Source organism: Glycine soja, chromosome 5 (assembly GCF_004193775.1).
Source record: "Glycine soja cultivar W05 chromosome 5, ASM419377v2, whole genome shotgun sequence".
NCBI classification, from domain to species: Eukaryota; Viridiplantae; Streptophyta; class Magnoliopsida; order Fabales; family Fabaceae; genus Glycine; species Glycine soja.
Genome location: NC_041006.1, coordinates 1,934,368 through 2,075,778, shown reverse-complemented (window position 1 = coordinate 2,075,778; position 141,411 = coordinate 1,934,368). Strand labels below are relative to the sequence as shown.

The window sequence follows — 141,411 nt, the reverse complement described above, 5'->3', positions numbered from 1 at the left end:
GAATTATTTTCTTGTAGATCAATGATAACTGCTAAATAATTGTGAATTAATAGTAGTTAAATAGTAAAATTTTGGCTTAAAATTAATTATTTAGCAGTTATTTATAATTAAAAGTTAAAAAAATTAATTAAATTGAATTTCTGGTTGCAGATACGAAAGATGAGGGTACATTAAGCACAAATGGCAACATAAATGAAGAGAAAGAAGGAATTCTAAAGCAAGCCCAGCCCAACAGTGGCGCTAAGCGCGCATCAGGCGCTAGGCGAGCAACCAACTGCAGGCGCTAAGCGTGGCGTTAAGCACGAAGGAGCAGAAACCGTTACGCGCGCTTAGCCCAGCTCGGCGCCCAGCGCGCGATCCAACAGAAGCACAGGCTAAGCCTGCATGGCGCGTCCAGCACGCGATCTGAACGCCCTAAGCGCGAGGTGTGGTGCTGAGCGCGACTAGGAAGGCCCACAAGCCCACTTCAAGCAACTATAAATAGAGAGTCAGTCCCAAGGAATCATCACCTCGTCTGAGAGCACTGTTCTCAGTACTTAAAGTCTGAGCTCTCCCTTCTCTCTTATTATTCTTTGTTTTTATCATCCTCATTCTTTCTTTCACCCCCAATTGTAAGCCCTCAATGGCCATGAGTGGCTAATCCCCTAGCTAGGGCCTGGCAGGCCTAAAAAGTCAACGATGTACGGTGTGCTTCAAGAATTATCAATGCAAAGGGAATTTCTCATAGGTTTTGCTGTTCTAATTCTTTTCTTGTTATCTTGCATTCGTTCTTAAATTTATTTTGGATTTTATTCGCTCGGGAGAGGATATTTCCTAATAAGTATTTAAGATTCAATGCATGCATTCGTTTCAGGGATTATATACTTGGGAAAGGTAACGCCTAACAGAACATCTTAAGAAAAGAATCCTTGGGTTATCATTGCTAGGCATAGAATGATAACCCACTACCCATGCATTTAAGCCACATCTAGAACTTAACTTTAATGTATTTTAATTATTGAATCTTTGCAAAGGCATTTGGGAGATAGGTAGTTAAAATAGGTTTGCCAACGAGAGGCATCAGGGGCAAGTAATTAATAGATGTGGGTAGAACTAATACCTGTGTAATGAATATCATATTTACATGCATCGTTGGCCAATTGGGTTTGTCCGATCTTGGCATCTTTATTAATTGTCTTTCCTTTTAAACTAGTTGATTTAATAACCACCCTTATTCCTGTCTTTATTATCTTTAGTTATACTTACAAATTGAGAAGTATTTAATCAAGTGCAATAAAGTCCCTGCGAAAACGATACTCGTACTTTCGAGTTATACTACTTGAGAGCGATTTGGTACACTTGCCAAAGTCTCAACAATCAACATTAGATTTTGTCCATTTTGGTTTATTTAGTTCTTGTTTTTTGAATGACTAGTATAAATATGAACTACAATTAATATGGGGATTAATATGGGTGAAATTTACAGTTGACAAATAATTAAGCTGCTTAAATATATGGTTAGAGAAATAAGATGATGTCTTTTGAGAAATATCATCAGCTTTAAGTATTTGCTAAAAAAATTAACTACTAATAGATGCAAAATTTAGTTTAGAGATTTTATACACTATTAAATTTTATTATTGACTATTAATATATACCAGATTTAATTTTTTTTAGTCATCATATTATTGATGCAAAAAACTTATTAATTTTATTGATGACTATATTTTCATCGAAAAATTTGTGTGTCCTTTTTTAATAGAATATTCTCTCAACAATATTTTTTTCATTTACAAAATTTTAACTTAAAATCTTCCTTAACAAATCTAAATTCAGTTTCTTGAACCAACAATATATAAATTTAGTTTATAAAATACACTTATACACTATTAGATTTTATTAATTAGAGAATGTCAATGAGTTACCGGAAGGGAGTGTAAGCTTACTTGAAATGTAATCTATTGGTAGGTGATATGTAATCTCACCGTAAATTCTTGTTGAGATTGATGGTCTTCTCTAGTATATGGGGTGAGCATTGCATTCCTTTAATCCAAAATTTAAAATAAAAAAATAAAAATATAAACCATTGTTTTATAAAAGATAATTTCTATTTGATTCTATGTATATTCGTTATATAATTTTTAGCTATTAAATTTTTAAAACTTTAAATCGGCGAACTCGTCAAGCTTTAAAATACAAATATGGATTGCCTCATGCTGCATTAATTGAACTGACCTGATGTAAAAGTATAATGGTTAATTGTTTATAATAATTCTCTTTTAGTTAAAATTTATGACGTCTATTTGAAAAAAAAAATGTGATAATCTTTCATTTTCATAACTTTCAATAGAAAAATGTGATATATCAATAAAAAAAGTCTTTACAATTTCATCATATACTCTACCAGAAAATTGATTAATTTAGAGTAAATCAAGAACATGCTCGATTTTTTCTGAGGTGAAGTTTTACTTTTAAAAGAACTGAGTGATCATGAAGTCAAGTTTATGAGTGAACACAAATACACATCACTTTAAAGTTTCAACTTCTTTTGAACCAAAGTGAATTAGTGAAATGACATGTCGTTTGAGTCCAAACTCCAAAGAGATTGAATATTAAGTCTTTTCTTTCAGATAATTCGACATGACAATGTTTTTTTTTTTTTTTTGCTTTTGAGATTTTAAAACTAATTAAATATAACTTAATTGGTATAAACTATAATATACAAAACATAATAATGACTAAATTTCTTTGTAATAAAAATGAGAATAAGTGCATGTTAAAAAAGAGTAAAACTGTAAAAGTTAAAAAAATTTGCATTTGTTTTTTATCAGTTGTGTTAAACTATTTTTCCGTAATGGAAGCGTGATTTTAAAAAAGATATAATTATGCCACACTTTGGCCGATTAATTGGGTAAATGCTCAATTGGGGGACTTATGCACTTCACTTGCATCCTTCCAAAAGATAAATAAATGATTGTATTTGGGACTTCAAAACTTACCAATTATTATTAGCAATACTTGATCAATATATATCAATGACCAATTAATGTAAATTAATATCAAGGTATACATGCGTTATACCACTAAAGTAAGAGTGGAAAGCATAAATGAGTTTTGAGAGAGTTCAAGAAAAAAGGATAAATGTTGGTTACGTAATTTCTTCGTCTCAGTAATTATCGTGTAAAAAAATTATAAGATAATTATCATTTTAATTTTTTAATGTATTATTAATTATTTTTTCACTTTTATCCCTTATAATATTAATGATGGACAACAAAAACTAAAAATAAATTAATAATTTTTTTGTTTGTGTAAAATTGATAAAATTATGATTTTTTTTATCTATTTATTAATTTTCTTAATTTGTGTAAAACAATCTAAAACGATAATTATAACAACAATACACAAATGAAGTAATTCTTATGAATTCTAAGTTACACTCAAAATCTCACATACCATGTGTTTTTAATAAATTAAGTCTTATACTCTTTCATTATTTAACTCTAAAAGAAATTCTTAATTGTTTTGCTCGAATAATACCATGCATCTCTCTCTAGATGTCATTGACACTGTTAACAAAAAGTGACATATTACACTTGTGTTTTTTTTTTTCAAATTACATTTAATGTCCCTCCGTTAATTTATTAATTATTTATATAAGTATATGAATGTATAAATATGTTGATACATTTCTTAGATAGTACTTTTATTTATTATATTTATTAAATATAATACATTTCTTAAATTTAATAAATATAATGATACATGTATATTAAATATTTAAATACATATTATGAAACTATAATTAAATAAAAATAAGTATACCAAAATACATACATAACCTTATTGGAAAGTTTTGAGAATTTGGAGGGTGAAAATGCCAAAAATGGGCCACCAAAAGTAAACAGGTAATGGGGGCCTTCCTGAGCCATGGACTACAAGCTAAGTCAGGGCCCAGACACTTGGGCCATTATGTGGAGACCAAACCTGTTAGTTATTTTTCTGTTGCACTATACACACACACACACACAAAAGGATAGTAGTGGCTCTCTCGAATTACCTTTTCCAGTAACTGAATACAAGTTTTCCATCTACAATTTCTTGGCTATCGGTGTTCTTTGATCAAAATTCCTACTCCTTCCTCCCTAATTATAAAAAATCATTAATTAATTCACGCAACTTTAATTAATTAATTAATTAACATTAGATTGATTTGTAATTAAATAATTAATACGTGGGGAGAAAATAATAATTGTTGAATTTTAATTTTTGAAATTAAACTTATTCATTCTCCAATCCTCCTAAGAGATAAAAATAACATTTATAATTTGTGAAGTAAAATAGTAAAGAGTATTTTGATAATTGCAAGGGATAATAAAAAAGAAACTTAGAAAAAAATGATAAAAATTTTCAAAACAATGTTTTTATGGTGACGAATGAAGTAAATTAGAGAACATTAGACCATTTGATCCTTTGATCCTACCTATGCATAAATAAAACCCTCAATCACTATAGGCTCCACCTACCACACCAACCCCAGAAGAAGATCCACTAAAATTTCAAGAACACATGCATGCCTCCGACAACAAAAGAGAAGTAAATGGCTAAGAGATATTATATTCAATAAGCCGGTATAAATTTCTTGGGCAGTTCTTCAAAATTCTACAAGAATGCATAAAAAAATGTCTTGTTCCATGGCTTTTTCTTTTCTGTTCTTTTTTTCAAAACGTTCCTTGTCCTTTTGTAAATGAAAAAAAAGGGTGTCATCTAGAATGTTTCTATATTTTCAAGTGCATAATTCTGAATAAGTTGATATGGATCACTATTCCTTAGTTTTTGCTTGAACAAGATATCTCTATCACTTTATTTTATTCAATAAGATTTAGCATTTGTGAACAGCGGCATCTCATGGCATAGATTTGTCCAGTGTTGGTGCGTTTAAAAGTTTCTAAACAAATAATACGTCCAAGTTAATTATGTCCAACTCAAAACTCCAGTACAAATGTACAATTATAACACGCCAAGAAAATTAAAACAAAATAAACATATATTTGTTAAAGAAACCCAATCAAAATGAATAGACAGAATACTGTAGAGAGGACATGCCCGTCACATCTCCCGCTTCTTATGGATTCCAAGAGCAAAAAAGGAGCAATAATTTGTATATATTTGCCACATGTTAAAACCAATATTGATTAATCCACCGACACTTACTGATTCAGTAACACCTTGCATAATTATCAAACTTTTTGACTTTGTTAATTTTTACGAGCTTATTAATTCATTTATAATTTCTATATATTTGCCACATGTTAAAACCAATATTGATTAATCCACCGACACTTCCTGATTCAGTAACACCTTGCATAATTATCAAACTTTTTGATTTAATTTGTTAATTTTTATGAACTTATTAATTCATTTATAATAAGTTGACTTATGTGTAAATTTTCTTTTTAGTAAATTTTGAGTGAATTTTGATAAATTTTAAATAAATTTGATAAACTTTTAAGTTTATTATTGAGTCAACGAGAGTCATGAAGTATTATAAAATTTATTATTTATTATTTTATTTTATTATATTGTTAAAATATTTAATTTATATGTTATTTATAAATATTTTATTATTATTTTTATATAAACTAAACTCTTATAAGTCTATAAATCTATAAATTAAGTTGATAAGTTGAATCAATAAAATTCTCACGAAATAAACTCACGTATTTAATAATTTGATGGCTATGTTTCCCTCAAATGTGGATTCCACTTTCAATAAGCTCGCATGCCACCACTCCTTTATTCTGGTAATCTGGTCGTTGAAGAATGATAACGTGCCGGGTTTTGTTATCCATTGTCATCACCAAGTAAAAGAATATTTGTGAGGTCTTAGCTGTCATGAATGATACAGGAAAAGGTTAACTAATGTCCTGATTAAAAATGTTAAAATAGAAATATTTTTATTGAAAAATAAAAAATTATGTTGTTTATAATTTTTTATTTTTTTATATCTTTTAAATAAATATTTTTATTAAAAAGTATCTTGAGAACATTCCTTAATAAGATCCTATGATATATGATCAAAATTGATAAGCAAAAGTAAATGAATTTAAGACTTTTTATTAAAAACATTTTTGTACGGTGAGTCATTAACTTTTATTACACATATCTTAAAAGCCATATTTAAGATGACACACACACACATAACTTGCATGGTATAAATTGCAGGGGATGAACTTCTTGAAAGACACATAACTTGCATGGTATAAATTGCAGGGGATGAACTTCTTGAAAGTCGGTTTGCTATTGTTAAACCAATTTCTAACAGTTTTTATGTACAATAAATTTTCGAATGTGAAAAACAACTAGAAATTGGCTTCATTTAAACAAAATCAACTTTTTAAAATGTATACTAGTTTGGTAATTTTAAAATCAAACCACACTCTACTTTTTTTTTTTTAAAAAAAAAGCCAACCTGTATTTAAATATTTATTTCTGATAATTGTTATACATACGCAGGTAATTATCTAATTTTTTTCTCTTTTATTATTTTTTTTAATTTAAACATTAGAAATTTAACTTATTCGGAGTTTTTATCTCATAAATGTTAAAGTTAGTAAATTTATACTATTTTTAATTGTATACTTTTTATAGAAATATAAACAGAAGACATGAAAAAGGATTGAAGAGTTGGACAATTGCACTCAATGCGATTGCCTTGCTTAACGCGTTAGGAACGCTCAACCTAAGAAACTCGCTTATCGCAAGAAATCACATGGGAAGTCTATTATCATATGCAAGTGCGTTGAGCACGCACCATGCGGTTTAGTACGTAGTCACTTAAGTTAGCTGAACTTTTTGCGTCACGCTCAGTGCGCCGTCTCTCTTAGCAAACAGTCAATGCCGAAAAAACATAAATGTGTTGTTTTAAGCAAAAAAAAAAAGGAGGGAACTCGGGGGGATTCAATTGGGTAGCAAAGAGTGAGAGCTAGGACACGATCCATTGGAGGAAACTATTCATTTGGAGCATCTCATCTCCATCTTCATCCATTTTCTTCCATTCATTTTTCCCTTTTTTGTATTTATAAGTCTCTCATGACAATGAGAGGCTAAACCATCCATTGTTGGGAGCTCAACAATTAAACATTCTTGATATAATGATTCTAACTATTTATTTAAATGTTATTTCAATATTATTGTCTCTTCTCTGTGTTTATTATAATGTTGATTGTTAATGGCTTAATCACCCATACTAATGTAATGTTATAAGGTTTAGGCATTAAAAAATGTTTATTTCTTAAAAACTTGAAAAGAACAGTAATTCATCTTTAGGGATAAAATAGTATTATTTAGCTTAAATTATGTATTTATGCTCATAATGTAATTTGTCTGATGTATCTCTAAAGGGATTAAGGGTGAAACTAGGTAAGTTAGACTCTCTCATGTGAGGAATCATGATTAGAGTATGTTAGTGAATGTAGATAATGATTAGAATAATATTAAATAGAAAAAAATCATTAACTTGCATCAAAAGTAATTCTAGTAGGTTGAGTCCCAACATGCTGGTAAATCTATATCATGTGAGTGTTTGTTCTCTCACCCTTGCACATGCTTCCTCTGTTACGTCGAATTTACATTTATGCATCATCATGTTACAAATATTTAATTCAATTCATTAATTGTTTAAAATTGAACATATATAAATTCTGAGTACAGTTAAAGTCCTTCTGGATTCGATATTCGACCTTACCGTTTTAAATTACTACTTGCATAAATTGGTACACTTGAAAAATAGTTAACAATTTCCCTTTTCACATATCATTTTTTACAAATTACAAGCACAAACTTTATTTTTTCTTTTTGATTTTTTTTATCTCGTTTTTCCGTTTTTCGTATAGATACCCCAAGGGTACTAAACGAGTATTATTCTATCGTTGTTAAAAACATATTATTATTCTTAAAAAAAAATAGTATAGACAGATCTCTTTAAAAAACCAGCAATGATTTGCTGCTTATATGGACTATGCATAATGCAATTTTGCATACCAAACCAAAAACCTTTTCTTTTTTGCATTTTGATTAGCACAATATTTGATTATTTGTCCCAAATCTTATATGTCGCAACCAGCTTGATGCCTTATTGCGTTTGGGTTAAATGGCCGACGGTTTTTTAGCATATAATTGGTAAATGAAACTTATTGTAAGCTTATTATAACTATACATTGAAAGTTCACTAAAAAAAACTATATATTTAACGCGCACTAGAATAAAATGCATCCTCAGGTCATACTTTTAGACTTTTAGTGGAAGATCTTCGAAATATTTCTATAAAGGATCAGTGCCCCACTTTCTAAAACACTCTTTATAATATATATTTTACTATTCATTTAAATTTATTAAAAATAAAAAATTGGAAAAGAAAATTATTAAATAAGAAGTAAGAAATAGAAAATTTGGATTTTTCAATAAATTTTGGTGAATAATAACATACATATTTTAAAGAATGTATTAAAAAATGTGTTATCATTTTTCATGTTATTTTTTATTTCAACCATCACAAGTATAATGTAAATAAACCTCTAAATAAATAGTTGTAAGAAATAAAATAAAAATAAAAATTTCATATGGAAACACATTTAAAAATCATATAAAAATGCATTTTTAAAAAATTAATTTAGACCAAAGTATTCTTTAATATTTCGAATTTTCAACATATTGTGAAAATTATAAAACTTCTACCTTGTTTAACATGTTAATCTTTATTTTATTTTATTTAGTTTTAAACGTTTATTACTAATCTATATATACTGTGCCATTTTTTTACTTTTTTTTTAAAAATCTAAATCTTGTATCAACTAAACTATAATAGAGTCCAAAAAAATTGACAAAACAAGATTAACACAAAGATTGAAGTTCTTAACATAGAAAATTAGAAATAATGCGTCAGTATAACTTATCTCAAATAAAAATAAGATTAAATTAGCAATCCATATCACAATTTTGTATGTACTCCATTTTTATTAAGAATAAGTTACACAACCCCACGAGATATTACTAATTAATTCGAGTTTTACAGAGAAAGTTGTTCAAGTTGAGTGAAGTAAGGACTTCGAAGGGCCTCCTGAAGCTTCTCATCAATATCATCATTCCACGAATCACGATATGTCTCCAAGTTGGCAAAAGCGTTCATTCCAGCTGATATGCACAACTCTTTCCTCCATTCTTCTGTCTTTGGGAATCCAACATTTTCTCCGTATTTGTCACAATACTGCAAAACACACTTAACTTTTAGTATATTGTATGTCACAAACCTTTGCATGCTTTAGCATATCACCAAACTCCTAATGAACTTACATCAAAGGCATCAACCACATGGGTGTAGCGTTTAGGAATGCCAGCTACTTCATTTGAATGATAGAACTCCTCGATGGATTCCATCATTTCCTCATATGATGGCAAAACTTTTTTCCCAGACAGTAGTTGCGCTATCCATTTTCCTTGGGACTCAAAGAAAGTGATCCCCAGGATCTGCAACATTCATCAACAAATATTACTACACTATTTATCAAATGTTTTTTTCTTAACCGTACGATTGATCAAAAGAAATGAATTATAAGTAACTAATTCAGAGTTTAGCCAACAAATAAGTAAAATCTAGTCAATAATTATTTTTGTCAAAAATTAAGATAATATTACATGAACAATTAATCTTAGTTCCAACACGTTAATCACTTGTATTCAATCACTTATTATAATATTTATTAATGTATTGACATAATTCAATTATAACTAAAATAATGCATGTTCTCATGAATAAATAAATAAAAAAAGTGTCCTACCTAAAATTACATATCTGATTCAGGGTAATTTACCTTTCGGGGGATGCCTACAAAAGAAAGTGAAGGAGCAAGTGATGGTGGGAAAGTGTGCTCATACAAAGGACCCACTCTGTTATCATCCACAACAACTATTCCTTTGGTGTCGAGAAAGGGGTAAGAATAATTGTACCTACATAGAAACCCATTGATTATGACTTATGAGGATACACAACACGCCAACACCCATTGTTATTTAAGTGGACCTTTGAAACAGTGAAATTTAAAATATTAGGCTTTCTTATTATATGTATGAGGCATGAAGAGTAAATTTGTGATCCCATAGATGTTACCCAGTGCAGTATAAAATAGTGTCAGCGATAATGTTGGAACCATCCGTGAAAATCACAGTCCCATCCTCTTGAAGGGTGTCTATCTGCACAATGTACCACATCTTGTAAGACTAGCAAAAATAGCAGTGAATTTTTTCTTGGTTTTAGAACTTCAAGATTAGCAAGTTATACCTGTGGACGAAGGTGAAAATTCTCGTTTTTGGATATGACTTTGGATAAACCCTCAAAAATGATAAGAGATTTCGAACTGAGGTGAACTTCCTTCGCTACTTTCACAAGTTCCATTGATATTTCTTGTCCACTTAAAAAATTTCCAACCACCACCACTATCTGTAGAAAACTTCTCATTTGAGGATAGCTTATTTAATGTTAAAAGGGACAACATTTTAAAATACGAAAGCTAAACAAGATCATTTCTCTCTGTTTAGCTATGAAGCATATATGCTTGCATTCTTAAGCTTCCACAAAACTTGTATGGCCATTTCTTATATAAAATCTCACTCTCTTTGAAGAAAAAATATATTTAATGGGTCATAGTCGTATACCTCCCCGCGGAATGGCTCTGAAGACCTGTAAATATGACTGTGCATTTGTTTTCTTTTCCATGTGTCCATTCCTGAGCATCAATCACGGGAATGGAATTAGTTTATTATACATGAACTTGAAATGCATATGATTTTCATTTGCATGAAATATAAGGACGAGTGGATTCTTTTTCCTTTCTTTTGGTGAGGAAAAACACCCTCATTCATGTGTGTGTGTGCGCGAGTGAGACACAGAGATCCAGAAACAAAGTGATGTCCACCTACCTTGAATGCAGGGCAATCTAGGATTAGAGAAATGGCCAGTGGCCACAACCACTGCGTCAAAGACTTGTTCAACTTCCTCCTCACTCTTGTTCTCTTTGCTTCTAACAACCCATTTCAAATCCTCACTAGGGACACCATAATTTAATGGTCCTACATAATGCACCTTTGTATTGAGCTTGATCATCTCACTCAACTTAAACCATTCACAAAAGTCCTTAAGGTAGAGAAGGAACTCTGTATGGCTTGGAAACCTCCTTGTGTCTCTACCTTTCTTGACTAAAAAGGGGAAATCAGTTGACCCCATGATCTCTCTGGGAGACATGAACCTTAAAGACTCATAGATGCTGCTATGCACCTTTAGCCAAGGGTCTCTTCCTAAGGGATCCTCCTCTTGTACATTTGGGTCATATAGCCATTGACCTCCAATATCATGGTTCTGCTCCAACACAACCACCTTGTGACCTTCTTTTCTCAGCTCCCTCGCTGCCAATAGCCCCGAGGGTCCAGCTCCAATTACACACACATTCTTGGACTGGTTTGTTTCGGAAGCCATGGTTTGTTTGACAGGGATGGATTACATAAGTGGTAGAAGATACAGATTGCACTTGTTTAAATATTTATATGTATAATTACTCATATTTTTTTGTGAAATAGAATATTGTAACTTCACACCAATTCAAGATACGGATTATTTCTTATTACACTAGTATAGCTAAGCAAAGTAGTTGTTGGCCTTATTTTCTGACAGAGGGCTTGGATTCTTCATTGGAAAATATGAGAATTTGGAGGTTCAAAATGGGCCACCAGCAAGAACTAGCTGAAGTAGTTGGGCCATCCTGGGCCATGGACTACAAGCTAAGCCAAGGCCCAAGAACACGGCCCATTATGTGGAAAAACACGACACACATTCACCCTTAAAGCATAACCTCTGAATAATAATATAAAAAAAAAAAAACTTAAGAGCTAAAATTAGTTGTACAATTTTTAATCAAAAACTTTTTTGGTATTGATATTTAGATACCTAAATTTTACAAACATTCTCATTAATATCTTTTTTTTTCTATCACATCCTATCATTAATCTTATAAATTACTTATATTTCTTCTCTTTTATATATGTCTCTCAAGGTGTTTATATTCCCTTTAGGTGTCTAAATATATTTTTCAAAACTTTTTTTTATATGGCAGAGATGTTATTTCATGAGTCACGTTTTCGTTTTCGTGCTATTACCCTTCCTCAACACAATCACTAACCCCGGAAGAAGATCTACAATACAATTTCAAGAACACCTTCATGAATCCAACAATAAAAGTTAATGGCTAAAAGGTACTACATCCAATAAGCCGGTATAAATTCATTGATCACCTTTTCATAATTCAACAATTTCATTACATAAAAAATCTGTCTTGAAGTTTATGCAAGCAATGATTTGTTTCATGGTGCTTTCTTTTCTTTTCTTTTTTCAGAACCGTACTTGTCCTTTTGTAAATGAAAAAAAGATTGACATCTACGACTTTTTCCCATTTTATGAATGAGAGTTTGAATAAGTTGACATGATCACTATTCCTTTGTCCATAAAGGAGACATCTCTATCACTTTTTTTATTCAATAAGATTTAACATTTGTTTAGGTTTAGTGCGAATACCAACATCTCGTGGCCTATTTGTTTAAGATTAATCCAGATTATTGGTGCGTTATTCGTTTCCCGCTGCGGACAGTGAACAAGTGTTTGCGTTTAGAAGCTTAAAACTAAACAAAACTTTTTACGTCATTTTTAAGTTAGCTCTTACGACTTAGATTTATCTTTGTTTATTTATGTGTTAATTATTGTTTAGAGTCTCTATTACAAAAAATTTCAAACATTACTTCAAGCGAATGGTTTGGAGATATAATAAATTGATGAAGGAAAGGTGGTATCTATTAATTTCTAATGCTATGTTTGGCTGTGAGAAAAGAAATAAAATAGGTGAAAATTTAATAGGAAGGAGAAAAATGGAATTTTGGAATGTTTGGTTTGAGAGAAAAAAGATTAAAAAGAAATAATAGTGATTCTTAAAATTTGTAGGAAGCAATTAATTTGTACTTATATAAGGAGTTTTTAAAAGTCATTCACTCTACTATGAGAAGAGCAGTCTAACTTAAAAGAGAGAGTAATAAATTAAGTAACAGATTTTTTTTAATAAACAAAACAAAATTTTGATGAAACTACTCAAACTGAACACAATTTGTCTCAAATATTCAAGACGGCAGAACAATTATAACATCTCATGTCAAGAAAATTGAAACAAAATAGGCATATGCCTTTGTTAAAGGAGAAAGAAAGTAACCAAAATGAATATTCCAAATAGCACAAACCAATAAATCCGAAATCCTATATCCAGGGCCGTCGAAGACATTTTTGGGATCCGGAGCAAAAATTAAAAAAAAGATTTATAAACAATAAAAACTTATTTCATAAATAATTCATGGACAAAAAATTTTCATGTATTTATTAAAAAGTTGACTAAAATAAAGTTAATAATTATTTTTTTAGATATTTTAAAAGTTGTGAGCCCCTCAAAATGAGGATTGTGAGGTTGATCACCTTGTACATGTGTCAGAAATGGCACTGACTGTATCAAATGATTCCAATAGCACACAAAATGCAAATTCATGAGATCCACCACCCAAAGTAAAACAGGGCCTCAAAGTGAGCTTGTGTCCAGTGTCAACCCACACTCGTATGTCTGCTCTGCAACCAAGAACCATACCAGCCTAGAAATGTAACCCTAGCTCGTTAAAATTGGTGCAGTACCACCATGGCTTGTACTTTCTTCAAATGTGGATTCCACTTTCAACAAGCACCCATGCATGCCACCACTCCTTTATACTCTTACAAATGAACCACGGTGAGCATTATTCAATATACGTGCAAGAATTACAACAGGCCAGATTTTGTTGTCGATTTTGTCATCCAAGATACAGAAGCAAAATCAGCTTTGTGTGTCTTAAGTCTTAACATTCATATATGATTAAAGTTGATAAGCAAAAGTAAAGAAATTTCTTACTAAAAAATTTAAAGACTTCTAATTACTATAAAAAAATTACCTTTATCATTGTGTTTTCCATGCAAGTAAATGTAGAAGTGCTATAAACAAGAAATATCTTACAGTTCTTTTTTTTTTACTAAGTTAGTAATTATCAAATTTATATTTTTAAAAATTTAATAATATGGACTGCAGCATAAGTATGTCTTTTTTTTTTTTTTTGCATAAGCATTTTCCTTGTATATTGTAACTGGAGAATTTTAAAAATATACTTATATACTTATATTAAAATCATTCCGCCACAGTATGTGTCGTGCATATCGTTTGGCCCACTTTTTTAATTTATTTTTTACCTATTTACTTCTGTCTCTCCTTTTCTGCACTGTATTTTATAAGGCAACTTTGATGGGGACAGAAATCCTTCCATCCAGTCATAGTGAATAACAAAACCCCCTATTATTGCCTATTAACTGTTGGTACAGGATATTAGGGCGTTAGGCTAAATTATTGATAGCTTTTAAAAGATTTTGTTTGATTTCTCAAACACTCAATTAAATAATATAAATATTATTAAAATATAAAAGTGAAAAATGACGATTGATTGGAGTTTGGACCCTCATGAACAATAGTCTTCCTTTGGTAGAATTTAGTTAGAAAGAAAATTGAGGATATGAAGAGAAGTTAAAAAATTTAGTGGTAATCTCTATAACTCATACCTCTGATTCTACTTTAATTTGATTTATTTATTTATTTTATTTTCATCATCTCTATAAAACCAAACATTAACCTTGACATAATACAATTTGTATGCAAATTTTATTTAAAATTTCTCTCATTTAGAAGTAAAATAAAAATAAGTTAAAATATATTTTTTCGTTTTCATAAATATAAAAATATTTGAAATTTATTTTTATAAAAATTTTAGTACATTTTCCGTACTGACAAAAACATTTATTATTTTTAGTGTTGATGTTTGAACATAAGATAATGACTTTTTATATTAAATGTATATAATATAATCAATGTAAATATGATATTCTTTTATATTCATTATATATATAATTAATGTAAAAAAAATCATGTAAATAAGTTTGAATGTTTAAATCTTATTCTAAATAAAAAAATAATACATTTTAATTTTGTGAAAACAAAAAATATATCAAAAATCTTGGATGAAGCAATTCTAAATATTTTAACAAATAAATTATTAAAGAAGCAAGAAAATGTTATGTTCATTTGTTTTTCAAGGAACTTAACTAGTTAGTGTTGTTAGATACTCGTGAAGGGTGATATCGAGGCGATGTCAGATTGCGTTGCTCATATAGGAAAGGAAAGGATTAAAAAGTATGCAAACATGAATAAGTTATGTTTTAGTTTGTGTTTGCTGGAGTGCAAAGAAAACAAATAAAAGTGTAAAAAAGAAAAAAATAATAAATATAAGAGTGAAAAGTCATACATTACTACAGATTTTGGAAGGTTATATATACTGAGTTTGAATCCAGTCTCTTATTAAATTGTCTTATAGAACAATTATCATACAAATTAAAAATGCCGATAAAAATCACATACTATACTAATGATTATCAAAGAATTTTCTAGCGGTCATAAACAGATATAAAAAATATTTACGCCAAAACAAAAAATAATCACATTTATAAGGCTGGACTTATCCCACATTATTAAATTTTTAGGAATTATATAAATGCAGAAGTGTTTTAAAAATTCTATATTTGACCATTTTAATAATTCACCCTTAAAAAGTTCACCTAAATTTTTCTTTCCAAAATCCTTAGCACCAAATATTATACGTGTGAGGAGTTTTTTAAGTACAAAGAAAGAGTTATCAATCATTTAATTATAATTTATTGTGTAGGATAAGTTTATTAATTTTTATAAAATTATCTTAAAAGTTATATAAATAATAATTTATAATAAAATGAAAATGTAAAACTATTTTACATTTTCTATGTATCACCATTAAACTCTTTTAAGTATGTTATTTTTAGAAAAATAATAACATATTATAGACTTAAATGTGTTTTATTTTCAAAAATTAATTAATTTCAATTTAATCTTTATAAAATATTTACGAAGATATTTGATTTATTTAAAGTATTAATTAAAAAATTATTTAAAGTACTCGTAAAATTTTTCATATAATGTTATTTGATTATATATTGTTATGTATAGTAACTTATTGAGTTTTATAATACATAACTTAAAATTCATATATAAAATTATTTCTTATTAATTATTAATGTAAAAATATTTTCAGTAACAATGTTTATAAATTAAACTTGAATGAAAATCATATTTTAATAAGTGAAACGTGTATTTTAATATTAATTTTAATTTTTAGCTTAATTATATTTTTAGTTCTTAAAAGTCAAGATAAACCTATTTTTGGTCTCATAAATTGAAAAAAAATCATTTTAATCCTATAAATTAATTTTAAAAATATTTTTTTTAGTTATTTAAATCCGGTGAGTTAACAAAAGTAATATGGTGGTTCGTGACACTTGAAAGCAAACTTATGTCTAATGTTGACAACACTATGTCACCACTTTTCATGACTTTCGTCAACATTGTTGATTAAAAAGGTAATTTTTAATATTAAGAGACCAAAATGATTTTTTCTCAATTCAGGAAATTAAAATTAAATTTATTCCAAATTTTGGGAGAAAAAATATAATTAAATCTTAATTTCTTTTATTGATAATTCAAACATAAATTGTCATGTATGTTAAGTTATTGATTTTCTTAATAATTATCTTAAAATTCATATTTAAAGATATTTTTTTATTGACTATATAAAAACCTCACATGATAATACATAAAAATTTATAAAGATCGAAATTTTGACGAATAAGACATGCAATTAAGTATATAATTATATTTTTTCACACACTAACACTTGATGCTTGTCACATTTATTAGTGTTGTGTTTGGATGAGAGGAGAGAGATATAAATAGATAAGAAATTGTGAGTTTCACAAGTCACACCTCTAACAACACTCTACTTTAACTCAAATATTTATCTTCTACTTTCATTTTTTCTATTTTTATCATTTTCAACCAAACTCCACATAAGAATCATCCAAAGTTAATTGAATAATATTTGAATTCTAAAAATTAAATTATATATTTTATACAATTTAGGTCAAGACTTGCATTATTTTTTTTTTTAAAATGTTATCTAATAATTCAAATTTTTAAAAGATTATGAAAAATATGAAATTTCTAACTTTAATAATTAAATATATCTTGTAATATTTTTTTTTGTCATTATGACGTTAATTTAAAGTACGGATCAATGATTAACTTTCATCGAGGAACCAAGCTAACCAATCATTTTTAGTGAGATCTTTTCTTTCAATCATATTTTTTCAAGCCATAATACTTGAACTTTTCATAAGAAGACCAAATCTAGTATCACTTGGATCAATGGATTGTTAATTTTATAAAACCTAACTAATCACTTTTAGTGAGACTTATCTTTCCAATCATGTTTTTCAAATTTCAAGGTTCAAACAAGATTGAGACTTTTCTTAAAAAGATCAAGTCTAATACCACTTGCTCAATAACCAGTTAATATTATAAAATATTTTTGGATGGGGAGATCTTGGATAACATGTTAATTTAACTTTTGCCATTTTTAAACTTTTATTACTAATCTATATATATTGTGTCAATTTGTACTTCTAAACTCTTACATGAACTTCGTCGCATTTTATGATCATTTGAATCAAACAATAAGAGTCCACAAATTTGGAGGAACCAAGGTTGAGATTATTGAGCCACAAAGATTGAAGTTCTCAACATAGAAATACAAGTAATCGCTAATTAATTTGAGTTTTACAGAGAAGGATCTTCAGGTTCAACTCCTAGTTGAGTGAAGTAAGGACTTCGAAGGGCTTCTTGAAGCTTCTCATCAATATCATCATTCCACGAATCACGATATGTCTCCAAGTTGATAAATAAGTTCACTACAGCTGATACACACAGATCTTTCCTCCATTCTTGTAACTTTGGGAGTCCTACATTTTCTGCGTATTTATCACAATACTGCAAAATAGGCTAAATTGTTATATTATATGTCACTAACATTTGCATGCCTTAGCATATACCAATCCACAAATAAACTTACATCAAAGCCTTCAATTTCATGGGTATAATGTTTAGGAATGCCAGCTTCTTCTTTTGAATGATAAAACTCCTTGATCGATTTCATCATTTCCTCATATGATGGCAAAGCCTTTTTCCCAGAAAGCAGTTGAGCTACCCATTTTCCTTGCGACTCAAAGAAAGGGAGCCCCAGGATCTGCACCACTCATCAACCAATGTTACTGCACAAATATTGTATGTTCTTTGTTAATACCAAAATAATTCAGGGTAACTTACTCTTCTGGGGATGCCTACAAGAGAAAGAGAAGGAGCAAGTGCTGGGGGGAACGTGTGTTCATACAAAGGACCCACTCTGTTATCATCCACAACAACCATTCCTTTGGTGTCAAGAAAGGGGAAGGAATAGGTGTACCTACACAGAATCCATTAAAATGCATAGATTATAACTTGAGGATTCACAACTAAAAGGACTAACATGGTTGGCACATATACATATATATGGTCCTTATTCACAACCCAAATTGTTTAAGTTGAGCTTTGAAACAATTTCAATTTAGAATATTAGACTTTTTTATTATATATATGAGGCATGAAGAGTGAAGTTGTGATCCCATATATGTTACCCAGTGCAGTATAAAATAGTGTCTGCGATAATGCTGGAGCCATCGTTGAAAATGACCGTCCCATCCTCTCGAAGGGTCTCTATCTTCACAATGTACCATATGTTGTGAGGTTAGCTAGCAAAAATAAGCATGAATATTTTTCTTAGGATTAGGACTTGAAAGATTAGGAAGTGATACCTGTGGACGAAGATGAAAGTTCTCGTGTTTGGATATGACTTTAGATAAACCCTCATAAATGTCAAGTGATTTTGAACTGAGGTGGAGTTCCTTCACTACTTTCACAAGTTCCATTGATATTTCTTGTCCACTAAAAGAATTTCCAACCACCACCACTATCTGTACTAAACTTCTCATAATCAGTAAGTTTGAGGAGTGATTATTTAATGTTAAAAGGGACAACATTTCAAAATACGAAAGCTAAACAATATTTCTCTCTGTTTAGCTATGATGCATAATATACTTGCATTCTTAAAGCTTCTACAAAACTTGTATTGCTATCTCTTGACATAAAAACCTCACTCACTTAGAAGAAAAAATATACTTAAATGGGTCATATTCATATACCTCCCCACGGAATGGCTCTGGCGACCTGTAAATGTGACTGTGCATTTGTTTCCTTTTCCATATGGCCATTCCTGAGCATCAATGACAGAAATAAAGTTAGTTTATACAGGAGATGGAGTTTCAAATGTGTATGATATTCACATCGTTTTTCTTTTGCATGAAATATATAGATGAGTGGATTTATTTTTCCTTTTCTTTTGGTGAGAAAAAACAAAAACTCTTCATTCATGTATCTATACAGAGAATTACTTGGTTATTGTTAAAAACAAGATCAATAAATAAATACTACTATATTAAGATTGAAAAGTTCTTAAAATGAGTACTATTTGCATGTTTGTCTAATATATTGAGCCAGAGAGACAGGAAGTTTAGTTTGTAAGTGTAATCTTATGATGTGTTTGTGAGTGGGAGAGAGGAGATCTAAGAAAAAAGTGATTTTTTCATCAATTGAATTTTTTTACTACATATCACATCTGGTCTAAAACTACCTTGAATGCATGGCAATCTGGGGTTAGAGTAATGGCCAGTGGCAACAACCACAGCGTCAAACACTTGTTCAACTTCCTCCTCGCTGTTCTTGTCTTTGCTTCTAACAACCCATTTCAAATCCTCACTAGGGACACCATAATTTAATGGTCCCACATAATGCACCTTTGTATTGAACTTGATCATGTCTCTCAACTCAAACCATTCACAAAAGTCCTTAAGGTAGAGAAGGAGCTCTCTATGACTAGGAAACCTCCTTGGATCTCTACCTTTCTTGACTAAAAAGGGGAAATCAGTGAAGCCCATGACCTCTCTGGGGGACATGAGCCTTAAAGACTCATAGATGCTGCTATGCACCTTTAGCCAAGGGTCTCTTCCCAAAGGGTCCTCCTCTTGTACATTTGGGTTATATAGCCATTGACCTCCAATATCATGGTTCTGCTCCAACACAACCACCTTATGACCTTCTCTTTTCAGCTCCCTCGCTGCCACTAGCCCTGATGGTCCAGCTCCAATTACACACACATTCTTGGACTGGTTTGTTTCGGAAACCATGGTTTGTTTCACTAGGATGGACGTACTATATAAGTGGCACAAGATAGAGGTATTGTGTGAATATTGGAAAAATGAGTAAAGGGTGACGCCGTGACGGGGAGTTTTATAGCCCAAATTTTATTTTTTTTTTCACGTAGAATAATTGATTGGAGAATCACGTGGGATAAATGGAGAAACTTTAGAATGAATTAGTCGATTTGAGAAAACTTTTCTTTTAATAAAAAACACGACTACAGTACAGACTTGCATATTCTTGAATATTAGGTATGGTATAGTTGAAATCAAGGTTATCAAACCGAAGAGTTTATACAGACTCATTTCATAGATTCGACTCGTAAGAGCCTACTTCATATAAAAATAATAACAAAATATTTATAAATAACATACTAATTAAATATTTCAACAATATAATAAAGCAAAGTAGTAAATCATAAAATTCATAATATTTAAATAATTAAGTCTAATAATAATACATCACTAATAGACAATAACTTGTAGAGATTATAATAACGGTAGATCATTCTCGAATTTAATGTTATCAAAGAACAAGAGTTTGATATTATCAAATGTGAGAATTTTGTATTTGAGAATAACATACTAAATGAAAATATGTTAAATGTTAAACACATAAAAAAACAATAAAAAATAACTTATATTTTGATTTAATTTTCTTAACTTACTAATTCGTTGACTTGATAGTAAACTCAAGAGTCTACCAAGTTTACTTAGAGTTTATCCAGAGTCTACCGAGTCTACTTAGAGTAAACTCATAAGAGTTAACGAGTTAATTTGAGAGTTTGATAACCATGGTTGGAATTGTTATGTAATGACATATGTCTTTGCATTACAAGCCTAATTCTATTTATATTTTTTACTAATAGTTTTCTTTTAATTAATGTGGATTTAATTGTAGAGAGAGACCTCAAGCTTGAGATTAAAAATGAAAATTTCAGCTTAATGATTAGACCGGCGTTGCTAAAGTTGTAGAATTTACAGCAACAAAACATGAAATTTGGGTAATTGAAGTTAGCTAAGAAGTTTCCGTGTGTTATACCAATTTTTATTTATTTATTTATGGGTGCCCCTACCTGTCATAATTTCTTGATTAACTGCAAGATACTACTTCAAGTCTTAACCATCCGGTTAAATTAAACATTACTTGTTAAATTACATTTATTCAAGCCAATTTAACGGAACTTGCAGTTTATGATATCTTTGGGTATCTTAAGTAAGCTTTCGGTGACTTGTCATGTTTGCATACTTCGGTGCTTAAATTTTATAGTTTTGGTTGAATTAGGAAATCAGTAGGAGAATTTCTCTGTATGAAAGGATCTGCAATGAGAGTGACTGCTCCATGGAAAATGGCTATGCCCAGATAATTTTTTTCCCCTAAAAAACAGTTTGAAGCACTTCAAAACAATTTGATGCAGTTCAACACAGTTCAGTTAGGTTCGGTTCAAGGGAACTGTTTTTTCAGTTCTTGAAAGTTCGGTTTGGTAACCCCTAGACTTGATGGCCTTATTTTATGACGGAGGGCTTGGATTCTGCCATTTGAGAAGATGAGAACTTGAAAGGTGAAATGGGCCACTAAAGGCAACTTCGACAATTACTTAAGGCATCCTATTTTTTACTTGTTGCCTGCCCAAAATTTATAAAGTATCTTACCCTTTTCATCTCACTCACTCTCTTCTTCTTCTTCTTCTTCTCTCCATCTTCCTCTTCACCTTCAAAATTTATAAAAATCTATACTGTTATTACTCACATTCCATATGCGATGTCTTGGGCCTAAAAAGAATGCACCTTCGTGAATCCCCTGGTTGTTGGAATGTTCTAAAGTGAAAAATTAGAAATACTCTTGAGTTGAGGACTATGGTCTATGGTGGAGAACGAATTGAAATAAGTGTTAAAATCAAACTTTGATTCTCACATACAAACTTAACTTAGGGTGAGTTGTTATCATAGCTACACCTTTCTTGCTATTATCCTCGGACATTAGCTATCCGTTGTTAAAAATATTAATATTCTTAGAAATAGAAAAGTATTGAAAGATCTCTTTAAAAAATTAGCAATGGTTAATTGTCTGGTTAAACGGACACGTATGCATAATGCACCTTTGCATAGCAATTTTGTTTTCTTCGATCTTAACAAAAAAACCTTTTCTTTTGAATAAGCACAAGATTCGTCCCAGAATTGCGTTTGGGTTAAGTGGCCGACAGTTGCAAACTTTAAAGTCTTTAAGTAATTCGTCATATCATATTTTTCGGGGAGCTAAAAGCTAGTGGACTAGTATTTTGGGCACATAATTGGTAAATAAATTTTATTTTAAGCAAATTCTAATTATAAATTAAACGTGCATGACAATTAAACGAATCTGTAGATCATACTTTTAGTGGAAGATCTTCTCAACGTCTCTATTGATTTCAATTGTCACATTTATGGTTCAAATAATCTCCCAACTAATACTTCTAATAAAGCATATAGTAAATTAATTAATTTTATTTTATAAATTAAAATCAACTTATATATTTTACCATTTTTTGTTTTAAAAAAATCTACTTTCTAATCTCCCCAAAAGTTAAAAATGAATTGAAGTTTGATTCAAATTAAAAGATAGTGAGACTTATCACGTCACTAGTTAGAAAAAAGTATGTTTAAATATTATTGAGGAGCACAAAAGATTTTTACTTCTAAGGAAATAAATTCTTCCATTCATTTGGTGTCTTTAGGATGTTTAAAAAGGATACTGGAATAAGGAGGCACCCAAATATTACAGTAGGGTGTGAATAATATGTTTGAACTACCATTAAAAATTTACCTATAGGATAATTTTAAACAGTTTCATCCACTAATTCAACTGATTTCTAGGCATCAAGAGATCTTCATGAAAGGGGTTGTCCAATAAATAAGAAAAATGATGTCTGAATGATTTGAACCAACACGCATAGGAAATATGAGAGTTCATATTAGATCCTTAATAACTTGTGTCAATCATTTTGTGTCTTGTAATTTGAAAACACTTATAAAAATTAACTAAAGCACATTCCCAACCCTTATCTAAATATAGTTGAAGCAGATAAGCTAATTTGAATTTTTTTTATGGTTTAAATATATTTTTCATTTCTGTAAGTTAGTATTTTTTTTTTATTTTTGATTGTCATAAATTCATTTTTCTAATTTTAATTCATGTACGTTGTCGCTTTTATAATTTGATTCTTAAGATATTTTATTTATTTTTAGTCTTTGTAAATTTATATATTTTTTTAAATTTTAGTCAAGTTTATGAAAACTACAAATAAAAAAAATTAAAATCTTAAAGGATCTAAAATTGAAAAATATAACTTTATAAGGACTTAAAATGAGAAAAAAAAAACTTATAAGAACCAAAATAAAAAAAAACGTTAATTTACAGGAATTAAAATTAAAAGAATAAAAAGAAAACAAAAATGAAAAATGTTTAACTTAGAGACTTTTCTTTTATTGACCATTTCAATGATTGAACTTTTTCTTAACGTGTAAAAGTGATCATTTATGACAAAGAAAATGAACTTTAAGACTAATTCAAAGTTCTCGTATATATAATGGAATCATACAATACTTGACATGAGATTGATCTTCTAAAAAATAAGACTTTTTTTATACAAAAAAGCTAATTCATTTGAAACCTTGTTGATTTACTTTTTTTCGTGTTAAAAAGATAACTTTACTCCTTATTATTTTTCCTATAATTAAATATTTGTAAAGAAAATATCTAAACTAAATCATAGTCTTGTAGAATTTAGACAGAGTAACGATAACATAAATTAAGTGTCACGTATATATATATATATATATATATATATATATATATATATATATAATGTTAGTGTTTTTTAATTTTTGAACTTTTATTATTATATATATTGTTTCCATTTACACTTCTTTTTTATCAACTTTGTTGCATTTCATTTCAACCAAACTGTTTTATCGAGTTCAGAAGTTTGGACGAATCAAATATCGCGCCAAGATTGAGAATATTGAGTCACAAAGATAAAAGTTTTAGCATAGAAATACAAGTGATTACTAATTAATTTGAGTTTTGCAAAGAAGGATCCTCAAGTTCAACTCCAAGTTGAGTGAAGTAAGGACTTTGAAGGGCCTCCTGGAGCTTCTCATCATCATTCCACGAATCACGATATGTCTCCAAGTTGACACAAGAGTTCACTAAGGATAATATGCATAACTCTTTCCTCCATTCTTGTAACTTTGGGAGTCCTACATATTTTGCGCTTTTGTCACAATACTGCAAAACAAATTAAATTGTTATATTATATGCCACTAACCTTTGCATGCTTTAGCAGATACCAAATCCCAAGTAAACTTACTTCAAAGCCTATAGCTCCAATTTCATGGGTGAAACGTTTAGGAATGCCAACTACTTCTTTTGAATGATAAAACTCCTCGATGGATTTCATCATTTCCTCACATGATGGCAAAGCTTTTTTCCCAGAAAGCAGTTGAGCTATCCATTTTCCTTGCGACTCAAAGAAAGGGAGTCCCAGGATCTGCACAACTCATCAATCAATATTTGTTTAATATATACATCCTTTAGTATAAGAAAATTTACAATTCACGCATAATCTTCAACCAACTGTTTGGTATTTATCAAATATACAAAATTTCATTACAACTAAAATATTCTACGCTTTGGTGAATATATAAATGTATGAAGTGCCATACCTAAAATTACAGATCTAATTTAGGGTAATTACCTTTTTGGGGATGCCTATAAAAGAAAGAGGGGGAGCAAGTAATGGGGGTAAAGTATGTTCATACAGAGGACCCACTCTGTTATCATCCACAACAACCATTCCTTTGGTGTCAAGAAAGGGAAAGGAATAGTTGTACCTACACATAATCCATTGAAACCCTTCAATTATGAGGATTCACAACTAGTTAACTTTAAAGGGATTGGCATAATTGGGCATATATATACATATGGTCCTCATTAAAATCTCGAATCCTAAGGTCATAATTATTCAACCCCAACTGATTTTATGTTGATTTAAAACAGTGAAATTTAGAATATTTGACTTTCTTATTATATGTATGAGGCATGAATTAATTGTGAATTTGTGATGCCATAAATGTTTAATTAATCTTTTGCCAACTTGATTTTGTGGTGATACGGGATATTACCCAGTACAGTACAAAATAGTGTCTGCAATAATGATGGAACCATCCATGAAAATGGCACTCCCATCCTCTTCAAGGGTGTCTATATTCACAGTGTACCAAATTTTGTGAAGCTAGCAAAAATAGCAGTGAATCTTTTTTTTTTTTGGGATTAGAACTTAAAAGATCGAATTGGAAGTGATACCTGCGGATGAAGGTGAAAGTTCTCGTGTTTGGATATGACTTTAGATAAACCCTAAGTAATGGTGTACCTCCTTCGCTGCTTTCACAAGCTCCATCGATATTTCTTGTCCACTATAAGAATTTCCAACCACCACCACTATCTGTAGAAAACTTCTCATACTAAGTACGTTGGAGGAGTGTTTATTTAATGTTAAAAAGGGACAACATATCAAAATACGAAAGCTAAACAATATCATTTCTCTCTGTTTAGCTATGAATTATGATGCATATATATAAACTCGCGTTCTAAATATTCAACAGAACATGTATAGCCATCACTTACCTCCCCGCGGAATGGCTCTGGAGACCTGTAAATGTGACTGTGCATTTGTTTTCTTCTCCATGTGTCCATTCCTGAGCATCAACCAACAACAACAACAACAACGCCTTATCCCACTAGGTGGGGTCGACTACATGGATCAACTTCCGCCATAATGTTCTATCAAGTATTCCTGAGCATCAACCACGGGAATAAAATTAGTTTATTATACATGAGCTTGAAAATGAAATGTATATGTATATGATATATTCATATCCTTTTCATTTTCATGAAATATATGGATCAGTGGATTTCTTTTTTCTTTTGTTTTGTTGAGAAAATGCAAGTGAAAGTTCACCTACCTTGCATGCAGGGAAATCTAGGCTTAGAGTGATGGCCGGTTGCCACAACCACAGCGTCAAACACTTGTTCAACTTCCTCTCTTTTCTTCTCTTTGCTTCGAACAACCCATTTCAAATCCTCACTAGGGACACCATAATTTAATGGTCCCACATAAAGCACCTTTGTGTTGAACTTGATCATCTCTCTCAACATAAACCATTCATATATAGATGCTGCTATGCACCTTAATTTAGCCAAGGGTCTCTTCCCAAAGGGTCCTCCTCTTGTACATTTGGGTCATATAGCCATTGACCTCCAATATCATGGTTCTGCTCCAACACAACCACCTTATGACCTTCTCTTTTCAGCTCCCTTGCTGCCACTAGCCCCGATGGTCCAGATCCAATCACACACACATTCTTCGACTGGTTTGTCTCGAAAACAGTAAGTTATGATTTTAAATATTTATCACTTCATTCTTTGTAATTTTAAATATTTACTGATTTTTTTTTTTAATTTTTATTGTAATTATGATTTTTAAATATCGAATTAGTAAGTTTAAAAATATCTTAACTGGATATTTGCTAAAAATAAATTAAAATATAAAAATTAATTACATATTTATTAAACTAATTAAACTTCAATTTTAAATTAATGTATTCTAATTATTCAGTTTGATTTAACTAGTTTATATACTTTCTTATTGTGTAACAAAAGTTTATGATAAAATTTTGATAAAATTCATCCAATGTTAGAAGAAAAAAATGAAAATTGAAATAAATAAAGGATTTAACTTTAATATATTGTTGATATAAACATTTTTATATTATTAATTGATTAAAAATTACTTTAAATATATAGAATTTTTAAAGTAATTATTACATAATGTAAAAAAAAGTAAAAAAAAGTAAAATAATAAAAAGGTCTTACACCCTGCATTGATTATCATATTTTTACTACCTTCGACTTCGAGTACTAGATTAAGAAGAAATTAGTGGTTCATATATTGGTGCAGAATCACATTATGACTAGTCACTAGTGCCTGAACATATAATGGGTGAATATTTTATTAGAAGGGATACAGAATATTAAGATCTTTGATGGGGGAGGACTATCATTTCTATTGAAATGTTACAATATTATTAATCGTCTTGTATACTCTATTAAATTAATGTTATAAGTAAGAATAACGATATTGGAAGATATTGCATTTTTTATTTTATACACATAAAGTAATTGTATAAAATTTTATTTTTAAATTTTTAATATATTACGAACTGTAATTTTATTATTTTTAATTTTAAATTTACTAATTTACTATTAATATTCTAAGTATTTAAAAAAATTAAAATTTACGTAGATGCTTATAATTTTTAATATATTACGAAGAGTCATTTTCATCGCATCATTTATCATTTTTTGTCACTTTTTCTCTTTTTATTTTTTCTTTCCACGTCGTACTGTCTAAAAATGGAATGTAACTTACGTTTGTTTTTGTTATTTTCCGTTGCAACACTCTATGTGGACTATATATATAGCTAATAACTGATAACACGCTGCTATAGATGACGGGAAATAGCTAAACAGAATATTAAAAGTAAAAATAAGTGGTTGAGGATTCCAATATTAATGAGTTCTTGGTAAGAAATAAATTTTATTGGAAAGAAAATGCATATTTGTGTGTCTTTACGAATGAAAATTTATTATCATTTATGATAGGACAATTTCATATCAATACCATATTAAAAAAATAAGAGTATTGTCATGTCGTGTTCACAATTTAATATGCTGGCTTGTAATTATAATGCAAGATTTAATACAAGTAAAATCTAATCAAATAGTAAAAATATTCCTCATGATTATGATTTATGATGTAATTACAAAATCGGTTGTGTAGATCAGTTGATCATTAGGTGAGGTTTGAGTTTTAAAGATAGCATTTGTCATGAATCAAAACACTACTGTGAATAAAGTAACGTACTTTATGCGTGCATACATATATCATTACAAGAACACCAGAAAAGTGTATATATGCAATGCATGAGTGGCACGTGTAGAACATGCACGTACGCGAAAAAAATGATATAGAAACATAAGAAATAAAAAAAATGTTGTAACGTCTGGTTTATGAATCTTAACATTTGAGCGAAACTATGGACATAAATAGTTATCAAAAGATGACTTTAATGGCATTATAAATAAATAAATGAACGATGTATAGATGGAGTAATATATATATATATATACTTGGAGGCGTTTAATATAAAGTTTTGAATGCAAACGAAAGGGTACGTAAGGATATGTAAAGATGATGGATGTTGACGTGCCTTCTTCCATGGCTGGTCCAATGTGACGATGCAATGATATTGCATGGTTAGGGTGGTTTGCGTACAGAGCGTTATTCCTTATGGTGGGACTCTCTTTTTCTCTCTCGAAGGTTACTTTCTCGCAACAAACGCGCTTTTGTTCGCAGGAAACGCCACCTCATACAACAAAAACAACACCTCAACCCCTTTTCAGTTTGCATCCAACCATTTCTGACTCAGAATTTCGCAAACTATTCCTTTGCTAGGTTCTTTCTTGCATGCTCTCCTTTTAAGAATAATCACAGAGATTATTAAAACAAGGTATGCAAATGCAACAACCATGCATTCTCTTTTGCCTGCTTTGCCACTTGTTTTCTGCTCATAATTTATCTATGGTCGTGTCAGGGTGTCTGTTTTGTTTATTTTCTTTTTTCTCTCCTCGTTAAATGAATGCCATGATGATCAATGACAAAGGAAATCTCGTTAAGGATACGTAGTGTGATGATGATGATAATCTTGAATATGTCATAGGATCCAACGTTTCAAGGGATTATTATATTATTCACTCCTGTGATCAGATCGTAACCATGGTGGTTAAGAGTTAATTTATTGGGTTTAATGGGTCTCTGTGAGATAATTTTGTTCGGTTTCTAATTTAACTTCTATTTTTTCCTTCTCGTCTTCTCTATCCACACGGTTCTGTTATGCTGTTTTACTGTTGGTCTGAAATCTGAATCAATTTGTGATGTATGGTCCTGCTTTTGTAGCATCTCTAGATTTTTCTTCCTTTTAAAATCAAAGTTGTTGGTGCCTTGGTGGTGTTGCATTCATGTGATTGACTCTGTATCCTGCCTTGGACATTCCTTCAAACTCTTTTTTCACCATTGAAGTAATCTATAATTAGTTGTGTATCAAAGGTGAAATTCATTTCACACACTTTTATGGTGTAAAATTTATCATTGAACTGAAAGATAGATATAATATTGTCTGCAATCTCCTAGTCATGGAATTGAATGATGGTCACAACTCACAATCAGTAATTGTTGTAAAACCATGTATTGAGGTTATTGTCTATCTCATGGTAGTGTTGGACAAATCCTTCAAGGTGTGTCACTTCATTGTTTTGTTTCATAAATTCACTCAATCTAGAGCACTTTACAAAATGAGCCAATACCATTATCTTAGTAACATTGAGAGTTTATTTGTCCCTATTTTTCTATATTAAATCTAAATTGTTGGGTAGCTACTAATACAGTAATACCTCTTTTATTGTGTGAAGTAATGCACCATATTGCAAAGATTTTAATTATTTCCATTCATTCTACATGATTAGCAACCCTTCATTCAAGGCTTTATATCCTGTGGATCTAATTCTTGTTGGAGGCTAGGCATGGTATTTGCACATTCAAGTTTTTAATTCTCCTCTTTGAAATGTTTTCATGTCCCTGAACACTTGGTGTGTGTCAAGATAACCTAGATTGGAGGAAAAAGTTGTACACATTTCATGTTGCTTTGGCCAGCATTTACTCCCTTTCCCTCTACATCTCTAAAAGGACTCTTGTCTGTTGCAGGGGTCTCTGAATTGTTGCTACATCCTTCATCAAAGTGATGGCAGAGGAAAGTGATGTTAACCAGTTAAAGTCTGAGAAAATTGAGCCTGAAGATGTTGATGAAAAAGCAAATCCTAATGAGAGATTAACCATCACAAAAGTTCCACCAAAGAGTCTTTCGCGTTATCTTAGTCCTCGAAAAAGTTCCTGCCATGATCTTTGCAAATATGGCATCCCACATGAAGCCAAACCATGGAGTCCAACACAGAAAAGGGTTACCAAAAAGGAAAGAAAAACCAAAGTTCCACAAGAGATGACTTCTTTGGAAGGTACAAAGAAATCAGGAAGCAGTTCAAAGCCTTCTCAAACTTCAAAAATTGAAAAGGCCAATATTCCTGTTGACACCAAGGAAGTAACATATGAAAAAACAGTCACGTCAGGGAAAAACTCACCACCTTATGAAGAAACACATGTTTCCTCGGAACATAACAACAGTGACCTAAAGCAAGAACAGTCTGAGCCATCTCTCCCAGTGAAGGAATCTGCCGAGAGTCAAACAAAAAGGGAAATAGTAAAAAATAAGAGCCCTTCTGATTCAAGCAGCAGAAAGAAAACTGAAAGCAGAAGCAAACAGAAAAAGACATCTTTAACTGGAGTCAAGGAAAAACCAACTCCACCAAGTCTTCCCTTGTCTCCAAAACACAATGTCAAGAAATCTCAAAGCCTAAGCTCCAAGAGTTTCATGAACATGGCAAGAGAGTCCTCTCTGAAACCTCAAGACAATGTTGAAGAAGTCACACCTGAACTAGCCAGCAGTGACAATTTACCAGACAATATCTTGCATGTCACTGAACCTGCCTCAGCAAATTCATCTGAGGACCCTACTGTGGCTTGTGATGCAACTAGGTTGTCTTCACCCTCGCCTTCATCATCAGAGGAAAAAAGCTTGAAGCATACCAATGAAAAAACTGGCAAGTCTGCAGTGTCTGCATCTTCAAGGAAGGGTCTTGGATCTGTGGCTGGGAACAAAGAGAAGGTAAATACGCGTAGTGTTTCACGATCGCCATCGGTATCATCATATGTTTCCTCTTCCGTGTCTTCCCTTCGGAAACAAAACAATGCTACATCTAAGTCCAACAATAGAATACATCATCATCAAGGTGAAAATGTGAAGATGGGGTACAAAATCAGGCCAAAAATGAGCACCAAAGTTGGGGCAGCTAATAAAGCTGTTGTTACAGCCCGAAAATTGAATTTTAGGAGAGGAAAAGTGATTGAACTTCAGCCTCAGTGCAACAACGTTCCAAGGAGACTCAAATTCAAGCCGACACGCATTCTTGGTGATGACATGAGGAAAGACATAAATGTTGCTAGAAAAAAGACCATTGTGGATAATAAAGTTGGTGGTGATGGTGAGGTAAATGCTGCTACTACAAAATCAGAGAAAGATGTGGCCAAACTCCAAACTGTGGAAGGAAGTAAAAGGAGAATTGTCGGGAGGAAGGTTGGTGGGGATAGGAGCAAGATACAGGGTTCAAAATCAGGTTCTGATGAGAAAGTTGTCTTGAGACATCAAAAAGTGGAAGGGAAGAAACAAAATCCTCGTTTGTATAATAATGTGATTGAAGAGACCGCAAGCATGCTTACTGAGCTAAGGAAGAGCAAGGTCAAGGCTCTAGTTGGTGCATTTGAAACCGTGATATCTCTTGATTCTCTTAGAGAGGCCACTGCCACGGAAGTAAGCACAATTTGTTGAGTTACCTAATACTTGTTCTGTATTCAACTTCAACATGCATATAACTGTGTTATAGAGTGATAATTTACACATGGGACAAAGAGGAAGACGTGGTTATGAAAGTAACTTTGGTCTTAAGCCTTGGCCTTTGTGAAACTGCAACTGTTAGTGGTTTGGATTTTTTTGGCCAATGTTGTTAATGGTCTTTCCTGTATTTTACTGTTTTCCTTTGGTGTCATTGAGATTTGGGGAATGAGACCGATTTCACTGGAGTGTGTTGAGATGTTAGGCTTTTTTTTTTGACAGAGGCTATTGTTAATGATATAGCATTTCTGCTTTGAATTATCTGGATATGTGATAACTCTTATGCTAACACCATTATGCTTGTGTTGAGTGCCCATTGTGTATTTATTTATGATTCTGGGACCTCTTTCTTTCTCTCGCTTGGTTTGCCATCCTTAGAAGACTTTCTACTGAAGTTGAAAAGAAGAGAAGAGGGGATATTTGAAAAGGAGAGTGAACGAAAAAGTGAGTATCACTATTAGGACAAAACTATCTTGTTAGTTGTTAATTGTTATAGGTACTTTTGTCTTGGTTTTTCATAAAAACAAGCGTAACGGTTATGGCACGTTATATCTTCATTGGTAACTTAATACACTTCCATGTTTTCATTAGACTATAACACAAAAAACACATCAAAGAGCACCTAAGTCTTGTCCTTACTTATTACTACTATGACCTACGCATTCAAAAAGATCAAAAGAAGAAAAGAAAAAGAACAGATTTTCAATGCAACTTAAAAGGAATCCAAATGTAAGAAGAAAGCAAGAGTAGAGTTTTCAAAGGGCAAGCAAGATTTTTGTTCATATTGTTTTAGATTCTACTTTGATATCAAGGTAAAAAGTTGTATTATTCATAAAACATTTTTACGACACTTCCTTATAACTCATTTTTCTCTCTTTTCTTCTTATTTGTATAAAAATTTGTCCAAAAACTGATGTACAAATGCAGTTACTTTAAAGTAAACATACTCATTATTCTTCATCATCATCAACTCTCTTTCTCTTATACCCATAATGATAATGCGACGTAATTTTCGATAAAAGGAAAGCTTGTTTACATATTTCAAGGGATTTGGGATTTTTGTGATTTTGTTTCAATTTCTGAATCGGTATGTTATGGGAACTTTGCAAGTCACATCATTGAGAAGCTCCTCTTTCTAGTTCTTTCTCCTCGTGTCGTGTGTCAAATGTCCCCATGTGATGGTATTGTAACTAGCAAAATTTGCTAATATGCAAGCAATGATACCACCACTTGGGAACGAGAATATAGAATAACAAAATAAATTTCGTGATTCTAATTATAAAATGTTTATAAGGAAAATGCATGCTTTTCAATATCTGTGGATACGTGCGATCTCTCGTAAACGCCCTCTTAATGACCTGCCAGTTTGGTTGTTTTTTTAAGTAAACAATTCTTGCAGGTAGAAAGAAACCTTAGGCACGATGAATCGATGATATAATACGAATGTGGTAATATAATGTAGTAGTGGCAAAAACGAATAAATAAATAGCATATCACTGTGCACATGATGACTTGAATGGTCTTGAAACTAATTGATCAGTTAGTGCATGTTTCGTTTATTATGCAAGCATTTGTCAATAAAAACAGTTTGAGCTGCCAGTAGAAGAAATAGTTTGAACAGAATTACATTTCCTAGCTGGTAGCTGTTTTATTTCCATCTCAGACTCTCGAGTCCAACACCGTCCTGTTAAGAATTGAAGCACAAACATTTCCCAAGGTCCTTGCTTGTTTTTCTATTTATGTTTGATTTCTTTCTCACCTCGGACTCTTTTCTTCTTCTGTTTTCTAACCCTGCTCTAGCTCCCTGCGCTCTCATATCTTCCCTTGCTGTCTTATTCTGGTAATTTTGCATTTCCATTGCTCTCTGTAGATGGTACCAATGAGATTATGTTTCACAAATTTAAAATATAATAAAACTCCAAAAGTTTAGGAAAATCTTCTTCCCCTCCCACCTGGACTTTGACCTGAATCATCTTCACAAACTCACAGGAAAGAATTTTGGACTTCATCTTCTCATACCTGAAAAGTTTTGCCAACAATGATGAGAGCAAACTAAATCCAGATTCCCATTTAACAACCACTTTATATAACAGGCAACAGTTTTACAGGAACAAAAAATATGTTGAATAATCTGCTCAAGCAATTAGCATTACAGCTTTTGAATCATTTTTATCATGGCCTTTTCCCAAGTTTTTGGTCTGGTTTTGGCCTTTTTGTGTTGTAATGGAATCCCTTGCTGCTGCCTCTGATACCCTAGTGCTGAGGATACAGGCATTGAAGTTGGAGGTGATATACCACTTGGACGTCTAACAGGAAAAGCAGTTTCCTTGGTCCTAGGGTCTTGTCCAAATGATCTTTTAATGGAAGTTTCCCCTGGTACACATAATATAGCAATTCTTCATAACAGCTAGTAGTGAAACTTGACCATAGTCCACAGACATAAATTGTTAGGTATATAAATGTTATTTGGAAATGTTATAATTACCATAACTTGTCCGCTTTGGTATGTCATTCTCTTCTCTTCTCATAGTTTGTGGCCTTGAAGATTTGGAGCGCTCTCTCATTTTTTGTAAGTTACGTAACTCCGCTTCTTCTAGAGAATGAATGGCAAATGCTGTAGCTGCAACTGAAGCTATGTACTCATCGTCTCTTACATAGTCATCATGAGAAGTTATCCTTGGAAGCCAGTTCCAAGCCTTGTCATTTCTACTACCACTGGACCCATGATGTTTTGATGAATGTGGATCAGAAAATGACACTCTAAAATAGAGACCAGCAATTTTCAGTCATTAGTCAGTGATATAATTGGCAAGAAACCAAAAATGATGCTTCCTAAGTGACACAGTTCACAACCAAGGTGCTGTAAGAAACAGTTCTGAACAAAATTACAGCATAAAGAAATCAAAAATAAAATAAACAAATGGCATCACAAGTTGCAGTTAGGAAACCAAGTACCTTCTTTGGTGGAGTCTATTTTCCATTTCTTGAAATTGAAATCTGTGTAGACTTTTCTGTCTTCAAGTTCTAGTTTCCAAGCTGTTTGATTGTGTAAAGAGAACAGAGAGCTGGCCTTATACGTAGAGCAGCATGCAGACAAGCAAAGCAAAATAGGCTTTACAAGCAGCCTCCAGAGGATGCAAAGTATCCTCTCTTTAAACTACACCCACATGCACAAAAACCCCTATCGTCAACTAACTTGTTAGCATTTTAAGCTGCATGGTTGCTTTCTAGCTATAAAGACCACTTTTCAGTCTTCTTGGTATTATGGATGATCAGAAATCAGAACAGAAACTTCGCCCGTAAACTGCAGCTATTCCTTTTTTCCTCGTAATGATAGGGTATAGTGCACGTTTACAGGCTGGCGGAGACGTGGATTATCCTGTAAATAAATTGAGTTGCATTAAACAAGCTAGCTCGTAACCTCTTTACTCTTTTCTTTTCATCTGTGCTGGGCAAATAGTAAAAACTATCCAAAATATTTTCATAAATACGTCGTAAAATTCACCATATAAAAAGATAATTCGGAAGGTAGGTTTGAAATCAATAAGACAAATTGATTGCTGAGATTGTTACCCCCCAAACCATATCAATGGCTATAATTACAGCAGTGGTAACGATGGCTATTATCAACAGCCACTTTTATATCGTTTTTATATTACAAAAATACTCAACTCGAAGTCTCGAACTAAATATATTACTTCGCAGAAAGTACAATACTTTTGGCATTGACTGAGATACGAGCTTTGGTGTGGCAAAACTCGACAGGTTAATCTTCAGAGACGTCAGCTTTTGGGTTGTTTGTGTGGCTGTATTAGCAGTGTGTAACACGTATAAAGAAACATATTCAGTTAACGCGTGAAGATCCGTAAACTACCAATCAAAATGAGTTCACAATGTTTAACCTCAGAGTTCATCAACCCTGTTAGCAATTTCCGCTGAAAAAAACTGCTCTACTTTATCAATGAAGCTGGGAGGAAATCTACAGTGCAACATTAAATTTGACGGCTCGCCGTGCTTAGGAGCCACTTCTTCAGAATTCTTGGTTGTTTTGCCATCCCGTTGGCTTCGTATTCTGCCATTTTTTATGTTATTTCCCGAAGCACCACTCTTTCCCGAGGAAGCCCGAGGGCCTTTGCCATTTGAACGACTATTTTTTACAGGAATGTCCACTTGAGGCTTTTTAACTTCAGTACCTAATTGATTACATTCACTAGATTCATCTGTAGTGGAATTGTCTAAGGTTGAATTAAGCTGGGTTGCAGGCGCAGCATTTCTGCAAGACCTTAGTAAGGAAAGTAGCATGTCAACACTCAGTTCTTGCTGAACTACAAACTTGTTCTGCTCACACCCGTAGCATGCAGCAACTAACGTGCCAGCCAAGATTGGCATCAACTCTGGGTCACTGAAGAAAACGAATGGCAGATCGCAAACCTGTCCTCTTAGAGATGAATATTAGATTATCTATATAAATAGAACAAATAGACCAAAATTGCTTAAATTTTAGAGTTTAAGACCTTATGGAGGATCGTGGGACTCTTTCCCCATCGAAGGACAGCTTGATTTCCAGGATGAAACAATGCAAAGTGACCAAGAAGAGATAGAGATTCAAGCACAAGTGAACCAACCTGAAGGAAAAAAAAAACATGCAGATTGTGGCATTGTATCCCTGGACGCATTGATTAAACTACTAAAAGCACATCCAAATACCAAGAATGCATGAAGAGTGAAGACTACAGCAAGGTGTTGATACCCATTATAAATGCTTCACTGCTGTATTGGACATTACATGTTTGGTTTCATGTTGAAGAATTAATTTTGAATCCAAAATTGATTTTACATAAATTTTTACATGTTCGGTTTCACGTTGAAATAGAGTTCAAAATTGATTCTAAGTTGAAGCAACTTTGAGTAGCTTTTGCATTAGATAAAAAATTCTATACTAAGTTTTATTCTTAACTTGAATTTTATAATAAGAACATCCAAACATCAGTTCAAAATCAGTTTTACTCTTAACTTGAGTTTTGCCTCCTTAGTGTAGTTTTATCGAATCTCTGTAGCTTAGTATGGTTTACTCATTTTTGTTAGGGGAGCTTCCACTCATGAACACCTTGAACACAAATGAAATGAGCTATAATTGCCCTGTTGTCACTTTCCACCAATACTAATGTGAGGTCAAAGATATTTCCTTTTAGAATGTCTTAAAGAGTTAGGCAAGCCGGGTTTAGCAAGGAAAAGATAAGTATTTTATCAATCAAGCATTTTTAAGATTTTTCAAGTTGTTGGAGATTCACCTGATCATTAGGAGCTTTCCACTTGCAGGCACAATGAGAAAGAAGGAAGCTCATCAAATGGAAAATTTCCATTTTCAGATCTGGCCTAGCCTGGAAATAAAACAGCATAAGGAAAATTAGAACATATCAGCAAGAATCAGTACCAGGAAAAAGAGATAGTAAGTAAAGATAATCATTAATCATACCAAATCAAACCTATAAGCATTCTTAATTTAACATACAGCTGCTTTAATAGATCATTATTACAAGGGGAATCATCAAACTAACCAGCATTTGCTGCAAAAATACAAGATCCAAAAGAGCCACATTGTTCAGCACCTTCAGTACTCCAGCTGCCACCTCTTCAAAATTAGATGGAAGGATATATGAGGCCTAGAAGAAAATGAAGTTATTCAACTTAGATATAACAGAAGAAAAATATTAATAATTACTTATTTACTTATCACCAGGACAGACAAGCAAATGAAGGAAATAATTAGACATGTAACAAATAGTAAATGACCAAATTTTCCCAAAAATAACAGAAAACATTTATTTAATAATAACTGATATGGTTTGGTGGATAAATGACAACTATCTTAATTCCCCCGAAAAATCCATAGAAAACTTGTTTAATAATAATGGCAATATCAGAAATCTATAGAGTTTTCACATTAAAGATCTTTAAAAAAATTAATACGTGTGTGAATGAATTTGCAGGTTGCAGAAAAGTTACCTGTTCAGAGGATGATCTATTGTTTGCCTGCAGAAGAACAGCAGTCAAAAGAGAAGGGAGACTGACAAGTCCCGTTTCAGAAATAGCTGAAAGAAGAAATACTGCCGGCTGAGCCAAATTTGATATTCTTTCATTTTTCTGTACTGTAACGCTTACCACTGTATGTTTCTCATCCTTTTGGAGAACAGACAAATTAGTAATATCCCCATTCTGATTTTTCTTGGATTCATCTAGATCATCTATCTTCTCCATATCATCATTTTTCAATTTAACAGAACTATCATGCTCCAATTCACAGTCCTTCCCAATAGAAATAGATTCATCACTCTTGTTCACCTTAATCATTTCTTCCAATGGTCTGTCCTCAGGGACATCAGGTAAATGCACAACTGAGCTTCCAGTGGTCACTGATAAGGGATTGAAATTTTCCCAGGAGTTATTCACTACAAAATGTGCAGCATCTGCAAACTTAGCCCCTTCACTACCAATTTCCTGCTCCATCGCCACAAGGGAAGATTCCCAGTCAATATAACTCAATCTTCCAGATCTGGAGGTCAAAACCACCAAAAGTTGTATGCTTAAGAGAATAGGGGTAGGAAATGCAGACCCTTCCATCTGTGGCCTATCATGAAGTGCAAAAAGGTCTCTTAACCGGTGAATCACTTGATAGGAAATCAGTAACTCTAGCAAGCCATCTCGCATCTGAAGTTGTCTTTCTTCCGAGCTTATATGACCAAAAATAGCAGTAACAGTCCACAGAAAATTATTTAATATTTCAGAAATTGATTCGAAGTTCTCAACTAATGCTTTACTTGATGGCAAACTGACATTGCCAGGAATACTTAAAGATGCTGCAATTTTTATATAATTCTCAAGAGCTGCTGAAAGCATTGGGATGATCGGAGGCAAAAGATTCTGTGCAAGGAAATAACTCCTATTTGCAGGTGTAGATAGCACAACTCTCAGAAGTTTTAACAAGTGCAACATAACCTGGCATGCTTCAGGTTTTGATGTGTGAGATGCAGGCAAGGCAGAAGCAATAAAATCAAGTAGTCCAGCTTGACGAGATGCTTGTAACTCGGGATCCTTTCCCTCCAAATACTAGAAAACAATAATTAATAAATAAATGAAAACAGGCACATTAAAAAAATTAACAAGCAATGGAAAAATCATAAGATTACTATCCATAAATTCCACAATATGAAGGGGCAATGCACACATTTACACTTTAAATAATCCTTACAAAAAGGAACTTAGTTCAACATCTAGTCAGGAAAAAAAATTGGTTGGATGATTGTCCATAAAAGTTAGTGATTTATAATTTCTTATCAAACAAAAACAAAGACCATATGCAAGCATCATCCAGATTCCAGAAAAGGACAAAGTAAACCTCAACAATAACTCGAAGTCTCATACGAATACAACTGAAAGAATCACTAGTTTTTCCAGACAAATATTTATTCACAAATTAAATAAGAGCTCTCCAACTCCAAGAAGTGCTATTTTAATTAGCACTTAGATTCAGAATTCAAAAGTGCAGGGACAAAAAAATCAAGGAATACAAAATTTTATTCCACAGAGCAACATTCTAAACTTTGAAAATGTTAAAAACTTGTATCCATAGGAGAAAGATATGATTTCCAGTGAACAAAAAAAATACCTTGATCATTTCGGAAATTATTAGCCCGATACTTGTGGCCCCTTCTTTTCTTGCTTGCCTAAGTCTTTGAAGTTCTTGAAGCCACCGGCCAACTTTTGCCCTAGCAGCACCCACTGCTACTCTATATCCCAGGCTAGCACTTTCACCACCAAGAAGGGGCTCAAGAAACTCATACTTTAAAGCCATAAGCCTTTGTCGAATTCTCTTAATTCTTCTCTTTATTGAGTGTTGCAATGTGACATTGCCAATTCTAAGACTAGAACCAATGCCAGAAACAATGTTTGTTTGAGAATCATCACTGCTGTTTGTAGGTGTGGATCTACCTTGCCCCTCTTTATTTATTGATCGACGAAGCAAAGGGGATGATTGATCCCTCAAATTTGCTCTCTCCCGAATTTGTTCCAGGTAAATCTTACGGCGTTGTTCACTTTCATTAAGTCTCTCTGCCAATTTCTGGGCCAAAAGTTCAGCTTCCTCTTGTTGTGCTTTGGCTCTTTCTTCCTTTCTTCGAAGCTGTTCAATAGCTCTTGCTTCCCGTGCTGCACTTGACGCTTTTCTTTCCTCTTCCCGTCTGACTTGAGCCTCCTCCTTTCTCCGCTGAATCTCAGCAAGACGCTGTAACTTTTCAGCCTCAATGAGTTTTCGACGCTCTAGAACAGCTTCTTCTCTTGCCAAATCCTCCTTTTGCTTAGATTTTAGCACTTGAAGCTTTTCGGCTCTCCTCAACTCTGATTCGTGAAGTTTCTGACGCAACATCAATTTTTTATTTTCTTCATTTAAGGAAGTAATAAACCGAACCTCATTTACCTTGCTACTTTCATCACCAGCTCTCTTCACCACTTGAGCTAGAAAAGCTTCATGACGAGATTCACTCCGTTGATGGCGGGCATACATGCCCTCTCGTAACTTCATATGACGGACAGCATGCCATTCGTTGACACGATTTAACTTTTGTGATGTACGTTGAAGCTTTTGGACTCTCTCATTCTCTAACTCACTTCTGATTCTCATAGCACGAGCATGCTTTTCTTCTGCTTCCCTTTTTAAGTCTGAAGTTGTTTTCTTCTTTTTGTCAGGCGACATTAGTTTATCGTGCAGAGTACGTACACGCTCGGCACTTTTTCGGCTCAGGCTTGGTGAATATGGCACACGGGAAGAGACACGAAATGGAGATGAAAGTATGTCCTCCCAGTTCCTTTTCTCCTTCCAAGCATTCAAAGACTTTCCTGGGGCAGAACTCCTTTTCTCCTTATCTTTTTCAGGCACTGGCATTTGCCTCCTAAGATTATCTGTGCATCTGGCATTTTTCTCATTAACAACTTCTGTTGGTGCTTTATCTTTCTTATAAAGTGTCTTGTCAGATCCAAATCCAAGTTGATCTCTTTTGCCCTTGGTGGTGGCAGAAGCAGAAGAATTCTCCAACAGAGATAATTTAGATAACTTACCTTCTGCAGTTAATATGCTTTCTGGTGGGTTACATCCATTTTGCACTGTGACCGAGTCAAAGGGTTTCCCTCCATCAATACTATGATTTTTTTCATTCGGGTTCCCTTGCTTCGCATCTGAAGATCCAACATGCTTTCTTGACTTTGTCACTGAATATTTGGCATCATCTGTTCCATCATTGACCCTTGACTTGTTCATATTGCCAATAGATTCAGAAGTCAAACATTTAGACATGGCATTTTCTGTGGTACCGGATTGCAAGCTAGCACGCTGTTCTTGAATCTTTCTAAAAGCCTCAAGAGATGAAGATAGTATATCTGCCCTATGCGGTGAAGTTGTCATCCTTCGGACCTAGAATCAATAAAGAGCATCTAAACATATTAAGCAAAAGAAAGCCAGATCACACAGATCTCTAACAAGTAACACTCATAGTCTAATTTGTGAAGTCTATGCACCACCATCTTCGAAATCAGAAATCAAGCAAGCAAACAGATATAGACCATAAGCGATTGCATGCTTAAATGTTATGTTCATTTATATCTTTCTCTAAGTCCAAGACACAATGATAAACCAATGAGTATTAGTCTAAACGACAACAATGTTTAATAATGCCAGATTGTTATATGAATCCAGTTGGGATGACATGAAATCCATCATGCATAAGTTATAAAAGTAAAATAAACAAATAATATCCAACAGTGTGAGATCTTGTAGCAGTGTTAGATGAGTAAGTTTACACTTAGTTCATTTGATCCTAACATCTCTATATTCATCAGACAAAGCAGAAACTCCAGATATACGTACAATCACCCAAACTGATGCATATTTATGGAGAGTAACAGATACATATTAAGACTACTGTATCAAATTATGATATAATCACATTCAATTGAAGAAAAATAAGAAGGAAATGAAAAGAAACGGTGTATATAAAATTTCATTTAATGAATAATGATTCCCCACTCTGCATAAATGCACACGCAAACTACACTCACATTGTCCCTCACATTCAATGATAACAGGTGTAATTATCTTTGGAGTTCATCCATTCTAAGGATTGAATGACCTATCAAGTTATCATATACATTTGCTTAACAAGACACAGGCAAAATATAGACATTACTTACCAAAAGGTAAATTCATTATTAGTGAATAAAATTTATTTTCTTTGCCAGATGATCCACAGTTGTCAGGCACAACATATAAAATTCACAATGTAGTATCTTGGAACCACAAAATATCAACCTAACCATGGAAGAAAGCAGATTAATAGCAACAATATGTAATCAAGTATACCTCCCATGAGAGAGCATGTGGCCGGCGGTGATCACTCTTCAAGATAACAGGAACTCCATCAATTGTTTGAGAAGATTTTTTAACCTTTTCAAATTCCTCAACTCTAGTGATTAGCTCTCTAAAATCAGACGCAGACTCCTCAAGAACAAGAATTGCCTCCTTCATCTGCTCCAAATCACATTCTAGCTCACAAAGAAGATAAAGTTCATCTACAGACCTATTAAGATTCTCAAACAGAAAGCACCAAAGCCTCTGCCTAAACCTTTCTTTGCTTTCATTGGAACCACCTTCTTCAAGAGAACTCATATTATGAGAGGTTGAAACAACATTTTCCACAATATCATCCTGTGGATCACTAACCACTTCAGCGGAAGCCACAGAATCATTAACAATTTCAGGCACTTGTGACTCAGTACCCTGGGCAGTAAGTGCTACACTCAAGCTGCCATTTTGTTCTGCCACTTCAGAAATGTTTATATCACTTACCACATTGATAGAGGCATGCACTTGATTTGCAACCGCTGTAGCATCTTTGGCAGACAAAATATCATTGTTAATGGCACTATCAGTCGTTTTATTCACATCATCATTTTTCATAACACAGTGTAATATATCATCTTCTGGACCAATTCTTTCCCCATTTGTTTCTTGAATGTTCAAATGTTCCAAAGATATGTTCTTAACATCTTTACCATTCTCCCCAAGCTTTTCGTCTTCACATCTCACTGGAGGGATCTGACCAGAAACAGCCTCTGCATCAATAGTAGTTGCTGTCAAGTTTTTTTCAGGAGGATGATATGAATCACAAGGATCAGGAATATTCCCATTTTTTCTACAGCTAAGTAAACTATCATCTCCAATACTACCAAATTTGATTCCAACTCCAATCAAGTTTTCATGGGGCAGTGCCAAGCCCCCCTCCTCTAAATCACCCCATCGTGTTTTCTGGGCTAAGTCAGGCTTATCAGTTTGGTCTAATTTCCTAACTTCTTCATGTTTACCTTGAGAATCCATAGTAAGTAATGTAGATGATTTCTGACTTCCAGTATTATGTCTAACTACACTAGTATTAAGACAGTTTGTGCCCTCTTTTTCATTTGATTCGGAAATAGAACTTGCAACACTCCCAGGGACAGGGTTCTGTGAAAAATTCTCCCCTGACCTTGAAAGATGAGTTTTCTGCTGGCTATGTGAATTGTCATCAGTTTTAGTCATGGAATGCTGAGTGTGCAGAGAGTTAGAGGCATTTTTCCCCGACAATCCCCCCACCCAGCTCTGCAAAGAGAATTTCGAAGTATTTCTGTGCTTCTGAATGAGAAAGAAAGAGAAAAATTAGAGCACGTAAGTAATATACCAAGCCACACAGAAAAAGAAGAAAAAAAAATCTATGATGCATTGCCCAAACATAACCAAAGAAACATATGATATATAAGAATAAGAATTAGCACAACCAAACAACAAACTAGGATTAAAGAATAAAGCAAATGTTTGGATACTAAAAGACTGATCCATACATTGTGAACGAATGAATAAGTAAATAACTAAATTAATTCTACATTTTTCCTTGGCGTGTGTTCAATTTTATCTTTCATCAAGTACAAATCAAAATGTCATGTCTTAATAGAATACATCAACAGAGTTAAAAATAAAATAAAAAAATAAAAAATAAAAACCTTTTTGACTTGGAACCATCCTGAGTTCTGATCATCAACGACTTCATTATCCTCCATCACGAAAATACCAATGCAATAAGTGATTCAGGTGTTAAAATAAGTTAACAATACTCCATCAAAATTCCCACGGGGATGTTACAATACGACACTATTGAAATCGAGAATCATTGAAGCACAGCGAGGAGTGTCGACTGGGAACGATTTTCAAAGCTAAACTGAAACACGGTATCTATAACAAGAGTGTGGGGAAAGCGATTCCTCCCAGAAATGAGAGTGAAAAAGACGAAAGGAAGCGAAAACAGAGAGTGGAATCATAAGGATAACGTGGAACAAGGGGATTATGCGGTTTTGTTTAGGGTTTTGAAGATAATTTGGAAAAGGAGTGAAGAGAAAGAGTTGAAAAGGAGGGAATGAGGTTTATAGGGGTGATTTGAGGAACAGCATGCATTGCGTTTTCTCTTTGCTTTGTTATTTTCTGGTTGGTTGGGTCGGTGCACTGCATAACTTTACCTTGAAACAGATTTTTTTTAAAATGTGAAAAGTTTCATCATGCCAAAAATAGACGTTTTCAATTTATTTTTTAAGTATAAATTTTATGTTTTTTTTTTTTTTAAGAAACGGTAAAACAAGAAGACACTCCTAGCTGATTTAAAAAAAATATATAAAAAAAGACGATAAAAAAATAAACAGACACTCCTAATGATACCGGACGAGGCGTCAAGACATGTTCTAAGAAACTTCATGGATGGTAGAAATGGATGTCACAATATATCATTATACTAATTGGCTTAGGCACTCTACCACCAAAAACTTTGTAAGGATGGCTTTCTTTGTCACTTCATCCCCCACAATGAACAACGTCTCTAGGTATTCGAATAACTAGATCCAATCTCCTGCGAATCCTACCAATTGTTCTCATGCAATCCCCATCTGACTAAAAGTCTAATGGTATAATATATTAGCCAAGCTTCCCTTATCTCCTAACATTTTTCCTACATTGATATTTGCTATTATTGTTATGATAACCATAGATCATGCTTTGTGACAATGTTTCCTTAATCAGCATATTCTTGTGACTCTCAATGCAAGTTTCCTTGTCCTTGTTGAGCTATCACCCACGACGAATCTGCCTAAAAATCTTATTGATTCAAATGCATGGAGATAGTGCCAACATCATGATTAAAGGTGAATTGACCACCTTGTGGCCTTACGAGATGGCCTCTGCCTGAGTTTGCTGGCGTAAGTTGTTGACTACGTTAGGTGAGAATTGGATTTATTAAATTATCACAAACAACATTAACAATTTGTCTAAGATAGGACTGTTAATTAGACTGAAGTTCGACATCTTCAAACAATGGTAGATTTCTTTGTTAAGTTTGGGATGCCATGAGTAAGGAATGTGGTACCTACAAAAGGCACGTTGGTACTCAAGTAAGTAATGATTTTGCCAGAGTGATAATGTATATAAATGCTTACTTATTATACTGATGTTAATTGTATTTATAAGAGTTTGAAATGGGTTAAATTCCTTCACACGTGGCTCTTAATGGCTATGTTGCCTTGTCCAATTGTCTTAGCATAACGATATGAAAACTTTATTCTAAACTAAAATATGAACCATTGTGCACAAGCGTATCTTAAAAATCATGTACCTAATCATTGACTTTTATCTGCATCAATGAGTTAAGTTGAAGCAAACTTGAAGTTGAGATAACTCACTATACAAATTTAAGTCTTAAATCTAGTCGGACAATTTGAATCACATGGAAAAAAAAAACTTCAACATAAAATTATATTGATATCTAATTTATGGAATAGATATTTACATCTCATTAGTAGTTAAACATTATATATATATATATATATATATATATATATATATATATATATATATATATATATATATATATATATATTTTGTATATATGGAAACAAATACTTAAACAAGAAACATTAATATATAATTATAAAATAATATTTTATGTTTTATATTAAATATATGTACCTTGTTATAGTTAATCATGTAGAGTTAAATGCACAATTTGTTGATTATACGGGTAAAAATTGAAATACTAATCAATAAAATAAAATAAAATAAAGTGGACCTTTTTGGGTCCTTTCGTACCAAAAACATAAGATTAAAGCATTCCAACAATATTAATTAGCATCCACTTTGTATTCTAAAGAATCCAATCCAAAATGTAAAAATTATATTTTGGATTGGGATCGGATTTCTAGCGTATAAAAGGGGTGCTGATTGATATTATTGGAGTGCTAGAAGAAAGTTAAGAAACACCCAGATAATAAAAGTCAAAGAAAATTATTAAAATAGACCAATTAATTGAAATTCAAATTTTGAAAGATTTAAATATTTTATTGGCATTAATGAAGACAAATGACGACGTCTTAAATTAAAGAAAAAAATGTTGGCTTTAATTTGGTGCTAAATATAAACATTTTATTAATGTGCTTACACTTTGAAAGAACATGCTTCTACAAACTTAGGTATTATATCTCTGGTCCTTTAGTGTATTTTTACACTAAAATTTGTTTCAACCAAAAGAAGTATATTTTAATTAGTATATATTATCAAGTGTTATCAATAAACACACCTTTATTTTTTTGTCTTCTATATTTTTATCCGCCATTGAAAAATGTATTTTTAAAAAAAGAATAAGACTTAACACATACTTAAGTCAGATTACTTTTAAGAAAGAAAATTTGTTTTTTAAAGTATTTTTTAACCTAAAAATGTTTTTATAAAACAACTATAGTGATTCGTTATGCAAGTATAATACTATAGTCAAAGTTTGTGCAATTTTAATTTCGACAATTAGTTGACCTAAACTTGTAATATATGATATTCTTCAATTGCTCGAAATTACAACAGTAACATAATAACCTGATATTTGTTGAACAAAGTTCAACCAAAATCTAGATCCAATTGATACTTCCATTCACTTTTGAAAAATAATCGTAAAACGAATCCAATCACATATGCATTTAGTCGATTGCAAGCTATTAAACCCAATCCAACACATTTTCCAGTCACCAAACGCCAACAATGAATAAATTAACATAAAAAAACAAAAAATCAAAAAAATCTTTCCATGTGGTGGAAGAAGGTATAGCTTCTCCACAAAGTCAAGACAAGACAAAGAAGAGACGACTTGCAATTTCAGCAAATGGGCAAAATTTCTTTTTGATTTTTTTTTTTTGTATCACAAAACATATATAATAATTGTACTTTTTTTTCCTAGTCCAAATTAAAAGAAGAGGGAAAGAATTGACAGTTGCTTGCACCGTTAGCTGAGTTGTTTGCTTTCCAAAAACGATGCATACCTTCAACCACTCTACCACAACCACACCTAAATTTGGAGGCAACAACAATTACCTCATGAGAAAACCCCTTCAGCTAAAAAAAATTAAATGTTTCAGTGCTTGTGAGTTGTGTCACCACCCACCTGAGACAAACCTATCCAACTAACTAACATCACGACAATGTTGTCCTTCTTCATGGCACCTTCGCCATCATAAACCTTTCCCTTTCCACTGGGGCAGTACGAGGCAAGGAAAGTGCTCCTTCTTTGGCAGTTACATTACATGATACATTATTATTATTATTAGTGTTGTCTATTTTCACGCTTCATGCTTCACAATTGAGCTTCACTTTTCTCCTTAAAGGCTGTGCTGGATTGAAAGTTCAGAACATTGAAAACAAGGTTCAGGTTGGTCTTGTAATTTATGTTTTGTAATATTCCACTGTTTCTCTATCTGGGTGTTCTTCAAGTTTCATTTTTTTTTCTTCTGGGTTCGTCTTGTCTTGTGGGGAAACCGGTTTTACTTGTTTGTTACGGTGTGATGTTGTATTTAGATCTAATAGGCCAATGCTTACGAGTTCTTAGATCTGCATAGCGATTTATGATTTCCTTGTTATTATAAAAATAAGTATAGTCATAAAACAAATAATATTGGATATACTATATAGTTTAAAATAAATGAATTACCGGCTCGTGACTAACTTTGAATTCATCTTTACCGGTTCTATTTTTATGAAGATTAGGCAATCACAAAAGTGTTCTCCTTTTGTTTATTTATTTGTTTGTTTGCTTGTTTTTGTGGTTTATACCACCGGCTAATCATTAGGCGCTATTCTTCAGTTAAAAGCTTATCTTGAAACAGCTGTTAGATACAGAAAATTGCAATTATGTAGTTTCAGAAGATCTGTCTATAAGTTAGAGAATGTTTGTTTTGTTTGACTTACAGTTACAAAAATGTTACTTGTTTTTATCATTCTTTCACAAAATCATGAAAACAAAAAATGAAATGTAAGCAAGGTGATGATTTTATAATTATCAGTGGAAACAAATTATCTGGAAATGAAATGGTAAAAAGACCAAATACAACCTAACATTTTTTTTTCTTTTTTTACTGCAGTTAATTGGACTTGGATGCTGTTGTAATTGATCCACTCATGGGAATCCACCTCGCCTTGTTTCTCTTTCTGGCTTTTCTTCGAATGACTTTATCTCAAGATATTGAACATGGTTCAATTCTAGTAGATGGAATTCAAGCAATTGCTGAAACTGATGATAATTTCATCTGTGCTACTATTGATTGGTGGCCTCATGATAAGTGTGATTACAACTATTGCCCCTGGGGGGATTCATCTGCTGTAAATTTGGTGAGTATTTTCGCACTTATTTACATAAAACATGAAATAAGTAGAGAATATATATATTATTCTTCCCATCTCCTATCTCTCATTTTGAACTCTAGAAAGCTTTGAAGCAGTTTTAGTCATTATTCAATGTGGATTGGTTTTTCAGGACTTGTCTCATCCTTTCTTTGCCAAGGCAATCCAAGGTTTGTATATGATGTAGAAAATCAGTCACTCTGATGGCATTCTAAGGTTTTGTGGCTTCCTTACGCTACATAATTTTTTTATTGATAGTATCATTGGAATATTTAGCTCATGCGTGATGTCATTCTTTCCATAATGGTTTGCTTGATAGCTCTCAAGCCTTTGAGGATAAGAGTCGGAGGTTCTTTGCAAGACCAAGTGCTGTATGAGGTAGGAAGTTTGAAGTCCCCTTGTCATCCATTTCAAAAGATGAAAGGTGGATTGTTTGGATTTTCAAAGGGATGTTTACAGATGAAAAGGTGGGATGAGCTGAATCATTTTTTCGACGAGACAGGGTGAGAATTTTAGCGTTGAGATTGTTGTTTTCTTCACCACCTCCCTTCCCCTTTCCCTTCCTTCTAAAGCAAAAATGAAAAGAATAGAATTATACCTCTTATGTAGGGTGCTGTAAGTCTGCAATAGATTTATTTGCTAAAGAGCTGCTTGGTATAGATTTTTTTAAGGACAAAACTTTAGTACTACAAGTGCTTTTGGTGTTCTGCAATTAAAATTAGTGTTACACCTCAGAGTAACCTGTACAATAAAAATTCTCCTAGACAATTTAAAGGATCTGAGTTTTGTTCACATGCATTTCGAATGGGTAGTTTTCCTTTGTTTTTGTTTTTTTTTTGCTTCAGTGTGTGTTGTGAGTGACTTGACATCTGTGGAGTAACTTAGTTGGGTTTAACCTTGCAGTGCCCTTGTGACATTTGGTTTGAATGCACTCCATGGGAGGCACCAGATTAGTCATACTGTTTGGGGAGGAGACTGGGATCCTTCCAATGCCAAAGATTTTATCAATTACACCATTTCAAAGGGGTACAAAATTGATTCATGGGAATTTGGTAGGATTGAAGACAAAGCTGTTTGTTATATTCAATTTTGTTTCATTGGATCTTATTCTTGCATGATGTGCTATAGGTAATGAGTTGAGTGGGAAGGGCATTGGGGCTAGAGTTGGTGCTGCACAGTATGGGAAAGACTTGATAAAGCTTAAAGAAATTTTACGCACATTATACAAAAACTCCACGTTCAAACCTTCCCTTGTAGCACCTGGAGGATTCTATAATAAGGAGTGGTTTGATAAGCTTCTTCAGGTTACAGGTCCAGGCATAGTCAATGTGCTGACACATCATGTGTATAATTTGGGCCCAGGTTTGCTTGTCACTTACCTAATTATTTCTACTATAGTCATTCTTAGAGAATATTTTACGTTCCAACATAACTAGATGATGAATGTGAAAGAAAGCAGTCATATGGAAAGTGTTGCATTCTAATCCTTCTTGTGTTTCTGTTCTAATTTCTTTTTAAGTAGTGTTGAAGTGGCATCAGATACAATCAATGAGGGGATAATTAATACTTTCTTTTATTAAAAAACAAATGAGTGAAAGAAAAATGATAAAATAAACAATGAATTGCCTCTTTTGACAAAACTCATATCATCCAGACTTCAAAGAGCTAATATATTAACAGTTGCTGATGTTAATTTATGTACAGATACCTCTTAGCCTCTCTCTCCCTCTTTTCCTTGATAATCTCTCTAGCTACCTAAAGATCTTTACACACAATATGTATGCCAACATAGACATGTGTCACCTGCAAAAGGCAATAATAACTAATACATCATATTTTGTCACGTCTCTATTTAATTTGTGATTATCTTTCCAATAAGTGCTAACTTTTCCACAAGCTGAGAAACATATACTGGCAACTGATATATTGTGTTTACTTGTTGGGAAAATGATGTTGTCTATCCCCTCTGGTTAGTATATTAAGTTAATTTCTCTTTTTCAGGTAGTGATGAGCATCTTGACAGGAAGATTCTAGATCCTGAGTGCTTGAGCAAGGTTGAATCAATTTTTAGCAATCTTTCAGAAACCATTCAAAAATATGGCCCTTGGTCTTCTGCATGGGTAGGTGAAGCTGGCGGGGCATTCAACAGTGGTGGTCGTTCTGTTTCTAACACATTTGTAAATAGCTTTTGGTAATCTTGGTTCTTCCTTACATCATTTTCTATTCCTCTATAAGTGATGAAATAAGAATTTATAATATTTTGTTTGATAAAAAATATCATTAAAAGTAATCTATAAGTTCTAAAATTTAGGTGACTTACATTACAGGTACTTGGATCAACTTGGAATAGCATCCAGATACAACACTAAGGTTTATTGCAGGCAGACTTTAATTGGAGGAAACTATGGTCTTCTCAATACCACTACTTTCATTCCAAATCCTGACTATTACAGGCAAGTGCCAATTGAAAAATGTAAAATGAAGAGAAAAAGAAGAAAATATATATTTGTTTTTCTAAAGTGTTATAAACATATTGCTTAACATATTGTATAATCTAGGTCCTGGTGTTGTTTTTGAGCAGTGCACTGTTGTGGCATCAGCTAATGGGGAAGACTGTTCTTGCAGCTAGTAGTGATGTTTTTTCACCATCTTTACGCACTTATGCCCATTGTTCAAAAAGCAGAGTAAGTGCGCTATCATCTTATTATAAGATAAACTATGCAAAGGAACATTAGTTTAGGATTCGTTCTTCTATATCTGATGTTTGCTTACCAACTTCTAAAATTTTAAGTTGATATGACACCTTATAAACATACTGACGTTTGATATATATATAAATTTGATCATAAGCATAATCATTATGCAAAATGTTTATGCTAGATTGAATTCTAGCTTGACTCAAAAGAGACCCAAGGTGATATTAACATCAATGAATTGAATGTTACCATACTTGTTCGACCATGTTGAAAGTTTCACATATGGTGCATGTATGTTGTCATTACATATGTATTAAGATGGGAGGATAAAATAAAAACAGAATTACACCCATAAAATCGTTAAATACACATAACCATAGCATAATTCAATTGGGGAACTGCACCTAAAATGAATCTTTATTTCCTAGCAATTTCTTTTTTATTTAAGTTGAATTTACAAGGACATTAGCTTTATCTTTTGTGACTTGGGTAGGTATTAGGCATCTAATTGATATATTGCAACTTTTCAATTGTACCTTTAGCATTCCTACAATTCTTTTTTTTAATTTCATTATACAGGATGGTATAACATTACTGCTGATCAACTTAAGCAATCAGACTCATTTCACACTCACGGTTCATGACCGTGTGCCTGTGAGCAATGGAGGAAATGAAAATGCTAAAAGCATCCATACAGAAAACTCATTCTTTAGTCATCTCAAGAAAGCATTTTCTTGGATTGGAACAAAAGGATCAGATGTCACATTCAGGGAGGAGTACCACTTAACTCCAAAAGATGATTACCTTAGAAGTCAAACCATGTTGCTGAATGGTATCCCCCTAGAATTGACAAATGATGGAGAAATTCCAACATTGGATCCACTACTCAATAATGTACATTCTCCAATACACTTGGCTCCTTTATCCATTGCATTTATTGTATTCCCCAACTTTGATGCTCCAGCTTGTGCGGGACTTAGAAAACCTTAACCGAAAAATCTTGTAGACTAGGTATTAGGACTAAGGGAATGTGAGCCCTGCCATTGAAATTGTATTTAATTGGCTATATATTTGTATCCACAGCAAAGTTCTAACCACCTTTGCAATAATTTATTATGAAAGACACTTGCTAGAAGCATGATTATACTTGGTTGGCTCAAATGATCAAACTTCACCTGAAGTCCATGCAAAATTGCAACCACTTAATTTTATTGGACAAAATTTAAATACAATATCACTGGTAATGTTTTAATAATCAGAATGGATTTTTCTTTTCCATTGTTTTTATACCCGTAAATAAAATTGGCAATGATCCTGAAATGAATTGTCAATTTTTATTGGAAAATAATATTAATAATATTTATGGAATTACTGCTATTGATAAAAAAAAAAGGAATTACAGCAAAATTTATATAATTTAGCACTTTCTAATCGTTAATTAAAATATAGTGCCTTTTATTACTGACTGAAATTTGTAAAAGTTACAAAAATATAAGTGATATTTATTAAATAGATTGGATTTTTTCAATTAATTTCAACTAATAATAAAAGAATATATTAAAAGAGTATGTTAAAAACTATATCCTTACTATTTCTCTTGATTCAAATGCCTTCAAAACAGTTAGGGTTTAACATGACATGACAGGCTAGTTAATTATTATGAACCCTATATAATTTTACATAATTCACTTTTAGTTAACTTAAATGGATAGCTTGTTTGGAAACACAGAAAAACCTTTAGAACAATGTTATGGCACTGAAATGATTTCGATTTTTGTCTCAACGTGTTTGGTAAAATTTGTGCGAAGTCAATTTTGCGTTCCAAAACAAGGTTTTGACAGAATTACTGTATTGTGCTTTTGTGGTGGAAAAACCTCAATGTATTGAAAAAACATCATTTTTATTAAAAATGACCTTATTCAATTCATTCTGTCCTTAAGGAATCAAAAAATAAAATATTTTAAAGATATAATAAGCAAGCCTTTTATTTTTAAAAATAACAAGTGACAATTATTCTCAAGGAAAAAAAATACACTGACAATATTTTTACCCTGTCATCAATCATGAATTTTCATATGCATAATTGTTAATTGCCATATACATAAAATTGTTGACTACTCTTATCGTTATAATCATTAAAAAAATCATATTTAAAGAGATTTCTGATTCGTCCTCAAAATTTTTAACATTATAAATTATTATCCTGTTAATATATAAAAATTAAATGTATATTAATCATTCAGCACTTTCATAACGGCAGAGATAAACTTCAATGATTGATACCCAATTGGTTGATATTGCTAGGATGTGAATGTATTGAACCCAATATAGATAATCATCCCATCCAACTCAATTAGATTTTTTTAGATTAAATTAAATCATTAAATTTGATTGATTTTAGTTTAATAAATTTAATGAAACTCATAAATTGAGTGACAGATTTGAAAACGCCACATACAATTTTACTAATATAAAAATCTTTAATTATGCGCATCTCATTCTCAAATTAATATATTATTTTGAAGTTTATTTTTTTATTTATTTTAAGGCAATTCATTGTTTATGAATGGTAATAGAAGTGGTATTTATGATTTTTTTTTAACCGTATGAATAATATAATATTTTATAAATACTGATTTTTTAAAATATCCAAAAAAAATTATCCTTACTAATTTTTAGTTGAAATTTTTTTAAAAAAAATTCCAAGGCCTAAAGAATTGACAATTTTTTAATAGTTCAACCTCATAACCAATCTAAATAAAGTTTGATTGACTTGGTTTGGTATGACCAAAAGAAATTCCAATCCAATTAAATTTAATTGGGTTGAAAAATAAATAAACTTCAACTCAACCCGAATCACTTACTTACACCCTTGTAAAGAGCAAAAATGGAAGCTCTACCTGTAAAGCCAGCAAGATAAATCAACAAATTGAATTATGTAGTATTGCACCCAGACTTATTTAATCTGTTGCATATTTTATATATAATGCAACACAAGTATAAACTAAATGAAAAGATTGCCTTCATTAAACCAGATGATGGATACAAAGAGAAAAACACAATGATGAAATCAATCAATCTTATTTTCCGAGCAAACGACGGCCACGTTGATTAGCACCTTTCACTCGGAAATTCAACTCATCCACATCATCGTATAGATGATTCAGGGCTTTGTTATGCCTGCACAATTTACCCAAATAAACTATTAGTAATGCCATTCAAATTGTTTGATAAACTATAACCTTGTTTCTACAAGTACATTAAAATCTAGTGTTCATGAATCACCTAAGAAGTAATGAATTACTATATAAAACAATACAATGCAATTGACTAACCTCTCAATCTCGGATCCCATGTCAACAGCCATGTCTTTAAGCTCTCCCAACAGATCACTTAAATCTGATAGTGCATCATCTTGCTTCTTTTTTTCAACCTGTTTCAGGACATTTTATTTAGTAGCTTAATTCAATATTAACAATAAATATAATGTCGTCTAACAGTGTCTAGAGTCTAGTGTTAGTGGGAGAAAGATGAAGATAAAGTTTGCAAAATTGTTAATGATTGTAAATAAAACTGGTTTGTTGCAACTTGTAAATTACTGATCTGGTCATTAGAGCTGAAACTATAGTAAAAAGTCACCAACAGTAGTTAATCACATCAAAATCAGAAAGACACTGATAAAACTGGTATCATAACAGTACCTAACACACTTAGGCTTTAAACAACAATTTAATCTTTAACTACTCTATACGAACCTCAACTTTTTCAAGTGCATTTGTTGGTTCTGGAGGGGGGGTCCGTAGCTTGGACTGCCCTTTGGGTGCAGAGGTCAGTCCCAACTTGTCTCTCTGCTCCAAGTGATTGTCCTTTCTCCTGACCGGATCATCTGCATATCACAAACCGCGTTATGCCAATGATATAGCAATAACAACAACAACAAAGTCTTTTCCCACTAGATGAGATCGGCTACATCAAACACACAAAGGCACACAGTTGGGTTAAAAACTATAGTTTCTGAGATGTTATTTGCCATGAGATTATGCCAATGATACAACCCAAAAATATTAAAATTATAAAAGAAAACATATGCAGAGAAGATATTAACCTCCAACAATAACAGGGCCGGTTATTGCTCGTGTCTTCTTTGGTTTCCAAGTTTTGGAGAAGAGGCCACCAAGGCTTCCCAAGAGCTTTTCTCCCTGGAAGCAGCAATAGTCAAAATTTAGTCAGTTTTAGAGCAGAATACTGATTTGAATTCAAAAGGGTTTCATAACAAAATGATATTATGAAACAACATAATATTTTCACAAAGGTAAAACAACATGAAGAAGCCACCCAAATAGGAACAGAGAAAAAGTGTATTAATTAACAAGATTGATACCCGACTTAAATCGTGATCAATGTCAGCAGCAACATGGTGACTCCTGGTAATTTGTTCACCCTGTTGTTCAAGGGTGACTAGTGTCTTGGTAGCATCCTCTCTTATGTTCTCTGCTATCTTCAAACAATTGTTGACTGAATTTGTAGTCTCTTCAGCCTTGTAAACAGCATAACTCTCCAGTTCTTGAACCGATTGATTCTCTAATCCACCAGAGTCACGAAAATCATTCTTATACCTGTTCCGGTTGGCAGATTGAAAGGCATACGAAGTTGATGAAGATTTCTTATTGGCATCAATATCATCATCAAAGGGGTTGGTGTTAACTTCCAGTGTAGCAAGTGCGCGCTCCGAAGAAGTTTTTCTAGAGGAACTATATTTTTTGCTATCCTTTCCCTCATCATCAGAATCAAATGGATTCGTCCAAGATTCAGCAGAGCTAGGCTTAGCAACCTTCAAAGGAGATTTCTTTGAACCAGACATTATCTCTCTTCTTGCAGAATTAATTCAGAGGCAAATTAAAAAGTAAATTTCTCAAAATCCTATGTGACCTAAGGACACGCTAACTTTTCCCTGAAAAGACAAGCAAGTGCTAATCAGTCACTATAAATGTACCACAACAAGCAAAAGAAACCCAAATATCAAATTATTAATCCGCTTATCACAAAAGCATTAATTTTATCAACAAACCAAATGCATCATAACTTGACAAAAACTACATGTTAATAAAAAGGGCAAAGATAAAAGGAACAAAAGCGATCAAATGTAAAGCAACATAAGGAAAAACCACCAACCATTGACAAGGACCCTAAGAGAAACTAAAAAGGAAAAGAAAAAAAGTACAAAAATTCCCGATAGAACCTGAAAGAACATTTTTCATAAGCCTATAGAAAGATCAACAAACACAAGATTTACTAGGATAGAGGGAATCACAAGATTTCCAAGGATAGAGGAAAACACAAGAAAGCAAAAATCTGGAAAGACCCAAATGGATTAAAGTGCCTCTCTCAGCAACGGAATCATCAAAATCAAAACTTGTAAAAGAGAAAGCAAGATGGTACCTGGAGGAAGGAAACGGAATGTTCAGAAAGACTTGTAAAAAGCATCAATTTATAAGAACTCTGGAAATGGGAGAAGACTGAAGAAGGGTTTCAATAAGAAGTTGACAAAAACCAAAATCGCGTCAAGAAAGGTCAGAGTTGGAGGATGGAAGAAACTGCAGAGAAATCGCAATTTGCAAGGCAAAATCGAGAGTGAACGTGTTCTTTGGGGGGTTTGGTAATGCGCTCTCTCTTGTTCTGTTTGTTTATTTAATTATTATTATGGGCGTCGTTTGAATTGAGACGTTGAATGGATCAAGTGGGACTATGTGGGAGCCATTTCAAACCGAAACAACAAAGGACTTTGGCAACTTCTTTTATGTGGAAAATATATTTTCTTTTGGAATGTTTGGGCACCAACTAAGTATTCAAATGGAAAGGAAAGAAGAAGATTCTACCTTTCATGTGAATGAAGAGGAAGGATTATAGAAGAAGAAATTTTGGGATTCTCACTTACATTTATGCATATTTTTATAAAAATAAAAAAATATATATAGTGAATAATATAATACCACTATCAAACAAGTTATCAAGACATAAGAATTCAATTAGTATTTTATAATCTGTATTTTACTAGATAAATATTTATTTGTACATAATTATAATTTATAATAAACATGTATTTTAAATTTATAAAATATTATAATTAAATTACAAGAAAATAAATCATCTAAATATATAAAATATATTTTGAATTTTTAATTAATAATTTAAATTTTAATATAATTTTATTTTTAACCAAAATAGCTAAGTGGTTAAAAAAATAAGCAAGATAACAAAAAATGGAACCAATGGTTTAGCTTAATTGGCAACAGTTTATGTTGAAGGATCTGAATTTGATATCTATAAAATATATCTTTTGAAAGTGATGATAAGTTTTAACTGTGTTCAAGTGGGGATCAAGTTCAAAAGAATCAAAACTTGTTAAATACTTATGGGTTCTATCACAGAAACAAAATTTCTAATTATAATGATTAAAAATGATTTTTAATTTGAGATGATTGAGAGAGATAATTTGTTTACTTGAAGCTGGAATAGCGTGTGAAATGTATTTACTAAAGAAAGAAAAAACAACGTTTGGATTTCAAGAATATCTAGATGAGAGAGTGGAAAAAAAACTTCACTCCCTAAATTTAAAAATTTAATTTATAATATAGAAATAGATTTAAATATACTAATGCTATAAAAAATATTACATTTTCATATTATTGATTTTTAATAATTATTTTAAATGTTATATTTATGATGTTTTCTAATTGATATTGCATTAATATGTTTTTATTTTATTTTCTTATTGAACAATTAATAAATTCTTGCCGGTCATTGAATATTGTGTATTAGTACTATTGTATTGGTTGATTAAATTTGCGTCAGTCCAAAAACAAAAGGCATCCCAAAGATGTCACTAAAACTCAACAAACTTTGTTATAATTGATTAAATGAAAGAGCCATTGTAATTATTATTGTCCACCTCTGAGTTTTTCTATTATAGAAAATCCTCATTTTTAAAAGGTGGACTGATATTTATTTTCTTTTTTATGTAGTTACGTGCATTTTTTATTTTATTAGTTGACATATTAAATTAAAATAATTAGCAACTAGACAGTATTTAAAATAAATTTTAATTTCTTATTGTTTTTATCAATACTTAATTATTTTTTATCAACAAAATAAGTATGATGAAATATTTTAAAATTGTCATAAAAATTATTTTATTAAGTGAATTAATTTTTATTTTTAAATTTAAAAATTTAAACACCTTTGTTTTTTTAATTAGTTTAATAACTTGTGATAAGTGTATATCCTACAAATTTATATGTTGTGATTTTTAATATATTTTGCTATTATTTTTAATTAATAAAATACATGATAGTAAATGTTATATCAATATTTACAATACATACATATATATATATATATATATATATATATATATATATATATATATATATATATATATATATATATATATATATATTCATGACAAATGATGTTAAATCAAAACTTGTGTAAAATATAATATACATGACAATAATTTGTTTTGATATTTTTTCAAGAAGATTTTAGCATGTTGTGATAGTTATGAAACTCAAAAGTTACTCCCTTCATTTTTATATATAAGATATTTTTTACTTGATTGTTTGTTCCTTTTATTAGATTCTCTTTTTTCTTATAATATCTTTAATTAATTATAATATTTTATTTTTAGACATTAATTACTTCGTGAGAAATAATTAAGTGAAAAAATAAATAAAAAATAATTTTAGAATAATAATAAAATAAATTATCGATAAATTTAGTATAATTAACTAAATTAATTAATTTTCTTAAAAGAGCACAAAAGGAGCAATTCCTAAGACTCACGGCAAGAACCTTATGGTGAGACATCAATCCCAATATAAGTACCATATCAAATTGGAGCATTCGTTAGTAGACGTAACAAATTACACATGATTCGCCCCTATAGGTACTTTCTCACGCTTCATCACATAAAAAACACCATTATAGTCTATAGAAAATAATATAAATAAGTCATGTAGGCCTTAAATATATTGTCTCTAATTTTTATATTCATTTATAAGCGTAAAGTATCATTTTCAAAAAAAATGGTTATATACCTTTAATGAGGTATTGTTTTCTAATCTTATTTTTTCCATCACTCTCTAACTTTGATACACTTATTCCCTTTTAAGTATTAGAATATTTGCAGGTACATCACTAGAGTTTGTCTTATTGCAACATGATAATATTTCATTTGAATATTCATCCTTTTGAATTAGTGTTGAAAATAATTGTTTCTGTAAACTGCAAAAAAAAAAAAAAAATATATATATATATATATATATATATATGTGTGTGTTTGTGATTGTGTCATGATTAATTGTCTATTTATTAATCAGCGTACACCGATTATATCTTTCATCATTCTTGTTGTTTCAATATTGTATATGCAATTCATGCCATTAAATGGTCTAGATTCAATCTTATCCAAGCTTAAAATGGGAAATGGAAGTTAATTTTTGGGTTTCCAAGGCATTAGATGGTTTAGATTCATTCTTACCCAGTCTTAAATTACAAAACTATTAGATCCAAAGTTACCAAATTTGGTATGCATTTGTCATTTGTATCTAGGGGTGTAAATAAATACGAGTCACTTCGAAATTTGAATACATCAAAATCAATCTAAGTAATTTGGGTGAGATAATTTTTGTGCCTGGGTCAAACTCGTTGAATTTTTGCTTGAGATAGGAATTTTAATATCTGAACTTGTTGATTCGTTTATTTATATTAAATTATTATTATTATATGTAACATATAATATATATTTTAAAATATTAAAAAAAATCAAATACTATTGATGGTTGATTATAGACTTATCGACCTGAATTTAGTAAGTATTAACGTATCCTTAACCTTCAGGATCAAATCGGCAATGATTTTACTGATTGAAGCCACTTCATATGAGCTTTTAAAAATATTTCAAATATATTTACAAAGAATAAGGCTCGTAATATTCTATTGGTTTTGATTTAAAAAAGTATTTGAAACACATCCTCGCTATGCTTATTGAAACTCCTTTTCTCGAATATCGTTTGCTTAATTTTTCATCCCCGTGGATAAATAGATATATAGGAATCAACAAATTGGAGTAGGGTGTGACAATATCATAAAAAAATTAATAAAAAAACTAATAAAAAATAATTGTGTTTGATTCATTTAATACAAATTTTAGTTTATAAAAAGTATTATTTTTAAAAAAAGAATAGACAAAATTAAATCTTTTTACCGTTGATCCAATTCAACGCAAATCATTTACAAACGGGTTCGTGTTAAGTTTTATTTATTTTTCTTAAAAATTCGACCTAAACCAACCCATTCAAATTTGATTGAATTGAGTCATGAGTTTGACTAACCTAACCTAAACCGATCCCACTTACTCTCCTATTTGTGTGACCTAAAATTATATATCCATAGACATAGACATAAAAAGACGTAAACTAGTATATAACTTGGATACATCTCTCATATCTTAGGTTAATCTAGTTTCAATAGGATATATATTTGCTTTTAATATTATTAAATTTTTTAATATTAAATATTATATTAAAATATAATAATTTAAATATTAAAATTATATTACATTAAAATCTATAGAAAATAAATATATTTAAATATATAAATTATATTTTTAATCTGACAAATAAATAATTATTATATGATTTTTTTTTTGCGTGTGAACCAAGATATTTCTTGGTTGAAAGCATATAACTAATCTCTCGAGGTAGTGAGTTAGGGTGCAAGCATGTCGATTTGGGTTGGGTTTGATGAAACCCATGAGGCAACCCTATCAAGATTGAATAGGTTGATTTAGGTTAGTTTCCCGATATCAATATTTAAAACCCAACCCAAACCAATTTATTTGTATATGATGTGGATTGGGTCAACAAGGCAAAACATTTAAATTTGTGTGTTATTTTTTCAAATCTAATATTTTTTATAAGCTATTTTTATTTTAAATGAAATATAAAATACATTACTTATAATTGTTACAAGTAGACAAACAGTGGAAGAAAATATTAAGGAAGGAATCACATTGTTGTTATCATCATTACATAGACTAATATATTATGTTAAATGTGATTTAAATATTAAAATATAATAAACAAGTTCAAGAACCACACTCACTAAGCCTAAAAACCCAAAAACTAAAACTATTATAACATAGTTTGAAAATTCTAATGCCCTTAAATAATCAAATGAACAATTCAAGTGAAAACTTCAACTAAATCTAAAAGAGTTTGAAACAAATTAAAAAACAAAATGGATATTTTATAACTAGCTGGGAGTTGAAACCTTAATTTTGTGAAAACGATTAAGTGAAGTCATGAGAATTGAGAAAAAGAAAAGATGATCTCACTCTTAATCATCGATAATAAGAATAATAATTGATTTTTTAAATTTTTAAATATATATATAATAATAATAATAATAATTTTTTGATATTAATTAACAAGTCGAGATATTAAAACATGTGACTTAGCCTAAAATTCAATAAGTTTGAATGGGTGAGGTCAATTTTGATCTAATTATAAAAAATATTCAACTCAACTTATTTGAGTTAATTTGGGTCAATTTAAATTTATGAATGACTCGTATTCGAACACTCTTAGAATTAAGTTTCATTTAAGAGATTGATCTCTCATAATAAATATTTTTTTTCATACACACCAGTGAGGAATCAAACCCATGACTATATACTTAAAAAAATAAAGTTATGTAGCAAACATGTCATTCTATCTTCTATATGATTTTAGTTTTAACTATTATCATTTAAAAAAATCATTGAAATTAAATTCAAAGATAAAAGACGACATATTAAAATAGATAGATGATCAAGAAAATGAAGTCTACGGGTAAATATATAACAAGAGTATTTATGAATAAAAAAAAAGAGTATTTCAGATTATTGATAGATGATTTTTGGCTAGTTGCACAACCAGTAAAATACAAATGGAAGGAAGACAAAATATGACACATATTAAGAATGACCAATAAAGAGAGTTAGAAGAATAAAAGTTTCACTTATAATAAAAAATGTTTTTTTTACAAGCGGTAGTAATACATTTATATGAATATATCTGACTCTGTAAAAAAATAATATATTTTACTTTTTATTATTAATTGAAATTTGTTAAAGATCACGTAAATGTTAAAGATTCATAATTTAATAAGTTTTAGTGTTTCACTCATAATTTTACATTTTAAATAAATTTTAATTAATAATAAAAATATATTAATATTATTTAGCACGGATTTGTGTTTTTAGAACTTCCTCTATTATAGTTTTCAGTTCAATCAAATTAAAAAAATAAAAGAAAGATTATACTACTGGTAATTAGTATTTTATTACCAAAATATCCCAAGCTAGGGTTCCGGTTATCGTTCTGCATTGATAGGTAGAGCGCTGTGAGAAACACAACAAACACTGCCGCAACGCAACCGTTACGAGAACACTCACTTGACACAGTTTGTTTCTCGTTTCGTGGAACACTTGGAAGGCACAATGGGAGGGAGGAAGAAGAAGTTCATCGACAAGAAGAACTCTGCCACTTTCCAACTCATCGCTCGCGACACCTCCGACCCTTCTTTCTCCCAATCCGACCGCGTCTTCGTCCGCGTCGACAACAACCCCGTTTCCTTCCCCGTCGCCGATGACTCCGCTTTTGATGACGCCCCCGACGACTACTACTACGACGACGACGCCGGAGTTAGCGGTGGTCCCTTGCCGGAGGACGTGAGGAGGGAGATTCTGGAGCTAGGGTTTCCGGATGATGGCTATAACTACTTGAATCACTTGAGGGAAATCAAGAACAGTGGCGCTGGTGCTGCTTTCTACCACAACCCCAAGTTCAAGCTACAACACCTCCCTCGCGATGTTAAGGTGCTTCTTACTCTTTGTTTCTTAAAAAAAATTGAACTTTGGTGATTTTTATTTATTTATTTATTGAACAGTGTTTTCGAGCTTAGTGATTTTTGAATTGTGAGGTTCGATGGTGTTGATATGAGCATGAATTGAAGGGATGGATAAATAACTTTTTTGTGTGATGAAGTGGGAATGTTGATTATTTGTGTTTTCTTGTTGATGAGTTTAGGCATTTGATGCTTCTAGATTGCAAATTGCTGAGGCGGATGGAGAGCCTGAGGAGAACACTATATACAGTGTTGCGTCCAAGACTACCAGCGTAAGGGTGCAGAAAGCAGTTGATCCTGAAGTGGCTGCACTGCTTGATGATGACGATTTGTCACGGTTGGGATCTGATGTCGAGGATTTGGAAGAAGACTTTGTTGTTCAGGCGAATCTCCTTGAAGATGAAGATGAAGATGAGGAAGAGAAGGATTGTATATTTAATGAAACGAGTTTTTCCGAGGAATCTGCGATACATAGAAACGGGAACAGTGCACATGCACTGCAAGTTTCTTCCTATTCCAGAGTCACAGATGATTCTGGACCTTTGGATGGGGTGACAGATGGTGTACCAGGAGAGGACTGTGTTGGTGAGAAGCAAAGAGCTCGTCGTTTGCTGGACGAGCAATTTGATTTGGTGAGTTTAGCTATTCATAATACTTTATTCACTATCTATATTTTGGTTCTTTTTAATGTGTGTTTGGATGAGCGTTGCCAAAATTGATTTTGGTTAAATTGATGTTATTTATGTTTGGATGTTTTTGTTATAAAATGAAGTTAGGAGTAAAATTTAGTACAAAATTTTGGATTTAACGCAGAAGCTACTCAAAGTTGCTTCAAGCCAAAATCAATTCTGGATTCTTCTCCAATGTGAAACCAAATATGTGAAAATGCATCCAAAATCAATTTTCTGGATCCAGAATCAATTTCCCAACATAAAACCAAACACACACTTATGCTTTCTCTTTACGAATTATATTATTTAATGAAGTATGTTGAGCCCCTCTGTTTCTGGTATTTGAGGAAGATGCTTTTGCCAAATTATGTCCTTAATTGTAATTGCAAGTATAATTATTGACTGCCTCTGAACTTTTTACCTTTAAGATTCCCATTCTCTCTCTGTCTATTTCTGTTATAGCTCGAACGCCAAGAATATGGAACTGATGATGATGATGGTGATTATTATGAAAATTATGAAGCCGATGAAGATGAGTCCCTTGCTGAGAAGCTCAAACACTCTCTTAACAACCATGTATTGGATGATCTAGAACTTGATGATGACAAGTATAAGGTTCCTGCAGACTTATTGAAGAATAAAGATGCTCCACATGAGGAACAAGAGGATTCTGCTGCTGATGTGATTCGTCGCTGCAAGGAATATGCTGAGGAGTATGAAGTTGAAGATGATCACAAGGATGTTGTACTTGTACAAGAAAGTAGTGATGAATCAGAAGTTTGGGATTGTGAGACTATTGTTTCGATGTACTCAAATTTAGATAACCACCCTGGAAAGATTGAAGCACCTGGAGTAACCAGGAAAAAGAAATTGTCTGAAACCGTGTCTGCAGTCTTGAGTTCCTCTAGTCAAATAATACCCCTTAGAGGAAAAGAGAAACTCCCCGTAGACTTCTTGCCTGGTGGTAGGAAACCTGCCACCGAAAAGGTTAAAGGCCAGAGCATTGCAAAAACTGAGCAGTACAAGAGAAAACAACATGGCCTTGAGTCAAAGGAGGAGAAGAAAGAACGGAAGGTATCTGTATTATTATCTAATTTAGTCTATGATGCTTCATCTATTCCATACATGTAATTCTTATCAACTTCTTTCTGAAACTTACCAGCCATTGTTTCCCCAAGAATAATACCCATGTTTATGTTTGGCTTTTATACATTTACTATTACTGCTGCTACTACTGTATTAACATGAATGGTTGCGTTGTTTTGTAGGCTGCTGTGAAGGAGGAACGACATGAGGCACGTCGCAATAAAAAAGAAATGAAAGAGCTTTATAAATGTGAAGCACATCGGGCACAGAGAGCTGCTGCTGTGTCTGGTCCTTCTTCCATTCATCTTTTGTAGGTTTTCAAGTTGTAAATTGGCTCAAATTATATTTAAATTCTTTCATTTTATTTTGAAACGTCTTTTAGGCACAAATCCATTACAATTTAAACTGTTAGTTTCCAAACCCAAAAAGGGAAGCGGGGGTGGGGGAATAGGGGATGAATCTATCCTGTGCTTCTAATGATTTTCACGCATATGTAGTTTTTTATTTTATTTTTTGTAAGATGCCTGCATCCTTCCTGTTAAGAAAAATAGGTTTCAATCTGATAAAGAAAACTTAAGTTTTGTTATGGCTCACAAACCTCGTTAAATGTATTGGTACAACAATAGTCAATTGAAATAGTTGTGCTTCTAAATTGACTTGTAATGTGCTCAGTGCTCACGTTATATAGTTGTTGACTAAGATAGGGATGGTTACATTTATATAGTTAACTGGCCCTAATTCTACCATGAACGAAAACAAACTTTGAATTTCAATTAATGCCCTGAAATGGTGGCATCATTTTTGTCTCAATTAGTCAATTCTCACTTTAAATATGAGTGTCCACATGCCGTGGCTAATGTGGTTTTCTGAGGGCTAACTTTGTTTTCCTTTTGCTGATCTATCTTTGTAGGTAAGTTAACAATTACAAGTACTGGCTGTTGTGATGTGAGTCTTTTTGCCCAAGCAAGAATGTGCTCAGAGAGTGTTTTTGGTACTTGAAGAAAAACTTTTGTTGTTTTTATTCACAAGGTTTACCAAAAATCTTTATTTTATTGTTTTAGTGGCTTTTGTTTTGTAGAACAAAGTCCGCCAACCTTATACAGGAGGATACGCAAATAGTTTTAATTATTCTTCTTTGAGTTGTATGGTTTACTGATCAAAGGCTAACCAATATATTTTATGCCTTTTGGCGACAACCTAATTTAGCTATTTAGAAAATGTCGAATTTCGGAGTTCTGTCGGCCAAATTTGGAATTTGAAGTTCCACTGTGACAAGCAGGTCTGTTGGAGTTTTGAATTGGAAGAGCTCACTGGTGGTTCTATTCTGCCTGGTCGAATCCCATAGATTTTGCACAGAATTAGGATTATGATCCATAACACTAGCAATACTTAAACATTTTATTTCGAAAAAACCCCCAATATTTAAACATGGTCCTTAAAATATTACATTGTGCATTTATAAGGAATACCGAGTTCCATGGGTTGTATATGATAAACCACGAAGTTCGCAAGCTCTCTAATAATCAATGTTACGAATTAGGATTATTTTTTTGGAACTAGTTTCAAATTTAAGCTCTCAACAGTCAATATTACCATTTAGTTTTAGCTTTAGAGTGTGTTTAGATGAGAAAATTTAAAATTTTGATAAATTTTAAATTCTAAGAATTTTAAATACTTCAATTAAAATTCTTTGATTTTTAAAATTTTATGTTTGGATAAAAAAATTAAAATGGTCAGTGTGAAAAAAATGAATACAAAGAGAAGAAAAAATATAATTGATGTGCTTTCAAAAGAAAGAATATCGATGAGACATGGGAGTCGCAGGGGAACTAGAACATGGTAGGGGATGAAGGTTACAAAGAAAATTTGGAAGATTCTTCTATTAAGAAAAAAATTTCAATTTTTCACATTTTTAAAAAAAATTTAAAATTTCACATTTTTAATTGTTTAAAATTTTAATTCTTCATACAAAAACATCTGAACAATAAATTTTAAATTCTCTAATAAAATATTTTTTTAATTAAAATTCTCTTTTCAAACACAATATACAGATATGTCTCTCAGCTTTGAGCATATTAATATAGTTACTTTCCAAACTTATTTCTTACCAAACCTGTGCGCCAAAGTTGCTGACTGCTGCAGAAGACAAGAGCAATCACAAAGTCCATACAAATTTCGTACTTATACTAACGGTAAATCAAAGATGAAATGTGAGGGGGAAAATGGTGATTAAACTTACTTAAAAGGATAGCCGCAGATATTCTTTTTGATAAAGAACTTCTAAAAATGAATAATTTCTTTCAGAAGAACGAGTTATAGAATTGTACATTTTTATCATGTCCAAGTTTCAACAAATTTTAAAATGGAATATTAACATAATTTCCAACTGTAACATCACACAGTAATTAATGACCTAAGGTTCCGTTATAACAAACTAAATATATGTTTAACATATTCTTTACTGCTGATTAAAATTTATATAAAAAAAAAATGTTGGCACAAAATTGTGATTTGTAATAAATTAAAATTAATAATAAAGTATTTTTAAAAGGTGTGTTATATGATGGGGTAGGGCATCTCTTATCCAAGGCAAAGAAAGAAGGATAATCCAACAGAGGCAGAACCAATAAGGATAATCCAACTCAGCTTCTTCACTCCCCTCACCTTATCAAGAATCCCCTTATAGTTAACCACCACCAATCTTCAATCTCCTCCTCACTGAATCTAAAAACCTTCCCTTCTCTTCTCACCCCCACACTCCCATCTCACACACCCCTCGCATCCAACAATGTCTCTCACCATTCCCTCCAACCTCTCCAAGCCCGCCGCCCTCCGCCCCAAACTAAGCCCAAAGCTAAGGTCCGCCGCCACAACCACCATCGTCTGCAGCACCACCAACAACAACAACAACAACAACGTGTCCTCCGACCTGAAGGCGTTCTCCGCCGCGCTGGCCCTCTCCTCCATCCTCCTCTCCGCCCCTCTCCCCGCCGGCGCCGACATCTCGGGGCTCACCCCATGCAAGGAGTCGAAGCAGTTCGCGAAGCGTGAGAAGCAGTCGATAAAGAAGCTGGAGTCGTCGCTGAAGCTCTACGAGGCGGGCAGCGCCCCCGCACTGGCCATTAAGGCGAGCGTGGAGAAGACGAAGAGGAGGTTCGACAACTACGCGAAGCAGGGGTTGCTGTGCGGCGGCGATGGGTTGCCGCACCTGATCGTGAGCGGAGACCAGAGGCACTGGGGTGAGTTCATCACACCCGGAATACTATTCCTGTACATCTCGGGATGGATCGGCTGGGTGGGTCGGAGCTACCTGATTGCGATCAGGGACGAGAAGAAACCCACCATGAAGGAGATCATCATCGATGTTCCTCTGGCTTCTCGCTTGCTCTTCAGGGGTTTCAGCTGGCCCGTTGCTGCCTACAGAGAACTCATCAACGGCGACCTCATTGCCAAGGATGTCTAGGTCCTGCTCCTCCATTCACTCTTTTACACTTTTCAAATATCTAAATTTTTATATTTTTATTCACTTTGCTTTGTTTGATCTCAGATAAGAGAGGGTGGATGGCTACATTGGAGGAAAGCCTGGAGAATTTGTATGTGGATGGGATCTTTACGCGCTCTTTTTGTAATTACTTTTTTTATAAATGGTACATGATATGATGTAATCTAATGCATGTGAACCACAATCAACCTCATCTTCCAATTCAATTAATGTAAGAAGAGTTCTTGCTACACTCTCTCAAACACATGCTCTATTGTTAATTCAAAACTATAAAATTAAGAAAGAAATTCATCAAATACTAAGTTCAACCCATAAAAAATGTGTTTAAAAAACGTGTTGCTAATGTTTTTCCTCGTATAGTTACATGCATGTAAATATTATGCAAGTTTATTTAAGACATTGTGCTGTTTGTTTTAGATTTAATTTAATTTACTGTGAATATCATATCATTTTATTTTTACGACTATTTTTGTGACAACATGGACTCACTGAGTCACCAATTTTTCTATTTTTATTAAGCTCAATAAACACTGCCCCTCCATTTTCGAGATGTGCATAGTTCGGTTGAAGGAGAAAATTATCCCCTTTGGATCAACCTCTAACGACATTAGAGAAAAAAAAGTAAAACTATGGTGTAAAAAGTAGGAAAATCTTGCTGAAAGTAATCTTTTTTTTTTTTTTACATGTATTTGCTTTTTTTTAAAAATAATCACTCACTTTCATCAAGAACTTGAAAGAATGATTAAAACACAAGTGATTCCAAAGCCTGTTTGTCAAGAATCATTCATTTTAAAACTTAAAAATACTTTTTTCATCCTTTCAATTCAGTGTATTTTCCATTTTTGCCCTTATAAAAATTATTTTGGCTTTAGTCTTTATAAAATATATTTATTTTATTTTTCATCCGTGAAACAATTTAGATAGAGTTTTTTTTTACTATTTAAAATATTTTATTTTAATATTCAAAGTGTTATCTACAATACTTTAAGGACAAAAACTAAAATACATTTTATAAAGATTAACAATTTTTTTTTGCATGAATGAAAATAAAAAAAACGTTAAAATTACACGAACAAAAAAAAATATTTAGGCCTAAAAAAAATAATCCAATCCGGTAAAGTGTACACTTTACATTCATAGGTCGACCATGTACAATTCCAATCCTCTCCCCACCCCTCCCTGCCCTCAAAAAACACAAAGGAAAAAAAGAAAATATCTCCAGACATCCTTAGCCACTTCGGTTAAGTCGTTCCTGTTCTACTATCCTACCCACTTTGATTCTTTCATACTCAATAGAAGGCATAAGAAGACGTGGGAGACAATGTTGTTGTCCAGGATATAACAATTTTCTTGCCAGGATCTATGAACCCTGAGAAGCAATGGCAAATCAAATTAGTGGAAGTGATTTTGTGAAACACTTGAGAGTCAGAAAGGAAAGAGGAAGATTGGTAGTACATAAATGTTGTAGAAACTGGAATGAAGCAAACTCCAATTTTTAACTACTCAAAACAAAGGGAAGGAACATTTTCTGTACTTCTACCCATTACAAATTTCCATTATTTCATTTCCTCCCTAAAACTAGACATTAAAACTTTTCCTCAACTGATTTCTGGTACTGTGTACTATGTGCTATAAGGCCTGAGAACTACACAAAACTCTCTCTTCAGTGCCCAAGGGAATCGGGTCAAAGGTTAGAGATACAAGAGATAAAGGACTCTGATGTCAATCCAACAGACATTTTGAATTTGAAGTTCCACTGTAATGACATAAGTATGTAGCAAACTGCTGAGAGGGCAACTTTTTGAGATACATCAATACAAACCTTTGAGGTCATTCTCTACTGCTGAACCTGAACAACTTAGAACAGTGCCGGCCTCTGTTTCATGGAGATGCCTGACATCAATTACGGGTTTTTATGCTCTCTTTTAAGCTGGAATATAAACAAAAGAGGAAAAAGTAAGTAAGTTGCATTTCGAATGAACTATAAAGGATAAAAAAAAAGAGAAAAAAAGAGAGATTTTTAACTTTTAAAGCCATACCTGAGCCTCTAACTCGGCAATTCTTTGCAAGGATGCATGTTCAAAGCAAGCACGGCGCTTACATTCTTCCTCTAGGGAACCGGTAAATTGGTATCTTAGCTCTGCCATTTCCTGAACTAAGTCCTCTGCTTCTTCTTTTGCCTTCAACTTTTCCTCTCTTAATTCTTCCTAGTAGAGGAGGTCAAAATACCATATAAATCTCAAAGCTAAAAAAATTATTTGAATGGTGTAGTTATGATACACAAAGTCTCATTAACAAATTCACATAGACCACTTCAATGATTAAGCTTAGAAGGATGGCCGTACCTTAAGTTTCTTGATAAGACATTCATATTCTTGGATCTGTTGTGACATCTCCATCTTCCCTTTTAAATCTGCAGCTGGATCTAAGATCATTGCCAATCTTCCAACATGTGGACCACATACTTCATAAGTGCTGAGGAAATATTAAGCAAATATTACCAGAAAGTTTAGTGAAAGTATATGATAGGGACTTGAGTATTATGGGATGCCTAAGTCTCACATCAAATAGTATGGGATGCTCGGTGGAGTACTTAAGTCAGTTAAGTGGCTTGATTCTAACTTCTACCCCCTTGACTTTAAGGGAGATTTTCCCAAGTGCTCAGGTGCTTATCAATATACTTCAATCATAACATTATAAAAAGGAGAAATAATTGGACACCTAGGTTATCAGCATCACCAACAATTACAGAAGAAACATAATCTTATCTTTCCCCATACATAACTATCCAGATAGACATGTTTAATTTCTTTTAATATGCATGTAGGCTGTGAAACGTTGCATTAAAAATATGATTAAGGACCACACAGTCATCATTCAGAATAAGGAGCCAAAAGGATCATAATTCAACTTACATAAAATGATAAAATAGTAAAGGGTTTACTCATTTCTTTAATTTTTATAATGCATCCCATCCACGTTGGAATTATATAAATTCAAAATACCAAGAGGTGTAATTAAGTATACTTAATAGCTCTTACATTATTAGAGTCCCACATGCAGTTACTACTGATGATCATATTAATATTGTTTAAGACTTTATGAAAGCAGCTCTGTTTGTTTCATTATTAAGTAAAAATGGAAACTTGTTATGAAAAAAAAGAAGGAAAAAAAAACTAAATTAATAAACCTCCATTTCTGTTTTATTAACTTGAAGAGTAATACGAAACTATCAAATTGAAGGTCAGGCCCAGTTAGATATGAGAGAAAGAGAGATAACAGCAAATCACAATGAAACATCCTCATCCTTCAGCAACTATACACAATTAAGAAAAATACGTAAGTGGCCACATTTAAAAAATAATTAGTCAAGCATCTAAATAAAACTTCAAAATAGGTACCTTATGTCCTCCTGCATGGTAGAGTTGTTGCCTCGCACATTCAAGGAAGATTGAGTCTCGAGTTGTGATCTGTCCTTGTTTTCCAGCCAGTATTCATCCTTTTGAGAAGAAATTCTAGAGTTTTGGTTGGCAGTATCAAGCTTCTCTTCAAGTTCCCTAATTTCTTCATTTAGAGTGATGATAATTTTTTGGGCATCCTGCAATGCTACCTGGAGCTCCTCAATTGATCTACTCATTCTATTATTTTCATCTAGAGTTTCATCCTGGATTTTCTTGGCCTCGAAAAGACTCTGTTCCAAGACCATCATATCAAGCTTCATGCTCTCTACTTCAAACTGAGACTCTAATGTTATGGATGAAAATGATTCCTCTAGTTTCTCTATGGACAAAGCTGACTTCTCTAATTCTTTTTCTTTAGTATCTAGTTCCTGGATCAAGGAAAATTGCTTTGACTCAGATCTTTTCAGCTCCTCCCTTAATCTGAAAACCTCCTCTTGTAAATCTTCCATCCCCTCTAATTTCAATTCAAGGTTGTGAATATGCTCTTCCAGATAGTTCACCTCTGCATTCCTTGCACTGAGTTGATCCTGAAGATAATCTGTATAAAGTACAAACAAATTAAGCCAGTTAAAGAGTGCTAAAAACCTAGTGCAGCATTACAACTATTACAAAGTAATTTTGAGATCAAAAAGACATGTAAGAAGGGGGAAAAGAATAACTACTCTTCCATTTACAACCATTTTCCATTGTTAACAAAGTTGTTTATCCAAGAAAGTTCACATGTATGCCATGAAAAAAACTACCTATTTCTTGAGAACAGTTCAGAAGCTCTTTTTCCAACCTCTGAATGTGTTTCTTATCTTCTGCATGAGCTTCTGATTTTGACTTCTCACATTGTTCTAGCATCTGCATCATAAATCAGGTTTTGTATCAGCCATCAGGTGTTTGCTAATTAAACTCAAATTTTCAAACATTTTATTCATTTGCTCATTTACTCATTTAATGTGTGTATCTACCATCGCAAGTATGGCAAGATTTTACGAACTACATCCAAAGGAACCAATGCAATGTTCAACTTCACTCAATCATTCCTTTACCATGTCTTTTTCTTTTCCTCCCTATTTAACTTTAACCAATGTCTATCTGAGGGATGTAAATATTAAAGCATGCTTTATTTTGAAATTGAAGTTCAGCAGGAAGAGTTCGTGCATTAAAATTTGAGGTGAAGTTCTCTATGTTGAATCAACAAATATTACAATTTACAACCTCATATCACCACTGTCAAATTAGCTGCAACAACCTAGCACCTAACAGACCTGGATTGGTTGAATGCTTTGGGATTGAGAACTTTGTAAAACGTCCTTCTCTTTTCTATGCTGCTGCAAATCATAGACAAAAAGTATATTGAATATAAAAAACAAGAAGAGGATACATAAACTTCACTCGCAAACAGCATGGAAAAACCAATCAATATTTGAAAAAGCTTACAACATTGATATGAGGAGTGCCAGCAACACTCTCTTTTGGATACTCTTCCTGTGATGATTGGTTAGAATTTATTAAAAATCATTAATTTTGGTAGGTTTTATTTCTCAATTAATGTTTCTCTCTCCTGATTTATATTAAATGAGAAAGAAAACTTATCAAAATTGGTGATTTTCAATAAATTCTAACCAATCATAGAGAGAATATCATAAACAGAGTGTCGCTAGCACTCCTCCATTGATATAGATATAATACTTGGTTATATAAAAAATTAGGAATTCAGCCAAGAAATAGTTAGGTTTTAAAAAAGAGAGTACCTCTCTCCTACGCCTTGTACTAAGTTCCTCCCCGTTTAAGGGAGTAAGATGATCACTTCTGCAGCTATTTGACATTTATGTAAGCAAATTAGACACATACGCATAGGACGAAGAAAGGTACCTGATTAATTTTAATTAGCAGAAGATAAACCATGTTAAAATTTTATAACAGTAGAGAGAGAAAGCATAACCAATTTGCAAAACCATGTCAAAATTTCCTAAACAGAGAATAAAAAAACCGAGAGCGCTCACACTTTTAAACGGAGGTTACTAGAGGAATTAATGGGAAGAGTATGCGAGTAATGAAATGGAAATTGGAGTAATTACCAGAAAGTGGGGAGCTTAAAACTGATCGGAAAAGCAATGCCGGTGGTAGACCTTCCTTGCCGCGCCTCCGAGTTGCATTTCCGTCTCACTTGTGGATTGATGGATTATAAATAAATAAATAGCTATTATTTTAATATTATGTGCCGAGGATCAATATTTAGTTCTATATATAAATTATATTTTAAATTTACAATAAATAACTTATATCATAGTTATTATATATATTTATAATAACTAAATTTGGACCGTGCGTCCATAAATAAGTCTAGAATTGAAACATAAATTTAAATACATAAATCTGTTCGAGATTTGAAAAAAAAAAAAAGCCAATTAATACAAAACACTCTCACGTACGTTCCAATTTCTTAACCCCACTCCAACCTAAATAGTACCCCAAAAATATTGAATTCGTGCTGGAAATTACAAAAATCTACAGCCTGGGCCTGAATTAAATCTGGTTTAAGCTATGCATGTAGTAAGTCTTGACTTGGTTGCATTTTGCTTTTCTTTTTAGCTGAAAGTTTCCTCCACTCGGAAATAGTGTAATGTGATGGAGCTGGACAAAAGATCATAAATTCTTGAAAATGGGACTCACATGGTAATAAGCATTACTATTAATTTAAAAAAATGGGAAAGGTTTTTTTTAGAAGAAAATGGGAAAGCTTTATTCATTGATTGAATTTTAAATTCAATGGATAATTAATTATATCTCCCAACCATTTATTAGATATAATAACCATTTGCCACGTACTTTGAATTTCAGAAATTAGATTAAGATATATGTTGGAAATAAAATATCTGAAATGAATTTGAGTAACTAAAAAAACCATCATAACTGAAATCACCTTTGCTTTCCACTTAATGAAAAACAAGGAAATATTGTTAATTTCCTGCATTAGAATGGAAAGGAAACGAAAGCAATGAAGCTTAGATTGAGAATTCTAAGAACTGAAAAGTGAGTCCATTTAAAAAAAAAGGCAAGAGTGGTACAAATAGAAAAAAAGTGAGTCCATTAAAAAAAAAGGCAAGAGTGGTACAAATAGAAGGACTTCCGTGCATGCATGGCATTACCATGTCCATGAACTAATAAATCATACTTAATTTATAAGTACCTGATCAGAGTGGGAAATCACAATGTGAAGTTTTGTTGTGATCTCTGTTAGGTGTGGATATGATGTCATGCAAAACATTGACCAGAAGGTAGCTATGGCATTCATCAGCTACATTTTCAACAAGCCAGGTTTGTTTTTGCCAAACTTGTTTTGGAAATGGCATTACAAGTTACAGCAAACAATTACATAAGCTACTTTAATGATTTAACAAGGTACAACAAAGGAAAGACAAATTCTTCTACATAAAAAATTCTCTACATATAAGTGTAAGTGCTATACAAGAATATCAGTTTTCTGTAGTACCTATTTTTGTTTTTTCGGGTGAGTTTTCTGTAATATGGATAATAAACTACTCAGGATAATAAAACAGCATTCAAGCAAGCTAAAATATATATTTTTAATCAACATTGCAGTTCCTTGAGTTTTAGCACAGACCTCTCTCTCTCTCTCTCAATTTTTCTGACCTCAATAACTGAACCTTTATAAATTAATAGAAATGGAAAACTCAAGATCCAATAAAAGCTGAACTAATCATTTGTTGTTTATTTCTCGACACCAACCACAAGCTAATATATAGCCACATGTTCAATTTATACCTCATGGGGCACACTGTGATTAAGAGTGCATATGATCTTAACCTCCATTTTTATGACTAGAACTATTTAAATCGTAATGATATTATTAAATATTACCCACTAATGATATTTATTGGAATCAAACTTCCAAACGAATCCCATTGACTCTATAAACTAAGTTGACGGGCTGCCAAGTATTTTAGCCATTTTCGATCCAAAACAGATTTTTATCTTTTTTATTTTCAAATTTCTTTTTAATTTTTCCCCGCAGGCCAATTTGGGTATGATGTAAGGCTGCTTCGTGGATAAAAGAATTTAATACTAAAACAGTATAAGTTTCTTGTCAAACTTTCATTCAGACTCTTGATTTTCATTAAGTTAAAATTTAATCGTCTTAGTTATGTTTATGTCAGCACGAACATACCACATAAACTATAGCAAGAGATAATAAAAATATATAATTAGGAAAAATGAATTAGCAATTATAAATAGAGGTACTTTGTGAAAGTTAACTTTCTTCAGATATTTTCCCCTCATTTTCAAAATAATTCGCTTTACAGATTTTGATTCGTTACAAATTATTTAAAAAATAAAAAATATTAATTAATTGTGTTCAACTTTATTCTTGTGAATAATATCTTCATTTAGTGGAATGCGAGAACACTAATAACAAAATGAGAGAAAGATATCATTAAATAACTCATTTTCTATTAAAATTGAGAATATTTAATGGCCTTAGTCTATGTGTAAAACCTTAAATGATAATTATTTATATATTGCTTAAAAATTGGAAAAAATATTGAAAATATAATATTTAATGTTATAAACAAATCTTTTTGGATTTTAAAATCATAGTTTTCTTTATATTACTCTTCAACCATTTTTGCAAGGGTGATGATTAATAAAATCGTAAATAAAATTTCAATGGAACTAGTTAATTATTGCTAAGCTGAAAAGTAAAGATTTAACTCTTACAAGGAGAAAATAAAACAAGTAATCTTAGTCATAGATGAAAAAAAATAACGATAGATGTTAAGTACGTGCACATGCATAATAATAAATCATGAATGTATTGGAATTTTAACCATTAATTTTTGTATAAAATAGTTGAGATTACTTACTTTATTTTTATTCATTTTATAGAAGTCAAATAAGAAGAATATAATTTTGAAGCATGTTTTATGCAAAAAACTCCAATTACCTTTTGAAGTCTTTGAAACATTAAAATAAACAACAATACTGTAACTCCTTACTAAATTTTATTTGGTAAATGCCATACTATTTTTAAATGCTAATACTACTCTTAACCAACATTTTAATAGGAAAAAATAAACATATAAAAATTAAATTTTATATAGGTAAATTTATATAAAACTTTTGATGCCAGAGTGCATACATTTACAGATATAAGTGGAGTGCATTTTTTATATTAGTAAATACAAATTTAAAACAGAATTCTTGTGGGAAAAATAGCTTCCTAAGAGCATCTCTAAGGATTTTTTTTTGACAGATCTGACAAAATTTATTAAGTAATCCACTTTTAAGTTCTTGAGTTTAAAGTGGGTTCTACTTTGTCATATCAAATTTAAGCCATTCACCCACATTTTAATCCAACAATGTAATTTCTGAGAAATCTACATTTTTTCTATTTGCACTTAATTTTGGTTTATCATTAAAATATTATTTTTTAAATAATAAATTAATTCTTTATTCATGAGCAATCGTTCTTTATATAAAGAACTGTAGTTAAATTTAAGCAACTCATCTACCAGTTAGATTAGCTCTAACATAAGAATGAAGAACATTTTTTTAGTTTAAGAAACTCACCTAAGCAACTTCATCGAAATTGCTATAACCAGTAACCAAATATGCACTGTTCGCTCACCTGAGGGGAGGGGAATTACACCTCCTCCTGATTATAAAAAATAAATATGCACTGTTCAGATTGCATAGCCTTCCTTTCAGTTGCAATAGTCGACAAAGCAGTAACAGAATCATCTGCTGCCAGCTACTACTAAAACCGATTAAACGTAGGATTTCCTCCATACAGTGCAAGTGACCAAACGCTATCTCAAGTTGCCACATTAAAAAGCACAAATGTATTGCTCCATTTCTTTCAAATGGTAATCCATATCAATTGGTGCCAATTCATGCATATTACACCCATCCTATGCTAAATTCATCCTAGCATAGGATCTAAGATTTACAATGGTTAAATCCCATTTTATTAATAAATTCTATGATCAAAATGTAAAAAAAAAAAAGTGGAAGAGTGTTGTTTAACCACTGAGTTGAATTTTATAGTAAGGTGCACTTTGCGTCGTTTGTGCCGTTGCAATTTCAGTTTGTAACATAGTAGTGGTCCAGCCATCGCCCTCACTATCTTGATGAATTATTATGATATTTGCTACTGAGAGAGTACGTAGTGATTAGTGAGAAGGATTTATTAGCATACCACTTGTGTGCCAAGAAAGAGAAGGAAACAACATATAGATGGATGGGTGGTCAGGTTTTATGGTAGGTGACAAAACAACCACCTTGTGCTCACATGTCTTCTTTATGTGTATTATAAAATCTACCTTTCTATTCCTTCATGTGTAATGGCTTGGGGTACCTATCCTAATTTTTCAACACCTCATTCATTTTTCTTTGATGCAAAGAAAAATAATTACCCCACAAACATGTCACCTTTGGAGTTTATGATTTTATAATTAAGTACATTTCTAAAATGCAAGGTGGGAAGTGCGTCAAAACAAACAGTACCAATCTGTTGCACAGTACCACACACATCAGTTAGAATTCATTCCTGGACTTTCTAAGAGAACCAAAATAGTGAGCTTAAACTTTGAAAGAAATGAAAATTATTCTATAAACAAAAAAGTAATAACATATAGAATCCGGAAAAATAAAATTAAAAAAACAAAAAAAGGAAGAGAACAGTATATTATGAACTACTTGAAAAATCTGAACAAAAACAGAAATACCCTGAAGAGGAAGAAGAAGATACATATCCTGTAAAGAATGAATGGAATGAATGCAGAAACATTTCTATACAGTTTGAATCTTCACTCTGAAGTTGCAGCAGCACTGATGGAACAATAAACTATGTCACCTTTGGCTATGAGATAAGGCCTACCAGTGCCTCCTGTTTGTGGTTGTCTTCTACTATCCACCAGGGTCTGTTACTGTTAGAGTCAGCATGGCTATTGCTTTCTTCCTCAGTAGCAGCAGGAAGATTAAGATCAAGGAAGTCCCTAATTTCTGCCACTGGTTCCTGAAGCACAATTGTTTGAAAGCTTCTACTCTCAGACCCACCAACCATATGAGATCTCTTATGGCCACCCAAGGCTTGGCCAGATGGAAAAACCTTGAGGCAAATTGGGCACTCATGCCCCTTGCTCTTCTTGGACTCATTAACTGTTTCCACCTCATTATGAAAACTAGCACCATGTTGATGTTCCACCACACACTCACTGTCACCGTTCTTCATGAGCTTGTTTTCAGTTATTATTGGGTCAGGAGAGAGATCAGTTTCAATGCTGTTCTCACTGCTCTCATTCCTTGAAGCAAAGCATCCTTTGATCTTCTTGTGGCTAGCTCTATGGCCTCCAAGTGCTTGGTATGAGTGGAAAATTTTGTTGCAAGTGGTACACTCAAACTTGCCTCTCTTGTTAGAGTTCTTGCTAGATTCAGCTTCTGAAGCCTTGTCCATCCAGTTCTTATTTGACTTCAATTCAGAACCTGAAAACTTTGTCTTGATTGAGCTGTACTTTTTGCCAGTAGTTGTAACCGACTTTGATAAAGCTGATTCTGTTCCATTGACTCTTCTGCTCCTCCTATGTTCACCTTCAGAATCCTCCAATGCCGATACATACTCAAGCTCAGACTTGTAGGCCTTTTCGTACCCTTTATTGGAAACTCCATTTTTGTTCACTCTAAATCCATTTTCAGGAATCTCAGTAGTAATAGTAGTAGCAGTAGTAGTCGTCAAAAGTTGTGAACTCTTACCTCTGGTTGAGTTGGGATTTTCTGAATTGCCAACCTCCCACTTGTTATCACTTTGCTTGATCAGTTTTGCTTGATCAAATTTGGTGATCAAATTAGTTCGAACCGAAGATCGAGCTTCGAAATAAGCAGAGTTATTGTCAGAGGACTCGGCAACAGAATGAGGACCACTCCAAGGACTCACATCCCTACTAAGCATCATCAAGCTCATAGCAACCTCTTCTTGCTCTTGCTCAGCCTCAGAGAGAGAAGAAGAAGGATTGGCAAAAGATACAACAGAAGAAGTTGTTGTTGCTGCTGCTGCTGCTGCAGAAGAAGCAACCACCGTGTACCTTGTTCTTCTCTTGGACCTTCTTCTCTTATTCGGAGCAGTTGCTTCGTTATCAGATTGGCTATCCATAACCACCTTAGCATTAGTCCAAGAATCTTGATCTTCCAAGCTGTTGGAAACTCTCTCTTTCTCAGAATGGCATTTCATGTGGCCAAACAAGGCCTTCCAAGACTGGAACCCTTTGCCACACTCTTTGCAGAACTTGTCAAACACCAAAGGGTCTTCGCTTGAATAATCTGAGATTCTCCAAGTCTTCTTGGGTTTCTCTCTGAGACCATAGCCAGCAGTGTTAGCTGCAGCAGCAGCTTCAGAATCCTTGTCTCCACCATTGTTGTGTGAAGATGAAAGCTTTTCTTTTTCATTCATCTCAGATGAAAAGTTGGTTATATGAGACCTCATGTGACCCCCCAAGGATCTGCCACAAGGGAAGCACTTGCCGCAGAACTTGCACGCGTGTTTCAATTCTTGATGAATTCGATGATCTCCTTCCATTGAATTTCGATACGAATCAGAGAAGAAGGAGAAAAACAAAAGGGTTGTTGTTCTTTGGGAGGGTGAATCAGAGAGTTTCCAAGAATGCTGAATTCATCGATCTCGTAACGCGAATCAGAAGAAGAAGAAGAGTAAAACTAGCGAGACCCAGATCAGATTATTGAGGTGGAACTGCGAAAAAGCTGCACCATGCTACCTTTTTGCACTGACTGCTGAGAGAAAAAGAAAAAGAAAGGACACTTCACACTTGTATGAGTTTCAACAAAACTCCAAATCTAAGGCACAAAAAGAGGAAAAAAAGAAGAGAGAATGAGTAGTGAAGTAAACAAAGCAAAGCAAAGTTGTCTCTGGTTACTACTACAAGTTGCTTATTGGGTAGTTGGGTTTGGAAGAAAGAAAAAAATCAAAAACTTGAATAGGTGGAGAAGAGTTGTGGTTGTGCTATGATGGCGAATGAACAAGGCAAGAGAGAAGAAAAAAAGAATTATAGTGAGCGTTGATTTTCTCTCTTGCTCTCTCTCTCTCCTCTCCACTTGACTATATTTGGAGGAGAAATCCATGCATGGAAGCAAAGAGGGAGGATAGCAGCACGTGTACTCAACTGAGGATACTACGCCACTCCTAATCCAACGGGTTAAGATTTGGCCACGTAAGCATCCCTATAGCTGAGGAAGCTACTAAAACTAATAAGGAAATGCTATTGTATTTGCTTCCACTCACTCTCTTCAAGTGAAAGGTTCCACTCTCCGGCCGTTATTCTTTGGACTTTCTATTACTGAATGCTTTTTTATTTCAAGTGGGGCCCATGCTTACCCTCTATCCAGTTGCTTCACTTCACATCCCAATCAAAGCCTGCTGCCATGCCCACTGTTTTCAGGGTAATTTTGTCAATCCACTAAAAGTCCCCAAACATTGGGTGGGTCGTTCTCAAGTGGGGTTTCTTTTATTTTTCAAGTTCTTATTCTTCTTAGTCGGTTCGGTGAGGTTGCTCCTTGTCTTAAATATTAACCATTTTTTCCCCTTTTATTCTTTTTTTGTTGCATACATAGTTGAACTAATTGTGATATACTAGATAAGTGAGTTATTATAAATCTTCTCAATATTATATTTAATCTGTACGGATAAAAAAATTTGATATACCACCACCAAATCGTGTTACCCGGATACTACTACCAGCTCAGCATATGATTAGTAGTAAGTAATGCAACTAGAAAATGGTATATTAATGTGTGAATAACCGTGATATCTCTGCCTCTTTATCTTTCTTTTTTTTCAATATATCTTTTGGAATCCTCGATAATAATAATATAGAGTATTTTAAATGTCATATTTCCTCCAAGGGCCACAACGCATACAGCTAAATTCTCTTGGCATGGCTGGAATTGTTTATATTGGTTAGGTACTCTTGTGGACTCTAAAAATGTATATTGGTTGGAGAATAAGAACTTGGGAGTTCTAGGCCTACCCATTAGAGGGGGAGTGTTGCCTATCCATTATGCCTTCTCAGTATGTCAGTTGGCCATTTTTTTTTACCCCAGTTGCGAAAAAGGATCATAGCATCATAGATGTAATCCAAGGAAACTATAAATTTTTACTTAATTTCCTTCTTTTGGTTTTTTAACACTTGGAAATAAAGGTATTTTTTGAATTTCTATGATGTAAAATATTCATAAGTTTTGTTAGCGATGATCCATCTTTGTCTAAAAATTGTGTAATTATTTTTAACGAGATCTCTCATTTCCACTAAGTTTATTGATAAAAATTGTAAATAAAAAATTTCTGTGGAGTTTATATTAGTAAAGCAATGCTTATTCAGTTATTTGGTCTAGTAATTAAGTTGAATGCGAACATGTTGGGTCTGGCTGTTTCTCTGTTTCTGATTTTTCTTTTCTTTTTATATTATACGTGCAAACTCTTAAATAGAGTATGAGAAAAAAAAATTAATAGAGGATCAATCTCCAATATTGACATTACACATAAATGATTAAAATCTTAAAATTTTGGGTCGTTGTCATTTGAAATATTTTCTATAGATGGAATTTGTGATATGTCGCCAGCCCCACCCCCCTGAAAGAAAAAGAAAAAGTGATGCGTTATTTTCTACTATGTCGCAAGTATGAGTCACACCCACAGTAATAAATTGCAGCTACCGATGGAATTTATCAAATGAGATATTCTCCTTTCTGTTAATTGAGATTTTTATATTCATACACGTCACAGTAGAACCGAGAACCCATGCATAATGCAGGTGAAAACTGTGAAAGCTAGGTCAAATATATTTACTGGCATTAAAACATCGCATAAATTTAAATCTTATGGTGAGACTTTTGAAATTAAACAGTTAACACTGAAGTTCTCAATACAAATGAAGAATAAACATTTCCAAATAATTTCCTACGGATATGCACAGTCAAAGATTAAAATACATAATTAATTCAATTTAAGATCGACCTAAAAATAAAACAACTAAAACTCACATTTTAGGTCCATCCATAAAAAGATATTTTCTATTAGTTTTTTAAAACAAAAAAAGTCACATGTATTAAAAAAATGTCATATATATTGACAAAAAGTCTTAAATTTAGCTCTCACATTTAAATTATTTTTTTCTTCTTAAAGTTTACTTTAGACCTTATTTACCCATGGGTCAACCCTGATTTAATTGAACATTCATATGTTCTATACTACTATCCATAAACTTGAAAATCAATTGTACCTAGCTAGAACCTTCTTTAATTCATTCATTTATCAATAAGAAAACATTTCATTTGATAAATTTATTTGGTTACACAGTTAATTGTTTTGTCTGTTATATTTTTAGAGTTTAATATTTATGCATTATCATTAAAAAAAATTATATAATCAAAAGCAATCAGAAATTATAATATAATTTCTAAATAGAAGATGAAATGAATATTGCAAGTGAAGTTTTAAAGCAAATAATGTAAGTTCAAAGTATCACTTTATCTATTAAAGACAAAAAATTGACAATACAATATTGAGTTAATTTAGTTGCTGGTATAAGTTAAAGAGACAAGAAAAATATGTTAAGCAATTTCGTCCATAATTGCTCACTATTAATGCATTCTTTGACAATAAAATGAATTGAAGTGTAAGGTATAGGGTGAGAGGAGTACAACTATTAAAATAAAAGGAAAGAGCAATATATTTTAAGCATCAATATTTTTTTTCTAACTAACATATTAATACAAAGTAACCCACCAAAAGTAGTGACTAATTTTTATTGAGAATCATAAGCACACATAAAATAAGTATTTTTTCTCAACACAATTTATTTCATTTTCAATGATCATTCATAAATTAATTCCTGAATTATTTGGTTAAAAAATATAAATTATTATCACTTGTATTAATCATAATTGATTTTTTAAACATCTATATATAAGAAGAAAGATATATAATTTACTTTTTTTATAAAAAAAAATTGTACATAAACTATATATCTACTTAATAAAATTGAATTAATGTAGTCCAATCCATTTTACTCTGAAAAACAAACTGCATGAGAGTATGATATGTTAATTCTGTAGAGAAAAAAAAGGACAATGTATATACCTGCCTCGTTAAAAATCTTTGATCACTTTGTTCTGGTTAAAATAGATATCGTCCAAAAAATCTCGACAAATAGGTGAATCTTAAATATGTATCAGTGTGTGTGTACTGTCCTACATTATGCATGTTTCATGTATATTTCATGCACACCGTATCGGTATCTGACCTAATCATTCCAATAGAGAGAAGGTAGATCAAATATTATATATACATAAAAACTAGGTGCAGCAAATGTGATTTACATTAGTTAATCACTTTAAGGTATCTGATTAGATTAGGCATCGTTAATTCATTGATACACCCTGAATAAACAAGTAGTACTAGCTGTCTAGCATCGTGACTTGTGATGCCTTGTTATTTTAAGACAAGGGTGCATTGGATCTTAGTTCGTGCTCAATTGCTGACTATAATATCCTCACAGATTGGCCAGCATGGCTAGCTTTTAAGGGTCATAGACCAAAGTAATTAAGTGCCGGCATTTTTTTTCATTTATCAAGCCGGCCACGTTCATTGCTGTAACCATAACATGAATGTCTTATTAGCAGCCACGGGTTATGTTATGACTCAAACAACTTCACTGTGTAATTGCTTCGCTTAATGTGTGCCTCTTTTTGCCGGCAACTTAGTACGGTAGTTAGCTGTATTTGTTTGTTTTCCCCAGTCTTTGTTGTTGTAATGGATGATCCACAAAGAGAAGCTTCGTGTGCAAAAGGATTAGAGATGCTAAGCATTAGAATATGATGTTTCAAATAATAAAAATAATACTATATGATTGGACTTTTTATCCCCCGTATTAATTTTCTATTAAGGTAACATGTGCGTTCACATAATGTATGCGATGTGCCTAGCAGCTAGCACACCTAGCCTTCACTCGATGTGCATTCCCCACATTCTTTTAGCCTATATATGTAATATCAAATATGCTATGCCTTTTTATATATATTACTATGAAATTACTTCAATTATCTCTTGGATGGCTGGATTGAAGAACAAATAAACACGTTCTTAACTTGCCTGAGAAACTACTTAGTATAGATTACTGTGAAAATTGAGTAATGTGGAGAAAAAAGGACCATACATTTGAACTTCCATTAAATATTTGTTTAAAGAAAAAAAAAAAAAGAAGTCTATGAATTTACATCATGATGGTAATGCACGTGAAAACTTAAATTTAGAGAGCACAAGTCGTTAAAAGTAACGCTGCATTGAATGGTACTAAATATTGAGGTACCATGAGCTGGTGTACTAGATGCAATTTCAAGCACCAAAATCTAACAAATTCACGATGCAGATGGAAAAATTGTTGGGTCCACATAAGAAAAATAGATGGACCAAAATTAATATTTAACGAGAATACAGCTGAGCATATAGTTTGCTTAGAAGTGGTTGAACTTCTCTGTACTAATTGGTATATAATAGAGTACAACGCAGAGAATTCACAGAGCAGACTTGTCTCTTTTGGCCCGCACTAAAGCATCTGGGATCTGTCAATCTCTGAATGGCACCTTGAAGAAACTTCACTTGTGGGGGAAGACTTTGGGCTATGCAAAAGTGATAACAGAATTAACAAATATAACCACCAAGCGCGTAGATTGTGGAGTTGTTTTAGCTTCACAAAATGGTCTCAGTCCTAAGTACGGAAGTGTGTTAAATATTTGGAGTTATAGAGTATTGTCATTCTTATTGGTCTTTTTCAAATTATCAAATATTTATATTTTTAAGCCAAAAAGAATTAACAAATATTAAATTGGGAGAAAAAAATTGAACACTCACTAGTCACTAGTCACTAGTCACTACTTGTGTTCCACTCTAAAGACTGTAGCATATGTGGTGTGAGATGCCTTTCTTAAGGTTTATGATAGTTTAGCCATTCAAAATGCTAGCTATCCGTGATCAAGTCCTAGAAACACTGTCGGTAGCAGATGATTGAGTTGAGGTATACATGTGCTTTATTATTTAGACAGAGCTTAGTTTTGCTTAGCTCTTCCACAAGCTCTACCTTTTTTTAATTAATTATAGATCTCGTTTCACTTTTGTACTTGGTCTTAATTTCTAACCACCCTAAAGTTGCTTTAATTTTGGAGAAATTGCCTTCATTCATGTTGCATACTTCTCTTGATGAAGTTTGATAATGTACAAAATCATAGCTCAAATGATTCCCAATGGCCTACATATATAGGTGAATTCAGTGCACATAATTGCTGACAAGCACTTGATTTCGAAGCTTTCTTTATCATTATTTTTTTCCATTTTAAGATTTACTTGGGGTTTTAAGCTGCTTTTTGCATACACCCTATTCGTGTAATTATGAGAAGGGGAAGTGTAAAAAGTTAGACAAAGGTTAGTTGAAGATGTAATAGATGTCTTAGCCACTTTGTTAAGGTTTCAATTTTTTATTGGTCAGTTTAGATGTGGCTGAAACATTAGTGATTGATTTTATAAAATGATTAGAAAGTAGAACTTTCTTTTCCTTTGGTGGGTGATTTGATAGTAGCAGATACTAATTTGTTATAAGCTGGACAGGCTTTAATCAAGTCACAACTCGCAAGCTAGTGTTTTCTGGCAGTTGAAGCCTTATATCTCAACTTTTTTTTCAGAAAAGTTCAGTTAAAAAATGAGTAATTACCCTCACTAAGATAAAAAAAAAAAAATAGATAATAGCCAAAGAATATAGATTTGTAGGAGACTTCATTTAACTACTTATATAGAACGTGTAGCTAAAAGGTGCATGTGTTGCTTCATTCAAGCAATAATGGTGCATGTGTTAGGGAGGAAGTCATCACCAGAAATGCTTTGGGGATACTCAAAAAGAATTATTAAATTTTCATGTAAGAAAAGGAAGTTTTGTCTGAGAAATAAAATAAGTTTTGTGATAATGTGGGACCAATAATATACCTGTCCTTTGTATGAAAAGTGAGGTTTGGTAAAGAAAACCACCATTATCGCGTTACAACCTTTGTATTTTGGAGCATTTGGTTTAACTACTAAGTGCTAACAAAGCAAAATGTCCCGTGCCAAGTTAATTTCAGCCTAATCAAAGTTAGTTAGGCATAATAATAAGAAGTGTACAATTTGCACATATGGGCCTATTAGGGGCAAACTGTTCCGGTAGGAAGTATAAAATTCTACACAGAAAGATTAGTGACTCTCTGGCTTTGTTTCCATACTCTGCTACAAGCCTAAATTCCTCACATTTCATTTACTCTATCTCTTCTCTAAATATGTATGGCTTTCAAATTTGAAATGTCCATGTGGGATGACTGGCTATATCTCAATTACTTAATAACTCAACTCTTTACCACGCCACCAATTTGTCAAGAATACTGTCAAATTATAATTATTAATTTAGTGTCTCGTGTCTTGTACACGTGAAATTTATAACCCATAAATTATTTAATATTATTGCATTTTTAATATATGTATATATTAGTAAAACTATAAATACTGATATATGTATTCAAATTGTTTTATATTTATGTATGTCTTATATAATTTTAGTTTGTATAAAATTATATCAAAAGGTTTTTAAAAAGGTGATTTCTTTGATCCATGTTAATGTGGATGAGTACATGTTTCTCAACGAGTAGGAGAATCAATCCACTCCTGTGTAATTTCAATAAATTGAGAAGTAAACATGAATAATCTGGCACCCTACAAGTACTGCTCCGAATCAAACCCAACTTTGACTGGAAGTAAATAAATTAATTATATTTTTCAATATATTTTTAATTAACTAATTTATATATCTTCTAATATCCGGTAAATTACATGATTGTGGCTAAATAAAAAATACTATTGATAATTGTACTAGTCAAGTGTATTGATTATTTTGATTAAAATTTGTAAATTTTATAACAATTTAAGATATACATATAAAAACAAATCTATATGTATAAATCTGTCACATTTTCTATGGAAAATGAAAAATAAAAAAGGAGAACAAATCACGTTTAGAATGCTAAAAAAATCTGTCAAATTTTTATTGTTTATGTTAATTAAAAATTAAATTTGGTTAAAATAAGTAATATCAATTATTTTCTGTTTTCACAATTTTTAATTTATGGTTTTTTGAATTTTTAAATAAATTTAATTTGAGTATGATGTTTTGACTTTTGAGTAAAAATTCATATAATTATAATTTAATTTTATTTAATCAAAATATTATTTATGTTTACTTTCATAAATTAAAATGATAAAATGTAAATAAACATTACATTATAGTAAGAAGATATAAAATCATAAAATAAAAAATAAAACTATAAAAATAAACTAATGAAAAAAGTAAATAAAAAAAATTATATTTGAGGAAGAAGATAAAAGAAATGAAATTATTCTATGTCAATTACTAATTTCTTTGGAACATAAAGATCCTTGAAGTAGGTATTATTTCTCGTAACAAAGTTTTCTTTGTATGCATCGACAATCAAACCTTGAAAATAAATCAATCCAATATCAATAAAAATATCACTAAAAATTATTACATCTTTCAATCACTTTGAATATTAGTGTAATATTATTGTCTTGTAACACATTGAAGACTAAATGACATGATGCGGAAGTGGAAAAAATTGTCATATATCAATACCCTAAAAATGATAAATTTGTATATCTATGCCAATCAAACAATGATAAACTTCATCATAAATAACATAAAAAATAGAAAAAAATGTTAATTGCGTGAACGGAGAACAGTTGTGATAGATAAGTAAAATCTTCTAATTGTATTTTCTTATAAATTTGAGTTTAAGTTTAAAATAGTATATATATATATATATATATACTATTATTAAAATAGGCGCCACGTGGCTTAGTTGTTTGATTAACATAATTAAAATAATCAGAAAAAAACCCAAAAATGTAATAATTATTATTTATTATTCTAAATTATTTTGAATTATTTATATAATTAAATGAAGATTACATATATATGATCATGTACTTTATTTTATTTTTATTAGTCATATTTTAATTTGAAATTTATCATTAAAAATAAAATAAGTTTATTTAATATTTTTAGAGAAAATCAATATAAAATTATTTTAAATAAAGGTGAATATCATTTTCATTTAATTCTAGAAAAATCTTATTAAATATTTTTTTTAGTTTGATATACCAAATTTATAAGGATTTAATGTGTTTTCATTCACAACATATTATTTATATTTTTGAAATTCAATATCATTAACATAATTTTTCTCTTTGCTTAAATATAAAAAATAGGTTAAATTAGTTTTTAATCTTTTAATTTATTTTTAATGTTTAATTTAGTATTTTTCTTGGTTCAATTTATTTCCCTAATTTTTAAAATTCGTTTGATTTAATCTTCTAATATTTTTTTATTCAATTTAATGCCTAATTTTTAAAAACAGTTCAATTTCAAGAGATGCAAACATTTAATCAATCAGGGCACTATGTCACTGCTGACGAACGTGATCTATGGTATGTTTCAACTTTCAAACATTTTACAAATAAATCACCAAAAGTGAAAAGTGGCAAATCCGATATTTCATTGACCGAAATGCATTCTTTTGTTTAGAGAAGTTGTCATCAAGTTACTGCGTTATAAAAAGCACGTTTTCTGTTTTAGTCGGTATGTAGTAGAAGAGTGTGATTATCCGAAAGCTTTAATTAACTCAACCCATCAAGCCAAAGCAAAAGAAAAAGAAAGATACAATCATAATTCATTCAATGCCAAGACAAAAATGTCGAGACGGAAGTACAAACACTCCATTGCCTTGTTTCCACAAAAATAGCAAGACAGATGAACTTACCCGGAAATCATAAAGAAAAAGAGTGGTGAAACAAGGAGAGAAAAAAGTTAAAAAGGAATCCCAATAACTCAATAAGTGTCTTCAAAATCATTCTTAGAGTGAAAAAAGAGGTCCAATGCCCAACTGGGTAAGCATGTATTTAGAAGGCTGATTCAAGTCCTTAAGAATAACTTTGATTATAGTCTGGATAACAGAGAGCCTCTCCTTTTTATAGAGAACCTTTCACCTAAACTACAGCTAAATTCAATGAAAGAAATATTGGAGTATTTTGTTGGTCTTCTATTGTGATAAACGCATATATATCGCAGAATCTATGCCATTAACCTTATTCTTTTCCATCTCAAATATATAAAAAAAATTAATTAATCACATTTAACTACACCAATATTACTTAAAAATTAAATTTGTTCCCAACTTACCTTTCATTGATACTTGCTATCAGAAATTTTTAAAAAGAAAGTCATTAAAACTAAAATCTTAATTAAATAAATGATATTTTAAAAATAATAGTATTAAATGAGATAAAGTTATTTGAGATTTTCTTATATTTGAAATGAAAGAAAATTATGTTTTTTGTTCGGATTGGAGGGAGTATCGTTTGTTATAAATAAATGCAGTTATACACTTATTCTCAGTTGTAAATGTCAAATGTTCAGCTATATAGTGTGAAACGTGATTAGTGTGTTGGGACTAACTAGGTTAACGACAGATTATTGGGCCAGTCCAATGGGCTGGTTTAGAGCTGGACCTAGGTCCACAACAAAAACCTTGTAAAATTAAAGAAATGAACTTGGAAAAATATAAATCGAATATTAATGCAATACATTAAAGAAGTAGTGCAAGTTAACATTTTTTAAAAATTCTTTTTTGATAATCTAACCGAATACAAAAAATAAAAATAAAGAGCTGCAACAAAATAGAATAAAATGAAAATAGGACATTTTCTACTAGTCTGAAGCACCAACTTTCAGTCACAGTTGGGTGAGTGCTAAAACAGAGTTGCCTCAAAAGTTAAATCGATTGCTGACTTCAGAAGCATACTCTTTGATCTTCAAATCACAGTTGATTCTTAACTTTTTTTGGGGGGCGTGTTCCAGTTCCACCTAACGTTATAGGTGTTTAATCCTGAGGAAAATCAGATTCTGCAAACGAAACAAGCTGATTATTGGATCCCACTTGTTTTTGGTGTTGGAATGACGCTTCTTCTGCACCATAATTACCTCCTAGAAAGAATAAGATTGCCTCACGCTTCAAGCATCAGAGTAATTATTTAGTATTTGATATTGATGCACCAAAACAACCACTAAGATTATTACAAATTTTGTCTATAAAATACTTACTGTAAAAGGAATAAAAGAGAGGAAAACGATAGATGCACATATTGATACTCTTGGGAACTTTCAAAATTACATTTTGTCCCTTCAATGCTAAAATCTGAAATCTTATTTCATGGGATTCAACTCAGATTCACCACATATATTAATGTTTCAACTTATATTTTGCAAAACTAGTAGGTAAAATTTTGGATAAAATTAAAAGCTTGAAAGTTATTTAAAAAGTAAAATTATGAAAGTTGATGATAAGTTGAGTAACTGAATTGAAAATATTCAGCGAAGTTAATCGTTGAATTAGCTCGTAAGTATATAATGATATAAAAAAAACTTAATTAACTTGAAATTTGGTAACTATATACATTTTAATAATTTTATTTTCATTTTTAAATATTTTTATTAAGTGAAATAAATAGTACAAATGGATTTTTATTATTTTTAATTTCTATAAAATTATATTTTGATATACTTCTCTCATTCAAAACAAATCATTTTTGTTCTTATTATTTGGACAATATTAAGTCTGATTTCTAACCTCTATATTAACATCATAGGAAAATCCATCATTAGAAACTAAATATATATATATATATATATAAATATAAACATGCAGAAGAAAAAGAATAAAAGACCAAACAAAAAATTATAGAGGATAAAATCTTATTTAATTATCCCAAATACTACAGTACAGCCTCAAGGCAGTTGCATTTTTATTTGAATATTTTATATATTAGCCAGCAACAGGTAAACAACTAACAACAACTAAAGCCCGTCTAATGCTTGAAATGATGTGAAAAATATCAAGTGGTGAAATGTCACAAAGGATAACATATTCCTACTCAATATTCATAATCTTCAAGCCTGTTGGGGCATGTTCTTTAGCCATTGTTCTAATGGCCTCCCAATTGAGTACACAATGAATCCAATTTCTCTCAGCTTGTCAACATTCAATATGTTTCTACCATCAAACACAAATGCTGGTTTGTGCATGTTGTCATACACCCTTTGATAATCAATGTTCTTGAACTCATCCCACTCTGTAAGAATGCATATCCCATGAGCTTCTTTAGTTGCCTCATAGGCATCTCCAACAACACTAACTTGTTTCACCATAGTAGAACTCATTGGCTGCTGGTCCCATTCAACACCATCCATTGACAAATCCTTTTGAATCTGCTCCTCAGTAACGCATGGATCGTAGATGGTCAAGCACGCGTTATCCCCCAATAGTCCTTTGCAAACATCAATTGCAGGTGTCTTCCTAGTATCACTAGTGTCTTTCTTGAAGGCAAACCCCAGAATTGCAATCTTCTTACCCGAAACCGTGTTGAACATCGATGTCACAACACGCTTCACAAAACGACTCTTTTGGTAGTCATTCACCTTGATCACTTGTTTCCAGTAATTAGCCACTTCAGTGAGGCCATTGCTCTCACATATGTACACCAAGTTGAGTATGTCCTTTTGAAAGCAAGAGCCACCAAAACCAACACTAGCATTTAGGAACTTGGGTCCAATTTTGGTGTTTTTGCTTAGAGCATGAGAAACTTGTGAAACTTCAGCCCCAGTGGCCTCACATAAGGCTGACATAGCATTAATAGATGAAATCCTTTGTGCCAAAAAGGCATTATCAGCTAACTTGGAAAGTTCTGCTGACCACAAATTGGTTGTTATGATTCTGTCTTCAGGCACCCAATGAGCATATATAGCCTTCAACTTTTGGATTGCTTCTAAACCTTCAGGGCATTGGTTCCCTCCAATGAGAACCCTATCAGGGTTTAGAAGGTCTTGAATAGCTGTTCCCTCAGAGAGAAACTCAGGATTTGACAAAATTTGATACTTGATGCCCTTGCTATTAGTATTATGGCATAGAATTTTCTCAATTGCCTCAGCTGTTCTAACTGGGACAGTGGATTTCTCAACAACAACTTTGTTACACCTGGAAACATCAGCTATCATCCTAGCTGCACTCTCCCAATAGGTCAAGTCCGCAGCCTTGCCGGCTCCAAGTCCTCTGATTTTTGTTGGGGTGTTCACTGAGACAAAGATTATGTCTGCTTCATGCACGTGTTTTTCAACATTGGTGCTGAAGAGGAGGTTCTTTCCTCTGCACTGATTCACCACTTGTTCTAGGCCGGGCTCGTAAATGGGGAGCTTGTTGCTGTTCCAAGCTGATATGCGAGAGTGTGAGATGTCAACCACAGCCACTTCAATTGAGGGGCATTTGAGGGCAATCACAGCCATTGTTGGACCCCCTACATACCCTGCTCCAATTCCACATATCTTCACCATCTTCTTTTGCTTACAAATTACAACCTGCGAATCATGTCTGATACTATTTCAGCTCAAACAAAATTTTGCATGCATTGAGTCACTAATAGATCGGCTTAGTGGGCAGAGTTTAAGTAAATTGCAAGTTCAAATTTAGTTGTCCTTATTGTTTTTTTTTTATTTAAAAAAAACAACACTACACTAGTAGTGTTTTCCTTCTTTCAATTGCCAATGAAACACCCATTTGAACATAGAAGTGAGTAGGAACATGCAGACTAAGTGAAGAAGAAAAAAAAAAGGAAGGAAAAGTAAATGACATAGGCAAAGTAACAGATATCTTATTGATGAGCAGGATATAGAAAAGGCAACCATAAGAGTTAAAAATGTGAAATTAAAAAACCGTAAGTACCTTATATTATAATTGGTAAATATCTTTGGGTGCAACGCTCAGACTTCACTGCAAAGGAGTACAATAAATTAAGTGAGGGAGAGTACAAATGATAAGATGAGGATTCTAATATGGGAATGCTGTTGGAAGATAATGCAATTCAGTAAAGCGAGAAGACAATCTCCTTACGTTCCAACTTTTGCTTTTGATATCGAACTTGACTTACGTTTCAACTTTTGCTTTTGAATTAATTTATGTGCCATTGGTTGGTAAAAGTGAAGTTCCAAAATACTTATGTCTACCAAAATCATTGGCTGCTAATAAAATCCACATTTTCTTAATAAAATTAAAATATTGTTAAGGCCTAGATTATTTCGATTGAATGTCCAAATAATGTTTATATGTTGATCCTACACTCAGTCAATGACGAATCCAAAAATTATTTTTAATAAGGACAAAGAAATAGTTCATAATATTTTCACTAACAAAAAATATTAATTTTTTTTATAAAATACACAATCTGATGATAAAAAATAAAAGTAATTAAATTTTTATAAATTTAAAAGGAAAAAAATGGGTAAAATTAGTATCAATTTGAATTTATATCTTCTTTTATTTGTTTACATTCTTTTATTTTAAAAAATCATCTTATAAGAACAATACCTATTTTTTATGGGGCTAAAAATAATAATTATTTAAAATATTTAAGTAAAAAAAATTATTTAGTGGGAGTAATTACCCCTATGATTCACTATGTGCATCTCTCCCTTGCTACAATGCTAAAAATTGAAGATTCAAAGTGTAAAGACTAAAAAAACATCAACCGATCGAAGACATAGGTCATCAACCATGAAGATTTATTAGAAATTTGTAGTAATTATTAGTAATTAAAATTTATACTCTAATGTTAGACTTCTACTACATAATAGGAATTGAAACTTATAAACACACGTATCCTATTACATTTATGATACTTTTATCTGAATCCTTAATCTCCACCCATTCTAATTTCTTCTCGAAATCCATTAATCTTTTAATTTTAATTTATTTATATTTACACTTCACTTTTTATTATCTTTTATTTTTAATCTGTTTTCTTGATCAATCTTCGAGATTGACAAAAAATTTAACACATTAACTCCATTCATTGTACATGTAGAACAGAAAAGGAAAAGGGGAATGCATTAATGGTATCCGTGAAACCGTAACTTGCTAACTCTTTATTATTTTCCTGAGCTTTGGGTTCATTGTCCACACCGTAACTTCTGTTTAAAACAATAATTTGTGTGGAAAATGAAATTACTATTACGTAGAAAGAAACTAATTTATATATAGATGGATACAAAAGGTAAATTATGAGTGACACCCTCGAAGAAGCAATTTACCATCTTCGGCCAAAAGTTGATGCCATAGGTGATTTGACTCTCGTATATTTTAAGTCAAGATCTAAGATTTGATTTTTGAGTTTGTACATATAATTATAATTTAAAATCTTATTTTACCTTAAAATAAATCAATTATATAAAAATAATAATTAAGTATCAAATAAGATATCTAACGTGCATTTAGTTTTAAAAAAAAATACTTAACCATCTTCCATGTCAAATTGGAAAGTACTAGGAGGTAAAGGTTTGGAAAAAACAAGACATCAAAGCCAAATTGGCTTATGGGTACTTCCAATAATTCAGCACCGAAAGATTATTTGATTGATAGGAAGGGACAGAGAACTGAGAGAACATCCAACAAAATAAAAGTGCCAGAAGTGAAAGACATCAGTCATCAGTGGTGCTTGTAGTTGTAACTTGTAAGCTTCACCAACAAGTGGCTGAAGGACACTTCAGCAGTTCAGCTGTGATGATATCATGAGATAAATACGTAAAGCCAAACAAAGGTTCTCGCATTTGACGAAGAATAGTTTATGTTTTTTTTATAAAAAAAAAATAGTTTATGGTTTATAGATAAAAGAAATTCATCATTACAATTTAATTCAAATACATGTATAGTATAATATTTTTATTATGTTTTTCTACGTGAACTTTTTTATTATGTTAATTGATCTTTTGTTATTTTTTTAAGGAGTGAATATTATATTATTATTACTATTATAACAATATATTAATGAAAAATATTTTCCTAACAAATATAAAATTATATTTTTATTTTTCTTATTATTTTATATTTATTTCATTATTTATATAAATATCTTCCATGTGAATAAAAATGAATCTCTTTATATTTCTTTTTAAAAATAAGTCTCTATCTATCATATGTGATAGATTATAATTAATCAAGATTATGATTTTATCAAATGAATTAATAATGTAAGAATTAGAATTTTATTGATATAATATATAACTTGATTTTTCTTCTTATTAATACTTTCTTTGTATTATTCTTACTATGAAAACTGATTTTATACATTAAAACATTATTGAATATTCTTCGAAAAAAATAGTTTGTCTATTATTGAATTTGTTAATTTTGATACATTCTAGGGAACATAATACTTTGAGCATAGTGACACTGTCAGATGTATTTACTTATCTAAAGATAGTGACTAAGTTATATGTATTAATCACCAATCTTGCGACCGAGATTAATGTTCTCGTTAAACAATCTACTAAGTTAGAAGCACACATGAAGCTTAACAATCTTGTCAGTTCCAAGGATTAAAAAAATTCTTAAAAAATTAGGAATTATAAAATCAAGAAGGCCTTAATCTAAGATATGGTTACTCTTAAATAGTACTCTAGAAAAGTACGTAAACATAATTAGATTCTCTATTCTAGAAGAAACTCAAGTATCTAAAATTAATGAAAATAACAAGATTATACACAATGTCATGAATGGATTACTATGGAACTAAAATAAAGTCAATATTGATGATATTTTGCATATAATGTTTGCAATGTGATGATTGATAATGAAAATCATAAACCAAAGTACATTGAAGAATGTAGCTAGACAAATGAATTATTGGTCAAAATAGAAAGATGTAGTCGAGGAAGAAACACACTTGCAAAGTAAAAGTTTTTGGACCTATATATATAGTTATATGTAGTTATATTTTGTTCTCTCTCATTTTGTTTTTTTTTTTTTAAAAAAAAAAAAACAAGGAACCAATAGAATGTGTTACAATTCCTTTTAAGACGAAAAGTTATAAACGACCATCCCATTTTGAATTGGATTGGGGTGGATAGAGAGAGAAAAGAAAAAAAATGGCAAGAAAATGATAAATATAAAATCTGATATGATAGAAAATATAAAGTGAATTGTATGTTTATAAGGATTCTTTTAAGAATATGCATGCCTACTCACTGAAATGTAGACAACCATCACTATTAAAAAGAGTGCATGGCCATGTCACCTGCGAGAAGTGCTTGCTGTGTCTCCGAGCTTTTGAACTGTTGTTACATAGGAGAAGTCACTGAACCTTCAGAAACCTAGTTGCTTCGATATAAATCAAGGGCATGAGAAAAACGTAGAAAGCAATGCAATCATCTTGCTAATAACGTGTTTTGACTACGTTACTTTCAAGGCAAGGTAACTAACTTCCATTTTTCTTTAACAGTGCACATTCTGAGTTTCTAATAAAAAAATACAGTGAACAATGAAAGTGCAGTTAGGTATGAAGGTTTTGGAAGAGGTTGGTGGCCATGTACTTAACCCGTTCTTTCTTCCTCTTTCATGGAAAATCTAGAGATGAAACTCTGGGCCCTCGCGCTCTCTTGCGCTAAAGACATCGCAAAATGCTCTGTGCGTAATGAAACTATCCCTCCTTTAAGAAAGATACACGTATTCACATCACATTACATTGACGAGAAAAAAAATAAAATAAAAGAGAAGCAATGAAGTATTTTCATTATTATTTTGATTTTGATTTGGATACCTAGAGAACAAGGTTCCGCAGTCGCATCTGTATTCTCTGGTACCGCAAGTTTTCATATGAGCCTTCCAATCGGAGTGTACGGCGTATTTCTTAGAACAGCGTTCGCATTGCCACTTTTTCTCACCGTGTTTTCTGCAGAAGTGCTTCTTGATGCCGGTGAGGTCGCCGAGCGCCCTTGCGGGGTTGTGGTGGACGCAGGAAGGTTCGGGACACACGTAAGCTTTCTTCCGTGGCTCTTTGCTCCCTCGCTGCCGCAGCTTCCACGGCAAGTTGTGGCCGCGCCGGTGAAGCTGTAGGTTCTGATCGCGCTGGAAGCCTTTGTTGCAGATTTGAGTGCGTCGAGAACCTCGGGCTTTGAAGGGTTTTTAGGGTTCCAAGGAGCTGAATGGACGCGTAGAGGAGAGGAACAGACTCCAAGAGTGCGTGAAACTCGACGTTCAGGATTTAATTTTAAATTTGAAAAGATCTTTTAAAACGGTTCTACAAGGACCGTCTTTGAAAACTATAATTATTTACAAAAATACCACCGCTATCCAAATGACGACGGTTTTTGGACAACCGTTCTTAAATGCGCGTCGTAAAAAACCTTTTCTTTAGTAGTGAGAATGAGGAAGCAGTGACTCCTACAAGGAGACTCAACATTGAGTACAATGGCAGTGACCTATGCGACTCATTTGAGTTCAAACAGATAACTTTACAACTCAACGAGGCCATTCAAACCTCAAACGAATCTTCACCAGCTTACAAAGAAATGACGCACAGGCACAAGCTTAAAAAGGCAATTCAGGGCTCTAATGGCTCGTCGCCATCATTAGTCTTCCACCTAAATTCACCTATTTATCGTCGCCACCTGAAGCGTCTCTACAAAGAAAGCACAAAGGCACCAAGAAGAATTTTCAGTCCACCAGTACCGGATAAACCAGCTTGCGTAAGAGGAATAAGAGAAAAAGGTTTTGTTACTCGCCTGTGGTTAAAGGTTTACTAGGGAAGAAGCATGAAGGTGAAGGGGGGAGAAACCAACCCTCGAAAGCATTTTGACAAACTCTTCATGTAGAGTAAAGAGTCACCCATTATGATTTATGCAGAGGTAATGCTAAAAAAAACAGGTCAATAAAATTTTCGATTTATGGTATGAAGAAAAATTAAAATAAGGTGCAACCATGCCTAAAACATTCCTTCTGAGTTCTAAGTCGCAACCATTTACTATATTGTTCAATAAATCTATATATGACGGCTTTTAATCTTTCTTAGGATCAGAAAAATAATCATCCTCTCCTCACAATTTATAGCACATAAAATAATGGACATGCCAAACGTAAGCAACTTGCTGCATTGGGGCTTGATATTTGGTACATATAACTGTATATTGCTGATTTCATTCTTTCTTTTCATGTAAAGATTCGTAATACACAAGCCTGCTTCAGAAGTAGCAGGAAGTTTGGACAAAAGATTCAAAAAGGAAAAGTAATACACAAAGTGTGCAAAATATATTTCAAAAGAAATACAAAATCTTTAATCACATTCGCAGGGTGGAGAGAATTCTAGGACAGCCTCAGTGCCATTTCATGAAGAAGAGCTCGCTTTTGTGAAGCATTAATTACATTATGTGTTTCAGCATTCTCAAGCACTTCAGCAATTATTGCAGATGCAGGGCCAAGGGGTTCCTCAGCCACCCTCTTCAACATGAAAGCCTGAACAACCACAATAAAGAAGAATAAGCAAACAGATGTTGATGCATTTTATTGGTGGAACAGTTAGAAATCAATAATGTAAGGATAAAAAATCAGAAACATCTGATTCAAATGACAAAACTATATTTTGTCATAATTTTTTCTTAGCAGCATTCGATCATTTCCCAAGATATAGGAAAGTTGTGAATTTCTGTGGCAGAAGTCATTTTCTTTAGGAAAATGCATAAGCAGATTCTTCCAGTTATTATACAGTGCAAGGATATCAAACTGCAAAGCAAGTAACACAAAGGAGCTGATGCTGCCTTTAATTCACAACGGAAGAGTTTTAGAATGATAACCTGGCCATGATGGGTTATGTTAATTGTGCAGGGTTGCTGAAACCAAGGCTCTCCATCAATTTGAACAGGAAACATGGCAAACAATTGTATCTTAATTGACTGTCCTTGTGCAAGTCTTCGAGCTCGAGAAAGCCCGACCTGTTTTGACAAAGCCATTGTCAGAGAATTTGAGTATTTGAGCTTCCATGATTTCATAGTTCAAATAAACACCCTAGAACTTAATCTAGACAAACAAACCATGTCTTAATTCTACAGTTCAAATAAATTATGAAAGAGAGCTGAAATAGAATAGGATACTGAAATAAAGCACAAGTAACAGAGGCCACAGACTAAATACAACTGAGATGCAGTTTCACTTCCACGCAAAACATTTTTTTTTTGCTCAGCAAAAATAGGTGTATATATATATATATGTGGAGTACCAGAGGTACTATAAATACATACTAAGATTGGGTAGATAGCTGATTCTTATTGTTAGACTAGTAAGTCTGAATAGGAAACAAGCTAACCCCATTAAAAATATTACAAATGTCCTGCACCTGCTATCCTTTCCTAATTACAAAAGCTTCTCTTAGATTAGTGGACCATTGGTTAAAGTGCAGTCCAAAGTCTTTCTCCGTAGATTTAATCCATGTCCAGATTAGATGTACTGCATCCTCTAACAGCTTGCTTCCATTGAATGTTTGATTTGAAAAAACTATCCTATTTCTATGCTGCCAGATAGTCCATGTTAAAGCTACCTACCAGCACTTTCACGCAAAACATGATTTAAAACAAAACGAGAAAAGCACTTCATGCTTTAGTTCTTAGTTGTAGTTCTTTTTTTTTTTAGTTTAATTCAAGAAGAAAAGAGTCACCAACATAATCTTTAAATCAATGTCAAAACTCAAGCAGTAGACCCTTTAGCTACAGCATGATGTACGTACTAAAGTAGCATATCACTAGTATGGGAATCCAGGATTCATTTTACCTGAAGTTTCCCGAGGTGCCATGTTCCAGATATGCTCACAACTTCAAGTATCTTATCATGCATGGATTGTTGATCAAAATTATCATAATTTTCATCCTCATTTTGCCACAAATCTACACCTCCCATGTAGCTTCCAATATTTGCAACAAGCACACCTTCCGCATCCTAAATTAATTGAAAACCAAATTGAATAATTCAGTAAAAGGACCTTGCTCTTATTTTTGGTGGGGGTAGGTTGCAGTGTAAAAGAAATTAAAAAAAGGAAGTTCTGATTTAAAAAATTGAGTAAATTACATTCACATCCTGTCACCAAACTTAAATGTCCCCTCTATGTTCAAAACCTACAAATACACACCCTGATTTGAATTTTCACATGACAAATAGTCCCTTCCATTAACTACTTGTCAAAAGAGTTAACACCATGCTGACATAAGAAAAGATATTAGAAACATAATGTCAAAATTACAACTGTGGTTCCCAACACATGATAGAAATACAGGTAAAAGTATAGGTAATTTACACTCAAATTACATCTTAATATTATAATATATTTAGACTTCAGAGTTAGTCACTTATGAAAAAATAATAATTTATAATCTAAGAAATTATACCAGAAAGAGTGATGTGAACCAAAATAAAGATTATTCATACTTAAATGACTCACCTCAGGGACCTCAATTTCAACTCCATCAACCTCAACTCGAATCTGCCAAGGTAAATCTGCAAATGTCCTATCCATAATACTTTTAGCACCTTCTCTTGCATATAGAACTTTATTCATAAACTGCACATGTTAGAGTAATTTCAGAATTTAATATAGAATTTCCACTATATAAGATCATTGTAAGCATATTAAGATAACTGTGAAATAATGCAGCAAACAATTTTTAAGTGTCGTATTGAAACCTCTGCTGCAAGGTTCTAATTGATAAAAGTCAAGCAATCACCAGTTCATGTAAATCTGTTATTCTAAGTGTGAATACAACAGACTTGAAAGGAAAGGTCATTCATCTCCCATGGAAGGGTGTCAGACAGATCAAGATCACTACTAGACAAGCTAAACAAAATGTCATTAGATTCAACCCAATATATCAACAAAATTAGTTTTTGAAATAGTGCATATCGTCCGCTATAGTGTGTCAAACAAAAAAAAAATATTCAATTTGGATCTCCAAAACGAAGCACAAGCCCGGTGACAAACCAGGTCACAAAGGGATAAACCAGTGTCCCACGTCCTATGATCACAATAAGTATGTTGATGTTAATCGGTAATTCAAGAACCAAACAAAATTTATTAAAGGGAATAATCTACTCCTATATTATACATCAGAATACACAACTTAGAGAGTAAACCAGAATAATCTACTCCTTTGGATGTGCATTTCACATACTATCTCCGCAACTAGCCAAAAAAATTCTCTCAACATCTCAAACTACCCTACTTTTATTTTTATCCCTGTACTCTATCTACTGGCTTTTATCTTTATCTCTAAAATAGGTTTTTAAGAATTTTTAAAGAAACTGTTAACAGTTACAAAAAATATATCACAATTTTAATTATTCACTGTAAATCTATAATCAATTTTATATATTATAAATTATAATTATGATATAATTTGTATATTAAAATATTATTTATTATAATTTTAATTATTATATAAAAATAAACATTTATCCTATCCAATGCATAAACTAAAATGTCTTAATCCAAGAGCCAATTTTAAAATTATGCTAAAACTAATCTATGTAATTAAATTTCCATTCACTGAAAGAGAAAGCAATTTATATGGCACAATCATCCAACAAAACAATAAAAATAATCTTATACCACACAACTAGCCTCCTATTAATACACAACTAGCCAATCGACTCAAAATTCAGTTCCAATTAGACACCAAATACCTGGTTATAAAACTTATCTGGATTCTCTTCACGCAGATTATGAATGTCCAAAGCAACCTTTGCATCACAACCAATTCCTAAAACCAAATATTTGTTAGATTCAGAACTAGTCAAAATGATGCAAGAGATGTGTGCTTGGGAAGAATAAAATAAGAGAAAAATAATTGCTTTTTTTAGTTCAAAAACACTCTTGAGAAATTGCATAAAAAACAAAAAGAGATAAATTTTCCTAAAAAAGCTATTCCAAACACGCACAATCATAGCTTGACAATTAGCAAATGGTGTAATCTAACAAAATGCAAGTGATATACAACTAACGTTTAGTGTTTACAATGAAAGGCAGACAAAGAATAGCAACTTATTATAATTAAACTAAATCAATGAGATAGCAGACAAATTTGCTCCTGAATTGAATACCCAAATTCATATATGTTAAACCTAACTTCAACTATCCAACACAATTTGAGCAGAATCAGACTTGACAGGACAAAATCAACACAGTCAGCCTTTCAATTTGCTTCAACTAGATTCACAATCAAACAAGAGTACCAGACCATGCTCCAGACTCCTAAAGACATCTTTCTCTCCATCTATAACCCACCCAACCCCCTATCCACACCACAAAGAAACTAGCTCCATATCAAAGTTTAATCCAGATGCTTTAAACCTACAAATTTTAATATAATTAACAGTAACAATGAGAAATGTGCGTTCACATACCAAGATAATTGTTCATAAACTTTGTTGGTAGCAGCTGTTGTTTTCCTTGTGGATTACTAATTGTTACCTTCCAACGGTCAAGAACTGTAACAGCAGCATGTTCTATGTGATGCAAAAATGTAGTAAGACCCCCTTGCCTCTCCACTGGACCCAAGCCACCTCCCCAGGAGAGAACTCTAGCGAGATCATTTCCTGTACCAGCAGGAAGAATAGCAACTGGGGGAGGGGAAACAAAATTTTGCTTGTCTATTGCATTCAGAACCCAACCAACAGTACCATCTCCCCCACATACAAGAACTCTGAAGTGAGACACCTTTCTAAACAAATAAAGTCCCATCTCTGGCCCCTGTGTTGAGCTCAATTCAAACACCTAAACAAAACAAACAAAGGTTCAGTAATCATGTTGGCAAAGAGTATCTCCAACAAGCAAGAGGATTATTTTAGCCATTTAGGAGTCTTTCAAGTATACCACTAGAAGATAGTAACTATTCTGTAATCTCGTAGTGTTTAGGTCATTTTGTAATTTGTATAAAGAGACGAGTGCTTGATGAACAGTAGCAACTTGGTTAACTCAGCAGTGCATCAAACAAAATTGGAAGCAACAGTCAAATACTACATGATAACCATATTTTGTAAAATGCAGCCAGAGTAACAAACCTGAACAGGATTTAAAAGGATATTCAGACGCATTCTAAGTGAGTCTCCACGCTGGGCACCACTCTTCTTGTTTATAAAAACTAACAATGGTCTTGCATCCAGAGGCAAATCAATCAAATCATATTTCTGCTTCACTCCTAATGAGTGGGATTCATCCTTCTGGTTGATTGATGAATTCCGTCTAAGACTGGGTTTCCTATCCAATTTATTATCTACTTCATTATCTTGATGTTGAACCCCCTTATTCGAGCTACTTTTTTCACCCACTTCATGATGACCATTCTGTATTTGATGAGAATCACCAGTGCTTTCTGTGGACACTTCACCAATGCTCTCACTATTCCCAGATTCAACAGATAGTTCATTTCCATGCTTGTACTTTTTGCTCTGGTTCCTAATACTTGCCCGAACTGATGATGCTATTTCATTTGCCCCATGAGTAATTGAGCTCAAAAATCCACCTGGCAAGTTCCAGTTCAATTCCTTCACATACAGTGGTGATAGTATCAATCTTCTAAATTGGCCCAAATCGCAAATATCACCTGTTTCATTAGACATTGTACTATGACAATCAACATGTACTAAACGTTGGCACCACAAACAAGACCATATAGGGGAACCACTGAGGAACGTCCCACCACATAGCTCTTCACAGTAACTACAGAGAGCAGTTTCGTCAGGTTGGTCAGCTACATCTGTCCAACAAACAGTCCATTGGTGTGTGACATGCTCATATCCAATCATAGAAACACACTTGCAGTCCTTGTGTGCACTAGAGGAACAGCTCAGATGAGCTACTGCACCACAAGTACAGCAACGGTGGATGAAACCTTCAGAAGCTACAATAGGTCCTAGAGTTTGAGAGGGTGACACGGACTTAAAGCATACACAGCAGTTTAAATTCTTTGCACGAGATGCAGATTCTAAATCCCATGTATGAGGGGCCGCAGGAATTTTGTGCCTTGCCTTTGGGTTTTTCTTAGATCTAGCTATTGCTTTCATCCAACTTAGATTGATGTTTCTCCTCCATTGAAAGGCCGTGTAGGCTATGGTCAACATTCCAACAAGAGCAGCAACAAGAAAAGATATAATGAAAAGCTGATCAGTCGGATTCTTGGTATTCCAACTGTAAAATAACAACTCAAAATCTCTTTCATCATCCATTCCTCAACTATATGATTCAAAAAGATACAACTGTATTGCTTGTATAATTTGCTTGGTTGTGACGATCCAAGTTAACTACGAGTCTACGATAAATGCCTCCTAACTAAACCTCATGTGTATAAACAACATAAAGAAATCACACCCCATATGTATCATTCTTCAATCAAAATTCATACATGGGCAATTACAAGCTGGTTAATACATGAACACTCATCCTCCTTCTCTCAAAAAACATATTGAACAAGAAAGGCATTCATCATCCCTATTTTTTGTCAAAAGCATCTTCTATTAATCTTTTTTTGCTAACTTCAAACTTCCAAACCCCAGCAACGGTATGAACGGCAAGCATAAAGAATACCTGCATCCAAAAAAATGTTGAACATTAAAATACGGGGGAGAAAAACAATTTCCAACATATTACTCTGCGTGTTGTTAATGCTCATCATATATTATAATTATAACAAAACAAAAAGCGTAAGTCTATATGGCATAAATGCTACATTCTAAAAGAAACAATTTATAGAGCGGCGAAAACGCCAACCTCAATTTCTCAGAAACGAAACAGACACGAAACTCATTCCCAATCAGCTATAGCATCAATTAAAAATAAAATAAAATATCAATAATTAAGAATTGATCATTCATTATTATGGCATGAACGAAAGTAGCTTACAGTTGCGGTTGCGCATGCGAGATCGAGATTATTAGATCAAACCCTAGCTGATCGAGACAGTTGGAAATGAAGCGAGAAAAAGAAAAAGAAAAAAAAAAAAGAGAGAGATTGAGACAGATAGAATCTATGCAAGCAAGTTCCGAAACAGAGCGTACATTTTTTTTAATAGGGAACAAAAGAAAAATTATTTTAGAAAAACTGGAAGAAAATTAAATCTAGTTCTCTATGTTTCTTTTTGAGTGCTCTCAGTCATAACTTATAAGAGTGAAATTAATAGTATTATTTTGAAACTTGTTTGCTGGGAGAAGGTTCTATACTGGAGATGTGACCTGAAAGAATCTCCATACGAATTGGATTCCTACGGTTTTTTTTACTAAGCCATGAGTATTCTTCAAATATTTCGAATCCGAAATCCGGAATCAATGTTTAAACAAAAATAGTAGTAATTTATATAACTTAATCAACGCACTTATGGTAAAAACTCAACTTTGCGATATTAAAAACATCATTCATAAGATATTTGAAATTTTAATAATATCTTCCATATTTTTAAATGATTGCGTTTTTAATTTTAAGAGTTATATTCTTTAATGAATATGTCTTAGAAGTTTTCCTTCAACAAAAGTATGTTTAATTTTTCTTTTTATCTCTTTTAATTTATCATTTTCATTTTTAATTTTAATTTTCTTAAAAGATATTATTAGTCATAGGTAAAATAAATTTTTATTATAATATGAATTTTTTATTATAAATATAAAATATAAATTATATGTTTAAAAGTATTTAACAAATTTTACCATTTTTGTGTGTATTTTACTCACATTTTTTCAAATTTTACTTATTAAACATTAAATATAATGGCGTGCTAACATGTCCTTACAAAAAGACCCTAAAAAAAAAAACAATATGATATCATTGAGTAACAAATTAATGTTGTTCTGGAGAAACTAGTAACAAAATGATGTGATTTTGTTTTTTAAGACATTTTTTAGCAATACGTCAGAATGTCGTTACACTTTTTTTTTTTTACACAGGCATTTTTTTAATAATGTGGTTACATATTTAATGGAATAATGGTCATGTGTTGTTAATTTAATTTTTTTTACAAGTTTGTATGATTTTTAAGATTGAATGAAAATATAAAGCTGATTTACATAGTTTATTTTCTCATATAAAAAATTACCTATTTATTTTGTTTAAAAAGATATTCAGCCGTTCAATAAAAAATGATATTCACTTGAAAAAAAAATATTTAAAGCGCTGATATGGGAACAGAAGAGTCTTCTCCTTCTGGGAATTGAGCCACGTGTAAACGCATCAATTTATGGGGTTCTGTCGGCAATATGATGTGTTGTTGTCATTTCAAAAATAGAGAAGTTGCTGGTTGAACACGTCGCCAACTCTCTAGTCTCTACGCTAGAAAAGTATAGAAATGTATCATTCCAACTTCCATCCACCTATTATTGGTACACTTTCTGTTCCTCATTTTCTTTTTAAGAATTCAAGGAAAGTATTTTTTTCTTTATTTTTAATTCTAAACTTTACTTTTTTTAATGTTTGAAAAATAATAATTTATAAAAGTATAATTAATGAATGACTGAAATTTATAAAAGTAACAATAAGTGGTTGATTTTTTTTTATTCATTGGAAAAATGGTTGAAATTGCCTCCTCATTTCTAATTTAACCTCAACTTATAAGATGTTATTTGTAAAAGAGGTAAATTTTAAAGATTAATTAGAATAAAATTAAAACTTAAGATGCAGAGACAAAGTTCAAAAATTAATTGGGATAAAATACATCTATTAAAAAAAGATTAATTCAATTTTAAGAATCATGTAATTTATGAATCAAGTGGAATGAAATAAGATATAAAAGTCTAGGGTGTTTTAAAACTTTTTTGTTAGGATAAAAAAAAGTTAAATTTTTTTGAACTATTATTGAAACAGAGTATTTATTAATGTTCGTGTCAGAGAACATAATTGATTATCTTTATTAAAATTCTTCATTTCTAATCACATTTTTTTTATTCAGAATTTAAACCTAAAATTAATATTTATTATAAAATATGTCATAATGATACATGGATACTTGCCTAATATAAACACCTCTCCCAATAAAACATAATTTATTGTTGTGACAATCAACAATTTTATCAACCTTAATCTTTCGCTATTACCATTCCTTTGTTTCAATACATAAACTTAGGTTTACATGCTTAGCATTGTTTAATTTTTTTAGTGTCGTAAAAAAATGGTAGTGTTTAATAGCTAAAAGTGATCACTTTAGAAATTTTTGGTATGAGTTACAGTTTGTAGTTTATGGGAGACAATTCTTTTTTAATTGAATATTATCGTAATCGACAATAAATTTTTGGTATTTTACATATTTACATATCCAAAAATTTAATTTTAAGACCATTAACTACGCTGAAACTCAAATTTAATTAAGCTAGAACTAAAATTTAGAACAACCTCACATTCTACGGTACATCTTCTATCAAATATAACAGCTAATTTCAAAATATAAAATGTGTTTTTAACTTTATACTTTTTATCAAACTTTATCTTAATCCCTATATTTTCAAGTTGATAAAATTAGTCTTCAAATTGTTTTAGTCCTTTCCACCAAGTCCATTAGTGACACGACAAATAAATGATTAATGATTTTTTTATAATTAAGTAGATGATTGATGTTTTGTAAACTGTGACGGTTTAATATTCCAAAAATTTAGATGTGAAATCTGAGTATACTTAATTTTTCTTTTAGCAATTTTTCACCGCCACAAAGTAAAATTTCATCATTTGGGCTGCTTCAAACTTTGAACCAACCTCAAAATCAATTATTCAAGCACCAACACCCTATTTGAACCTAAACAATACTCAAACACCAACCAAAACACATTTGAATCAAACAACCAATAAAATTCGTTGCTTCAAAAGAAAGTGGTGGTGATAAAGAGAAAGAAAGAGATAAGGTGGGTGTATTAAATTTTATAGTGCAGCCAAGGCATCCGAAAGGTCCCCTTAAAAACCGGTTCATAAGGGGGTGGTCTACCCAGCTATATAAGCACTTATCATGTTCATGAATTACCCGATGTGGGACTATTCTTAACACGCCCCCTCGAGCCAGGGCTCGTCACCACAAAGCGAGGGCTGGCGGCACCCACCGGACAGAAGCAGAATATCGCTCTGATACCATATTAAATTTTATAGTGCAGCCAAGGCATCCGAAAGGTCCCCTTAAAAACCGGTTCATAAGGGGGTGGTCTACCCAGCTATATAAGCACTTATCATGTTCATGAATTACCCGATGTGGGACTATTCTTAACAGGGTGTGTTTGGGTCTAAGCAGATTGAAGAGAATATTTTTTTTCTCCAAACAGAGAAGCAAATACATAAATAACCAACTTTTTTTCTTTAATAAGTTGACTCTTTAACTTTGATGCCATTTGCTAACTTTTCGATGAAATGCCCACAAAAGATGCCATCATATGGAACTCAATGCTCTCTACCTACTAGCAAAATGACTTTCTCTAACATTCCATAACACCCTCCCTTTCCATGTTGCTTAAGAATGTCGTTTCTTGAAACTCCATTGCTCTTGTGTGCATCCAAAACGACAACTTCAATGACGCATTCTACTATTTTACTGCAACACCAAAGAAGAACACCACATTATACAATGTCATGATCTTGGGACTTGTAAGGTTCAAGCACGCGAATGAAGCATGTAACTGATGTAAGCTATTTGAAGAGTTGGTGAGTCTGAGCATTGTATCATACACTGAGTTGGTCAATGGGTATGCGGGGATGGAAGGTGGGATTAGGTGCACAAGGGAGTTCTTCCAAGCAATGCCCTTGCAGGAACATTGATCATGGACTGTGATGGTCAATGGTATAGTGGAGAATGGGTTGTGAGAGGAAGTGTAGGAAACGTTTGATAGAATGTTGCAGAAGAATGATGTTGTCAGAACCACTATGATTAATAGGTTTTGTAAACAGAAGAAGATGGAAGAGGCTGCGACTTTGTTTAAAAAGATTAATGTAGAGATCGCATTTTTTGGAGTCAATAATGTGTTTTGGTTAGTGCTTGAGTATCGTCTAAATGCACATAGGTTGTTGGTGCTTCAATAATTGATTTTGGGGCTCCTTTAAAGTTTGAAGTAGCTAAGAAAATGAAGTTTTAATTACTTTGTGACTGTAAAAAAATCGTCAAAAAATATAAAGATTAATCAATCTGCACATTCATTTTTTGGAGTTGTAAAATGCCATGAATTTATTTCATACTACTACATATTAAACATTTCATCAGCACATTATTTTTTCATTTCTTTTACTTATCATATTATACTATCAATTATACCTATGATTTTTTTTCCCACTAAAATCATAACTACATTGTATTTTTTATTGTTATTATGATATTGATACGAAGATAATAGAATATTCATCTTGTTAATGATTAATTTTTGTTGAAAATTTGTCTAACTATTTTTAATGAAATTTTTTTCAATCATATATTTTTTATTCACAAATATTAAACTCAAAATCTTTTAAAAAAAACCAAAGTTCAATTCCATTTAGAACATTTACATGTTTTTTTTTTGTAAAAAAAAATTGATAAGTTAAATTTCAAGGATTCACTAAAATCTAGACATATCTCAAAACTTACTAAAGAGTCCACCAAAATCATCACATATTTTGATTTATTACATTGTATTTCATGAATTGATGTTGATTGATTATTGATTTAAATATTTTTCATATATGTAATATATTTTTTTTTTAGTTTTACTATATGACATTTTTAAATTTTTATTTTTAGTATTTATCATTAGTTTAAGTCCATTAGATGATTATGCGATATTCTTTTAGTTTATCATATCATCGCTCGAATAAAATAACATGTGAGAAACTTTGTTAACTTGTCATGTTATTACTTAAGGAACTAATATTAATAATAGTTATCAAAAACAAAACTTTAAAAATATTAGGTAGTAAAATAAATAAATAAAATATTCTTTAGGTAATAAAATTAAAAAAATTATTTAGATAGTAAATTGAAAGGAAAATATACTATAGGTATGAAAAATATATTTGATTATTTTCTTTTTACCAATGAGACTAGGGGTTTAATAGTCATTTATTATCTAATCCATCCTTTGAAGAACTATAAATGCCATTAGCTCTGTGCATGCACTCATACAACTGTAGAGCCACTCTGCTCAACTCAGCAATGGAAACCCTAGACTCAGCAGTATCAACTCCTTCAAGAACCTCCGATTCTAAGCCTCAAACTTCATCTCCATTGCCACCATCGGTGCTCAGACTATGGAGGCCAGCCGCGCAACGGAATTTGCGGAACCAGTGGTCACAATTGGTTTCGTGCAAAAATCGATGGTTCTCTGCTTCTTCCGTGGGAAGATCTCACGCAACTGCACTAGTCAATTTTCATCTTTCCCAAAGGTATTAATCAGCTACGTTCCATTATTCTTTTTCCATTGTTGGCTTCGCTTTCAGAAGCAAAATCACAGGAACAGTGTGAACAACTTAGTTGAACTTGGATTTATTTCCCGTGTTTGTATTCCGTAGAGCATTCCTGCTTCAGCGTGTTATTATTATTTTGTTTTTTTTTTACTATTCATAAGTTGTTTTTATTGTGTTTGGCGTATAAGGTACTTGTGGTTATGATGCTGTTGTTTTGTAATTGATGTAGGTACATGCCTGATATGAAATTAGGTGTTCTGAGTGATATGCCTGATATAAAAAAGAGAGCTTGTTTGAAACTATTTAAGCGGCAGGTATTGTTGATTTTTGTCTTGTTCTTCAACTTTTGCGGATTTTGCTCAACACTCTTCTTTGAATATAGTATGATTTAGGTGATTTTTTTTGCATTAAGATTTGTATGGATTTAACTTTTAAGCTACCTATTTTGGGTATCACTCGACGACATCAAACCATATTTCATAATTCAGTTTATCAGGGCCCTTGGGTTCGGCTAGAGAGGTCATAGGGTTAATTCCTGATGTACTAAAAGATAAAAGAAACAATTTATTTGCTTTTATATTGCTACTTTTTGTGTGATTCTGAACGGTGAACCTGATTGTGGGTTTGAGGTTTGAGAAATCTAGGCAACGACACTTATATTTCTGCCCTTGTTTGCAATAGTGGTTGATGTGCTTTAATCAGATGCCTCAGCTGTTCAATTCTTTGATTTTTTTGAATTATAATTATGCAGAAATTTGCAGTGGCCTCTCTTATTTTAGGACCTCTTGGTTCTAAATGTCTCCAAGTGTTTGGATGGTCAGAAGGGTTCTTTTTCCCTCATTATGTGATTATATTACCCGCATTCAAGCATGTTTGTCCATTTTTTTCATTTGTTATCTCTCTTTTTCAGATCCCAGTTGGGGTTGGGGTTGTTTAAGATGATTAAGATTCTAAGGGAATTGTTTTTAGTCTGGTATGGAAGAGGAGACCATCTTGGTAGTAGGGAGATTAGCTATAGGTCCAAGAAGGAGCGATTGGGGTCTTGGAAGTTGGAAATCTGCTGTCCAAAAACATTGCTTTGGCTGATTTGCTTAATCATCAGGAATTAAACTATGATATCTCTGGCAAAACCCAAGGGCATGCAGTGCTTTGTTTTCCCTGATAAAGTGAATTATGAAATGCAATTTGTTGTCATCGAGTGATATCCAGAATAGCTAGCTTTAAGAAATAATATTCGGAGTATGGTTTTGACTAGAATGGGTGAGATGTCAACCTAGTGATTATTACTACTCATGCAATGCCAGTCCCTGAGTTTATTTCTTAGGTATAGTCCTTTTAGACCCCAGTTTATTTGAGTCGAGGTAAAGGTTCCTATAGCAGGTTTTTGTCTTTTTAAGGATATTTGGGTGGAATAATTTGCTCTCCTGTATGCTTTGCTACTTCTCTAGAATGTTTTTTCTACCCATAATTTCTATCTTGAGGGGTTTGATTTTTCCCAACCTAACAAAAAGAGAGAGATGACTCAAGTCCTTTCTGCTTTCACAGAAAAATTTATAAGAATAAAAAATCGGGTTATTTTCATATATCTGTTCTGGTGGATACCTTATTCTCTTGTTAGTCTTGTTATTCTCGCCCATAAAATTTCTTCTTTAATTGGAAAAAAACCCTTAAAAAGTATTTGACATCATTTTAATATCTATTGCTATGGTTATTGTACTTGTGTGTTTCAGGAACTGCAAAGGAGCAAATTAGTGTTGTCTTATAAGGACATGGTATGTCATATCTATGTTGTTATATTTCAAACTTAAACCATTTATATACTAGCAAAGAAATGTAATGAGCATACAATATGGCATGTATTTAATTGTGTAAGCTGCTTGCTCATCTGAAAATTCATTGTTGATGCCATATATTATATTCAATGACAAACAATTTTTTGTTCAATGAAGAGGGAAAACACCCACACCTGCACACGCACACAATAGCATACAAAATTCTAGTGGCTCTTAACTCCTTTTAATTGGAAATAGTAAATTGCAATCTAAAAGAAGTATTGCTAGAAAATATAGCTGTCACATACTCATAGTTAATGGAGTCAACTGTTCACTTAATGATACTGAATGTATTTATCTATTTAATTTTTATTTTTATGTAACTTCAGGTGGGCATTGTAAGTGACATGATCAATGTTAGCAGATCAATGAAGTGTTTTTTCAAAGGATCAAACAATAGTCCGCTGTTACAATTTTCTTACAACTCTGCAGACCAGAGTGATTCTGGAGAGGGTGGAGAGGGTGGTGGAATTCCAGTATTTACATTTTATTCAATCACTTCGCATGGTATGACAACATTTGCTAATTAAGCATTGACCGTTCATACAGTTATCTGGTTCTTCAGATGATTTGCCAGTTGTTTTCCCCATTTCCTTCAGTTTTATCATGTACCTATTTTCACTTAATGAAGTAGCACTTTAGATCTAGCTAGGAATAGGTATTCATAGTAGAAACTTTTAATCCTTAGAAAGTTCTATTTTCATTTTCAACATTATATAATTACTTGCCACAGGTTGAGTTTATGGAGAAGTTTCAACACTGAGACTATATTTCACAATTTTTTCCTTTAAGTTGGATAAAGATTATAAATTGTAATATAATCCAATAAAGGGAAAGAGAATTTTACAGAATACATATTGTTTCTTTCCTATAGAGTTGTTAAGCACTATGCATAGTTAGACACTTAGACAATGTTTGAGGGTTTAAGTTTTGGTTAGCCTAAATACTAAGGAATTTTTAAATTGTTTCAAGAGAAGCATAAATGAATGTGAGAGAACACTTGAATTAATGAGAACTTCCGCAGGATGAGTTATGCTAAATCTGAGAATATAATATTCAATGATAGCAATGTTTCTTCCACTTGGGAATCACTAATCAGTGCATACCTTTAACTTTCTTTCCATATAACTAAAACACAGGGGAAACAACATGCTATCAGCTATACCTGATAAATTATTCATGTAAATTATGCTAAAATTACAAGTTTTGAAACCACAGAGAAATTTGCTGAGGAACTGATTCAGATGTTTAGCTTGGAACTATGTTTGAAGGTGAATTTCAATTTACACAACTTTATTTTTCCCATTTATATTTGATTCCTAACTTTGGTCTTATTGGGGAACTTATTTCAAATGGGCAGCGATTACTTGTTCTTGAATTTATGTCCATTGGTTATGACACTTCAGCAGTAAAACAGTTGCATTGGTCAACTCAGCTTTATGATGAAGAATTTAAAGATTTGAGAGACTGCAATCTGTACTGTGAAGAGACTCATGGGCCAGTTCCACCAAGATTAAGGGATGGGAAATCTGACATTGATGCTTTAAGATTTGACAACCAACCCAACCCTGAGGTTTTACAGGTGTTGTATTTAATACCACATTTGCTCTTGAATTCATTGTGAAATGTCTATACATTGGTCATAGTTTAGACTGATTTTAATTGGTTTACCATTTTAAGTTGGGAGAATAAATTTCTCAGGCGTTTGCAAATTGCATGGACTGAGCCTTCTTTTTTGGGGAGGGACAGGCTAACTTGAGTCTGGTATAGTTTTTATCACCTTCAATGTCTATTGAAGGGTTCATCCGCAATTCTTATATTGGAGTCCCCCTTGTTTTCTGGTTAATGAATTAATGTAAGGACAGTGATTCAGTGACTACATTTTAGTATAAAAGTATCGGAAATGAACTTATGCAATTACTAAAATTTAAAAAATAAATAAATTGGAAAGCATTTTTGGAAGTGGATTACCTCGGAATACTTTGCAAATTGTTATTTTCTCCCTATTTTTATGCCTTTGAACAACTCGTGCCATTTTGAACAATACATGCTTTTTCTATGTAATATATAGTTTCCTTTCTATAATGATATTATCTAAGTATATTGTACTTAACAGGTTTATTTAACAACATGGCTTGCAGAGGCGAACATAGACACTCCCAAGTAAGATTGCAATGAAATTCATACTTTAAATGTATATCAGCGTCTAAAATGCATCTAATCTCCCCCACCCTTTCCTATACCTTTTTAATCAGAGTGAATGAGATATTTGCAATTGTTGGGGAGGAAATGCAAGTTAGCGTATGTTAAAGAAAGATACCGTCATCAGCTCTGAAGAACATTGAACGACATCGTGTTGAAGTCAAAATGGCCGAATTAATAGACCTTCACACTCTTTTTAGGCATTGTCATGCTTGGCCATACGAAAATGATAATTATGACATGTAGATTAGTAATTTTAGTCTCACAACACTAACAATTGTGGACAGATCACAAGGCAGACAAAATCTTCATATGCAGATGGAATTAGTTCAAAGGAAAGGCAAACCTAACAAAATTGGTGTCTGCAAGGATAGTATGCTCAATAATATATGCAAAAATGTGGGAGGTACTAAACTATTTTTCTATGGTGATTTTCCCCCCCGTTTTACCCTTTAGGAAAGTTTTATACAATTTTTTAAAAGAATAACTGAACTTGAAGCCTTGAACAACTGTAACTTACTACTTTCATTGTCAAATTAGAGTGAGCCTACAGACAGCAACGTATGGGTTTGTAATTCGGATTCTGGATTGGATTGATGTGGTCCCACAGCTGATATAGAAAGAAATTTAAATAAAATGCTGCCAAAAACTAATCTTGGTATGTTATGCCAATACCAATTTAATTTATGTATATTTATTATGAAGAGTGCAAACTGTAGTTGGTTTAATTGTTTATTTTAAAACCCTTTCTTTAGATCTCCACTCCACTATTTCCTTATTGTATATAAGGAATTGATGACAAGCAAGCAGCCAGGTTTTATGGTCGTTGCTTTCTAAAGATACTATCTCTATATAGTACTGTTCGATGGGATACCTGTCATCGAATGTTTCCTATAAAAAGGGGCATAAATATGTTGTCACAGTACAATTGATTGGATATTAAATTTCTTTTTCATTGCCTTTTACTATCATGTCAAGGTTGGTGTTTTCATTCCTGCTTTCTCTTTTGGCATCTTCTTTTGGGTGTGCACAAGTACAATAAGGTCGAAAACATGCGGCAAGTTTATTTACTTGGTAAAGTACGAATGTTGTCACAGTCAAACGGATTTTTTTGGCAGTCGTCAAGATACGAGTTTATTTACGATGGCTGCCACGCAATCTTTAATAACTAATGGGACCAGTTGCATCGGCGAGGATGATGTCTTGTATGCATTACCAGGGTATAAAAAATAATTAATTCGTATCCCAACATATTCGTAATGGAAAAATACGTTTCATATTCCTCGTTATTCCTTACGATAGCTTTACGTACTATAATCAGTAGAAACTAAAGTAATTTTAGTGCAAGCTGTAACTGAGTAACATATCGATATAAACTTGTGTTTTCAAATGCCAGGAATCACCAAAAGTTCAAAACCACAACGCATCAAAAGTTTTTTAAAAAAAAGGTTGATATCTTAAGTTGCCTGCCGAAAACAAGGGAATGATTATTGATTGGGAATAAGAAACCAACAACGCAGCAAGAAGGAACACTTCCCTAGCAAGAACAGTAACAGTTTCCCCAAAAGGTAAAATATTCACAATGGTAAAAAAACAAACTTTATTTTAAATTAAGAACCAAGAAACACTTTCTATCACTCAGGACATCTGTTTAAAACTATGTCAACTATCACTTATCCTGCAGGAGACTGAAAGTAAAAGAACAGTATGACAGGAGATTATATAATGTTAACAGTAGTAACTATATTTTTATGACTGTCCAGAGTTCCAAGAATGTCCCCTAAAGGCCCCACACATGCTGATGGTTGTTTCTTCCATCCCCATGAGAGTGCAGGTTATGCGTGGGCTGAGAGCTTATTAGAATAGCTCGACAGCAGGAAGGACTATACATACAAGAAAAAGATTTGATGTTTTAATAAAATTAACTGAGTGAAGATGATCTAATGCTAATTGTTGAACTAAATACAAATACAAGAAAATGCTTTAAAATTGAGAACAAGAATTATTCAGTAATACTAAACAGCTTATGCTAATTAATCGGACCACTGAGCCAATGGTATGGTATGGTTAAAACTAGGAAGATTGCACACATTATATTAGTACAAACAAATACATTTCGAATTGAGAATATGGAAATGATTAAATAAACAGTAAACATCTTATGTTCTATAAAAAAACAAAAATAAACCTTGTACAGCTTATGCTTAACTAATCAGCTTAAACCGAGCAAAATGGCATGGTTAAAACTAAGTAAACTGCATAATCTCATCTTAATATATACAAAAACTTGGAAGCTGAAGACCAAAAGTATAAGATAACTAGATTGCAAAGATCTAGACAGACATACATACATATATATAGATTGAAAAGATCTAACAGCCTCCATTGGTTGAGGAGGCAATCTAGTACCATTCTTCTCCTACATTGCCAGTCGTATGGTTCTATGGCGATGAAGTGCAATAATATAAGTTGAAAGAAAAGGACCATAAACAGGAGGTTGGGAGACAACTGACCAAGAAAGATGGAAAAATGAATTAATTAATTATCAAAGTGAAAGACATTGTACCCTGTCTGGGAGATTTCTAGGCATTGGAACTGCAGTAACATATTTCTGGGGGCATGATTTCTGAGCATTTGCAGTTGCATCAGATGATGAGGTTTCTGCCCCATCATTTTGCCCCCGACCATGGAACTTGGCAAATCGATTGATGACAGAAAATCTTTCTAAATCCTGACATTCCAGTCTTAAGTCCAAAACTGAGGCTCTGCTATCCAATCTGCGTCATAGAGATTAAAAATGGTAAAAAAAATAACTAAAAGGAGAATGACATTGCAGCTATCATGTAAAGATAAACAAAAGCAACAGACAGGAAAAACTAATAACCTAAACCTGAAGACATAACAGTGGTAGGCAACCGAAATAAAGATAACACAAAGAAGGCCAATGATTCACATCCCAGTATATGAGCGATGGGATATTGCAAATATCATCATTACCATGTAAAATCAAACTGTAAAGGCAAACCAAAAAAAGCAGGTGGCTCGTGCGTACTGCTACGTCAAAAGTTTGAGTAAATTCACAGTCCATAAGAACAAGCATCATAATACCCTTTTTCCTCACAACAAATCGGTATGAATTATCTCTATGAACTCATTGATATAATTTTGCTTCTAGACCTTTTAATCATTCATTTTGCATGAAAACAAATACAAGTTAGAAAGATCAAAGGCTGAAAACTTCAACCATCATAAACACTTCTTGATTCTTTCTACACTAAGTGAAATAGGATATCTAACCTAAATTTTCCAGAGAAGTCACTAAAGTCAGCAAAATCTACATATTTCACAAGCAATTGAACCCATTCTTCGGAGCAAAAAGTAAAATGGTCAGAAAATATGTTCCATGTTTCAACTTGTCAAATCAACTGTTCCATGAAATTTTATTACCACAGAAGAAAGGAAAATGCAACATATCTTATAACAACCTTTTATTAAATGGAGACATAATATCAAAGCACCTGCTCATTTGCATTCATACACAGATTAACCTGTGTATGAAATTTGTTACTCATACAGACCCGCCATAGTATTTGCAAAGGCCATGAGAAAAATAAACAGTGATAGTACCTCAATATATCATTTTCCAGTTTCCTCGCTCTACCAACAAAGTCTTCCACCTTCAAAATGTACTGATCAATTTTCTCAGATGCTTTGGGCTTATCAGGCAGGCTACAGGATATATCAATAAAAAATGTAATCATTATTGGGTGATATAAACAAATCCAAAACACAGAATCATGACTTAATAAGCCTGTGTAATTTTCAAGTGGTTGTGTAACTTTTGAATAACTTCTAACAATGGCGATCCATGTAAAATTGAATGATCAAAATTAGCTGCTCTTACATCTCACTATAAGATAATGTTCACTTGATATGACCTTTACGATACATTCAAAACCATTATATGCTCATTTAAAAGAGGGGAAAAAATCTTACAGGTTTTTGCTGCCAGGGGACATAATGAAAGTGTCATTTCCAGACCGAGAGACAGAACTGCATGCATCACCTAACGCTAATCTAGCAACAGAGTAGACCACACTTTCATGATGCAACTTCACATCCGCAGAGAGAATTGCAGCTGGAGGGGGGTTAAGTAGTTGCTGCATAAGCTGTGTCGTTAACACAAGTCTTCTTTTTGACTTCATCATTGGCAATTCTTCAACTACCTCAGCATCATCCTCAACCTAAAGTCATATATGGAGCAATGTGAACTCCTAGTAGCCAATGAATTAAGAGATTTGGTTTAGACTAAATTATTAACAAACCTTCTCAACCAATCTATTTGCAGCTTGTGCCCAGTCTAATTCTGCCACACTGCCAAATAATAAGAAACCTCAATCTTATAAGTTAGAAAGAAAAAAAAAGCATAACAAATTGATGAATATTAGACAGGATTAAAATATATTTATATAGCAAAAACACAAGACTTGAAATACTTTTTAAGAAATTGAAAACAGATCTAGCAACAGCTGAAAGAGACAGGATCTTTTGCAACATCTAGTCATCAACAATAGCAATAAAAAATTACATGTGCATTAAATACATGTTTAGATTAGCTTACTTAGTGTTAAGATCTTATAATCAAAATCATCAGAGAACATGAGACTGAAAAGATGTTTGGTGTAAATTAATCTATAACGAGCACGTGCTATAAAATCACATAATTTTTTCAACACCTGATGTCTTGAAGCCTTTCAGAACCCTGACTCAGCTCTTTATGCCATGGTATGAGTTTAGATGTGGAAGTTTTACGCTTCTTTGGTCGCATACTAGACAGATCAGGTTCAACTGCAGGAGGAAGCAATAACTTGGAAGGCAGATGCTCACTTGCAACTGAAGCAAGCATTGGATTTTGCCCAGCCTCACTGAGACTATTAGCTTGCTCCATTGAATTAGCAAGATGCAAACTACCAGATTGGTTCCTTATAATTAAAGGATGCTCCATAACTTTTTGAGGAGTCATTGTCCCTACATCGTACATTTGCAACATCTTACCATTTTTAAAAGTTCCATACTGCTCAAACCACGATGGAGCCATCTGAGGATTTATCACAGAATGCTCGCTTCTAACAGAAGTTACTTTGTTATTATTACCAACATTAAGAGCATTTCTCTGACCATATCCAACCACCTCCTGAGAAGATGCACTAGTGTCTCGTGCATCACCTGGCTTCGTTGAAAAGCTTAGCAAATTCGGATCTGATGGTGGCACTGAAGAACTATTATCTGACACATCATTGACTATGTTATTGCATCCATATGACTGTTGTCCACAGTTGGAAATGGAATCTACCTGTTGTTTGTCCATCACATTATCTGAAACCTTGAACCTCTTGACATCTCGATTACTAGGATCAATCTCCATATTTTTCATGGACTGAACTTGATTTAGCATAGAGAAATTATGATGCAAGAAATTGTTTGGTCTTAAAGACCTGCCAAAATCTTCAATATCTTTAGAGGTAGCAGCTGGGCTTGATTGAGATGCATCGGGTGTATATTTCACATGTTCCTTCACCTGTGAAGCACTTGCAGTCTCTTCAACAGCATCAACACTCTCAGGCAATACCCGCTGCTCAGAAAGGTTGCCTTTCTCTGAATCTTCAATACCTGGCTTCTGTGGCCCTGTTGTAGTTTCACAAATATTATTTGGTTGGGAATGAGATGGAATCCTATAAGCATTAGGATGTTGCTTGCCAGAAACACTTGTCCACACATTGTGTAGAACTTTTGAAGGGGCACTCTGTAGAGATGATGTAACAGAAGCATGAGGAGCAGTGCCAGCCTCCAATGAGGAAATTTTCATGGTAGGATCTCCAGCACGAATTTGACTCATACTATCCATCTGAGACATGTCCTGAGCAGATTGCAATTCAGACTGACCGGTTTGAGCTCTATCACAATATTCATGTACCTGATTAGTAGAAGCAGCCTGATCAACAAAAGTTGAATTATCACATTGGGTATTTGCTACTTGTCCACCAAGATTAGCCACATTCTGATTTTGACTACGGATTCTTGAAAAAGGAAAGCCCGAAGTAAAAGCCTGCGGAGAATTTCCCAGAGCACTATACTGTGAGGCTTTGTCAAATATTTGTCCTGAGGAACCAGAAATGTTATTTCTAAACTCATGAGATGACTCTCGAGAAGGAAAAGTCTGAGTAGCAGCCAACCAAGTATGACCCTTATCCCCTGTCTCAGATGCAACATGTGGTGTAGCATGAGAAGATGTCATAGGATGCCTTTGAGTAGGTGGAGCCAATTGTAAAGCAAAGCCCTGAGACAAAGAACTTTGATTTCGTTGAGGATGTGCAGCAGATCCATCAGAAGATTCGGTATCCATCACCCTGGAAGATAAAGGGCGGTTAGAAGTGCTTGTGTTTGTTGCAACATGCTCCCTTGACTGGTCCACTTTATGAAGAAGCTCAAGAATATTTTGACTACAATAATTTAACAAATCAAAGCAAACAGTTGAGCTAAGGTCACCATGTACATCATGGAAGAGTAAAGTTGTAGGATAATAAAAGAAAAAGAAATAAGTAAACCAGGTTTCAGGGCCAATTAAACCAGAAGTATGCAAATGAAAAAGTAAAACATACACAAGTCATGGTTACTTCCCAAAAGAAAACACTGGAACAATAATTTAGAACCAACTACCACATGATGACACACTAAACTTGTAAGCTCAACAAAAGCAAGAAGGAAATTTTCATTGTTCAACTACCTGGGTGAAGCAGTCTTGTTCAGCGCATAATTACCAACACTTCTATCAAATGGAGTCAATGTTTTGGGCGTATGACCAGGCAGCATGCTTTTTGAAGCATTATCATCTATGGTTTTTGAGTCACCCTGAAAAGTAGATGCATTCCTATGTCAAATTCCAAAGGATTTAACAACTTTTGATTCTGTAATAAATAGAGAAAACTTTGTGCAATCAATATAGTGACACTTGCATAATAAAGGTAAAGTCCTAAAATTACCTTCTCCGTTTCATTATAATTCCCATCAGAATGACTGTATTTTGACTGGCCAGTATAGCTTTGGTCCTGACCTTTAAGTCCTCCAATGGGTTGATGGGGCATAGGCTGTGAATTTATGGCATGTTTATTTCGATAAGGTTCTGTGTCAACACCAACATCCCCCATGGGGTGATACTGAAATTTACGAGTTACAGGAGGCCTTCGATTTCCCTGACCGGATAACTTTGGACTATGCAAATCACCATCAAAACTGGGATTTTCTCTCAAACCACCAGTTGCTGATTTATCCTTTTTGTTAGAGTTTTCCATATCATGTGCCTCTCCTTCTGACTTTTCATTCTTTAATGATTCCAAAACTAAAGGATTCTTCTCCATATGATGCCTATATTTTCCTGCACCTTCATTTCCTCTATAGCTCCCCACAGTATCTGTATGTCTCCATACATCAGCATTAGGGAATTGCTGGCTGCTTTGCCTGCTGACCCATGTAGCACCTGAATTTGGTATGGCAGCTATACCATTCATACCAGAATCCTCCCCACAGACCTGCATATTACCTGATGACTTTGCATGTTCCAACCCAACAGATGAAGTATCAGAATCAGGCTCCCAAATTGCAGGAACCTGGCCCATATTCTCTTGCATAGCTTTGTCATGATGAGGCTGCAACACATTTTCATTTTCACGAATTTTCATACTAGAATTGTTACTGGGTGTGGATGATTTGATAGCATTCCATCCATTAGATCTATTGAATGGGTCGCCCCTACTATTAGGGGATGATAGCATCTGTTGATGCGCCCAAGAACCTGAAATAACCTTCTCATTTACTTCTATGCCTGAGGTATTAGTAGCATTTCCATAACTATGACTCCCTTCAGCCATTGGTTTTTGCTGAGGGCTGCAATCTAACCATTTGCCTCTTTCTAAAAACTGTGGAATTGATCTTTGAGAAGAATCAGTCTGTAACCTATCTTGCTGTTCCTGTGCAGTATCAGCACCTGACTGATTAAATCCAGGAAGACCAGAATAGTTTGCAGTGGTACTGGGCCTGCTGAGATCATCCGGCCGAAGAAAAGGCCTTGAATTTATATTGGGTGCTGACTGCAAGTTATTGTCAGCCCAACCTGATTGCTGTTTGGTGCAATCCATGGTTGAAGGCCTCTCACTTCCAGATGAACGTTCAGTATTCCGGACACTTAGACCACTCCATTCTTCCTGTATACCCATTTCACTACTAGAAGTTTCAGCTACAGCAGACTGCATAAGCGCACTCCAACTCCCACTCTGAACTGATGGAACTCCACCAAAACTATCCGTACTATCCAGCATACTGAAACCAGCACTCCAACCTAATCCATCCCAGAGGCTGTCATCTGAACCAAATAAAATCTTCTCTTCTGTTGGATCTAGGGTAGCCACATTCTGTGAAGGAGGAACCTGTGCTAACACCTTGTCCTGTGAAGTGTCAGAAGATCCAGCAAGTTCTTGCCTCCCATTAAAATCTTCAATAGGTATGTCTCTTTGTTCAGAATTAACTTGCTGCAAGTTCTCCATGTTTAGTCCACTGTTTATACCTTGAGCAAGAGAACCAAACATACTTTTTCCTTCAATATCTTGTCTTGAAACTGAAGTTCCATCATTTGTGTTAGTTTGATCCGAAATTGAACCATACTGATGAACTGGAAATGAATGACCACTGGCTGATATGTGTGGCAATGATGGCTTGTCACCTTGAATGCGAGAATACTGATGTTGATGTTGATGTTGGATAGAAACCTGAGACACTGCAGGCTTATCCGCTTGAACATGAGAATACAGGTTAGGTGTACCTCTTGAGCCAGAAATTGGAAGCCCATAAAGAGACTGGTCACCCTGATTAGGAACCAAACCCATCAGGCGCAGTTGTTCAGGAGATAACACAAGTCCATTAGAGGACCCTTGCATAACTGCAGATCCACCATGCTGGAGCCAATTTGCATTAGTTGCCATAACTTCAGGCTGCTGCCACACAAGGTTAGATGCCTCATTGATGGGAATGCCATTAATAAGGGATGCAGAATGGCTGGCAATTGTCTGTTTTGAAATGGAGGAAGCTGGATTCATAGAACTTTGTTGCCTAGCTTCTAGTTGATGAAATTGTTGCTGCCTTTGAAGTTCTTGCATCTGGTTGAGCATTGCTTGCTGTTGTAAAAGCTGTAAGTCATTCATCCCTGACTGCTGTCTAGGAAAAGACTGAAGCATTCCTGAATGCCGACCACTCATTTGCTGTTGACTTCCAAAAAAATCATAATTGACAGGAGACTCGGATGCACCAGACCTAGTCAAGTTTTTCTTATAGTGTTCAAGACCAGACCCCTGTTGTGAATCTAGTACTGATATTCCTCTTGACAGATTTGACATGCCATGCAAATCAGTTTCTGTATCCATTCCCAAAATGTTTGCTTCACTTTGCCTTGACTGAAAAACCTGATGCCCCTGCATATAGCCATTTACAGTTGTCTGTTGGTTTGGGGGTTGATTTCTGCCAGAGTCAGGCCTCAAATTTGATTGAGCCAGGTTCAAACCATGTCGCAAATGTGGAGTGCTTGTGTGTCCCTGCTCAAAATCTTTGTACAAGTAAAAGGAAATACGATTAGTAATGGGAGGGAAAAAAGCTGCATACTGATTGCTGTAGATTAAGTAAGATACTGATTGCTCAAAATCATTGATAAATAAGTGAGAAGCTTTTTTTTATAAAAAAAAGGTAGATAACATCTAGTTCTACCTGATTGTTGTAGATTAAAGTTCTTCAAATTGGAAATAAAAGGTGCAACAGTTGGTCTCTGGCTACCAGCCCATAAATTGTTGCTTAGCCCTGGCCAGTTCCCGTCAACTTCCTGTGAATGATACTGACCCTGGGATAAGTTTTCTTGACCAAAAAAATTATGGACCCTGTCTCCTACTTCGTTTCCAGGCATAGATAACCCAGCCCACAATTTTTCAGAAGATAACTATTTAGAAGTGCAGTAAATCGAGGAAGATCAAGAAAAAGTTTCTCCAAATATGTTGTCCAAAAACACACCTCTGAGCTATTACCATTCAATCCTGGAAATTATTAAAGTATAAAAATATTAGCCTACAAGCAATAATCCATTTAGTGTATATTTACAAATAGAATATTGTGAAAAGACAGGATAAAATAACAACTGCATCCCATGCAAGATTCCACACTAGATTACCATTAATCAAATGCACCATGTATGGCACAGAATACTCAGGATTAGATTAGTGCACAATAGTAAAATGCAAACAATTCAAAAAAAAAAAAATACATTTTTCATGATGCATGAATAGGCTTCCAGGAATGAAAACTTGGTGACAAGCATGGTGTTGCAAGATGAAATTTCCTAGGTAAAAGCAGCCCTAAATTTTGTTTGTTTGTAGGCCAAATTTTTGGAGAATTACTGCTTAATTGATCAAAAACACTTAATTTAACTGCATCAAATGCCTTGGAAAAGTGTAAGACAAAGTATAGAAGTTCACAGGTCAGGTTATTTATCCAACATTAAGATTCTCGGCGTTCCTTCTTAAATGAAGAAAAAGATGGGAAAAAAGGAAGAGCAAACTTGAAAAAGAAAGGAATGCAGTTCCAACTTCCAAGTTATAATACTAAGAAGTATCTCTAGTGTCACGAGGTTGAATCACTGATCATGTTACATGCTCTAAGCCTAAGCCATGGTTTTTTGCAAACATTTTTTTTATATTACAGGACTTTCTTCCTTCCTTACCTACACTAATACTAGCTTAGCATTGAGAAAATACTAGAGGATAAAACAGAAATGAACCTTCTCAAAAATTATCCACTTATGAAAAGGATTTTTTCTTTCTGAACACAAGTGTCACCACCAATCAAATAAATAAATATATAAAATATGCTTAACCTTCCCCTCTAAAGATTTCAGCCAATTGAAGGATTGGTGCACACAAGGAATCAAAATGGAGAATATTTAAACAGGTTGCAACAACTTCCAAATCAACCATAGTGATGAATCTTAAGGAAGAAAAAAATAACACTTATAAAAGAGAAATGCATAGCCTCAAACATATTTCCTGCAGATTTATGAGTTGTCAAAACCAGAAGCATGCAGAAAGGGGAAGAAGAACCACATTCAAAGCTTCTATTTCACATTCCCCATATGTATTTCCATCTTTACTATTTACAACAAATGCAAGTGGTTCTAGTAATGGCATTCAATATTACTATTTGTGTTTCCACTTCTCACACCCCTTAGTTTCTAACTAATCCTATAACTTATCATCCTCAAGACATCTGAAAAATGCATCACGTTTACGGCAACTGGCAGTTATTTCTCAAAATTAAAAGCAAACTCCAATTAATTGCAGAACGATAACCAGTAAACATCCCAAAGAGTGAACTAATCCAAAAACTTCAAAACATCTAGAGTCTCTAAACTTTCCCCTTTTAGTTCTGCATGTACACATACACTTCAACTACAACTATATAAAAGATGTTCAGCACAAAATTCCATCATCTCCGCTTCTAGTTCCAGACTCATATTGCACCCACAGGACAGAATTGGTAACCAATTTTTAACACCTATCCTAAATTTAACCAAGTATAACCTCCTTGCACAAATCACTCAGGTGACTCTAATTGTCAGTAGAAGAAACTCTTCCCCTTCATTTTCCGTAGACTACAATCAGGTTATATTAGTATGCGAAGAATTCACACCCCCTTTCCTAATTACTTTAGAAACCTAAAACTATAAAGTAGACAATTGAAGCAACCAATACCGAAAATCCAATACCAAATTCGCACAATTTACATAAGCTGAAACATTCTCACTTCTTAAAGAAATGAGATAAAACTAAGCACACAACACTTAGTTACTCTCCCCCTTCCCCTACTCTCCCATCAGCTGAGCTCATCCCAAAACCGAAAATCTCAAAATTACGACCAAAACGCAAAAGATCGGAAACGCGGCACAATTCGAGCTCACAATCTGTATTCAAATTGACCAAACGACACAAAACGAGTGCACGAGCTTGCGAAATCGCGCCCAACGCGAAACGCAAGAGATGCAGGCGTAGATTTGGTTTGTGTTTTTTGTTTTCGTTTTTCTTTAATTTTCCGCAAAGAAAGGGTTCCTAGAGAGAGAAGGCTAGGGTTTTCAGAGATAGAAAGATAGCCCGTGAACTCACAGTGACATTGAGAAGCCTCCATTGAAGCTCAAAATTGATCCTGCGAGAGTGTTGAAGAAGCAAGCGTTAGGGTTTGAAGCGGTGGAAGGAGAAGAAAATAGGGACTCTCTCAGCTCACACAGATAAAGTGATCGAAATAGTGCGAAATTTTCAACGAACACAGGAACAATACTCAGGCTCGGTCCCAAGGTGAGCTTCGGTCCACCGAAGCTACTTGCTTCGGAACCGAGGCTGGGTCCTTTCAAGCTTTTTTTAGAAATTAGCTCTAGTGAGCCCAAGACGGGGAAGATAGCATGTGAAGTGTTGTTGAGGGTAAATGGCATATCCAATTACAACGCGACACGTGGACAAGTGACGGCACAATCGCTTTTTTTTTTGACAGGAATAAACTGCTGGGCGGAAAAGCCCAGTGACTTTCTTTTTAAAAAAACGTGATAAAATAATTGCTTGCTTTTTTATTCAATTAAATAATTGCTTGTTTGAAAACAACTAACTAATTATAAAATAAGTAACATTTTAAAAAAAATTATTAAAATCAAATAAATTAAACTCATAATTTATTTGTTTAGACTCCATTTTCCTCACTATTTTTATACTCAATATTTTCATTCTTCTTAATTTTAGGTGCATTAAGCATATTACTTCTGTAATTAGGTAAAAATTTATCTCCTATCTGAAACTATTTTTCTTAATTTTTATCTCAAAGTTAAATTTAAATATTTTTAAAATGCACAATAATTAAAAATAATACTATATTACAGTTTAAATTATTGATTATAAATATAAAATATGATTTTTATAATCAAACATATTCATTTATTTTAAATTTTAATTATGATGTAATTTTATATGTTAAAAATATTTATTAATTATAAATTTTAATTATAAAAAATTAATTATTCATTTTTTGTAATGTACAGATTAAAATATTAGTTTTTTTAGAATTTGATCCTGCTAATTTATCGAAATTCTATAAACAGGTTTTCTTTACGAGTTTAGGAATAAATAAATAATTTATTAAAAGTAAAGAAAATATTGTAAAACAAATTACAAACAAATATCCTCTTTATTTGTGAGCTAAGCTGACGGCATAACTAACCTTTATTACAAAGTAAATTAAAGCCTACTTTTCAAAATTTGGAGAGCGGGTACCTTTTTCTTCTTCTTTATTCTACACTTTAGCTTCTTTCCCTTTTTATTGTAACAACTTCATCTAACTTTTGATGTATTTTTCTTTTTTATGTAAATTATATCTTAAACAAATGTTCTCTACAGTATTTTAATTGGTTTTTAAACTATAACATAAATTAATCAAAGCATGAATTAAAATGTTTGAATCTAAGAAAGAAACAAATGACATAATTTTAAGTGGCGCGACTTAAAGAGTCAAAGCCTCAAAGGTTAAGATTTTGATGGAATTTTAGGGTAAAATAGTCAGATACAAGTAGATGTGGTGGGCTGTGTTAGGGGTCGTAAATTGTTTGTTTTTTTGTTAAAGCATTAAATATATTAAATGGACTGCCAAAAAACCATGTGATAAAGGTTTTTCACAACTCACAAACCTTCTGCCATCCCTAGATGCTGAGTTTGAGAAGTTATATGAAGAAATTTTGTCATTTACAAGGTGATACAGTGCATGTTATCAACCAACAATAATGCTTATAATCAAAGAGATAAAGCAAATATATCCTCCTTCCCATTTCGATATCTAAAGTTATTGTATATAGATTGAAAATTATTATGATTAAGTTAGTACTGATATAATATTGAAAAATAAGGATAAGGAGTGACATACAAAATGAGTATTTTAATTTTTACATAAAAAATAATTCATTTAATAATTAAATTAGAAAATTTAACTTAGTCAAATAAATACTTTAGTGAAATATTATTATATCATTTGTTAGCACTAATAATATAATCAATATAAGTAAAAAGTATATTTTTTTATAAATATAAAGGTTGTCCACAAAATAAGAAAAGATTTTATTATTATATATTAAGATTAAATCATGTGATTATTTGGATATTAGCTTTGTATTAAATCGAAAGTTTTCTTAAATTATAAAACATGAGATAATTTTTATTTTCAAATCTAAAATTTGAAATTATTTTAAATCAATTATCTTCTTTTTTGAAAAAATTCAAATTCATATCTCTTTAACATTATAAATATAAATAACAAAGTATATCAAACATAAACTAAAAAAAATCAAACCTAGTTTCTAGCGAAGTGTATCTTAGAGAGGGTTTGCTCTTTAGAATTTCACTAAATAAAGTTAAAATTAATTTGAATGTAAATACATGTAGAGTATTGACACGATCAATTTTTTTTTTTGTTAATTTAAGAAGACACATTCGAGTACAGATTCTATTTTTTATATTTTGAATGTAAAATATATCATATTTTTCATTGTACATGTTGGAAACACTCCTATTAATCTATCATCATCTTTTATTTAATACCTTAATATTTAATATGCATGACTAATAGTGGGTGTTCTAGTAGTAGAATTTGATCTCTTAAGCAAGATCTCATGTAAGTCTTTGTGGATAGAGAAAATGTGATTGAAAAGATAAAATCTCATTAAAAGTGATCAATAAGATTTTTCGACAAAAATTAATCATCAACCAAAGAAGTAAATATTTCGTATCAATAACATAATCATGAAAAAATAGTGATCATTAATTAAAAATACTTGATAGAAAAATATATTAATTAAATTTTAAAATCTTAAAAATTAATTATTTTGAGAATAAAATAGATGGATAAAACATCAAAAGAAATGAGAAGTAGATAGTATTTTTTTTCTAAAGAGAAGGAGGTAGCATATAAAAATCGTACAGTAGTAAATTTGTCACGCCAGTTCTTTAAGATGTTACCAACAAGTTTTTGTGTTTTAAAATTTAAATAATACTTTATACATAAAAATATATCAAAAGAATAGTGAGCGTTTTATTAATAATGATATAATATTTATTATATTGAGTAAGGATATATTAAAGAGATAATAATTTAATTTAAACTCAAGAAAATTATAAAAATATTTTTAAAACTACTGTAAGACATCATCTTTATTGATGTGATATATAAAAATTCAAAATATAATATCAAATTTATATTAGAAATAGCAACATGTTGATTAAATTAAAATTGGGCTTAATCTCTTTAAATAAGTTTTGGATTTGAGTCATTCAGATGAAAAAAATATTATTAAAAAATGAGACATCACTATAAGTGTAATGCGAGGTTTTGTAACAAATATTAGTCACACCACCAGGGGTGTAAATGAGTTAAACATTAAAAAATTAGGCTTAGTTTGTAAAAAAAAGGTAGTTCAAATTCATTTATTTGAACAAGCCTGATAAAAAGCTTGAACTTGACTTGTTTTTTGAAAAAATAAAGCTTAAGTTCGACTTATTTAATTAATTCATAACTTAATTATTTTTAATTTGTTGAAAAAATTTAAAATTATTTTTTAACTTTTATCAATTTAGTATTTAATATTCCCCCATCTCATGACAAGTGTTGCTTTAGTTTCTTCCACATATATTAAGAAAAACCAATAAATAGAAAATCAATAATAATTTTATAAAATTAACTTTATCATCATTAATTCAATTATAATTTATACTATTCATTGTTAATATTAATATTATAGGAGATATACATGAAATTTTTTAATTAATATTATATTAAAAATTAAAATAACATTTATTTTGAGATTTTTTTTCTTGTACGACATAAATCATGTGATACAGAGAGTCAAGCATTTCAATATTAGATGATAATCTAAAAAAAATAAGTTCTAAACATTTTGTATGATATTTGAGAATCTATATAATTTTAATTTTCTATGATATATATGAGCTTAAATGTTAAGCTTGGGGCTTGATTCATTTAAATATTCAAACTCAATCTTAAGTTTTAGTTTATTTATTTAATTAAACCAACAAACTTGATGAAATATTTAATGTATCAAACTTGAATAGTTATTTTTTTACTCCAAGTCAATGTTATGATAATCCAAATTTTTTAAATTAGGATTGATAAGTATTTAGTTTATTAAAACATATGACTTCAAATTGATATAATGCATTAAGATTTTAAAATTAAAAAAGGGTTGGGGAATTCATGGTTGGAGTATGACTTTCTTCTCGTTGTTCCCTCAATTCAGATTCTGGAATGAACAATCCAGTACACAAAATTTATATTATGGATTACCTAAACTGAAATTAATGATTAACTCTCTATGTTAGGTAATCTGTAATAGGATTCTTTTTTCTTTTACTGTTTCGGATCACCAAATCCTGAATGCTTCTATGATTCCTACTAAGCATGTGATCTGGAAGGCAAAGTCAGTTGGCCATGGAAGTGGGTTGTCACCATGGACTATACTAATGGTCGTCTATCATAGTGACTCTCGTCTCAGCTTCTGTTGTCCAAAATGAGTTGCAAAGGAATACCATCTCTTGTGGCTATGGAAGAAGGTGCAAAGGACCTCTGTTAGGGTTTGAAAATGAGGATGAACTACACAAAAGAGAGTCATAGGGTAGTTTTCATTTTTATTAAAGTTTTAAAAGTTAAAGGGGTTCCATGTAGAAAATCACGAGGTGCAGGAAGCAATGACTCAAAAAAGAACGTGATAGATAGGAAAACGAGAGTCCAACCCAACAGATAGGACAAAAGAAAAAAAAAACACTTGCCTACATAAGGCCCTTTAAGAAAAACAAAAACTGGTATACATAACCATAACCAGTAAAATGGACCATGAGGTAAGCTAGGGAAAGGGATCAAGGAAAATTGTAACACTTAACCAAATTATTTTCTTACTAACCTATTTTTTTTTTCAATTCAATTATTAAAACTACTAATTAAAATAATAGCATGCAAGCACCATTTTTTTTTGCAAAATAAAAGAGATTAGAATAAAGAGGATAATTTAATCAAGATGTCATTAGTCCAAATGATATTAAAGTTAATCTTTTTAAAATAATTCTGATGTTTCCACTTCCTTTGAACAACTTAAATAACATTTATTACGTTAAAAATCAATTTTTAAGTAAAAGTATTAGAATATAAATACTTTTTTCTAAAATTAGATTTATAAATCACAGTAAATTAATTCAAAATTATAACCTAAAATACAAACTTAATTCGTCTCTGTCCAAATTTGTAAACATTTTTTAATGTTTTCCAAATATTTCCACCATAAAAATGGAAACAAAATATGGCGTAGCTGCCAAGGGTAAGTGGGTAATGAGCGTTGGCGTTGAGATAAAAAAAAATAAAGAAAGAAAGTAATCATATTCGGTGGGGGGAAAAAGGCGAAAAGTCTAGAAAATAACGGAGAAGTCTAGGAGTTTCCCTCTGTTCACCGGGAAACGTCGAGAAGAATTCCGACACATCTTCTCCTCTATCAAATACTACGTCTTTCCTATCACACTACACATTCATTCTCATTACCAAACCAAACTCTAAGCAATTATTGTATACATTCTCTTCTCTCTCCCTTTTCTCATCACACACTAACTTGCTTTCGAGGTTTTCTTCTTCTTTCTCGAATTTTCACATACCGAACTTCTCGTCTTTCACATCTCCAGGTACGTCAAACAACGTCTCATTAGGTTTTTCACAAACACTAGACCGTGTAAACGTGTTTCGTGTTGCTTAGTGTTATTATTGTTGTTTTGCATGACTCATATATCATTGTTATCGTGCAGGTTTGAAATGAATCCTGAGAAGTTTACTCACAAGACTAATGAAGCTCTTGCGTCGGCCCACGAGCTCGCGATGAGTTCAGGCCACGCGCAATTGACTCCCATCCACTTGGCCCACGCGCTGATTTCCGATCCCAACGGCATCTTCGTGCTAGCGATAAACAGCGCGGGCGGCGGCGAGGAATCGGCACGCGCCGTGGAGCGAGTGTTGAACCAGGCTCTGAAGAAGCTACCCTGCCAGTCCCCTCCGCCGGACGAGGTGCCGGCGAGCACCAACCTCGTGAGGGCCATCAGGAGAGCACAGGCGGCGCAAAAATCACGTGGCGACACGCATTTGGCCGTTGATCAGTTGATCCTCGGAATCCTCGAAGACTCCCAAATCGGAGACCTGTTGAAGGAAGCGGGGGTTGCGGTGGCGAGGGTAAAATCGGAAGTGGATAAGCTTCGTGGGAAGGAAGGGAAGAAGGTTGAGAGCGCTTCCGGGGATACGAATTTCCAAGCTTTGAAGACTTATGGGCGTGACCTTGTTGAACAAGCGGGGAAGCTTGACCCTGTTATTGGCCGTGACGAAGAGATTAGAAGGGTTGTGAGGATTCTATCACGGAGGACTAAGAACAACCCGGTTCTCATTGGAGAACCGGGTGTGGGAAAAACTGCGGTTGTGGAAGGGTTGGCACAGAGGATAGTAAGAGGGGATGTTCCAAGCAACCTTGCTGATGTGAGGCTTATTGCGTTGGATATGGGGGCGTTGGTCGCGGGTGCCAAGTATAGAGGCGAGTTTGAGGAGCGGTTAAAGGCTGTTTTGAAGGAAGTGGAGGAGGCTGAGGGGAAGGTGATACTCTTCATTGATGAGATTCATTTGGTCCTTGGTGCTGGTAGAACTGAAGGCTCCATGGATGCTGCTAATCTATTCAAACCTATGCTTGCTCGCGGCCAGCTTAGGTGCATTGGTGCCACCACGCTTGAGGAGTACAGGAAGTATGTGGAGAAGGATGCTGCATTCGAGAGGAGGTTCCAACAGGTTTTTGTGGCGGAACCTAGTGTGGTTGATACCATTAGCATTCTTCGTGGCTTGAAAGAGAGATATGAAGGCCATCACGGTGTTAGAATTCAGGACCGTGCTTTGGTTATGGCAGCTCAATTGTCTAACCGGTATATAACTGGTATGGAATCTGTACTCTTTTGGTGTGTGTGCGTTTGTTTTGAAAGCTTGTGGTTTTGTTAGTGTGATGTGTGCTTATATTTTTTGTGATTGTTCAGGGCGTCATCTTCCTGACAAGGCAATTGATTTGGTTGACGAGGCTTGTGCAAATGTTAGGGTTCAACTTGATAGTCAGCCTGAGGAAATTGATAACCTTGAAAGGAAGAGAATGCAGCTAGAAGTGGAACTTCATGCTCTGGAGAAAGAGAAAGACAAGGCTAGCAAAGCCCGTCTTGTTGAAGTATGTATTTATTTGATTGCATTTTTGAGTTTTAGTTTAATGGTTTTTTTTTTTTTTTTTTGTATTTTAATGGTTCTGATTTTTGTTGTTTTTTGTGTAGGTGCGGAAAGAACTTGATGACTTGAGGGACAAGCTTCAGCCTTTGATGATGAAGTACCGAAAAGAGAAAGAGAGGGTTGATGAGATTCGAAGGCTCAAGAAGAAAAGAGAAGAGCTTCTTTTTGCTTTACAAGAGGCTGAGAGAAGATATGATCTGGCTAGAGCTGCAGACCTGCGATATGGAGCAATTCAAGAGGTGGAAACTGCAATACAACAACTTGAAGGGAGCACTGAAGAGAATCTGATGTTGACTGAAACTGTTGGACCGGAGCAAATAGCTGAGGTTGTGAGCCGCTGGACCGGTATACCAGTTACAAGGCTTGGCCAAAATGAAAAAGAAAGATTGATTGGACTTGGTGACAGATTGCACAGCAGAGTTGTAGGACAAGACCAAGCTGTTAATGCTGTTGCTGAGGCTGTGTTGAGATCTAGAGCTGGGCTAGGAAGACCTCAACAACCAACTGGTTCATTCCTATTCCTTGGTCCAACTGGTGTTGGTAAAACTGAGCTTGCAAAGGCTCTTGCTGAGCAACTATTTGATAATGAAAACCAGTTGGTGAGAATTGATATGTCCGAATACATGGAGCAGCACTCGGTTTCAAGATTGATTGGTGCACCACCAGGGTAAGTGGATTGAGATGAACTTCAGCTGATTGTCATTTATTTTGTTGGTTGGAAGAATTATATCTTACTCCTCACATTGAATTTTCAGGTATGTTGGACATGAGGAAGGTGGACAACTAACTGAAGCCGTAAGGCGAAGACCTTACAGTGTGGTGCTTTTTGATGAAGTGGAAAAGGCACATACATCTGTGTTCAATACTCTTCTTCAAGTTTTGGACGATGGGAGGTTAACTGATGGACAAGGCCGTACTGTGGACTTTAGAAACACTGTAATTATCATGACCTCAAATCTTGGAGCAGAGCACCTCCTCAGTGGACTTTCAGGAAAATGTACCATGCAAGTTGCTCGGGATCGGGTAATGCAGGAGGTATGTGCTTGAGGCTATTTATAACATATTTTGTTCCATGTGCTACTTGATGTTATTGTTTACTTATGCATATATTTTTTTAATTAATCTTCAACAGGTGAGAAGGCAATTTAGGCCAGAATTGCTGAATCGACTTGATGAAATTGTGGTATTTGACCCCCTTTCACATGACCAATTGAGGAAGGTTGCAAGGCTACAAATGAAGGATGTAGCTAGTCGTCTTGCTGAGAAAGGAATTGCCTTGGCAGTCACTGATGCAGCACTAGACTATATACTTGCCGAGAGCTATGATCCGGTAGGTATCATTATGACATCTTTGTTTAGCATAAGGTGCAATAAAAGTTTGTAGCTAGTGGTACTTAATACTTTTTCCTTTGTTACTTGCAGGTGTATGGTGCTAGACCAATAAGGAGGTGGCTTGAGAAGAAGGTGGTGACAGAGTTGTCTAGAATGCTTGTAAGAGAGGAGATTGATGAGAATTCAACGGTTTACATAGATGCTGGACCCAATGGGGGCGAGTTGGTCTACCGTGTAGAAAAGAATGGAGGGGTTGTTAATCCTACAACTGGGCAGAAGTCCGATATCTTGATTCAGATACCTAATGGACATGCACCTAAAACTGATGCTGTTCAAGCAGTCAAGAAGATGAAGATTGAGGAAATTGATGATGATGAAATGGAAGAGTGAATTTTATGATAAAATGTAATTAGTTTGATGGCGCAAGCTCCTCTTGAACTTCCTTCTTTGTCTTTTATGTGTTTTGAATGGGTGTGAGTGAAAATTGAAGAAGTCCCTTGTAACACCTGCTTTTTGTCTGATCAATAAATTTTCTTTCTGTAAATAGATTGATTACAGCTGAGGTGGAGAGCTTTTTTATAGTTTTTCTGTGCAGCGGCTGCTCTGTGATAATTTAGTTGCCTGTCATATTTACTTGGCGAAGCCGTAAAATGAAATCTGTGGTATTGGTATTGTTATTTTTTAGACAAATTCCACTGTTAAAGTTCGTTGTTATGAGATTTAACACTTAAACTTGTTGCTTGGAGTTTTCTTTACAGCGTAGTTCATATTTGGATTTGTTATTGGTATTGTTATTTTTGGATGTAGTTCATTCCTCTTCTCCTATATGGCAGTTGTATCTCAAAATGTACCAGTTTATTTTAGCAATTGTAAAGAATCTATATGTAACAACCTTAGGCAACTTCAGACGGAGATGATCAATGTTAAAAATTATAACTATAGAACCAAAATGAGATTTTTAAATTATATGAACTAAAAGAGAAAGTTGTTGCAAACCTAAGAAATATTAAAATGACCCCTAACCTCGATAGAAATTTAAAATTTAACCCAAATTTTGTCAAAGGAATTGAGACAGCTTTCACGAAGAGTTTGGATGGGAAAATTAAACAAGGTAAAGGATTTCAAATTCTCTCACCAAAAGAAAGGAAATTAAAATTCCTCCGTCTGAAGCCCGCCAAAAATAACATGTTCTCTTCTTTTACCACTATTCAAATGGATCACAAAGGTGAATTAAAGTTTAAACACCCTTCTATGTATGTGATTGATTCCCTAGTGGATTAAATGCTTACATGTATCTTCATAGGAAAACAACAATTGATTGTGGCCCATTGATTTGGAGTGCTTACCCTACTACTACTGCTTTAGACCCGAGTGCAGGCTCTAACACTAATAGAGAAAAATATGAGCCTGTGAGTCTATCCATCATTATTTCAATGATATTTAAAACCTTGAATTTTCTGTAAATAGCACTAGATTTTAACTTGACTTATCTGTGGCTATGTGCTGATGGTGGAGAAAGTAAGAACAATAATAAAGAAGAAAGGAAGGTTTGAGTTTAATAGTCTTATTTGCAAGTTTATTATTAAAGGAGATGATGATGAATTTTTATGTGATCCTCCTCCAAACCCCTGTCTTAGTTATCTTTGCAAACGCTTTGAAGTTTCATCAGTTTTGTATGATTATAACCCCACTCCCCTCCAATTTTTTTCTTCTATTCCACTGTCTTCCCTTTATAACATCCAAACATATGCCAGTCAACAAAAGACCATAAGGACACCATTAAGTTACCAATTCATTTTGGTTTTAATTTCTTTTTTGCTTATTATTCATTTGGGGTGTTTTGTTAAACTACAGGGGGGAGAAGGCACGTTGGAAAACTGTCAAGTATTACAGGTAAGGTTCCTCATCCTCTCTTCATCTCTCTGTTTCCCGTTTGAGGCTGAACCTTGCCCGTGGCTGAGGGAGTCTTGTAATATGTTTTATTGCATAGTGTGCTTACAACATGCCTTTTTCTTTATAAAAAAAATATGTTGATACATTTTTTTTATAATTTAAACATATTTCCACTGATCCTTATCCTGTTATATTACCAAGATGCCAATAAACTTGATATAAGCATTTCTTTTTTAGTTTTTACACTAGTACTATAGTACGTAAATAATCATCCACATTTTTGTGTTATAGATTTTCCTTTTACCAAAGAGGTAGTTTTTCTGTTATAAAATAACCACTTTTTAGTGTTGTGCCAAAGTATTCTTTTAACATATTTCTTGACATTAAACTAATCAGGGACTTTACCAGAGCCCATGTAAATATGGTGAAACAGGCTTGTTAATATAGCTATCAAACAGTTATGGTGAAGTTGGATTAGTGATGATGACATATATTCAGCTGGTTCTAAAAAAGTGACACCTTTGCTCTATTAGATACAAGCATTTAGATTACTCAAATTTGATATTTCTTTCTGTTTCTTCCATTACACTATGATTTTCAAACTATATAGTTTCTAATGACGAGTCGTCCCACAAGGGTTGCATTAATTTTATTATGTTTTTATATAATCTCCCTCTTCCAATTGATTTGTTCACGTAACTGAGTTTAGTTTTGCTACTACAATTTAGTCCCCCATTCCACCATTAACACATGGGTTTTTTCTTCTTAAATTTTTTTCCCCATTTTCTCATCAAAATACATGATAATATTTGAAATAAGAGAAAGTCATGTAATTCTAAAACTCGAAAAAGTAGCCATAAGTGACCAAAATTTCACAAAACCTTTTCCTATTGAGTCAAAGAATTATAGTTATTTATCTTTCTTGTTGTAACTTATATTATTTTATTTCTTCTGTGTGAGATATTGTGAACAAGGAATAAAGAGGAATTGCATTCTTACAAAGCAAGAAAAAAGTTGATTATTTTAAAATTGTTTAATTATGTTGTTTGTTTTGGATCCTTTAATTTATAAAATAATTCGTGAATTATTGAGTATTATAAGTTAAGTAACATCAATGTTGATGATATATGATTTTAGGTCTTGATATGGATTGAAGTATTTTGTTCTCTTACGATCAATGAAATATATCAATATTTGAGTTTTGTATGAGATAATTGTTCTTAAATTATGTAATTGTTTAATTTTAATATGTTTTTGTAAAATTATTACAAGACTAGGTAATTGAATTTTTTTTAACAAGAACAAGGAATTACATATCATTCATTTTTAATTTTACAGTATTATTTAGTCCAAGGATTTTTTTGTGTTACTACAAGAATATTGTGTAAGATTCAAAATTGTTTAGTATTATAATTATTTTGATTATTTAATTATTAAATATTAAAAATTGATTATTAAATATTGTATAGTATTAAATTTATTTTGAATATTTAACTATTTAAAAAATGATTCATATTTATTTTCATTCAATATTGAAATTTTAATTTTTAAATAAATATTTAAAAATGAAATTTGAATTTCATTGAAATTGAATTACTTTATCCAAATAAGAAAATTAAAATACAAGAAATTGAATTGTCTCATTCAAACAAAATATTTACAAAATAAAAGGAATTCAAATCAAGACAATCAAAATATTTTGTATTTGAAATTCTTAGAAATTTTTCATCTAAACACATGGTTAGCTTTTTGACTCACTAGTAGATGATGAGGGGTTTGGATTCTCAAAATTTTCTTCGAATTACAGAATTAGAGGAGGTCTCAGAAGCATCCATTTTCGAGTGGCGGTGTAAGCTTAGATGGTGATTGTATTGACAGAAGATTCAAAGATTCATTTATTAAAAAACAAAGCTTTTTCACTACTAGAAAGAATGGCTTTAATATTGCAATGTTAACAACAATTTTTCAAAAAAAAAAATCTAATATTAACAAAAACGCGGTGATATATTTCTAAATAACTTGATTTTATTAACATCGGTTTTTTCAAAAAATTGATGTTAACGAAGTCATGCTAATATTAGTTTTTGGGAGAATTGATGTTAACAAAATCATGTTAACATTGATTTTTCAAAAAATCGATGTTGACCCTAATTATAAATTAAACCCAAATGTTGTCATTCGCATGAATCGATGTTGTCAACTAACCACAACATCGGTTTTTCTAAAAATTGATATTACATATTTTACATTTTTTATTTGTTATTTCTTACTACACCACATCAATTTTTTAGAAAATCGATATTGGTAAGAAGAAAACATCAGTTTTTATAAAAATTGATATTAGTTTATACATATTTTTTTTTATTTTCTTATTTCTAATAATATGACATCGATTTTTTAAAAAATTGATGTTGTGTAATTAATTTAATATTGGTTTTCAAAAATCAATGTTAACGTTGATATTTTTAACGTTGGTAATTTCAACATCAATTAATAATTCATGTTAAAAATCTTTACTAACCGATGTTAAAAGTATTTTTCTAGTAGTGTTTATTTGCTTTTTCCCCCTTCTTTTTATCCTCTTCCAAGAAATAAGGTCACTGTCCACCATGATTGAGGCATAGTCAGGCAAGACGATTTTCATGAATAAGTGGAGAGTCTAATTGGCATTAGATGGAAAAGAAAATCCTTAGTAACGAGGAAAAGAAAAAAAAAACTTTGAAAAGAAAAAAAAAACTTTGATTTTTAATTTATGATAGCTAAAAATTGTCAAATTTTTTTAGTGGTTTTACACCATCAGTTATAGTTTTGTAGCATTGTTAAAAAAATATGAATGTAATGATGTTAAGTGATTTTAGACTATGAAGTTTAAAATAATTAAAAAATTATAAATATAAAGACCAAATTAAGATATTCTAAACTATAAAGAATAAAAAAAATTGTTGCAATTAAATATAACCAAAAGGTAATTAAACCTATTTCTAACAACTTACGCTAGAGAAGAAAAAAAACTTATAAAAATTGAAGTACTAATTAAAGAGTAAATAAGAAAAAATTATCATTTTTATTAAAAAAAATTAAAAAGTCATCCTGAATTTCAAGATGTTAGTCTCGTCCACATATTATGATGAAGAT

General features: G+C 32.6%; 16 protein-coding genes and 1 pseudogene across 35 annotated transcripts; 6 read left to right on the top strand and 11 right to left on the bottom strand.

Annotated features, from left to right (window-relative positions):
* Positions 1–8,934: 8,934 nt before the first annotated feature.
* On the bottom strand, positions 8,935–11,592 carry LOC114411828 (flavin-containing monooxygenase FMO GS-OX-like 8). Its single transcript, XM_028375551.1, has 7 exons — positions 10,954–11,592; positions 10,690–10,760; positions 10,316–10,474; positions 10,145–10,227; positions 9,849–9,984; positions 9,331–9,504; positions 8,935–9,244 (listed from the first exon to the last, which is right to left on the bottom strand). Exons 1-7 carry the CDS (start codon positions 11,504–11,506, stop codon positions 9,047–9,049), a joined length of 1,374 nt encoding a protein of 457 aa, XP_028231352.1. The 5' UTR covers positions 11,507–11,592; the 3' UTR covers positions 8,935–9,046.
* Positions 11,593–17,688: 6,096 nt separating this feature from the next.
* On the bottom strand, positions 17,689–20,479 carry LOC114411827 (flavin-containing monooxygenase FMO GS-OX-like 8). Its single transcript, XM_028375550.1, has 7 exons — positions 19,780–20,479; positions 19,292–19,362; positions 18,905–19,063; positions 18,728–18,810; positions 18,381–18,516; positions 18,127–18,300; positions 17,689–18,044 (listed from the first exon to the last, which is right to left on the bottom strand). The coding sequence occupies exons 1-7, from the start codon at positions 20,330–20,332 to the stop codon at positions 17,835–17,837; spliced, it is 1,386 nt and encodes a 461-aa protein (XP_028231351.1). The 5' UTR covers positions 20,333–20,479; the 3' UTR covers positions 17,689–17,834.
* A 3,866-nt stretch (positions 20,480–24,345) lies between these two features.
* Positions 24,346–29,688, bottom strand: LOC114413781 (annotated as a pseudogene).
* On the top strand, positions 28,667–32,333 carry LOC114411826. Its single transcript, XM_028375548.1, has 2 exons — positions 28,667–28,954; positions 30,205–32,333. Exon 2 carries the CDS (start codon positions 30,242–30,244, stop codon positions 31,937–31,939), a length of 1,698 nt encoding a protein of 565 aa, XP_028231349.1. The 5' UTR covers positions 28,667–28,954; positions 30,205–30,241; the 3' UTR covers positions 31,940–32,333.
* Positions 32,334–33,510: 1,177 nt separating this feature from the next.
* LOC114411825 lies at positions 33,511–44,629 on the bottom strand. Of its 3 annotated transcripts, XM_028375545.1 has the most exons (12): positions 44,084–44,626; positions 42,411–43,718; positions 39,669–41,465; positions 38,009–39,109; positions 37,561–37,665; positions 37,294–37,383; positions 36,517–36,627; positions 34,958–36,433; positions 34,488–34,762; positions 34,156–34,375; positions 33,955–34,021; positions 33,511–33,866 (listed from the first exon to the last, which is right to left on the bottom strand). In XM_028375545.1, exons 1-8 carry the CDS (start codon positions 44,138–44,140, stop codon positions 35,906–35,908), a joined length of 5,097 nt encoding a protein of 1,698 aa, XP_028231346.1. In that variant the 5' UTR covers positions 44,141–44,626; the 3' UTR covers positions 33,511–33,866; positions 33,955–34,021; positions 34,156–34,375; positions 34,488–34,762; positions 34,958–35,905. The 3 variants fall into 3 exon arrangements, with proteins under 3 accessions (XP_028231346.1, XP_028231347.1, XP_028231348.1); XM_028375546.1 differs by lacking the exon at positions 34,156–34,375; XM_028375547.1 differs by lacking the exons at positions 33,511–33,866; positions 33,955–34,021; positions 34,156–34,375; ... (1 more) ...; positions 34,958–36,433; positions 36,517–36,627 and having other exon boundaries at positions 37,561–37,634; positions 44,084–44,629.
* LOC114413780 lies at positions 33,651–34,983 on the bottom strand. The gene is made up of 6 exons (XM_028378319.1): positions 34,958–34,983; positions 34,488–34,762; positions 34,156–34,375; positions 33,955–34,021; positions 33,762–33,866; positions 33,651–33,686 (listed from the first exon to the last, which is right to left on the bottom strand). Exons 1-6 carry the CDS (start codon positions 34,981–34,983, stop codon positions 33,651–33,653), a joined length of 729 nt encoding a protein of 242 aa, XP_028234120.1.
* Positions 44,630–47,371: 2,742 nt separating the features above from the next.
* On the top strand, positions 47,372–52,636 carry LOC114411824 (heparanase-like protein 2). 4 transcript variants are annotated; one of them, XM_028375542.1, is made up of 10 exons: positions 47,374–47,805; positions 48,521–48,767; positions 48,913–48,949; positions 49,099–49,282; positions 49,683–49,831; positions 49,908–50,141; positions 50,781–50,970; positions 51,107–51,232; positions 51,361–51,463; positions 52,055–52,636. In XM_028375542.1, exons 2-10 carry the CDS (start codon positions 48,558–48,560, stop codon positions 52,463–52,465), a joined length of 1,644 nt encoding a protein of 547 aa, XP_028231343.1. In that variant the 5' UTR covers positions 47,374–47,805; positions 48,521–48,557; the 3' UTR covers positions 52,466–52,636. The 4 variants fall into 4 exon arrangements, with proteins under 4 accessions (XP_028231345.1, XP_028231343.1, XP_028231342.1 ...); XM_028375541.1 differs by having other exon boundaries at positions 47,374–47,811; XM_028375544.1 differs by lacking the exon at positions 52,055–52,636 and having other exon boundaries at positions 47,372–47,811; positions 51,338–51,463.
* Positions 52,637–54,350: 1,714 nt separating this feature from the next.
* Positions 54,351–57,231, bottom strand: LOC114411823 (SNAP25 homologous protein SNAP33-like). Its single transcript, XM_028375539.1, has 6 exons — positions 56,915–57,231; positions 55,857–56,426; positions 55,581–55,674; positions 55,231–55,361; positions 54,811–54,908; positions 54,351–54,655 (listed from the first exon to the last, which is right to left on the bottom strand). Exons 2-6 carry the CDS (start codon positions 56,334–56,336, stop codon positions 54,556–54,558), a joined length of 903 nt encoding a protein of 300 aa, XP_028231340.1. The 5' UTR covers positions 56,337–56,426; positions 56,915–57,231; the 3' UTR covers positions 54,351–54,555.
* Positions 57,232–62,866: 5,635 nt separating this feature from the next.
* Positions 62,867–66,503, top strand: LOC114411822 (protein LTV1 homolog). The gene is made up of 5 exons (XM_028375538.1): positions 62,867–63,395; positions 63,607–64,056; positions 64,558–65,169; positions 65,364–65,491; positions 66,092–66,503. The coding sequence occupies exons 1-5, from the start codon at positions 63,018–63,020 to the stop codon at positions 66,093–66,095; spliced, it is 1,572 nt and encodes a 523-aa protein (XP_028231339.1). The 5' UTR covers positions 62,867–63,017; the 3' UTR covers positions 66,096–66,503.
* A 1,295-nt stretch (positions 66,504–67,798) lies between these two features.
* LOC114411821 (photosystem I reaction center subunit III, chloroplastic) lies at positions 67,799–68,925 on the top strand. Its single transcript, XM_028375537.1, has 2 exons — positions 67,799–68,644; positions 68,729–68,925. The coding sequence occupies exon 1, from the start codon at positions 67,970–67,972 to the stop codon at positions 68,642–68,644; it is 675 nt and encodes a 224-aa protein (XP_028231338.1). The 5' UTR covers positions 67,799–67,969; the 3' UTR covers positions 68,729–68,925.
* Positions 68,926–69,741: 816 nt separating this feature from the next.
* LOC114411820 (shootin-1-like) lies at positions 69,742–74,322 on the bottom strand. 7 transcript variants are annotated; one of them, XR_003666536.1, is made up of 9 exons: positions 74,214–74,322; positions 73,887–74,007; positions 73,401–73,463; positions 72,888–72,990; positions 72,085–72,682; positions 71,029–71,158; positions 70,723–70,890; positions 70,506–70,613; positions 69,742–70,052 (listed from the first exon to the last, which is right to left on the bottom strand). XR_003666536.1 is itself a non-coding variant. In XM_028375530.1 (8 exons), the coding sequence occupies exons 2-8, from the start codon at positions 73,959–73,961 to the stop codon at positions 70,587–70,589; spliced, it is 1,164 nt and encodes a 387-aa protein (XP_028231331.1). In that variant the 5' UTR covers positions 73,962–74,007; positions 74,214–74,322; the 3' UTR covers positions 69,742–70,586. The 7 variants fall into 7 exon arrangements, 6 of the variants coding, with proteins under 6 accessions (XP_028231331.1, XP_028231333.1, XP_028231334.1 ...); XM_028375530.1 differs by having other exon boundaries at positions 69,742–70,613; XM_028375532.1 differs by having other exon boundaries at positions 69,742–70,613; positions 73,401–73,460.
* Positions 74,323–78,735: 4,413 nt separating this feature from the next.
* LOC114411819 lies at positions 78,736–81,260 on the bottom strand. Its single transcript, XM_028375529.1, has one exon. It carries the CDS (start codon positions 80,726–80,728, stop codon positions 79,019–79,021), a length of 1,710 nt encoding a protein of 569 aa, XP_028231330.1. The 5' UTR covers positions 80,729–81,260; the 3' UTR covers positions 78,736–79,018.
* A 10,769-nt stretch (positions 81,261–92,029) lies between these two features.
* Positions 92,030–94,267, bottom strand: LOC114411818 (UDP-glucose 6-dehydrogenase 1-like). Of its 2 annotated transcripts, XM_028375528.1 has the most exons (3): positions 94,252–94,267; positions 94,084–94,131; positions 92,030–93,732 (listed from the first exon to the last, which is right to left on the bottom strand). In XM_028375528.1, the coding sequence occupies exon 3, from the start codon at positions 93,693–93,695 to the stop codon at positions 92,259–92,261; it is 1,437 nt and encodes a 478-aa protein (XP_028231329.1). In that variant the 5' UTR covers positions 93,696–93,732; positions 94,084–94,131; positions 94,252–94,267; the 3' UTR covers positions 92,030–92,258. The 2 variants fall into 2 exon arrangements, with proteins under 2 accessions (XP_028231329.1, XP_028231328.1); XM_028375527.1 differs by lacking the exon at positions 94,252–94,267 and having other exon boundaries at positions 92,030–93,719; positions 94,084–94,228.
* A 4,991-nt stretch (positions 94,268–99,258) lies between these two features.
* On the bottom strand, positions 99,259–106,432 carry LOC114411817 (diacylglycerol kinase 1-like). Of its 2 annotated transcripts, none has more exons than XM_028375525.1 (8): positions 106,067–106,432; positions 104,230–105,751; positions 103,573–103,942; positions 102,853–102,929; positions 101,615–101,734; positions 100,951–101,115; positions 99,981–100,118; positions 99,259–99,642 (listed from the first exon to the last, which is right to left on the bottom strand). In XM_028375525.1, the coding sequence occupies exons 2-8, from the start codon at positions 105,391–105,393 to the stop codon at positions 99,493–99,495; spliced, it is 2,184 nt and encodes a 727-aa protein (XP_028231326.1). In that variant the 5' UTR covers positions 105,394–105,751; positions 106,067–106,432; the 3' UTR covers positions 99,259–99,492. The 2 variants fall into 2 exon arrangements, with proteins under 2 accessions (XP_028231326.1, XP_028231327.1); XM_028375526.1 differs by lacking the exon at positions 106,067–106,432 and adding an exon at positions 105,935–106,031.
* A 4,836-nt stretch (positions 106,433–111,268) lies between these two features.
* Positions 111,269–116,287, top strand: LOC114411816. 6 transcript variants are annotated; one of them, XR_003666533.1, is made up of 9 exons: positions 111,269–111,532; positions 111,783–111,867; positions 113,284–113,325; positions 113,715–113,892; positions 114,604–114,656; positions 114,746–114,967; positions 115,502–115,548; positions 115,641–115,993; positions 116,128–116,287. XR_003666533.1 is itself a non-coding variant. In XM_028375521.1 (8 exons), the coding sequence occupies exons 1-8, from the start codon at positions 111,303–111,305 to the stop codon at positions 115,693–115,695; spliced, it is 912 nt and encodes a 303-aa protein (XP_028231322.1). In that variant the 5' UTR covers positions 111,269–111,302; the 3' UTR covers positions 115,696–116,287. The 6 variants fall into 6 exon arrangements, 3 of the variants coding, with proteins under 3 accessions (XP_028231322.1, XP_028231325.1, XP_028231323.1); XR_003666534.1 differs by adding an exon at positions 115,087–115,149 and having other exon boundaries at positions 115,641–116,287; XR_003666535.1 differs by lacking the exons at positions 115,641–115,993; positions 116,128–116,287 and adding an exon at positions 115,066–115,149.
* Positions 116,288–117,163: 876 nt separating this feature from the next.
* LOC114411815 lies at positions 117,164–128,063 on the bottom strand. Of its 2 annotated transcripts, none has more exons than XM_028375520.1 (10): positions 127,833–128,063; positions 125,395–125,714; positions 122,628–125,236; positions 122,372–122,496; positions 120,324–121,994; positions 119,913–119,961; positions 119,584–119,831; positions 119,215–119,316; positions 118,154–118,364; positions 117,164–117,470 (listed from the first exon to the last, which is right to left on the bottom strand). In XM_028375520.1, exons 2-10 carry the CDS (start codon positions 125,585–125,587, stop codon positions 117,423–117,425), a joined length of 5,256 nt encoding a protein of 1,751 aa, XP_028231321.1. In that variant the 5' UTR covers positions 125,588–125,714; positions 127,833–128,063; the 3' UTR covers positions 117,164–117,422. The 2 variants fall into 2 exon arrangements, with proteins under 2 accessions (XP_028231321.1, XP_028231320.1); XM_028375519.1 differs by having other exon boundaries at positions 120,324–122,087; positions 127,833–128,062.
* Positions 128,064–133,123: 5,060 nt separating this feature from the next.
* LOC114411814 (chaperone protein ClpB1) lies at positions 133,124–137,118 on the top strand. Its single transcript, XM_028375518.1, has 7 exons — positions 133,124–133,436; positions 133,557–134,716; positions 134,814–134,995; positions 135,096–135,718; positions 135,807–136,086; positions 136,184–136,381; positions 136,474–137,118. The coding sequence occupies exons 2-7, from the start codon at positions 133,564–133,566 to the stop codon at positions 136,771–136,773; spliced, it is 2,736 nt and encodes a 911-aa protein (XP_028231319.1). The 5' UTR covers positions 133,124–133,436; positions 133,557–133,563; the 3' UTR covers positions 136,774–137,118.
* The last annotated feature ends 4,293 nt before the right edge of the window (positions 137,119–141,411 follow it).

Coding starts and splice junctions, on each gene's coding strand:
- LOC114411828 (XM_028375551.1), bottom strand. CDS start 11,506: ATGGCTTCCGAAACAAACCAGTCCAAGAATGTGTGTGTAATTGGAGCT. Junction 10,228..10,315: donor ATTTTCACCTTCGTCCACAG/GTATAACTTGCT, acceptor TACATTGTGCAG/ATAGACACCCTTCAAGAGGA. Junction 9,245..9,330: donor ATGTGGTTGATGCCTTTGAT/GTAAGTTCATTA, acceptor TGTGTTTTGCAG/TATTGTGACAAATACGGAGA.
- LOC114411827 (XM_028375550.1), bottom strand. CDS start 20,332: ATGGTTTCCGAAACAAACCAGTCCAAGAATGTGTGTGTAATTGGAGCT. Junction 19,363..19,779: donor CAGATTGCCATGCATTCAAG/GTAGTTTTAGAC, acceptor ATTGATGCTCAG/GAATGGCCATATGGAAAAGG. Junction 18,301..18,380: donor TTGTAGGCATCCCCAGAAGA/GTAAGTTACCCT, acceptor TGAGTGGTGCAG/ATCCTGGGGCTCCCTTTCTT.
- LOC114411826 (XM_028375548.1), top strand. CDS start 30,242: ATGGCAGAGGAAAGTGATGTTAACCAGTTAAAGTCTGAGAAAATTGAG.
- LOC114413780 (XM_028378319.1), bottom strand. CDS start 34,983: ATGGAAAATAGACTCCACCAAAGAAG. Junction 34,763..34,957: donor AATAGACTCCACCAAAGAAG/GTACTTGGTTTC, acceptor TCTCTATTTTAG/AGTGTCATTTTCTGATCCAC. Junction 33,867..33,954: donor TGATTCAGGTCAAAGTCCAG/GTGGGAGGGGAA, acceptor TACCATCTACAG/AGAGCAATGGAAATGCAAAA.
- LOC114411825 (XM_028375545.1), bottom strand. CDS start 44,140: ATGGAGGATAATGAAGTCGTTGATGATCAGAACTCAGGATGGTTCCAA. Junction 41,466..42,410: donor CACATGCTCTCTCATGGGAG/GTATACTTGATT, acceptor TATTGATTCTAG/GTCCGAAGGATGACAACTTC. Junction 36,628..37,293: donor GGAAAGCTCCTAATGATCAG/GTGAATCTCCAA, acceptor TTTTTCCTTCAG/GTTGGTTCACTTGTGCTTGA.
- LOC114411824 (XM_028375542.1), top strand. CDS start 48,558: ATGGGAATCCACCTCGCCTTGTTTCTCTTTCTGGCTTTTCTTCGAATG. Junction 49,283..49,682: donor CATTTTTTCGACGAGACAGG/GTGAGAATTTTA, acceptor TTAACCTTGCAG/TGCCCTTGTGACATTTGGTT. Junction 50,971..51,106: donor ACATTTGTAAATAGCTTTTG/GTAATCTTGGTT, acceptor CTTACATTACAG/GTACTTGGATCAACTTGGAA.
- LOC114411823 (XM_028375539.1), bottom strand. CDS start 56,336: ATGTCTGGTTCAAAGAAATCTCCTTTGAAGGTTGCTAAGCCTAGCTCT. Junction 55,362..55,580: donor CGGCCCTGTTATTGTTGGAG/GTTAATATCTTC, acceptor TGTGATATGCAG/ATGATCCGGTCAGGAGAAAG. Junction 54,656..54,810: donor ATGGGATCCGAGATTGAGAG/GTTAGTCAATTG, acceptor TAAATTGTGCAG/GCATAACAAAGCCCTGAATC.
- LOC114411822 (XM_028375538.1), top strand. CDS start 63,018: ATGGGAGGGAGGAAGAAGAAGTTCATCGACAAGAAGAACTCTGCCACT. Junction 63,396..63,606: donor ACCTCCCTCGCGATGTTAAG/GTGCTTCTTACT, acceptor TGATGAGTTTAG/GCATTTGATGCTTCTAGATT. Junction 64,057..64,557: donor TGGACGAGCAATTTGATTTG/GTGAGTTTAGCT, acceptor TTTCTGTTATAG/CTCGAACGCCAAGAATATGG.
- LOC114411821 (XM_028375537.1), top strand. CDS start 67,970: ATGTCTCTCACCATTCCCTCCAACCTCTCCAAGCCCGCCGCCCTCCGC.
- LOC114411820 (XM_028375530.1), bottom strand. CDS start 73,961: ATGTCAAATAGCTGCAGAAGTGATCATCTTACTCCCTTAAACGGGGAG. Junction 72,991..73,400: donor AAAGCATTCAACCAATCCAG/GTCTGTTAGGTG, acceptor TTTATGATGCAG/ATGCTAGAACAATGTGAGAA. Junction 71,159..72,084: donor ACCATGCAGGAGGACATAAG/GTACCTATTTTG, acceptor ATATTTCCTCAG/CACTTATGAAGTATGTGGTC.
- LOC114411819 (XM_028375529.1), bottom strand. CDS start 80,728: ATGGAAGGAGATCATCGAATTCATCAAGAATTGAAACACGCGTGCAAG.
- LOC114411818 (XM_028375528.1), bottom strand. CDS start 93,695: ATGGTGAAGATATGTGGAATTGGAGCAGGGTATGTAGGGGGTCCAACA.
- LOC114411817 (XM_028375525.1), bottom strand. CDS start 105,393: ATGGATGATGAAAGAGATTTTGAGTTGTTATTTTACAGTTGGAATACC. Junction 102,930..103,572: donor GTTTATGAACAATTATCTTG/GTATGTGAACGC, acceptor ATTTGGTTTTAG/GAATTGGTTGTGATGCAAAG. Junction 100,119..100,950: donor GGCACCTCGGGAAACTTCAG/GTAAAATGAATC, acceptor TTGTCAAAACAG/GTCGGGCTTTCTCGAGCTCG.
- LOC114411816 (XM_028375521.1), top strand. CDS start 111,303: ATGGAAACCCTAGACTCAGCAGTATCAACTCCTTCAAGAACCTCCGAT. Junction 114,657..114,745: donor GCTTGGAACTATGTTTGAAG/GTGAATTTCAAT, acceptor TCAAATGGGCAG/CGATTACTTGTTCTTGAATT. Junction 115,549..115,640: donor GCGAACATAGACACTCCCAA/GTAAGATTGCAA, acceptor CTTTTTAATCAG/AGTGAATGAGATATTTGCAA.
- LOC114411815 (XM_028375519.1), bottom strand. CDS start 125,587: ATGCCTGGAAACGAAGTAGGAGACAGGGTCCATAATTTTTTTGGTCAA. Junction 122,497..122,627: donor ATTATAATGAAACGGAGAAG/GTAATTTTAGGA, acceptor TCTACTTTTCAG/GGTGACTCAAAAACCATAGA. Junction 117,471..118,153: donor CTAGAAATCTCCCAGACAGG/GTACAATGTCTT, acceptor TTGTATGTATAG/TCCTTCCTGCTGTCGAGCTA.
- LOC114411814 (XM_028375518.1), top strand. CDS start 133,564: ATGAATCCTGAGAAGTTTACTCACAAGACTAATGAAGCTCTTGCGTCG. Junction 134,996..135,095: donor GCAAAGCCCGTCTTGTTGAA/GTATGTATTTAT, acceptor TTTTTTGTGTAG/GTGCGGAAAGAACTTGATGA. Junction 136,382..136,473: donor TTGCCGAGAGCTATGATCCG/GTAGGTATCATT, acceptor TGTTACTTGCAG/GTGTATGGTGCTAGACCAAT.